The sequence below is a fragment of the Nesoenas mayeri genome, assembly GCF_963082525.1.
Source record: "Nesoenas mayeri genome assembly, chromosome: 9".
In the NCBI taxonomy this organism is placed as follows: domain Eukaryota; kingdom Metazoa; phylum Chordata; class Aves; order Columbiformes; family Columbidae; genus Nesoenas; species Nesoenas mayeri.
Genome location: NC_137557.1, coordinates 17,699,895 through 17,825,575, shown reverse-complemented (window position 1 = coordinate 17,825,575; position 125,681 = coordinate 17,699,895). Strand labels below are relative to the sequence as shown.

Genomic DNA, 125,681 nt, shown 5'->3' with positions numbered 1-125,681 from the left:
AACAGATGTAGCAAACAAGAAATTACTCTCAGTTGCTCAGTTTTGGTCTGTGTTTTAACAGCTGTTTCTGATATTTGAAAGTTCTCTGTCCGAAAAGGTGGTAAAAGATGAGACTAGCAGAAAAACTTTACATTAGAGGCATGTAAAGAATTTTTTTTGGGATATAAACGGTTTAGTTGTTATAGCTTCACTAAGACTAAGAACAATCAGCCTGAAGAAAAATAATCAGTCTTTTGTTTATTGTATTATTTTAAAGTCTATGTTAGTACAGCAGCTCATGGATTTTATTCAGATATTTAGTAGAGAATGAATGCTTCTCCTTGTAATGTCCAAGAGTTTTAGATAAGCCTTTGTGACATACTTTAATGGCTTAATTGCATGGTTAAAATACTGTTTCTTGAAAAAAGCACTGAATTTTCAGAACTTGGTGGGGTTTAGTTTTAAATGGTTTTTTTTTGGTGTGTGTGCTGTGACTCCTGCCCCAGCTTTGAACCTGCTCTGTGTTGTATGCATCATATTGTTTAGATCCTTTTATGGAAATATGTTCTTTCAGACCCTTATCAAAATTACTAAAGCTGATTCTAACTGCTGTTCTTGTAGAATTTATCTTTACAACTTCTCATAAAGTAGACAAATTGTCCTTTATTACTCTTTATTAGAAAAGATAGTGTAAGATTTAATAAGTGACTATATCAGATACTCTATAGGCGGGTCTCAACAGTACAGTGCTTAAGTTAAATATTGACTTGCTGTATAGGACTTTGATCTTGTGTAACTCTTGCTGAAGCTGCAACTAGGAGAAAGGTATCGTGGCAAAGATAATGACAACTTAAAATGACACCCTAGTAAGTCGAAGCCGGTTGAGCTGTGCACAGAATCAGCTGATGATCGTGGGGGAGGCTCAACTTGGTGGTTCTTGTAACCAGTTAAACGTAGAGTTAATTCCTCTATCTCTTTCTTGTCTCTGTAGAAGAGGAAAAAATAACTAAAATGCAATTTAAAGAAAAGCGTGAAATAAGGATGTAAAAAAAAAAAAAAAAAAAGTGTTTTTTGCAGTGTAGTCTTCAGTCAAATAAGCATAAATCTTCCCGTAATACACTTGTGCCGGTGTTGGTGGTCTCTGCAGCATGACGTGAGCCGGTAATTTATGTTTGTACCTGGGGGTGGTGACAGTCCTCTGTCTCTGTAGATTGTGAAACAACTAGAATTTGGGCTCTCATCATTAGTGTCAAACCCGGTGGTCCTTTCCACTCTTGTTCTTATTTAAACATACCTTTAGCTGGGAGAAATTCTGTGTGCTAGCAGGCCAGCTGTCAGGAGATCTTGTCTCTGGGACCATTCCTCCCAGAACAGAAGACTCTTTGTGTTTTATATACGCATGATCCCTTGAAAAAATAAACATTTCTCCTTCTTGCGAAGATTCACTTTCAAGTATGAACTAAGCATGGCTGTTTCAGTATTTTCAGCCTGCTCCTGTGGCCTTTTGTACAAAGGTCTAAAGTCTGGTTGCTGAACTGCAGTGAAAATAGAATAATTCCTCTGGAACTAACAAGATGGATTTTGTTCCTCAGTGATGTGATGTGTGTCATTTTTTGAATGCTTTGCCATGGGGAGCTCAGTGCGCAACACAGAGCCGTATATTGAAGAAAACTCATTTTCTTCTAGCTAAGAGGCTTTGTAGGTGGGAGGCATCTTAGACTTTCTTATCTGCCAGTGGGGAAAAAGAGTTTCAAGCTAATCAGGACGTTGTTAGCAAGAAAAGGGGCCAGTCATACATGGTGCTTTAGGTGAAGGAATTTCTGTGTCCTTTAATAGTTAGATACTTTGACCTGTTTATACGTGGGTGAATAAGTTGTTTTATTTCTTTGCTAAGTCTGGTGTACTGTTGGAATCTAGCTCCGGGATGGTTTTTCTCCTGTGTTACTGGAAGAAGGTTGGATATGTCATGTGTCAACTTCATTTACTATAGACTGAGGTTTTGATGAAGGAAACGTTTTCTTTTACGTGTAGGACTGGATTGATAAATCCTGCCTTTTTACTTATTCATTTTGAAACCATTCCCCTAAATGCCATGGACATGAATTGCTCCTTGCTTGCTCTCTGGACATTCTGGAATGTGGATTTATAGAGCTGCCCTGTAAAAGGTGGTTCAGATTTTTAGCATTCCTGTGAACTTTTTCCCCTTTGTGAATTTAATGTTGTGATGTGATTAATCCTCAGGTGTGTTTCAAAGATGCACTGGTGTTTGGTGTGACTGAGGTCAAGAATTAGGCTGGGCTCCAGATGGTGGTCAGAGGATTAATTCGAGAGCTAATTACGAGTGTTCTTTGTATAAGTCTGAATAGTTACATCACAAAGACTTTAATGATTCATCAGGCAATTCAGTGGGGAAAAAAACCCAGCTTTCTAACTTCTCAATGAAGTGTGTTTTTTCCCTTAGTCCAGCTGGCTCTTGTTGAGCTGCACCCCAGCAGTTGCAGGTTATTTTAATGGGTATTCATTTCCTGACTTTGAAAATGGGATCTATCATATCTTTGAAGTCTGAATCTCTCTTTTTCTCTGTATGTGTGCCCTACATTTCTCCTTGCATCCATCTGCCGAGTATTGCTGTGGACAGAGACCTCTGCCTGTGGTTAATTCAGGCGTAGGCTCTGTTGGGTTAGTGTCTGCTATTTTTGGAGTTCCCTCGGGGAGAAGGTGGTCAGCCCTTTGAACCCTGGAGCTGAGCACAGGGTTCTGTGCTCAATGTCAGCTTTGTTGTCACTGCTCTAGCAGTGTCAGCTTTGGTGTCACTGTGCTAGATCAGCTCTTGGTGGTGGTTCTGCCAGAGAGGATCTTGGCTTCTGCAGAGAGGTGTTAGCAGGGTCATCCAGCAGCAAGCTGGTGAGAAAACATTCATTTTACTCCTTTGGTTTGTTATCGATACCAGGAAACACCTTGTCCACATTTGACAGACTTGTGAGTTGTGGCAGCTTCTGTCTCCGCTCAACAGATTTGCCTTAAAACTCATAGAGAAAGCTCAATGCTGCTGCTGGCTTCGGATCAGCCAAGCACTTGAATGATGGTGGGGATGGAGAAAACATAATGCTGGGGTCTCGTGCTGGTGATGCCATGGACTTCAGCAGGCAGCGGATTTCTGAGTTTTCCTTAACATCATTTGTTTTCTGCCCGTTTTCCTTATACCAACCTGAATGGTAAAGTTTGTGGTGTTGCTCAGTGGCATTAGGACACCCTTTTGGGAATGAGAGTATTCAAAAGTTGCTTTAGTTGGAGGGTTGCTGGGAGGACTTCTTTCTCCTCTTATCTTCCTAAGTGAAGGTTAGTCTGCAATGCAGCTGACACAGGACTTTGACCTTCCTGGTTCACTTACAAACAGAATGGTATTTTAATGGCTTGTTTGCATTCCTCAAGGTACAACGTCCTGTAGTTTCTATGTACTCGCCTGTCTGTAAAGGGAGGAAATAGTGGGGCTGATTTCATGCGTTCTCGTGATTAGAGACTCCTCCTGCAGCCTGATGGGCAAAGGATTGTACAAAGGTACTGCCTGCAAGCTACAAGTATTATTTTTGTGTTCAATCATCCAGTGCCCATTTCTAGGGGAAAGAGCTCTCTGAGGAGAGATAATTCAAACTGTTGATGGGTGCTGTTTAGTGCCGTCGAGTTGAGGAGCTCAGTAAGCTGACTGGGTGGGCAGTCTATGTAGGAGCCTCCTGGTGCTCAGACCTATAGGGAATGCTTGCGGAGTCATTTTCTCCCCGTATCTAGGGCCAGAATGTACAAGCCGCAACAGAAAGAGTCATCATGATGTCCCTAAGAGATGGAGGGATTTGCATGGGTTTTCCTTTGCTTTGTCAGGGAACGGTTGATGTTGGGACCAGCTCCTCCTTGCTGGTGAGCTGGCTGTTCTTCTGGGGTTCTGAACAAGCAGCAAAGATCATTCCCCAGACTCTGAGTGTGAGATTTGGTCAGTGCCCCCTTCAGAAACTAGATTTGCCTTGAAGTCATTCTCTTTGCCTGCATTTCCAACAGGAACCGTCGTTTGTTTTTTGAAAAATCTAAATCTAAGCCCAGGCTATTGTATGTCTGACCCCAAACTGGCTGCTACTCAAGGTTTTGCAACACGTGATGCCTCGTGTTGCATCAGACGATGGACGGGTGATTTTGTTGATTCCTTCCTGGCCAAAGCACTCTTGATCTTCTGCCTTTTGCGGGAGGCCTGTATCATTGCAGGACTGAAAGAAAACCCTAATTTCAGGTTTGCCTTGCATCGCATGGGCTGGATAACTCTTGACGCTTAAAACAGCCAGCTCTTCTGCAGTACATGACTGTCACTTGGAGGTGCATCAGAGACTCTTAGGAGCTTGTTTATGCTTTGTGTGATGAGAGATATTCCTTGCCCCCTTCCCCCCTCCAGGCTGGCTCGGATTATGCTGATAGTATTAGTGAAGAACAGTGCCAAGTCTGATGTCACTCTACTGCAAAAACCTGGAGGTTTGTTGAGAGACTCACCAAGCACTGGGGCTTTGCAGAGTCATCCAGGAGTGAAACTGCATTTGGTGGAGCAAAATGTACTGAGATTACTGTTTGTGTGGAGGGCTCTCACACTTTTTTTTAGATAGCTGCGAAAGAGTAGCTCCAAGCAAAGCTCTACACACGATACCTGCAGCTACAGAAGTGTTACTTTCAAGTGACTGGTGTTCTTTAATCTGTAGTGTCTGTGGAACTCTCTACTCCTTCTCTTTTTGTAGTTCTTTAAAACTCCAGCAGCATGTTGACAAAACCTGTGAGTTTGGGACATATGCAAAACCTCTGTAGCTGTGAGCATGCAAAGGGCTATGGGACTTGCCCTGCAGATATGGCCAAGGGGTAAAAAAAATAAAATCTCGGGGAGACTCTCCATCTCAAGTAATCAAGTGTGGAAGTGAAAATGGATAGTATAGACTGAGTTGTAATTATTTCCTAGATTTCCCGGCTAGTAGGAACCTTGAGAGTGTGACCTGAGCAATCTGCAAGAGATGGTTTCCCCACCCTGAGTAGTGTTGTGACTCTTTCACGGACACTTCCAAAAGGACAGAATATTGATAATGGGAACTGCAGGACATGCTGTGTTGAAATTTTATCTGCCTAAGTAGCTGCTAGTCCGATTCCATTAATGCTTGCATATTTAATAAACTTTTAATGTTGGATTTTAACGAGTTGGCAGTTATCTCTGAGCATCCAGCAGCAGTTGCAGAGTCTAGGCGGCTCTCAAATGCAGATTTCTCTCACTTCGAAGGCACGTGGCCTTTTCTTGGGCAGTCAGCACTTGACAGGCTACAGAGTGCTTTGATTTGCTTTGTACTGATGTACATGAACAATGAATTCCTTAATTGGGATGGAGCCCTAGGGTTAAATTTTCAGGGGAGGAATCTTTCTAAAAAGCCGGGTACAAGAGAACATGACCTTGGTTGATCTCGTAACACACCATTTATCTACTTGTGATGATTCCTGCTAGTGATCTAATTGTTTTGGCTGCAAAATGGCCCTCCTAGGGAATTTGTTTCTAAAGTGGCATTTGCTCATGTACAAACCCAGTGCTTTTGCTTTGTCTTTTCAGCCTTATTTTCCAAACATACATCAAACTCCCCAGAAGCCCAGGCGGGCTCAAAAGTGCCCTGGTCGTGCTGCACAGTTGGAACCAAGTGTCTCTGATGGTGTTAAGGAAGCTGATTTATTATCACAGAAACCTTGGCAAAATTCAGTGCTCGTGCTTTTGAGATAAACCTGAGGGTAGTGAATATATGTCAGTATGTAAAATGTAGCAGACAAGGTGAAAGGGGACTTTTGATAACACAGTGTAATTCTCAGTTCTGGCACCAGTATGACTTCAAATAAGCCACTTCCCAACTCCCAATCTTTAGGATAAATTCTTAATATGCTACTGTAATGTAGATAGTGGATGTGTAAGCTGTGAGGGTCACAGGGATAAAGAAAGAAGCCCTTACTGCCTTTTTGAGATAAGACAACATTGAAACTCAGTGTCGGGACCCATCAGATTGGTTTTCAGGTGACCTTTCAGTGTGCCTGGCAAAAAGCAGAAAAAATGTTTATGTAACATAGTGTCTTTATCTGAACGCCCTGTATTTTAAATTGAAGTTCTTTTTTATCTCCAGAGTACCCATTTCCTAGAGGAAGATCAAAGAGACCTAACGACAAAAACTGATGGACCATTACATCTTCCAAAATGAGCCTATTCACACTTTTCTACTGGAGACTAACATGTCTTGAAGGTGAGTGTTTTTGTACCTGATAAAAGAGCTGCTCAGTGCCTTGACCATCAGTCTTCCCCAAGATAGATCTGTCCTCATTCCAGCCGGGTGTGCAGCTGCCTTTCTGGGCTGGCACAGCCCCTACAATCGTGCTTATAAACGTATTTTATCACTTGGAGAAGTATGTAGGAAGCAGGTAATATTTTTCCACCATACCAATTAATTATCATTAATTTGAAAGGTGTTGAAAAAGCTGGAGTGCTTAGTGGAAGAGGTGGACCAATGTGCACATGGATATTTTTGGTGAGCTGTTTTCTTTGCAGGATGAGGACGTGAAGGTTGTAAGACAAACTTTGATTTAGTTTGGTGAATGTATAAAATCAGGTGAGGCATTTTCAAGTTCTGTTTCATCTGTTCCTCAGATAATATCATCAGCATTCAGAGTAGCTGAAGGAGAGTGTGTGCTCTCAAAGATGGTAAATTAATTTCCCTCAAATAAAGAATATAACGCTTGAATGAAATTAAGTCAAAATTCTATTTTGTAGAGTTTGTCATATCTTTTATGTTATTTTTGTACTCAGCCCCTTAGAGCTGTGACCATACAGTGTTGTTTTAAAATCCTTTAATGGGAAATGTCATGTAAGTCCTGCACTCAACATTGAAATAAAACCAGGATTTCTGAGACAAACAGTTAAGGTTTAAAATATCTTGGTTCAGACTTTACTAACACTTTAATAAGTAACATATACAAGGAAGCCATGAGCCTATGTAAGCCTAGGTTTGCCTGCTTAGCAGCATTAATTCTGATGTTTAATTAGGCTAATACATCTTCTTTTCTGTCAGTTACTTTATTGATAATTAATTTTTCTATTTCTTTTGGTATGAACAACCTAGCACCTATAAACTCAAAGCAAACGTGTAAGTGATGAAAAATGGGTCTGGGTGGTTGTTAATTCTCATTCTGTCTGTGCACAAACTGTTCTAAAATCTCCAGCATTGGACTCAAAGGCCTCTTATGTGCAAATGCTTTTTGGTGTGAGGAAAAAGGCCAGGTAGAAGTTCAACCTACACCGAACTCTGTTTTCATGTGGTTTTGCAGATTTGAAGCTGTGTCTCATTATCCATGTGAGTTTCATAAATACTTGTAGAGGGGATGTACTGTCAGAGGACATTACTACTTGAAGACTTGTAGCTGGAGAGAGAAATACTGTTCATACTCATTTGTGCTCTTTGGTTTCTGGCATAATACGCTCAATTCTGCATAAAAGGTTGGAAACTTGAAACCCCAGACTAAAAGGTGTTACCAAGTTCTAAAAGGTTCTCTGGTATTTGTTTGTTCCCTGTGTTTTGCAAGTGTCCTCTTCAGATTCACTGGAATGAGCTGTGGAATGTTTTGGAAACAGATGTAATTTAATTTAATTTATATACATTGGAAAATTAGTCCTGGAGAAAAGTGATCTGCAGTACTGGCTCCATGTTCCTGAATCGGCAGCTCTGTTTCTGATTAATTTTCACTAATTGCAAGTGTGCTGCCCTGGGTGTTCCTTACAGCTACGAGTGGCTGGATTTTGAGTTTCTGTTGTTATATGCACTTAAACACTGACAACTCCTGGAGGACTTTAAGTAAGAACTTGCTATTGATGTTTCACACTTGCTACCTAATAATTGGGAAACTAATCTAATTCTCCAGAAAAACAGGATGTGTTCCAAGAACCTTAAGTAAGTTGAGTGTTTTCGATGTATATGGGAAAAAAAGAATTTTTTACTATATTGTTTGCAATCTAAACGTTCAAAACATGGTTGTAGATCTTGCAGTGCCTTTTCTTTTACATCCTGTGTTCCTTAAATGTAAAGAGGCTGTGGATGGTTATGTAATTTTATAATGATCTTCCGTTGTTTTTTGAGGAAAGGATATTTTAAGCGCAGCCTATGAATTCTGCACAAACAACTATCTGAATATTAATGTTTAATAAATAGAAAGTTTTTGTGGTTGGTTGAGTGATTGCAGAAGTCCGTAGTTAAACCACATGCTGCTCATGTGTGCTTGAAGGATGTTTTGAAAGGTAAAGATGCTATCTGCCAACCCTTTTGCCAAAGGAAAAATCTGGAAAATTAGGGAATCTCACTTGGGAATATTTATTCTGGTGTAGTCTGTAATTTTCTGTTGATGTGGATGAACAGAAATACCTCTTCTTCCTTTTGCTCTCTCTTCTTTCTTCTCTTTTCACATCTTGTGAAAAGTGCAGCTTTGATCTGTGGAGAAAGATTGTGCAACAGGGTGAAGAAAGAGGGTATTTTGTTGCTATAAAGCTGCTTTGTTCTCTGAGGTCAGGAAGAGCTGAGCTCCCAGTGATTTCATAAGCTCTTCTGTTACCTGTTCACGTACCGGTCCCTAAGCCTAAATGGATGGATCCTCCTCTGAATGAGTCACTCAGTAAATACCAGGCAGTGCTGGTATTCCCGATACTGCCCACTCTGAGAACTTTCTCCTATTTCTAGCTTACTGTTGACTCGCTAATTGCTCCGCCGCTCTCGCAACCCCCGCAGATTTTGCCAGCGGAGAGTTTTCTCACGGTGTGCGGTTGCAGAGAGACACCTCTATAGGAGCCAGGAGCTGCACGTTCAACGGTAGCTGGAAAACATTTGGAGATGTTTCCAGTAAAACGGTGGCCACGGTTCTTGGCTCGGAGCCTCCCGTTGCTCAGAGGCGGCATTGTGGTTTGCCAGCTGGCACTTAGAGGATCTTAAAGGTCTTTTCCAACCAAAATGATTCTGTGATGCTTTGTTATCCAGTGGCCCAGCCAGGTACTGTAAGGCTGACTTCCAGCGTGCACACATGGGATAACCACTGGTTTTTGCAAAGGTTTTGTCTGTGTTTAGACTCTTGCAGACTCGTATCTTAAGTGTAAGAGTTTGGAGAGGTGTAGGGGTCCCTGTCAGCTTCTCTCCCTTGCCTGTCTGTGTCTGATGTGTCATCACTTGTGAGCTTTCCAGATTTGAAAATTCCTCTGTTTCTGGCATAAATTCTTGTCTCATTGGGAGAAAAATTTGCCAGCAATTTAAGATGAATCTTGACTAAATATGAACAGATCGAATGTTGGGTAAAGCCTCACAAGCTGGATGGTGCTGCCCAGCCAGAATCAGTTGCCATCCGTACTTTATCTGGGAGAGAGCACGTTTCCAGCGCTGGATGGCCGAGACGTTTTGGGAGAGCTGTCCTGGCTACTGGAGCTGTGGAGCAGACCTGCATAAACTTCTGTAATAGATCCTCCTTTGCAGTTAAGGCAATAAACTGCAAAAACCTTTAATCACATTGGAGGGGAGAAGGAGGTACCACTGCAGGTCCCTGTGGCGTTTTTTCCAGCTTCCTGAGTAAAACAATTCTGTTTTTATGGTATATTTTCCTATGTTTAAATATTGCCTGGATGTATTTAAAAAAAAAATGTTTGATTATATTGTGATCATGTGCAATGATTAGATGCTGATTAGTATGGAAGAGGTGCAGCACACAATTAATTTTAAATCTGTCAGGTAGTATTACTTGTCTGCATGTTGCCTTATCAAATAAGAAGATACGGTTTCTTAAGCACATTGCACTTGCCATCTTGAAATAGAATTACATTTCTATTAGAATAATGTTTGCTCAGTGCTCCCAGGTAACGGAGAAGTTTAGTGTTACTGATGAGGTCCATGGTAACCTTTTACTTAGTTCATTTAGCACTTGACTTGGTCTCCATTCTCTGGTACGTGAGCGTTGCGTTATGTGTTATTTTGAAATAACTGTGTTTGGAAAAGTGCTCAACTATTATGTTCAAATGTCTGTTACCACAATTTATTTTTCCTTGAAATCTAAACACTGTCTTTGAGTTGATGCATCTTTTTTAATCTCAAGCAAAGTGGAGCTCTAGTTTTATCTTTTTAATTTACACAACCTTGATAAAAGCAGTCAGGTTATGCTGGAGTCAATTTGATGATAATAAATTCCTTCTGTTCTTCCTTAAGCCACAGTGAAAATGAAATAAGTTAAATTTACTGGCTCTTCTTCCTGCCTTTTTGTCCAGCGCAGAAGAAAATTAAGCTATTTTGACCTTTGTCTGACATGTGTAGTCAGTGAAGATGAGGGCAGAAAAAGGCTTTGTAAAAATAAATGAAGTCAATCTTGGTCTTTCTAAGGTTGTTATTAATACACTGCGCTGTGCTCCAGTTGAAGTCACACATTGTGAAGGCCGGTGCAGGTGATCGCTGCAGCTGTTTCACCTACCAACACGTTACTTGGTTTTGAGCTTTTGTCCCTGTCTTTGAAGCGCTGTGTTTGAGATAAAGCTGAGCTTTGTCCTGCGCTTCACCTGGAAAACGCTCACACCGCCACAAAACGGGCTGTGCTGGATCCAAACAGGACCGACTGAAATCAGGAGCATGCCAGCGATACACATACGTGGATCAAAAGAAAGGCTTGCAATAATCTGGAGGGTTTCAAGCTTTAACACTGTGTATATACCTTCGTAAATACAGTGATGCACCTTTTTGTGGGAGGATCATCATTCTTTGGGAAAGTGGGGAGAAGTGATGTCTCCTGCACCTGAGTTCATGGCAGGGGTTCGAATGCGAACCGGAGCCTGCTGCTGGCAGGGACCTAAAATAAAAGTGCTGTTCTGTTCCTGTGCCCATGGTGGGGGAGTGAGAGGCGCACAGGTGGCATCCAGTGGGTTGTACATTTGCTTTGTCCCTTGTAGATGAAATAAAAGCTGAGCGTCCATAGTCTACCCTCCAAAAACCGATAGTGTGTGTGCTGCCACTCTGTATTTTTCTGTTGTATTTGGAGAACTGAGCTGTGTGCTTTTAAAATGGTTGTGTCTTCTCCTTGAGAGCTTAATATTTGTTTGACAAAACGTCGTGGCGGTCACAGAGGATATTTTATTCTCAGTCTGTGGAATTTCAGGTCTAACAGAACACCTGCTTAGGCTTTAGTACATCCCTGCTTCTCCACTGTATATCTTCTAGACAGCTGTGCTTGCCCTGGCTGACTCATCTCAAAAGTGATTATACTGGTATATTTATTTGCTTTGTACTGGTCTCAGCTTCAGCCAGCGCTTTTTTCCAGTGCCAGGGTGGGCAGTAGAGACAGAAAAATGAGCTGGTGCTTAATTCCTTGGTTGTGGAAGGCAGGGTATCAAGCACTGAAAACCTGAACAGCATAACTTAGTGGTGAACTCGTATCACGGCTGGTTGTTTCAGGTACAGACACCACAAAATTGAAACCAGCCCTGATTTTGCCTGATTGGAAGAGTTTTAAAACTTAGGTGATGTGACTCCAAGTGAAAGCTTTTCCAGATGCACTTTTCTTCTAGCAAGTAATAATACATTTCTCTAGCATGCTGTCTCTTGCAGTTAAAATGATTGGCAGTTTAAGGGAAGTGCCATCTGAAAAAATGCAAGGGATTTGCTTTCTCACAAAGTATAAAACTTGGTTGTTTCTGCACCAGAAATGGCAAAGCCCTGTACTGGCGTTAGGATGTGTGCCACTGCAGGTTTGCATTTTGATTTACTCTGAAATGAGCTGATATCTGCAAAGGTACCCATGTTTTAGTTTGATAACTGCTACTGCCCCAGATGAATCAAACCAAATTTTTAATTGCATTGCTGTGAAAAATAGGGTTGTACACTTTGCATCCCTAGAAGAAAAATAATGTTGATGCCATAATATTGATATTGGATGTTGGATGATGCAAAGTTAAGCTCAGAGTTTGAGAAGAGCATATCCTGCCTACTTAAAAATCCCCCCCTGTTGTTTTTGGGTGGCTGGATGTGCCAACCTAGATTAAACCAGACCGAGGGAGCAGCAGTGTCGCCAGCTTTTGAAAGTCAGGCCTTCCAGCTGCATGCCCAAAATACGGGGTACAATTCTATGCTTTATTAGTCTGTAACGTTTACTAAGACTTCTGTTCTTAAGTATTAGAAATGCTTCTGCATATTCCTTGAAAGGATGAGAAAACAACATCTTACCTAAGAAATAGCTTAGTTTTAAGGTTGGATAGAAATTTAGCTTATTGGGATGTCTTGGAATTAATACTGTTGAATGAACTTTGCAATGTGCAGCAGTGAAGAGAACTTTCTGAATTTTATTAACACTGAAGGATTTTTATGCAAAAAGTACATATGTATATATATGGCTATAGACACGTCCAGTAAAAATGGGTGATTTTATTAAACCATGAATTGAAGGGAGTGCAGAATGGTTGCCTGGGGCTTCAGCAGAATTTTTCAGTGCTCTGGATGGTTAATGCAGAATAGCCTAACTGCTAGGACAGAGCAGCCCAGAATAATTTTCCTTGTCCCAGTTAAGTCAAGAACTATTAGAGCAGTGGAAATAAGATTTCAAGAAGAGGGGGGAAAAAAGGGTGAGGGAAGTGTCAGCTCTCACTCTTGGTGATGAGAGGGAAGAGTAGACAAATGTACCAGAAGTTAGAACAGAAGAAGGGTGAGTAGCAGTTACTGGTAAAATAGGCTGATGTTGCCAAAGCGTGCAAGTGGATTAGGAATGATTTTGACTCTCCCTGGTAATTTTTTGTTTTAAAACTGGCAAACTGAATGAGTGTTTGCAGTAAGACATAGAGGTCAAAGGAATATGTGATTTTCATTGACCCGCATGTTTGTCAGGAAAGGCTATTTCTCTGCTATCAAACCTGATGCTTGAACCATTACGAGTCATTTCTCCCCAATCTAGTACCACCAGATTGTGCCACCCAGGAGAGCTGCCATCATCCCGTGGCTTTGCTTCCCTCCTGCTGCAAGAAACCCTAGTAAACTTCTTTCACTGCCTAACTGGTACTTAAATATTTGCAGAAGTAACACCAAGTACTTTTTTAACGTACCTTTCTCACCTCCTTTTCCTGAGGTATTATATTCTTCTGTCACATCGGTAGCCATGACCAGTAACCATTGTGCTTCTTGGCTGTTAACCTTCTAGTCTGAGTTGGCAATCAATAAAGTACCTGTAAGAAGAAGTGAGGCTCCTCGTTAAAGGAAAAGGTATTCTGCTCTACCCTTCTTTGCAAGGAACGCAGCATTGTGCTTGAGGATTAATGTTCAGGAATAATTTCTGGTAGTGCTGTATCTTGATTCTCCAGTCAGCAGTTTGGCTGATATTTAAAGCTATGGATTTGAAAAGATGGGGAATAATAAGTAATCATTAGCCATACCTTCATGGCTAACTCGTCTCTTACCTGTGTGGACTGTCAGGACCCACTCAAAAAGGGTTGAGGACCCCTGGTGCCATCTTCGGAAACCACCATACCTCATCCCATTGTTTGATGTTGGGTATTAGGAAAAAATTCTTCCCCAAAGGGCTGTGGGGCATTGGAACAGGCTGCCCAGGGCAGTGCTGGAGTCACCATCCCTGGAGGGCTGGACAGGCGGAGATGAGGTTCTCAGGGACATGGTTTAGTGCTAGACTGAGGTTATGGTTGGACTTGATCTTGAGGGTCTCTTCCAACCAAAATGATTCTCTGATTCCCTTTGACAAGAGAGTTTTGAATGTGATCGTCCTGAGCACCTCATTTGCTTGTGCTGTCCTGCCCTTATCCCACTTTTGGGATTACCTGTCATGCTCTCAGCAAAACAAGAAGGTGCACCAGCACATTTGAGCTCGCAGGAGCTATTGCAGGGCTCAGGGAACAGATTTCCACTGCTTGTGTTTCCTCATTTTGAACTGACGATCGATCCGGAGCATGAGAAATGGTTCTCACACTTGGGTAAGGATACAGGCCCCTCTCTCTACATTTTTCAACGTCAGAGTTAGTCTCTGTGCTTCTAAGATTAAAATGCGTATGTTCCTATGTAGTTGGGATTCATCATCCGTACAACGTTTGCTTTTGAACTGTTCAGAAGAATGGGGCTGCATCTATAGTGCCTTCCTGTGAAGCATGTGGGAAGGAAGGAGTTTGATCAAGCTGTTTCTTACACAGAGGAAGATACAAGGCAAACCCAAAGGGGAAGCAGGTTAAGCATTAAGGGTTTTTTTCTTCTCAACAAGCTTTTCTAATGTGCTAAAGAAAATTGTCCCTCGTGTCATCTCAGGTGATAATATTCACAAAGTCCAACCTAGAAAAATCCAACCTGTATCAGGCACTAACTGTCTACTGTCAAAGTCTTTTGTGCCTTTATGTTGATTACTTTTGTTACCGTGGGCACTTGGCAGGAGAAAAAAGCTGCATCATTCCAATTGCTTCATGTTTCCAAGATGTTTTTTGAGAGAAAAATGTTTCCTGAACCTTGTTCAACCTCTGAAGTAGAATTTGGTCTTTCTGGGCATCATGTGAGATCAAGTGATTGCCTGGAGCAGGAGAATATGCACTGAAGCTGTAATAGCAAAGACCTTGATATCAAAGGCCACCTGCTACTGCTTTCCATCTCTTCAGCCTTAAAGTTTACCAGGTTATAAATTCAGCTTGTCGTCTTCCTATATAATGACTTGCAGTTCTTCAGCAGGTGAGCAGGACAGTTTCCTCAGGATTATTTAGTATTTATAGCTCCACGAGCAATCTCCTGCAGAAACCTCACAAGGCATACTGAGGTGTCTTTCAGCCTTCCTTCTACATGCTCCTTTTACTATTTTCTTGGTCGCCCTAGGAGACTCAACAAATCCATGTCAGCATGGAGCTTTGCCCTTCAGGTTTGCAACCCAGCTTACACAGGGACCTGATAGGAGTAGAAAAATAAGGTCCCACAATAGAATTTTAATAGGTTTTTTTTTCCCCCAAAACCAGGTTTATATCAATGAGCTTGTGTGAATAATTACTAATGAAAAACTCCTAAACGCTTTCTGGTTGAAGAGAATGGGGAAAAATGTCTGGCAGTCTGTATTGATGTGGTTGAAGTTCACAGACACACAGAGTGTTGTTTAACCTGTATTTTCTGCTCATGGTGTGTGTTTTATTAACTGCACTCCATCACAAATACTTTTTCTAGCAAGCTGGGATTGTGTTTATTGAGGGCACTTTATTGGTGTTGTAAAACTGATAGAAAAATCTAGCCAAGCATCACTGTCCACGTGCAGGTCTGCAGGCCTGCGATTCGCCTCCCATGTTCTGGTCACGTACCCTTCTAGGGTATTTCCTCACCCTTGACTCCGTGACTTAAAGGACAGAGCACTTTTCACAGTCATTTTACTTTTAAGTAGCTTTGGTGGTTGAATATAGCTGTTCAAAAATATTTGTTGACTTTCAGCCTGTTTTGTTCGGGCTAAACCAAACGCAGTGGCCCCTTCAAGGCGATATTGCAGTCTATATGCAAGGTGTCATCATTTTTTTGTTTGTTTTGTTTTCTGTTTAGCACATGAGACACTCCCCTGGCCCCCAATTCCCGCCAACACTTAAAACAGTCACCAGTCCTCAGCGGGAATAAATGAGAGTTCTTCCTTCTGCAAGCTCTATATAAAGTGAGGACATCAACCAGGGTTTGATAAGATACAGGACAACTTTTGCTTACTCAGCACCGTCTTGTCTCTTATTCAGAGTAAGAGAGAGTTTCTCATAAGAAAAAATAGCATGGTTGTGTCTCAGGAGACTGCAGTTACAGTAGAGTCGTATCGTAATGTGTCAATGTAAATATTTAGTGTTTGCTGTCATTTGAGTAGGGTGACACACCAGCATTTTGGTTGTCATCCGTATCTTTTTAGTATGGGATTTGCTTTCTCCAGAGGCCTGCAAAGGTCGCCGTTCTGCAAGGAGAAATGCCGTGGGACATCAGATTTCGGGAAGCTGGAAATTCGGAGCAGCCCGCAGTGAAAACCGAGGTCCTGCTTTATCAGTGGGGATACCTTCCCACTTCAGATGCGTGTGGACAGCCCAAGTTGCTTTGCAAATTTGTTCCTTGCATCTAATTGCAGTGGAAAAGAGGCTTCTAATGTGCATGTAATTGCAACATTTGTGTCCTGGTCGGTTGTTTGAGGCTCTGGGTTTCTGTTTCTTCATTTTTTGTCACTACCCCAGAAGAAAACTACTTGTTGGAGCTGCTTCTGAAATCCATGGCCGCTTTCTAAAACATACTCCCCACATTGAGGAGAGCACACAATATGAGAATACTGGTGTATATGTTTTTAAGGCTGTTCATACTTTCAAAAAAGGAAACCTGTATCCAGTGACGACCTATACTTGTTGTGTGGAGGTTTTCCAGAGGCTGGACAGATTTCAATAGGCTCTGTAGCATTTATCATTTGCTGTTTCTCAGCTTGCCAGTGTGTTCAGCTATGTGAGGCTCTTGTACTGAGGTTTTCCTGCTCTTATTCCATACTTGTCCATTCATTACTTGAGGGTAACTGGCTTGAGATAAGTGTCATAATTCCAATAAAATACAGTTATGCTGCTGAGGTGAAATCTGGGTGTAATTGGAGTTTTCTGTTTGATTTTAGCAAAACCACATTTCTCTTTAGGATTGCAGACAGGCAAGAAGACAAGATGTGCTGGTGGAGGTTGCAGAGGAGAGAGAGGTAGTTGTATGAATTTCAGCAAGGGGACGAGGAAGCAGGAAAAATAATTAAGTTTGAGTTCAGAAAGATGTAAATAGGGAAAGGAAATAGACCCCTCTCTGAAGGCGGAGAGGAAAGAAGTGGATAATGGTGACAGGCTGGGTGAGGTAAAGAGCAGGAAAAGGAAGAAAAATTGAGGTGGAGATTGCATAGGAGTCATGGAATGCATTAATTTCTTTTCTTAGGATCTTCTTGCATTTTAGGCAGGAAGAAACACTAATCAGCAACTTTTCTCCCCTCAAAATTTTATTTAACCAGCCTCAGTTTACTGTTTATGGTGTGATGGGAGCAACTCAATGAAATTATGGGGAAGGAGTGATCCTTACTGATGGGTTTTATTTGCAAGGGAAACATCACAGGGAGAAAATTAGCCTATCTTTTAGGGGAAGTGTTGTGAGGGAGACAGTTCCAGGTGGGTCTCTCTTCTGCTTCTGGGGCTCTGGAGGTTCATTTTCTTCCATGTTTCCACATGCATCTTCATCCTCTGGTTCTACAGTTTTTCTTAGCATGTAACTTGCTGCCTTTAATCAGAGATTGGCAGCACTTGCTGTTTTCTGAGGAGCGGTGCGATAGCTCTTGTTCTCAGGTGATGTTACCCCAGCAGTGTGCCGAGCTGTGAAATTGAGGTGCCTGTTTCAGAGCTCTCTCTATGTGTCTAACCCTCGTATCGTAGTGAAAGGAGAGAGCTGAGTAGGTTGCTGGCTTATGCACGCTGCATCTGTAGTGCCAGGTGTAAAAATCTCCCTGTTCTTTTTCTCCTGTTTTATTTTTATCCTTATGTTTTCGCTTTGTGTCATTTAGGAATCAAAGCGGGAGTGTGCATTTCAGCAGCAGATCTATGCTTACTACGAGTCTGCTGCTTTGCTCGAATTAAACATTGATGGCGCCAGAGACTCCTCACTGCTCCATCTCAAGTCTTTCAGCTTCCTACAGTGTGATGATTTTCTTTGCACTTTGACACAGCTCCTGCAAGACATACAGGAAGATTATTTTGCACTGGCCTCTCTCTCTTCCAGCCCATCTTTCCTTTGTGTGTCCAGTTTGTTTTTTCCTTAACCGTAGCTTATGGGGAGCAGCCATTGGTATAAGTAATGCTTAATATTCCCTTTGAGCTGGAAGATTTCACCCCAGGCTGATGGGCAGAGATCTGGCCTCAATTATTTGTACCTATTTCTGTTTTCAGCCATCTGTACCGAGGCGGTGTAATTGGGTAGGAGCTTCTTATTCCTCAAACCAGGTAACACAGTGCTGCAGCATCTTACCTGCTGATGCTGTGAGCTCTGTGGACTGACTGGGTTTCTATGGAGAGCAGTCAGATGCTTTCAAAGCCCTGGATCTGATCTGCAGGCTCCTCTGTGGCCTGAAACCTGGGCATTGGTTCTGTTTCTTGGGAGCGAAGACAGCTTTTACAGAAAAGAGGGTTGCTTCTGAGCCTAGCCAGAGACTTGTACAGGACCTAAGGGATGTTGCAAATGCTCCGTCTTCCCTACAAGAGCGTGCTCTCCTTCTTGGATTTAACTTTTTTAGCCTAAAACAGCGCTGCATGGGTGCTAAAAGCCCACGCTCCGAAAATAGATCGAGTAGAACAAGCACTTCACTGATGACTCCTCTTCAGGAGAGGAGAGAAGGTAACAAAGAACAGATGGCAGGTATTAGTCACATCACCTAATATATCTGAAGACCTCAGACAGTCTCAGCACAAAGGTGGTAGAGCAACCTGGAGGGAATGAGTCTTCCTAACAGACCGGACTGGATATTAGAGTTGCACAGGATACAGATAGAGGGTACCTGAGAAAGTAAGGAGTCTTGAGGCAAATGAGCGAAGCCAAGAAGATTATACTTGTAAAGGCTCAGAAAGTCCTGGCCAGATCCCGAGACTACTTTTTGCTACCCAGTGTGCAAAGCCATTCCCTTGTATGTTTGACAAGTCCCTCAGAGCATCGCTTCTTGGATACTTATAACACAGTTGCCTCTGCAGAAGAACTAGTACAAAGGTCCGATACCTCAGAAATAACTGAATTCTTCCCATTTCAATATCAGCTTCAATGGCGTTATTCTAGCTTTTACTATAATAAATGCACTACAGAAGCTGCTTGAAGTTTTCATGTAGTCTCGAAATAGCCAGTGTGCACCTTGGAGCGTAATTCGGCTGGCTCAGCATCCCCTCTCTTCTCCAGGTCGCTGGTGTCCACAGCTTGGCCCTGGCCCAGTTGGCAATAAGCTCACAGCTGAGCCTCCGAGATGCTGCTGCCAATTTGCTGAGAACACATAGTGTAAATGAAATATAAAATACGTACAGTCCTTTGGACGTAAGTGACTTCCAGCTAACTTGACACCACAGGGCAAGCAAGCCACCCAAGGCGAAGTGCAAATACGAGCTTGATCGTCTCCCCTGTGCAGAGATGCGGTCGTTAGGGATCACAGCGTCGGTCTCATCACCCCGCAGAGTGGCTGTATCTTGATTTTATTTATTTTTTTTAAAATTCAGTTTGGTTTGTTTGTTTTTTAAATCTTCAGCAACAGAGGCTGAATGTGCAGTCTCCTCCTTTTTCTCCTCTTTTGTTTCATCTTTTTGGCTTCATTTGTGAAGAGAGCTGCTTCTGCGGAAGCCAAGCACCCTGTGTGCCTCTGAATTACAAGTACCATTTTAGTGGCACCTTCCATCTTTGGGCTTCAGCTATTGCCAAGCACTAATGGATGTACGAAGTGAGCAAAGCACTTCTACCAGAAACTCTCCTGATAAATAAGGGGTTAAACGAAGCTCTGCTTATTAACGTTCATACTTTAAATTTTGCCAGAACACTTCGAAAACGTGACAGCGGACAGGGCAGCAGGCAGTAAACACTGTTAAATGACAATACTGTTCAATATTTGCTGTTAATTGAGAGAGGCAGCAGGTGCTGGTATGCAGCTTCAGCCAGGATGAATTAGTAATGAGTCTATAACTCTGGGTTTTTTTTCTGTTTTAAAGTTGCATCAGCCCTTTATAGTTCAGTAGTGAGTTGGGGATAGAAATAAAACACCATAGCAGGCTTGAAATGGAAGATTTTTCTTTTGTTTTTGTTTTCCACTGGGATGTCACAGAGCTGTGGTGTCAGTGATCAATTTGGCAACAGTAAGAAAATCGCCTCGTATTTAAGGACCAGGCTCAAAGATTCAGGGTTAGCTTTTCCATCCCAGGTGGCAGACAGTGCGAATGTAGCAGGCACACAAGCTCTTCCTTTGAAAGAAAGCGCTTTTATTGCCTTCTCACTGGCTTTCAAAGATGCTTTTAGTTGTGGTTTCTCTGGACACGGGCTTTGGTGCAACTTTCTTTGCTGGCCTGGTCACGGTGGGCAAGAGAATTGTGGCCTTACTGAAGGGACCTGACGCAACAGGAGGGACAGCACTAATTCAACATTTCCCTTGTGCTTTCTTTGCACTTTTCCCATGCAAACCTGTTGGGTTTAACCTTTGACAAGTCCCTGATAAGCTGTTATCAGCCAACAGTTAAATAACAAACCCTCCCACCTTGCTGAGTTGGGAAAGGAACATCGCAAGGCCTCAAGGCCTGGGTCTGGTGCAGGAACAGCCGACCTGGGGACAAAGTTCACTATGCAGCCTTCCCTGTAAGTATTTATTTTGCACAAAACATTTTATTTCGAACTATAGATGAGACTGCGAGGGTGCAAAACTGTGTTATAGTGGTTAGCAGCATCTTTAATGCATCTTAAGTTGGGCGTAGGAAATGAAATTCTAGCTCACAGTGCTCACAGTCCTATCGTGACACAGCTCGGCTTTCACTGCAAGTAGAAGAATTTCAAAGCAAATGATGTTTTGTTTGTTCAGTTCTTTACATGAAATCCATCTGCAGGAGTTAGTGTTTGAGGCCAAATACTGAAAATTCTGCTGGTGTTTTGTTAGGATGAGAAATACTAGATTGAAAGGTTGAGTGTGGAAAGCAAGTGTTAAAAGCCAGGTCAATACGATAAAGGTGGCGGTAAATGGAAACGCAGGAAGAGCGAAACTCCTCCAGTGGTAAAAGTCCTGACAATTCCCACTTGCGAGCAGTTATCAAATGCTGTTTGAAAATCTAGCCCTACAAGGCTGTATTTTTTTATTCGTGTGAAATTCAATAATTTATTACTATGGCATTCTGCCAACTTCGGGTATCTAGTGTCTCGTGTTTTTTATGAATATCCAATTTTAGGTGCTGTTTTCTATATACGTGAATTGTGTTTAAAACTAGAATGTAATCAGATACAATCTTTCTGGATTTGTGTGTTTCATCCTCTCAAGTCCGTATTATTATTTAATCTGTAATATCTACTTTCAATGTTCGTTTTTTTTAAGCAAGAAAACAACCTTGGTATGTTTACACACACCATTCCTGTCTTAAAACAGTGGTAAAGATGGTAATTAATGGCTTTTTTCATTGATTTAATAGAACTACCATGTAATTTTCTTCTAAACAAAGCCAAATATTAACATTTTTAATCTATAAAAAATCTGTAAGCTCTAAAGTTTGTCTAATAAATGTTTTAGAATGGAAGCGTATGTGCTCAGGATTTTATCGTAAAGTATCAGTATCCTTCCTTACTTTTTAGGGCATATGCAGTAGAAATTATTCGGCTTCTATGACTGTGAACTGTTCTTCTCAAACACACGATTTTCATGTTTGTTTCCCGTAACGCAGTGTAACTGTTATGAAGTTGTGTACATCATTGTACCATCCAGTTCACAACTGGCTTTCGAGATTGTTTTTCTGATGTTGCTATTGGAAGTGACTGTTTCAGAATATTTGACTGCCGGTAACTAAATGGGTGAGAATATTAATGTCCAGCCAGCAGAAAAGATTGTGAATAGTGGGGTTGATTGATTTGTGAGGGGGACCCCTAGAAAACAAAGAGCTCCCCCAATAGTCATCACTATCTCCTCTACAAGAGCGCTAGTGGCACCTTCTTTCTCACTAAGGCTTCTTGTGACAGATCTCATTATTGTATTTCCTACATAATGTTTTAAATAATTCTGAAAGCTAATCTCGGGATAGCAAGAGAAAGATGTTATGAGTTGTATATATGTAGGAGGACTGTAGTAAGTTATGCTTCTCCTAAAATTTGTGTAAAATTAGGAAAACAAATATATTCGAGTTTAGGTATAAAATTAAGTGTAAAAAGTCATTAACAGATTATCTTGAAGGATGTTTTTTAAAATCTAATCCATTCCTGAATGATGTGATTTTTCAATGTGGAAAGCTGTGAGCTCTTTTACTGGAGCTGCTTGCTTAATTATAGATTAAAATGGTACCATAAAAGGATTATAGAGTGTATGCGTATGCTAAGAAAGGATCTACTAAATGTGTTGAGGTCTTTTTCTAGTCCCAGCTTCTTTTTGAAAGTACATGCTTAATTTTGGATGTTTTCTGCTGCATTTAAATGTGCCACGTGACATCGGGATGCATAATGGGATGTTTTGAATGGATCACCAGATCATTTATTTAAATACATCTTTGCTCAGTAGGATTCTGAGTTTTCTTGCTCTTCTTTCTAGAGCGAAGAATCCGGTGCTGGACTGTCCTAAACATTACTTACGGCGCAGCTTCAGAGCGCAGCTTCATTTCTCTGACGTGAAGAGGAGGCGTGTGTGCAGTGAACCAAGAGGACATGGGCTTTCAGTGCACCTGGGAAAATGAGCAGGTATCAGCAGGTCTCGATGTTTAAACCCTAGTAACTCATCAGGAAGTTGAGAAGACGTGAAACAATAACACACTCGCTCCTGAGCAGGGAGAGCACAAGCGCCAAAGGGTGTTTGCATAGACTGAGTTGCAGTTAATTTTACACTGTTTAGGTTTTTCAACTAGAATTCTGAAAGCATTGGAATCTATTAATTCAGATGTATTGATTTTTCTGAGGCGATAACTTTGATATATTATTTTTCTATTGTTATAAGTACTTCTTCATTGTACTTGCTCTGGATTGGCTGGACAACATAGACATCCTCACAGGAATCCAGTCTGTAGCTGGAGTAGAGACACCAGCAAAGTTCCTGAAAATGTAGAGTGTTGTGGTTTATTTTGAAATCTGAGCAGGTTATAGGTTCAATAACATCAGAACTATATGTTTTTAGCTATTTTTTTGTTTTCAAGCAGCTATTCATTTCTGGAATGTTGAATGTTTCTAATGTCAAATGGTTTTTCTTTACATTTGTATGATCTTTGTCATACGGAGATACTTCATGCAGAGAAAGATACAGATGTGTAAGTTTTAGGAGGTGCCTGAGCCACCTCTGAATGGGATTGTAGGAAGATGTGAGATGGAGCTACATTTTAGGATTCACTTCTTAATATAAATTCAGTTCTTAATATAAAAGTTTTTAGCTGTTTTATGAAGAGTGGTACGTTCTGTAGAGGCAGAGCATCCATATATTTAGACTCTAGCTGTCTCTCATTACAAGTTATAATTAAGGTGAAGTATTTTACTGAAGAATTAAATTCAACCTTGGTTTGAACCTGTTTTCGTCTCAATGAAAGCAATTAGTTGCATGAACTACCCTGTCCTTGCTCATCAGCAACAGTTTATTAGTTGCTTCATCAACACTGCTGCTTCTTATTTATCCTATTTTTTGCGGTTCATAGACAAGGCGCTCTATATGGGAGTGCTGTGTGCATAGTGGTGGTGGAATAGAGGTGGCTTAAGGACAGAAAATACGGCTTGTGAGGGACACTATGACATTTAGTAGATGGCAGATAGTGGGAGAGCAAGTGAACCAAGCAAACTTCTGATCATGTAGTCTGTAGCTGATGGTTTGATTGAGTTGGAGTATTAGGACATGGGCTTTTATCTGCCCTTTTGGTGAAGGCTATTTAATTTTTGCTTGTCCCTTAAGAACAGCTTGATGACTTCATTCACAAGTATTTACACTTATTCAGCAAGTATTTGTTCTGCCGTACGATATCTCCTGAGAGCGTCCTGCTTTGGGGGTGCCTTCTGTTATACATCAAGCTGCGTTGTCCAACAAGGCTCAAAATCATCACTGCTGAGAAGTTTAATGCTCTCAATCCAAATATTCTGGACCAAAAATCTGTTAATCATGATTGCAACTATTTAAACATTTGTCATAACTTCATGAAGTGAGTAATTCCATGTCGTGATGCCTCAGAGATCAAAGGGGCTCTTCTAGGGGCTGCGTTTAGCAGTGGGGGAACAGAAGTCTTTTGGGAGACAGAAGAACAATCAGTAGACTCTAAAGGAGAAGCTGCCGATCGCTTCGTGACTGACGGGAGTCTGGGAGGTAGATGCTGAGCAGGTTTTCTTTGTCTTGAGAATATTTACATAGGGCTGATCTGCTGTTCTTGAAGGAACTTGATCACAGGCAAGACTTAGTATTAAATACAGTGCCTTATTCTGACAGTCTCTAACCTATAAATGCTTGAATTCTTCTGTCTTAATAGGCTTTCTGTAGGTTTTTTTGGTGGAAATTTGAATAATATTCCTCAGAGAGATTGTATAACAGAAGCACATTTGGAAAGATATAATTTGGCAAGACCTTGTGCTGCAGAAGATCAGATGAATTTTTTCCCTTCTGGTCTTGCAGCAAAGCTTTCAGTACTGCGGTATCTTCATAGGAGAAGAGGCCTGAAAGGTTCCAAAAGATCATCTTGACCCTTTGCATCAAAGCATCATCACTATTGCTGGACAATTCTTGTGAGATGGATTTTTTCCCCTTTAGCTCCTAATATAGGAGGCAACGTGACTTCTTAGGCTGGTGCTTCTGTCAATGGGTGGACATTTGTAGCCCTGTCAATGAGTAGAAGTTGCCTTGTTTGTGACAACACAATATTTGTAATTTGCACTCGCTCTGTCTTTCTCTCTCCCCCAAATCCTTATCTACAGCACAGCTGCTCAGCACTTGTTTCTATATTTGTGCAGGTGATTTTCTTCCTCTGAACAAAACTTGACCTTGGGGAATAGTACAGCATTTTTTAATCACTTCTCCAGTTTCATTAATTCCTCCCCCAAAAGCTTCCCTGTGCACACTTTTTTTTTTGTGAGAATATGCCTTTTTTTGTGGGAGTAACAGAAATTATAGGACTTTTCTTTCCATATGGCACTAATACTGAGACTTCATTGTCAGATCTCTCATTTTTTTGCAGGCTCCTAAGCTGGAAGGGGAAAAGTGACTGTAGCTCAGTTGGCTTTAAAAATGTCCCTTATAACTGCTAATTATGCATACTTTTACTTTTTTGCAGTATTTCTCATTGCTGGCAATTCTATTAGAGTTAATTATCGTTACGGAAGACTTCATTTTGGCATGTTTTCTGGGAGAAACGTTATTTTGTGACTGTTTCCCTGAAAAAATAGTTCTGTTTTTCTCACGGGGCCTCTGCTAAGGGTTTCTCCAAATGAGGAAAAAACCAGCAAATAAGCAGATTTTCATCTCTAGCTGTATTACCCTACTCCTGGCTAGCTGTATTTAGGCCGCCTTGCTGTTTGTTCCTCCTCCCCTTGATATTTTTACAACCCGTTGTCTGATTTCAACCACATGTTAGAGGTGGAGCTTTTAAGATAACAAAATTCCGCCAGGTTTCGTACAAACAGGTGGGCAGTGTGGAAGGATATAAGCGCAAGTGACCTGACCAGAAGAAAGGATCTGGCCATGACAACTGTAAATTTGGGAAGATGATTGTTCCCTTTCTGCGTTAACACCCAGAAAGTCCTTAACTAAAATCCATACCAGCCTCAGGCTTAAACAAGGGAAGGCGTAATGCGTTTGTCTTGTTGTTGTCTTGTAGTGCATTCAGTGACTTTTATTTTGAGTTCTTGGAGTGTTGCTAAAGGCAATACAAGGTTAAGCAAGTCATCATTTAGTCTTTTGTACTCCTACCCATCATATCTAGCAGAGCAGATTCAGAAAACCAACAAGCAACTGTATGGAAGGTGATTTTGCCGTAGGAAGGCTCACTTTGGCAATAGGAGTTGGCAGCACTTTCATCAGAAGACCGTACAGTGGTGGCACAAGTGTCTGTGAGTTTGTTTGTATAGGTTTTGGGTAGACACTTGATGTTACGGGTGGCTTTCTCTCTGGGTGTTGTGAATCTATGGGTTCATAGCCATCTCCAGCTCTCTGGCTGCATTTTAAGCAGACCTAAACCAAACATCTCACCATGGCTCCCCGGCGATGCTGGTTTGTGGGCAGAGGCAGCTCTGATGCTTCTGCTCCAAGAAGGTCTCACATCTGGGAGATTATGGTTAAAAGCCTGAAGATCTGATGCTTTAAGTATATATATATATATTTTCTACCTTCATTCCTGTCACCCACCCCACCGCTGAAGATCAGGACATTCAGAAAAGGAATATATGCCTACGGGGCTGGAATAGTGGATCAAAGATCTCATGGATTTTAGGCCTCGACAATAAAATGTGCCTCTAGCCATCTTATCCATGCAAATATTTACCCAGGCTTTCTCCTGTTAGAGAATCGTTTGCTCTTTCACTTCACCTGTTTATTCATCCAGGTAGAAAGTTTTCACAGCGGAGTCCCTCTTGTACCTCCGAGTGTGTGCCGAGTAGATTTATAAACAGCCTTATTGGTGTATAATTATGAAATCAGCCTTTGAGTCACTTTTGTCTCTTTTTTTAATTTCCTGCTTTTGCTAGGGGAATATGCCACAAGAAGCGTTTGGCATTTGCTTTGATTTTCTGGCCACCATCAGAGGCAGGACACTGGGACGGCTCCTTTCCAATCGCAGGTTGGATACTGGGATTTTTGCCCAAGTTCAACCTCAAATTACCAAGGCCTCTAAATAGCAAACGTATGCTATTTTTGAATATTGGCATAATATTGTTATTCTCAGTCTTCCGTGATTTTACTAGTTTTCCAATTTATTAAAATCAAAGGTCATAGGATTGGAGAACTTGTTAAATTAGTATTTCAGGACTGGGCTCAAATTAATACGATGTGCCAACTTGAAATGTTACGCCTAGCAGATGCTGTATAACATTTCTATTAGTTACTAATTGGCTTGAAAGTACTTAATTATCTTGTCTTCTTCGAATATGGTGAATAGATATTTTTTAAACACTTGTAGCTTTTCTTTTGCACCCATTTCACATGCTCTGTCTCCTAAGGGCCTAGTTACTCAGTTACTTGTACACCCTTTCAGAAATCCTGCTACCTGTGAACTTTACACTGTGGTCCCTTTTGAACTTTGGATTTTTAATATCTCATTGTACTTTGTACATTTTTCCCCTATTTTCACATTAATACTGAACTAAACTTACTTGAGCATGTGATACTTCACAGAGTTCCCTGCTTGGACCGTTTTTTTTGTCTAAATGAGAAGCAGGAAAATCATTTCTCTTTCTCAACTTATTTACCACCAACGCATGAAAATAGCTGTGTCCTGGCTAGTGTTAAAATATGGAACCGGTTGTAACCTGTTTTCTCATGCTGTTATTTGGCTACCAACGTAATCTTGTAACGGCCGTCCGTTTTAGGCCAGCGATTGTTTTTTCTTTTTCAGAATGCGATAAGGTGGTTATGTTACATTAAATTTAGGACCTTTGTGTTTGAAAGTGTTAACCTGAGCTGTTGAAACAGATAAAATGGAGTGTTGGTGTGCCAAAGCAAGTCACGAGAGAAGAAAATCTTCAATTGTACGTGCAAGCTCTTTTCCTATGCTGGAGTCTTCCTGGGATTTTATTCCCACCTATTTTCCCTGCTTGCTTGTTTGTTTTAGTCACTGCAATTAACCCTTGGAAACCTCTTAAAATTACTTCCCTTTCTGTTTTGATTTTGACTTTTCTCACTCTATAGTCATTTTCCTTCTTTTTCTTCCACTTCTTGCACGCGGTGCTGTGCTCCCCCTTCTAGTTCCTGAATTTAGCCCTTTTTGCTTTAGGCTAAGAGAGTAAATTACCAGTTCTTGTTTCTGTTTTGAAGTGGCCAGGGACATCTGGAACCTCTTGTTTTCATCCCAGGGTGGGGACGAGAACTGGGGTTTGAATAATAATACTTCTCTTCCCTCCACACAAGGTGGTATCAGTGGTGCTGGCTCACGTGGTAGCACAACATCTTTGCTTTCTAAACCCAGATCTGCATCACTGTTACATGCAGTCCCAGTTTATTTTGGGATGTTCCCCAGTTTCCATAAGGAAAAGTGGGATTCTCTCAAGATGTGCTCCACCAGAGTAAGTTTTGGGACGTGCTCTTTTGGCGTAATTGCTTCCTACTTGCTAGGAAAGTGGGTGGTGAAAATATGAAAATCTTGGCTCTTAATAATTGGGAGGCTACAAGTTGTTCAGAAGGACTTTTAGAAACCAAATTGATGAATTCTGTTAAACCAAGAAGGTGTAATCACATAGTTACAGCCTAGATTTTCCTCCATACCTTGGCCTTAATTCCCTTTGCTCCTTCCCTCCTATTTTAAAGATGCAAAACTTGTGTTCTTCTCCCGTCCAGGTCCAATTTAATCATAAATGCCATTGCGTGCGTTCCCCGGGATATCGCCATCTCTTTAGGTGTCCAAAATGCTGCCCCGTGCCCTTGCATCTGGTACCGCAGAATTAAGCGTATTCACTGGCATGGGATTAAAAATGGAATGAAAATGGCTGGTAGGCTGCGATACACGGACATCCTGGCCGCTGTTGCTTATGGACCCGCAAGTGCGAAACTGTGCGTACTCCGGTTTTTGTTTCTGAACGTCTCTGACGTTGTGAGCTTGCGTGCCCGCTGCTGGCAATATTTGATGCGAGTTGAATGCGTGATTTTGTTAATCCTCCTATTTTCATTTTTGTGGTGCTTTTGCATCACTAATCAAATACAAACCTCCTATTGTTCTCCCCGCAGCTTCCTCCCAGTACGTGCTTATATTGAGTTATTTTTCATAGTAGCTCTCAGGACTTGTCATCCCAAGAGAAGCCAGAGGGAAGACAAACTCCTTTTCTGATTCACGTAACAGATGGCTGTCATTCGATACGCCGTTGTTACCCAAGCCGCACGGAGGGGCAGAAACCCGCCGGAGCGACGACCCGAAGGCGTTGGAGGATGTCTTCCCTGCCGAACAGCAGCGCCGGCGATGCCATTTTACCCCGCAGCTTCGCTTTGCTTCGCTCCCCAACAAATTCCTTCCAGCCTCCCGTCTCTCCCCGCATGGCACGCTGGGCGCTGCGGTGCCCAGATCCGGATTGGCCGCCCCCCTGCTCCCCTGTGCCGGTGCGCGGCCCCGGCCGGCGCCGCCGAATCGCCAAACAGCCCCTTTTCCATCCATTCATGAATCCGTGACGTCAGCACGCTCCTGGGCTTCTTTGCAGCAGGCTGCGGGATCGGGGGGGTGGAATTTCCTTTTATTTTGCAACACTTCCTTTTATTTTTTTTTTGCCTTCCATCTTTTTAAAACAAGAAAATGGAGCATCACACAGAGAACCTTAATCCTCGTGAGTATTTACATGAGAATGCCTTTTCTTTTTTGAAGCGCGTGTGCTTTTTGTGTGTGCTTGATGCTCAGCGTTGCCCTTTCGCCGTTTATTTCGGAAGGACAGATGGATGTTGCGTTTGTGATGGGAAAGGGCTGACAAAATGATGCTGAGAGAAGGGAAGAGGGAACGTGAAGCCTTAATTTATCCGTCGGTGCTTGTAAATCTGATAGCTGGCCTGTCCTTTTGCTTGTCGGTGTGCTAGACATTTTTCAGCTGCAATTCTGCACGTTATCTCCCTGTGCCCCCCTTTTAAAGGGGAAGGGAACGGCAATGGAGAATGGGTATATATGGAATATACAGGGAATTACAGAAGAATTACTAGAGATGGTATAAAGGAGCAGAATTGTATTTTTTTGCCCTCTAGGCAATTGTATTTTTTCTTTCCTTGTGGGCTAATTAAACAATTCTTCTATTGTGTTAGAGTAATAAATAATTTAATTTATTATTGAGATGAAGAAGAGATGTGTTTTTCTCTATCAGCTGGGTAGGAATTTGTTCCTTTATTGTTGAAAATAGCAGTTTGAGCTGGCTCTGTGTGCTAAACACATGCTTTTTACCCCTCATTTTCCTACTAGATGGGGAAGCTGGGGTATTATTGCAGTTAAGGATACTGTTCACTGGGGCAAGATTTGTCATATTGATGCTTACCTGAATGGGCCATGATGTCATGTTTTCTCCCAATGAAATGAGTGGAGCTGCTCTTTTATTTTTGGTTTTTGGGGGCGGTTTAGGTACAGCAATAGCTCGGTCGCATCGAGCCACATGTCTCTCCTAAGGAAATGAAAAATTGGGTATTTTAGAAAGATGACATCAGGCCCCTGTGTTTGGATATACTGATTTTATCAATAGGCAGTCTATTCAACAGAAGGAACTGAAGGAACCTATTCTCATGGATCATTTTGAGGGAGAAAATATTTGCAATAAAAACCAAGCAGATGAATGAAATGAGAGATTCAGCTGCTCTGACTGGCAAACGTGGGCACTTTCCACAGTAACCTCTGTGCGTGCAGCCACAGCCATCCTGGGACATCCTAGAGTGCGGAGGTTAAACTTGTCATCGGTTTAAAAGTTTTTGTTACTACCCTTTTTGTTGCGTTCCCGAACATACGCGGGTTTTTGTTTCTAGAGACGACCCTTTGAACCGCTGTTTCTGTAGCAGACTTCGGCTGCAAAAAACAAATACATCATTATTTTTGCTGTAGTGGCTTTTTTGTTTGTTTGTTTTTGCTCTAACGCCAGTTTTACTTCCTGTATTTTGGACCTCCGGTCTGATTCTTTGATCTGGAATGGTCCTGTCATTCATATTTGTCTTTGTCCCCTGCTGCCTGATAGTCTGATTTATAGCTGGCATTCATTTTGACCCCTGTGCCTGGAGTTAGCAAGTAACGTTCAGCACAGAATACATGGTAGGGACTCTTAGTGCTTCTCAGCTAGAGGTGAACTTGCATTTAAAAATGCTTGGCTTGTTTTCTTCTGGTTGCATTTTTAACCTTCCTCTTTTGTCTCCTGTTGTAAAGATCTCCTAAGTGGCTTATCTCCAGTGGATCAGAAAATTGAGTAATGATTTATTTGCACATGTCTTCATAGGTAAGCTGTTTCGCGATTAGTAGTTATTAAAATGTGGTTCTGCTCTAAGCAGTGGCAGGATAAGAAATGTTTTACAGTATTTCCTGTTTTCTTAGGACTTTTTTAACAGCAGATGTGAGACGGGGACTGATTAGGCTGGAGTTGTTCATGCCTGATACTCCTTCCAGGCTTTCTGCAGCTGAGGTGTGTGCAGTGGATTTCAAATAGTAAGACTTCTCAAAATGGCAGAGTTCTTTAAATAAAGCTTTCATACGTAAGTTAAAAATAAAAGGCTGGCATTGGTCAGATAAAGAGATTTAAAATTGGTGCCGGTTCCTCCTCCTTCACCCAAGCCTGGCTGTGCACTGAGCATTTAAACCAAGGTCCCACCTGCGATCCAGGGTTTGCAAGAAGCAGCAGCAGCAGCAGTCTCAGTGATTTTACATCTTCCAGTGCGTTTCTCAGTCATATTTGGATCAAAATGAGTGAACTGAGGTCAATGTTCCCTCTGCAGAAGAGGCCGAAGCTCTCAAGGATTTGTTTGGCAATTCAGCAACCCCTGGCCAGCTTATAGGACTTCTTATTTTAACCCCTTCTTGGCAAATGTGTCCCGCGCATGGGCTTTAGTCTTTTTTAGGCTGCTAGTTTTGTGACTTTACAGCGAATCACTCCCAAGTCTTGAGGAGCGAGAAGTAAACACTTCACCTAAAGCACACGCTGCTTTGGATTGAATAGCAAGTTGGCAGCTGCGGCAGAAATGCCGAGGTGGGCCGAGAGCAGCAACACTGGGTGTACTTACTCCCACCCCTATAAATACTCATCGTGCATGTTGACCTCTGTCCTCTTTCTCTGTTTACAACCTCAACCGAAAAGTCGGTCGCTGGAGCAGGCTCAAAGGCATTAACAACAGTTGGGTGTAGGCCAGGGCGAAGAATAGATGTCTCTGGGTAAAGTACAGGGGTTTTATAGCCCTTGGGTGAAGCTGTAATTGTTTGTGCTGGTTCTTGTGGAGCAGTCGCTAGCTCAGCGCCAGGGGAGGAAGGAGAAAGGAAGGGCCGTGGGTGGGAGGCTGGGCTTTTTCCAGCCTAGTGGGCTTGAGGAATGGAGGTCTCTCTGTGTGGACATTTTCTTCATTCCTAGGATGCTTGTCCTTTCCTGTCCCCAGCCCGTCGCTCCGTTACCTTCTGGAGGACACCAAGATCAGGATCTCAGCCTCCGGAGGGTCCTCTGCGGTTCTTCAGGCCGTGCCTGCGTGTAGCGTGTGCTGTCTTGGTCGCATTCCCATCGCATCAAGCGCTAGCGGCCCAAGAGCAGGATCACACCTCTGGGATGTTGCTCTTACTCTGTCGGTAATACAGGCTTAGTAGAGGCTCCTGAGCAAGTCGTCATGCTTGCTTCTGTTGAGGAGTAATCCTCTTTGCTCGTACATGCGTTATGGTGCTTAGTAAATACAACTTAGTACTACTGTCGCTTCTCATCGGAGAGATTTCCAGCTGGATTTCAGGTGTCCCCTTCCCATCGGGTCCACGCACTCTGGTAATGTTGATAGAGGCCAAAGTGTTGCATGTACCCCAGTAGTTTGTGGACTTTCAGTTGTTTAGTAACTTTAATACTGAGTATGAAGCGTGTAAGCTGCTAGTGCTGAGAAGTTTGACTCTTACATGTCAAGTGTGCTTTGCAAATACTGAATAATTCATATGTACTACAAAAATAAGAACAAGCATGGGAGTGAATTTACCTGAGACTGGTTTGATGCCTCACATGAATTAAAGTGAGGATTTGATTCATTCACTGGATTCCTGAAAAGACAACTTTGATATTGATCTTCATCCTCAAAGACCTTTCAGGTATTAGTTAATCTTAACACTACTCCTTGGAGGAAAATACAATGTTTCAGTTCTGCGAATGGGGGAACTTACAAGATACTGTTTGTTGGTAACGCTGGAACATTTTAATGGCTTCAGTGTGGCAATGTCAAAGAGGCTGTAAAGAGTCTGTGAACTTGAATTTGAGTTTTTCCTGGGTTTTGTAGTTGTAGGATATTTGAATTTAAATCCTGTAGTCTGTTATTGCTATTTAGTACTACAACATGAGGTAAGAAAGAAGCGTGGAATTCTGAAGGATGAGGAGAGAAAAGGAGCAGAGCCTGAAGTCTGTGACTGGGTTTTAAAGTTGATTCATACTATGAAGACAGCTGGAAGGATGAAAGAGAAGAGTGTAACTTAAGGTCATTTCTAAATTTCCATCTAAGACTAATTCCAATAGTAATTCAGTAATACAAAAGGCTAATCAGCATTTAGTCTGTCTTTTGTACCAGCTAAATGTTTTACAGTGGTATTGATGAGCCTGTGCTGGAGGGTATCAGTTGTAAATGAGATGTCAGAACGTTGTATATGAAATTTCTGGTGTTTAATATATGCACATAGCTCAAAACATGCAAACAACATGAGTGAGGGGAAAACAGAAGTAGCAATTAGGCATAAAAAGTTAAACCACTTTTTTGGGAAATGAAATGCTTGCAACATTATGGTCTGTGGTTTGTTACCCCCACCCCCCTGATAGATTATCCTTTCCTCCAAACCCGGGGGCCTGAGTTTAGGAGCACGGAGAAGGGCTGTTCCGCAGCGCAAATGTGTAGTACCATGATCCTGCAGCGGATATACGAGTCCTTATGCAACATCACCGATGTCCTATGGCATCAGATTATGCAATTTCTGAGCAGAAGAACGCAAAGCCCTGAGAGAACGCAGTAGCATTTTAGCAGATCCAAAAATACCTTCTACAGGATAGAGGAAGCGTTTATGTGTGTAGTGCTGGAAATATGTGGTTATGTAAGCTGCTTATTTCACAAGCTGCGCTTTGCAAAGCCGGCTAGCAGGTGAAACGGGAATCAATCTCGCCTTCGTTGGAGTTGGATGGAGAGGTCTCCCTGAGTACAAGGGAGGGTGGATTTGCTTTTTGCCTTGTTCACAAAGGTGATTTTTTTTCTTTATTTGTTCTTCATGCCAAAAAAAAAAAAAAGGAAAAATAAGTAGATGCTTGATTTCTTTTTCCAAATCAAACACTTCTTCCCCCACAAATCTGTGACCTTACGTTGAAGGAGTTCCTAGTTAAATATTTGTGCAGTGTTTGTGGAGGTAGAAGTTCATTCGTACGTTGGGAGCCAGTGCAGATGGACAAATTTCATGTTCTTTAAAGGTGAAGTAAGGCCTTGGGAATCATATTCGGTTTCTTTAGAGGGGGTGAAGAGGATGTCAGACAAGGGGATGTGGTTGATCCATTGGAATTTTGGCAAGAATACTTACCAGACTCTTAGAGAAACTAAACAGCTATAAAATAACAGGGACACCCTTCTCGCAGGCAAATGATTGGTGGAAGGATAAGAAATAAGAGTAGGCATAAATAGACAATAATGTTGAAACATTTTTTCTCTAAAAGGAGTTGTCATGCCGCTCTGCTTTGGGGATTGCGCTACTCATACACTTTCTACCTTTTCTTGCCTTATCCAGATCATTTAGGAATATTCTGAAGCAAGACGGGCCAGAGAAATAAGGTGTTCAGGGTAATAACCATGTAGTCCAGCTGCAGAGAGTACTGGAAGGGTCTTGTGAACTCGGATGATAAAACTGTCAGTCAAATTTAGGGTTGATTAAGGTGATATAGGAGAAATGGAAAAGATGGAGGGAGGTGATCAAAGACGCAGAGCAGGTTTCATATGGTGAGTGAGAAGGTAGAGTGGGAATTGTTAGACTTGAAAAAGGACGTTGGAGCGCAGGATGGGAATAGTTCATAAAATTGCACATGAATAGGGTTCAGGTGTCGCTGAAACCATCAACAACCGGTTATTCAAAGAAAGGAATTAAATGAGAGACGCAAAGTGAAGAATAGTTGGTGTTACCTTAGACAACAAACAGTTAAGCTGCAAAACTCCTTGCCACAGCATAGTGGCTGCCAAAGTGTTCTGGTTAAAAAAACCTCTTTGACGCATTTGCACAGGAAAAATACTTTGTGGGCTGTAGAATAGAAAAATACCACTGGAGGAGAGTCAGTGAGCTGCAGGTTGGGGAGCTGGGTGAGTTTGCTGCCTGCAGATCCTGCTCTTGGGCTTTGGAGGCGCTGATGGACCTGACGTTCTGCTGGAGTCCAGGGGACACTTATTGCTGCTCTGACGGGCTGAGCTGAAGATATAAGGTGCAGAGCGGCCCTCCAGCTGCTCTGTGCACAGAGCTCCAATTCAGGCAGCATGGGTATTTCTTGGCTGGTATACCAAACTATTTTTGTCGTTGTCAGAAAGGGTTCAGGCCGGAAAGCTAGACAGAGTTCTCTTTCTCACTGAAACGGTGACAGAAAAAAAAGTATATTACAACTGTGAAATGACTTCTGCCAAAAATGATGAGTCCCTGTTTCAGGACAGAGTGAATATATTGAATAAAGGCTAACTTAAATTAGCAGACACACCAATTCAAGCTTCTGGTTTGATAATACGAACATAGCTATTTATATATATTTACACCCTTACCGTGCACGTCTATGTTAAAATATTCAGTTAATGTTTTAGAATGATTGTGATAGTTTTGAACCCTAAGCAATTGCTCCTACGTAGCTCCGGTGATGATTATGATGTTTGCAAAAGGTAGTTGGCCTGTGTTGTAGCATCCAATGATGAGAAAGGAACTGTGAGTATATATTGTGGTTAGGAGGTACAGAAGTAGTGTAGTAGTTATCTGACAGAAAGAACAGTGTAAAGCACAAAAAAGCCAGTGTTACAACACTCCGGTTTTACCGGATAAATCTGCTGTTTTCTTGTAGAGTAAGTTCAGGCACACGCAGAAATGTATTTGGAGCTGTTGCAGTGACAGCCTCAAGATCTCAAGTGGGTCAGATGAAAAAATTTCCATCTGTTTTATCAGAAACAAACGGTGTTTTGGCAACGTTGTAACTGTAGGGCGGGATCGTGGCCGAGCATTCGCGCGGGCGTGAGATGGGACGCACTTTGTGGTGGGGAAGAAACATGGTGCCTTGAAGGAGCCGTGTGTCTGGACAAAGGGCGATTGCTTAGAAAAAGCCAAGCTTTGGCCTTGGGCTGCTCCATAGTTAAAGATTAGCCTATAACGTAGGCTGGACTGCACGGAGTTAATATGGGTTAGCTTAATAGTGTAGTTTCTTTTTTGAAAACCTAACCAGATAGAGTTGTTTGTGGTTGGTTTTTCTGTTGGGTTGGTTTGTTTTCAGCCGCAGAGCAATACTGTGTGGATCTTCGTGATACATTCATTTGCAATTCCTTCCTTTGAATAATGTGTCTTCAAAACCCCTGAAAACAAAGAGATTGCGTTTTGATGGTGTGTAACTCATTCTCTGTCAATAAATCTGCTATTACAGTTTGTGTTCAAAACAACTATGCAGAACACAAACATATATTCCCAGTCATGTCAAACCATAAAAGTGCAGTGTAAGAGGAGTATCTGATCCACTCAGACAGCTTTTCCCTCACCAGGAGACCAGGAAGAGAATAAGTTTTTTGGAATCGTGTGTAATAAAATCGTGCGGTTCCAAAGCCCGAAGGTCAGAAGTGGTAGTGCCAGCTCAGCAGCTCCTGGCGCTTCTTTCCTCCGCTGAAGTTGTACAGTGTGGAATGGCAGAGGATGGGAGAGGACTGTGTATCAACCTCTAGTCCAAATTCCATGTAGAAATTGAGAGATAATCACAAGGGACATGAGAGCTCAGCTTCAAGATACACATAGTAAGATAGCTATACCTTATAAGCATGCTTTTTTCTTCTTTTTGTTAGATTCTGGGATGTTTTAAAGAACTGTTCCAAGCCAGGAGTATTGTGCTAGTCCAGAGACGATACACATAAATTGCAGCCCTATTCTCAGTGTAGTTCCCTTGCTGTACCTAATGCAGCCAGAAGGAAATCACTGAGAACCAGGAAAAAAACAAGGGAACTCCAGGGCTTGAATGTAAGGAGTGATATGGACAGGAATCTCTTCTGGCCTTGATATTTGCTGTGTATCCGCTGGCTGGTTTCTGCCAGCTGCTCGTTTTTCCGCCTTTAAACATGGGTCAGACTGCTGCTTTTATTTCCTTTGTATATTGGAAGTGCAAGCATAGAATATGCCTGACTGGGTAATATAGAAAATAATGCTTCAAGGAAGCTAATTTAATATTACTGGATATTTGTGCTGTTTGGAAACTGAGCAGGGACTGCTCTGTACTGTTGCAGCCTTTACAGTATAGTAATGTTTTATTTGTGTGCTGTGATTTGCTTCTCTAGAAGAGGAGAATCTTCCACTACGGTCCACATCTTCAAACCTGAGCCTCACATTTCCTTATAGACGTAAAATAAATCTGTGAACTGCAGGGTGCATGAACTCATCAAAATAGTTCAAATCGGAGGGTCTGCCTTGGAGTCTGCTTGTGTGGAAGCACTTTGTGAAATGAGAGTATCTTAAATGTGCACACAATCCCCCTGCACACAGGGCTTCCCGTTTTTGAGGTGAAGATTGCTCCAGCAGAAGCGTCGCTCAGGTGAAAACAGAATGGCGCTTGACTGTGCTCTTTACTGTAGGAGTTAAGGAGGCACATATAGATCATGAACACCCCAAACGGCAAACAGGTTAAATATAATGAAACTTTAAGCTTTCAAGAAAATGTTTGCATTGAATGAAACTAAGATTTCTTTTATTGGGAAGAGTTCAACACGAAAAATTGCAGCTGAATCTTGGTGCTCTGACCAAAAGAAGAGGGGAGGCATGATGATAAAGCTTGAAAAATGCTCTTCAGGCCTTGTTTGAGGAGATCAAGGTCGAAGGCAACCTAATTTGTCTGTGTTCAATCAAATTTTGCTGAGGGAAGAGGGTGCACTTTGCAGAATTTATGGTAATATAAAAGAATTCTAGAAATTAATTTCCCCAACAAGTCAGCATCGATGCATTGTGGTATTAAGCGACTTCTATTCCCCACCAATATATCTGGACCGCTTCAAGTTGTTTGAAAATAATCATGCTCTCAAAACCACGAATTCACTACACCTCCGAAAAATCAGGCTGCTTATGTAAGTACCTAAATAAGGCTGTATGATGCAAATTTGAAAATAGTTTTGTAACTTTTGCGTGCCTCCTCTCTCCATGAAGCAGATACAGCGGCATACGAGACGGCAGGGAGAAGACGATTTGATTTGATAGAACAGACCAAACATCCCCAAATCTCAGGGGGTTTCCGAGCTGCGTAGTGAATCCCTGCGGCAGGTAGGAGGGAGCTTGGTCCTGATGCATTCCAGCCAATGTGCCTGTGATTCTGCGATCCGCCTGTTATACAGCGCAGAAAATGCACACAACTTGCCCGAACTCCATCAGAAAAAGAGATTCTTTGTGTAGAAACTAGGAAAGTGTACAGGAAAAGCTGTTCTTTCTCTGTTAAATCTTACACGATCATGCACGAGGTTCTTAGGGACATGGTTTAGTGCTGGAGTTGGGTTATGGTTGGGCTCGATGATCCTGTGAAATGATTCTGTGATTGTGAAGTCAGAAAACTATGTAGAAAAAAACACAGGCCTTTATTAGATAGTGTATTTTGAGAGCTGTGTACCAGCAAAACAACTTTGTTCTCAAAGTCCGATTTAATCCTTAATGCGCTTCCCATTGTTTAAATTTGAGTTGCTGTTGGGATGCTGTTACCCCAAATCATATTTTGGCTCTTACTCTAGGCTTCCTTGCAGGGGAAACTGGCTGACGTCGTATTTGCATCTCTTACTACACTGTGTAATGACAAGCAGACTCCTCTGTAGGAACGCTGCTCACGGTTCGCTTCTGTCTCTCTTGTCCCTTTGGAAATGAGCAGAGGCAGTGCACAGGAGGGATGAATTGTAGTTGGTTTGCTATTTTTCTGAAATTCTGTTCAGGTCTGAAATGTCTTCCTTTTTTTCTTTATATTGACAACAAAATCTGTGTTCATATGACTGCTACTAGTAGTAGGAACCATACTCCTGCAGTCGCTGGGGGATCAGTCACTGTAACGCCGGTCACAGATGGGTCAGGAGTAACCAGCTTGAGCTTCCAGGGCAAGTCTGATTCAGCTCCTTTAGTAGCATGGACTGTACTGCAATTTTTGCCTCACTTATTTTGCTTTTTCTTTTTAAAGAATGAAGTTTGCAGCCTATACGTCGTTCCCCATGTGATCAGGCAGAAATACAGGAAGGTAAACCAGGCTTCTGGCTGTACCCATGTGGAGAGGGACCGAAGCCCAGGAGCTTTTCATAGCCCGGGCTGAAGATCTGGTCTCCAGTGACCTGGTCTTGAGAAGCCGAGCTGTTCCCCATTGATTGGCTCTGTGCAGCCTGACCACCTCTTTCTTCCTCCCCGGGGCTGTTTGCAGAGCCCTGGACTTTGCACCCAATGTGACTGATCTTACTTTTTAACACAGTAGTTTCTGTTCATGCCATTTATCTTTTTCCCCCCTCTTGAGCCTTCCCTTCCTGCAGAGGGGAAGCAGAGCAGCGGGACAAGGTGCTTGTGGAAGGAGGGAGATTATACAGTTCCTGTAGAGCTCCATAAGTCTTAGTTGTTTATTAGGGTGACATCTACATGGTTAGAGAATGTAATGTGTCTTGCTAGGTTGAACTTGGCAGCATTAAACTGGGTGGTCACAACTATGTGGGGCTCTGATTGTTCCTTGGTGGGCTCCGTGTCCCTGCGTCACTGCACTTCGGTTCTTTACGTCTTGTCTCAAGGGTTTGCAGAGGAATCCAGAGTTTGTGGGCTGTTCCAGACCCAGAGACTGGGCTCAGACCTTACCTGAGTGGGGAAACACCTGGAGCTCAGCTTCAGCCTGATAAATGCTATAGGAGACATGAAGAAACTGCTTTTTGCTGCCGAGAGTCTTTCAGGGTTTTGGCCTTCAGGCTTTTGTTTAAAATTTGTGGTGTTTGTTTCCCTGGCAATTCCTGTAGTAGGTTACTGAGAGTGGAGTTTCTGTTGGAATAATTTATTTGCTTCTTTTAGGGCAGTAATTGTTTACTAAGTATCAGCAGTTGTCTGGAATGTCTGGTTAATTATCAGCTCGCCTCTGTGAAAGTGCACGTAGTGAAAACACTTAAATAAAAATTTGAAAGTTGTTCACTTTCCTCTTGTTTCAGGTACTGGGTCCCCGTGTCACATCTGAATCATGTTGTACTAATTCTCTAAGTACCGACTCAGACCATCTCCTTGATGCACACTCACGGCATCATGGCCAGCACTCAGGAGCGCCTGAGCTTGTCTTCCTCTCCAAACTCGATGGGCAAAGCTTTCTGTGAAGATAAAGACTTTAGTAGGTTACACGATGAACCTACTGGGAACCACCTGTCCCCCGAGCTCATAGAGGACGTGCGTGAGAAGGGCTTGCTGCAGACGGACCTCATGGAGAACGTGAGCAGCCCGGTGACGGCTGCCGTGCTGACCAGCATCAGCGAGGACTCCAGGGACCAGTTTGAGAACAGCGTGCTGCAGCTGCGGGAGCAGGACGAGTCGGAAACAGCCATTCCTCAGGGCAACAGGAGCGCTATGGACGGGGAGAGCAACGGCGGGGCGGACGACGTTAAAGTCCAGTTCAACCGGTCGGGCAGCGGGAGCGGTGGGTTTCTTGAGGGACTTTTCGGTTGTCTGAGGCCTGTGTGGAACATCATAGGCAAGGCTTACTCCACAGACTACAAACTGCAGCAGCAAGGTGAGTAGGGAAGCAGACTTTTAATGCTTTTTCACAGCTTTCCATGTGACCGTTCTTGTCTTGTGCAGCCCTTTTGTGAGTTTGCAGAGAGAAATGTTGGAGCACAAGTCTTACGAGGAGCGGCTGAGGGACCTGGGGGGTTCAGCTGGAGAACAGGAGCTGAGGGGAGACCTCCTGATCTCTGAACTGCCTGAAAGGAGCTTGGAGCATGGAGGGTGTTGGCCTCTTCTCCCAAGTAGCAAGTGACAGGACAAGAGGAAATGGCCTCAAGTTGCACCAGGGAAGGTTTAGATTGAATATTAGGAAAAAATTCTTCATGGAAAGGGTTGTCAGGTGTTGAAACAGGCTGCCCAGGGCAGTCATGGAGTCACCATCCCTGGGGGTGTTTAAAAGACATTTAGATGAGGTTCTTAGGAACATGGGTTAGTGCTAGGGTTAGGTTATGGTTGGACTCGATGATCCTGAGGGGCTCTTCCAACCACGATGATTCTGTGATAATATGATAAATCCTGCACTGTACAGCCAACTGCTGTCATTTGTGGTGCAGTCAAGAGTCGGAAAGAATTGTGTTGAACACATGGATTGTACCAGCTATTTCACCTCTGCATTTTCATCATGCCAGATGAAAAACACTGACAAGCATTTCTGCTCCTACATGTGGGTGCGAAGGTTGTCTCCAGCTGCCCACCAAAGAGCAGTACTATTGCTTCTCTTTGGGCAGACTACATGTACTTTTATGTCTTCTTGTTTAGAAGTAATTTTATGTTTCCAGAAACATGTCCTTTAGTGTTTATACCTTTTTCATTTAGATATATAGCTGTGTAAACGTATAAGAGTGTGTGTGCATATAAATAGATGTGGGTGTGTGTATAACTATAAATATACATATAAAATATGTTGTTCAGGAATAAGTAATGTCCCAGTCAGTCACATACACGTGTATTTAGGAGCTACTAGAAGCTGAAGAGCAGAACATGCTCTGCCTTTGGTGTCCAGTTTCTCCCCTAGCACAGGGGACGTGGCAGATGGGAACAGACCAAACTGTCACTAGAATGAAGGAGCTGAAATGGTTGAGGATTATTGAAAATGGGAACAGCCCGGCCAGCCTACCATACCGTGGGGTACAGGTCTCCTGTATTGCTGTGATCATGACTCCGTATCAATCAAAATGTAAATTATAAGATGTGCGGCCAGAAATCCCATCTGAGAGGTTCATATTTAAACCTCAGGGTTGGGTTGGGGAACAGTTCCTAATCCAAGGCAATAGAGCTGTTTGGTAACATGTTGGGTGAATCAAATAATCTCAGTCCTCCTTCCTCGGATCGGGGGTTTCCAGGTCAGGGCTCAGAGCAGGGAAAGGCTCCTGCATTTTGGAATGGCAGGTGTCTTCCTGAGCCTCTTGTCCATCAGACCTGTGTGCTCAGCAAGGGCTTACTTGGATTTGAAATCCTTTGGTTCTAAGTTTTGTCAGCGTTGTAAAGGTATGTCACACGCGATCAAGTCTATAATAAGAAAAGGTGACTGAAAATTCCTCGGAGAATTAACATCATTGGGGTGATTGCACCATGGTGTCAGTATGTCTGTGTTACGCTGCTTTGGTTTGGGTGCTCAGTGTTTTTAAGCAAAGCCGAAACTTCCCGAGGAAAGGACACGGCTGCGGTTACATTGGCAGCTCCCAGCAATGCTGTGACTGTCCCACACAAATGCCGCTTTACCAGGTGAGACTTGTCAGCGCCCAGAGCTGCGGAGCCAGCACGTGCTGCCAGGAAAACTACCTGTGAGGCCAAGAGATCATATTTCGCATATAACTGGGACAGCAGATGTGTTGGAGACCGCGGTTTAATATGTGCTTTGATGGCCCACGGGGGACGCTTTCTTTTGTGTGAAAGTCACTAATGAAAACGAGCAGCTGAGCTCATTGCTGTGTTTGTGGGGCGCACGTAGAGCTCCTCGCTGTATGCACAGAAGTGTCACGCTGTTCTCATTGTCACGAGCACGTTCGGAGCTGTAGATTCACGGACGCTTTGCAGTTTGCTGTTGGCATTAGGCCCTTCCTGAAAGGGCAATTTTGAAATGGCTACAGATGTGGTTAAGACTGAAGATTAATCGCGATCTGTCTCTGCTGGCCTGTCTGGTTTCGCTGCATCGCCAATGTCTTCACAGTCAAAAAGGAGAGTGAAAAGAAAACAAATCTTTTCTTTCCTCTGGAGCTGATCACCTGGTCAGATCTCTGATGGTAGTAGCACGCTTCTGTTACTCAAGGATAAACCCTTTTAAACTGCTTCTGTGCTAAAACTTGAGGATTTTGTCAGAATATTCACATTCTGTTTTCCAGATGATCTCATTCTTGCTACAAGAAAATCTTCTTTGTGTGCGTTTCATCAGCTACATAGAAGCCAGCAGTTTAGTAATGCTGTATGTGATTGCTTTTCTTTTTACTCTATTTTAGCAAGAGCGCAGAGGGTGCAAGGTTTGTGTTTGCAATGCGTTTGGAGAAGACAGTCTGAGGAAATGTCCCTGGCTCCTCCAGCAGTAAAGAGAAGCTTGTGGTGACCTTTTAATCCTGGGAGCTTATTTACAGTTTTGGGCTTGTGCCACAGATCTGTGCAGATGATTTTTCCCCCCCCTTTTATGAAACACCTACTTGACGCCTGATCCAGGAGCAATCAACAACAGGAATAGGAGTCCAGTTGGGACCTGTAGCCCCAGGGGACTTCACGTTGCCTGTGGATGCTGCTCAGATGCTGCTTGACCCCTAAAATCACTCCTATGTTTTTCCGGTTGTTTGCACTGATTTCTAAAAGCTGTTGAGTGCTTATAGGGAGATTCTTGGTTCTTTAATTTGCATCTACCAGTTACTTCATTTGGGTCATTGTGTTTTCTGTGGACTCATTTGCCTCCTGAGCCATTTCCTTTGGATTAAGAATCTGTCTTCAGGCGCTGCTTTCACCTTCCCTTTCACAAGTTACATGTTTAACGTCAACACACGCATTTTTGTGTAAACCTTGAGAGTAAGGTGCTCTGCAAAGTGTGCTTGTGTGTTTGGGTTTTTTGCAAACCAGAGACGCTTCTTGTCACAATGCCAGTGCTGGCGAGCGGCCAGCGCTGGCAAACAGCAAAAATTTGCCTCAAATAGATTGACTCAGTGGCTCAGGCTGCTCCTGTGTTTCTTCCCCACGGGAAACAGATTCCCATCATTCTGCTCAAATGGTTCTTAATCACCTTAGAAACGCAAGCTCTTGCGTAATTCCTGCTGCTATTACGCTTTAATTTGTTTAGGGGAAGCGGCCCACAGGTTCCTTTAGGCCCTAAAGAGTCTGGAATCCAAAATTCTCCATCCCGATAGGAGACATCCTCATCTCTCTGCTGCTGCAAGCCCTGGAGCCCGGGCAACATCAAGGGATGCTTGGCCGAGCAATGTTCACAAGCTTATTGAACAAGGTACCGTTGAGTCTTGATCAGTGTGTCCAGCTGCATCTTCTAGTCACCATGTTCGTTTTCTGGCTGGGCACTTTGACTTATTCATCATAGCCACATACCCAAGTTTGTGCAGCTGGCTTATTCAATTGTTTTTTCTGTTTCAAGCTGTCGGTTGAGATGACAGAGATCTCGGCATCGTGTCTTGCGTGGTGCGTTTCTCATTGTACCCTTTGTGTGGATGTGCCGTGGCCGGGACAGCCGGAATTCACCGTTCTTTGCTTCAGGGTGTTGTGGGCTGTTCGGATGGGTCCGGGAGGGCTTTACAACCTGCTCCAGGTTGATGGCCATGGTCTCAGCTTCCAGCTGTGTTCAGCTGGCGTTGCGTTGAGTCTTCCCTTTTCCAGCCTTGCTTATTGCCCCTCTAATTGTGTGATACTGACCCTTCCCAGCCTGGTGGCCTCAGGCTGGTCCCAGGGAGCCATAGGCAGCACATGCACTGGGTAATTGAGATGTAAATCAGCGGCTTTGGGTTGTAGTAGAAAATGCAGGTTCGTACCACTAATGCTGACAAACCCTGGTTTTCACTGTAGTCCAGCACTTTTCTCCACCGGCAGCATTGGGAAGCTTTTCAGTCCTTGCTATGTCTTGGGAGTCAAACGAATCACTGATGGCCTATTGACATGTTGAATTTTTGTCTGACTGTTGCATTCTACATTACATATGGTTTGGCTCTTTGTTCTTGAAACTCCCAGATGCTTCAGTGATTGTTGCTATGCTGAAATATGTTCCCTGCACCGTGCCCTTAGTGACCAAGGTGCGAGTGGGATGTGGGGAAGGATCTTTCTTACCAAATAAACATGAGGTGACTTGCAGGAGGAAGCACATGAACTTCTGCTTTGTTTCCGATCTCTCTCTGCCTTTGCCATTGCGGAGGTTAATAGGTAATATTAAGAGCAAATTAGTGCTCCAGGTGATGGGAATATCGTTACCTGTTACTGCTCACTAACTCTGGAAATCGATGGCAATGTTGTGCGCCTTATGCAGGACAGGCGGTCTGCTCGCATGTGAAGAAACAGCTATTGCAGTACAACAGAGTAGTTGCAGTGTTGCCCACGTAAAAATACTGGTATCAACAAACACAAAAACCGACTGAATTGCCACCTTCTTTCAGAAGCAATGCATTTGTGAATTAAAAAGGAATGTAGGTCTTCTCAACTCATGAATTTCTTTATTTTCTTCATTTAAAGAATGGTCTTTAAATGTCTAAAGCATCAAATAGCAGTTATAAGTATTGTGACAAAAAATTGCTCAAGTTGTTTAGTGAAGAATAACACTTATCATTTTAAAATACTTGAGTGTCCTGTGGTTGAGATAGTGGTCACAGCATTTCTTACTTTGGTTTCTATTAGTTTCTTACATGGACAGGCATTTCTGGCTTTAATATTAAAGGACATGTTTGCTGGCAGGCAGTATGAGCTTCGTGGTGCCATAGCGTTCTTGGAAATTGAGGTAGGGATCATCCATGGCAAACCCACGGTTGCTGGGTTTCCTTGGCTATAATGCATTTCAGTTGTGCTGTCTTAATATTTTTGTACGATGTAAGGTTGTACGCGGATATATCAGTATGAAAAACAGACTCGTGCGAAGAAACGTGCTTAGGGTTGAACTTTGCCCTGCGGAGTTGAAGGAAGTTCTTGCGATGTTGTTTTTGTTTGGTTGGTGAGCAGAAAGATTTGAGTCATAATCCGTCCAGAGGCAGTTTGGGCACATAAGTTTCCTTTTGGTGAATCTAAAATGGGCACTTTTGCATAATCCCCATTGATGAAATGAGGAGACACATTTTGTAGTGATCGGAAATAGGGACCTGCAGAGGCACGACTTCCTTTTATTTCGGAAATCGATTCAGAAATCACCCCTCGGGCAGCATCCCCACACTGTGCATGCGGGTACCTAAGAGGAGGAATCCCCTAAGATTTTTTTTTGCCTGTTTGACACCAATACACACAATATTGTTGTGGGAAAGACCTGTTTCTGTGACCGGTGCTGGTGATTAATGTGCTTTGTGTTGGGTAACTTAATGGTTGCTGGTCTGTTTTACAAGCTGCCACCTCTGACATTGCTTTGTATTTTCTATTTTAGGGGGGAAAAATACCCTATATATATCTATATATATCTCTATATATATATATAGATATTTTGTCAATGTTTTTTCAATGTAGTCATGTAGTTTATAAGAGATACCATCATGATTTGATACTGGAGTTGAGGCCCTGCTCCCTAAATTGCCCATCCTGTGTCCCTGGGATGTTCAGTTGTCACCTACCAAGTGTCAGTGGCTCGTATTGGAGGGTGGGCCAGGCTGGTGAGCTCTGCCGAAAAGCAGCTGCGAGGATGGAAAGAACAGTCTGGAGGTGACAGTGCTGCGGGGAGATGCCATCTGTACCCCCAGAAAAGTTCACCTTGGGATGCAAGCGAGGTGGCAGGTGCTGTGATCTTACGGCACAATATTTTTGTGGTCTCAATCTTTTCTCTCATTGCAGATACATGGGAGGTGCCGTTCGAGGAGATCTCGGAGCTGCAGTGGCTGGGCAGCGGCGCGCAGGGAGCCGTGTTCCTGGGCAAGTTCCGCGCCGAGGAGGTGGCCATCAAGAAAGTGAGGGATCAGAACGAAACCGACATCAAGCACCTGCGGAAGCTCAAGCACCCCAACATCATCGCCTTCAAGTAGGTTGCAAAACTCATTAAAAACGTACCTTGATCGAGGAAAGATCCTGTCACGGAGGCACCCCAAAGTTTTAGGTGGACAAGTTCCAAAACAGACTTTATTCTGGCTGGAAAAGTGCAGTCAATAAACTGACTAGAAACAGGGTTTATACAATTAGTTAGTACTCTGACAACATAAAATACAGGTTCGGATATGTCAAGAGTTTTGATTGCGGGGTAACAATAAAACCGTGGCAGATGTATCGTTAACCCCCTCTTCCCCCACTTCCCCCTTCAGCCCCTTCCTCTCCCCGCTTCCCACTAAGCACAGGCGATTGGGAGGGAAAGGAGGACAGAGAGAAGAGAATTGGAAAAATTAAAAATGTGTTACTAATGCTACTGATAAAATAGAGAAAAATAATACAAAATATACAAAACCAATCTTGAAAGTCTCAGCAACTGCAGAGTTGATACCCGAAGTCCTGGACTGGACTCTGCAGCCAACCGGAGCTGGATTCAGTCTGTCACTGGCCTCAGTTCGCAGGGACAACTCGCAAGGTCCTCTCCTAATGTCGGCCATAAGGAAAAGGGAAAAAGGGACGAGATCCTCGTGATCTCCCACTTTTATATGAAGTATTCATGTAAATGTTATACTCAGCTGGACAGTTTCTTGGTCACCTGTTTCTCGTTGCCCCTCTGGCGAGATGTGAATCTGTCCTTATCAATAATTTTGCGTTCCATTGCTATGTTTACCAAAACATGTGTCTGGTTCTCCAGGAAAATGCAGTTGATATGAAGCTTTAGCTGACAGGCAAATTCACTAAAAGAGAAACTTGTTTTTAACAAAACCTGGACAGGATATCAGTTGAGGAGATTATTGGGGTACAGCAAAATAAGAATAATGAGGATCCACAGTGTGCATGCACACACTCATAAAAAACAAAACCAGAGCCCTCTGACTCCGGGGTACCCACAAGAAATAATCACTCACCTGGGTTAGGTGAGGACTCATTCAAGGATATATCCACTAAATAACCACTCAACAAACGAGGAGGTGAGGTATTCTCAATACTGGAAAGTCTCCTTAGACAGCATCCCAGTCTAAGGGGAGGGCTTCAGTTCACAGACCCGCTGCTCCGAGAAGACCACTCCAAGGGGGCCTTTGGTGGGAACCCCATTTTATAGCCTGGTCAGATATGACTGTGGGCATTACAACATGGTCTCGAAGCTTTGCAGCTACTCTGGGCACCTCTGGTGCTAATGACCCCATCAATTGACTCACGGTCCTGTTACCCACCATCTGGTGGAGGTGAAATCACCCTGACCCAGGGTAGGGGAGGATGTGACTATCAGCACCTTGGTACCACCCTGGTGCATACGTGGGGACAGGCACAGTGGGGCACAAAAGGTGCTAAAAGAGCCGTCAAGGGCCAGATCTCAAGGGGATGTGCAGCTGCCACAGAGCCGTTCATTTATGTCCCCTAGCCAAGGTTTTTACAAGCTGTCTGTATGACAAAATGGGCAGGCATCCTTCCTTTTAAAATGAGGCTCCTCCTGCCGAAAGCATGCAGGACACATTCCCTGTTTGGGAGAGAGAGCCTTGCGCTGGCACAGTAAATATTAATAGGTTACTCTCCCTTTTGAGAATCACTCTGGGACTTTTGGTCTCCTGATCCTCACCAGCCATGTGTTTCTTCTTCCAGGGGAGTTTGCACACAAGCCCCGTGCTACTGCATCATCATGGAGTACTGTGCGCACGGGCAGCTCTACGAAGTGCTGCGAGCGGGGCGGAAAGTCACCCCGCGGCTGCTGGTGGACTGGTCCACTGGGATTGCCAGCGGCATGAATTACCTGCACCTTCACAAAATCATCCATCGCGACCTCAAGTCACCAAAGTGAGTCTCTAGCTACTTAAACATTGTGGTGGTCTGTCTTTTTTTCTTGAGGAATAGTTTAAAATTAGATCAAAAGCAGCATTGTAGCCTCATCTAGGTGTTGCAGCCTCACCTAGGTGCTGCTGTTCCAGCAGGGGAATTGGTCTAGATCTTTTGAGGTCCCTTCCAATCCCTGACATTCTGGTGATTCTGTGATTATCTTTTTTTCAAGGTGAAGCTTTCAACATTCACTCTCAAAAGTAATGGGAGTGAAACTAATGACAGTTACTGGCACTCCCCTCCCATGCTGCAATTCAACAAGACTGGAAATTTTACCAGTACCTTACATGAGAAATTGCAGCCAGGAGATATTTCTAATGATGTGATGGTGTCTGGTCCTTTTCGAAAGTTAAATATTCTGTTGCTTTCTCCTTTTTTATTTTTCCTTCTTGCTTATTCTTTTGTTATCTCCCTGGTTTTCTGGAATGTGTCTTTCTCATTTCTCTGTTGCTTTCTGACTAAAACTATGTGACTGTTTATATTCTTATTCCCTAGATGTTTATCATTATTAGCCTGTGACATGACATGAGTGCTAGAGTTGGTTTATGGTTGGACTTGATGATCCTGAGGGTCTCCTCCAGCCAAAATAATCCTACGATTCTATGGTTCCATGACTGTGACTGCCTTAAGACAATAGTTTTAGAAATGCGTTTGAGGCAAAAAACCACAGCCACCCAAAGAAAGGGCATGTTTTCATTGGTGAAAATGCGTAATCTTTCTTCTTGTGCTGCAGTTGTGAACAGTGTGGCCTCCACTGTTTGTGTTGATTAAGAAGGGGTTTACTCCCGGTGGTTGTTGTGGTACAAGAAACGTTGCAAAATGCTAATGTCTTTATTTTTTTTTTTCTCCTTCCAGTGTTTTAGTTACACACACAGATGCAGTAAAAATTTCGGATTTTGGTACATCTAAAGAGCTCAGCGATAAAAGTACCAAAATGTCTTTTGCGGGAACTGTGGCTTGGATGGCCCCGGAGGTGATACGCAACGAGCCTGTCTCTGAAAAGGTGGATATCTGGTGAGTAGTATTAACGTTTAAGTATCTTCACCTTCTGTTTAACCGCTTGTTTTCCCAGCACTTCCATATTCGTCTCTCTCTTCTCATCCCAGGCACGGGGATAATTTGGTATAGTTGACCACCTTTTCCTTTCTGCACACTGGCCTTGGCTGTTGTTCGTACAGCCACAGGATTAGTCCAGTGACTCTAACTCTGGATCCAAGAGAGAGGAAACCAGGATACATTGTAAGAGTTTTGAGTGCCTATTTCCATCCCGTGTGTACTCTGTGTCCAAAAGAACACAAAGCAAGGTTCAGATCTCTGTGATATTAAAAATCGTTGAGAGTGGACTCAGCCGGGCAGCTCATTTGAGATGCCTCTCCACAGGTTTCAGGGTCCTCAAGGGAACCGCATCTCTGTTTCTTGCCTTGTTATTTGATGTCAGTAGCCAGGACGGGCACCCTTCTCTCTGCTTTACAGCCAGGATGAATATTCCTCCTTGAGTTTTTTTCCAGCTTCAAGTGCTGTCACCTCCTTTACTGCTACAGGTCCAAGCTGTGGGTGGTTCAGAGTCAGACGTGGTGCTTTCCACCCTGAGCTTTCTGTTCCCTTCGGTTCAGGAATATTGTGTGGAGCATCCTATCCCTCTGCTGAGGGCTGTGTGCACTTCTGTACTCCTTTCCTCAGGGACTCAGGGCTATTGCTCTGTGGTACAAACATAGAGGTGCCTTTGGTGCAAGTTCCTCTCAAGTCTGCTGCAGTGCTGGGTGCTCCAGCTGCTCCTTGACATCCATTCCTCCCTAAAAAGGAGTAAAAGCGACATTCATGAATGCTGACAAAAATGAGAACAGTTCCTAAGCTGCTTATGTGTCTGCTCTCTCTCATCTTTAACAGCATGCTAAAAAAAAATAAATCTATAATCGTATCAGAAGTCTTGAAAATCCTTTGTCAGTTCTTAATCATAACAAAGCTGAAACCAGATGGGGTTTCCTGGTAGCTTGTTCAGCCACCTGGATCCCTGCTTTCCTGCAGCCCACGGGAAAACATATATATGTTCAAATTCTGCTTGTTTGGTGTTTTTTTTCCCTAACATGATTTGAAAGTGCAGCGTTTTTCACAAAGTGTGCAAGCACACAAAGTTTCCCAGCTGATGGTTGTTCAGACCCAGGCAGTTTGTCCCTTAGATGTGCTTCTATACTTAATAAAAGCAACTTGATACCAGTACAAGCCAGAAACACACTTGTTGCTTTTCACCTGGCCTCACCTCGCCTTGCAGCCTGGTCCTTAACGTGCGGTAAGATGTTTTAGAACTGTTTGCTGTTATAAATTAAGGTTTTGGTCCTTACTGGTCATTTCACTAAGGAAGAGAGGCAAAGTGGGTTTTCTTACCTGTATCTTTCACTTCTTATAATAGAGTTATCTTAATTTTTTCTTTCTTTAGCCTTCCTCAGCACAAAGGAACTATCAGATGAGACTGCATGCGGTTTTCATACTGGCACATATGACTATTCTTGCATTTGTTTCTTCATTTCTTATTTCAGTAATTGTAGCAATGAGGGAACCCCAGGTTCCAGTATAAGTTGGGGAATGACCTATTAGAGAGCAGCGTAGGGGAAAGGGACCTGGGGTCCTGGGGACAGCAGGGTGACTATGAGCCAGCACTGGGCCCTTGTGGCCAGGAAGGCCAATGGTACCTGAGGTGGGTTAGAAGGGGGTGGTCAGTAGGTCAGAGAGGTTCTCCTGCCCCTCTGCTCTGCCCTGGGGAGACCACACCTGGAATCTTGTGTCCAGTTGTGGCTCCTTAGTTCCAGCAGGACAGGGAACTGCTGGAGAGAGTCCAGCGCAGCCACCAAGATGCTGAAGGGAGTGGAGCATCTCCCGTGTGAGGAAAGGCTGAGGGAGCTGGGGCTCTGGAGCTGGACAAGAGGACACTGAGGGGTGACTCATTCCTGGGGATCAATATGGAAAGGGGGAGTGTCAGGAGGATGGAGCCAGGCTCTTCTGGGTGACAACCAGTGAGAGGACAAGGGACAATGGGTGCAAACTGGAACACAGGAGATTCCACTGAAAGAGGAGAAGAAACTTGTTGGGGGTGAGGGTGTCAGAGCCTGGCCCAGGCTGCCCAGGGAGGTTGTGGAGTCTCCTTCTGTGCAGACATTCCAACCCGCCTGGACACCTTCCTGTGTAACCTCATCTGGGTGTTCCTGCTCCATGGGGGGATTGCACTGGATGAGCTTTCCAGGTCCCTTCCAGCCCCTGACATTCTGGGATTCTGTGAGTCTCAAACCCATGAAACTCGTACCTAGGAGTACATGAAACAGCAGAGGGAGCTTTAGACTTCTGCAAAACAAAAGCCCACAAAACACCACCTTTGATGTGTTGTCTCGAAGACACTAACCAGTTCTGTCTGCCCTGTAGTAGATCTGTTCTTACCAATAAAACCAGTCAGAAGTCTGGCAGAAATAAGATTTAATCTATATATATATAAAGGTACTTTCAGGAGTTTTTTAAATCTCAAAAAGAAATAGGAAGGGTTGGTGAAGTCCAGTGTGGTTTGGTGTTCAGCCCAGCACTGGGGCAAAGGATGAAGAGTTACTTGATGTGTGAAATAGCTGCTCTTGGTTAAAAGAACACTGTTGCACCTACTCATAATTTCAGATCAGACCTACCTAGTTCTCTGTTTCACCAATCAAATAGTGATTTTTCCAAGCTCCAGGTGTTTTTGTTGAATTGAATTCATGCGGATTTTTTTTCTCCTGGTTTATTTCTTCATCAGGTCATTTGGGGTCGTTTTGTGGGAGCTGCTCACTGGAGAGATTCCCTACAAAGACGTGGACTCTTCGGCCATCATTTGGGGAGTGGGCAGCAACAGCCTGCATCTTCCCGTCCCTTCCACCTGCCCCGATGGCTTCAAAATCCTCATGAAGCAGACCTGGTAAGAGCCAGGAGTGTGTGTAATCTTCCAGCATTTCCCCACTCCATGAGTTTTACTGATGGCACGAAGGGGGAAAACAGGCCAGAGCCTCTCTGGACCTTTTCAGGTGGCTGTTTTACCCTGGCCCTGAGCTGCTGCAGTGTTGGTGCTAACACTGCTCTGCCTGGCTGCAAACAGCAGGAGCGGTTTGTGCAGCTCTGAATAGCAGGTCCCTACACTTGTATCCCCACCTAGTGGAAGCAGGGGAATTTGGAAATTAACAGGATAATGAGCTGGGAACTGTTTGTTCTTGACAAACAAATTAGGAACAGTTTCAGTTTGTATCCTGTCTTTCACTTTGTCTTCACGTTACCCTATTTTAAATGATTTCAATCTCTTTTTTTTTTTCTTCAGAATACATCATCAAAATTGGGTGTTGGTCTCTTCTCCCAAATAGCAAGTGATAGGACAAGAGGAAACGACCTCAAGTTGTGCCGGGGAGGTTTAGATTGGATGTTAGGAAGAAGTTATTCCCGGAAAGGGCTGTGGGTCATTGGAACAGGCTGCCCAGGGCAGTGCTGGAGTCACCATCCCTGGAGGGGTTGAAAAGGCATTTAGACGAGGTTCTTAGAGACATGAGGTAGTGCCAGAGTCAGGTTATGGTTGGACTCGATGATTTTGAGAGTCTCTCCCAGCTGAAATGATTCTATGATCACAAACCAAAAACTGAATACGAATCAACTCTAGCACAATAAACTCATATTCAGCAAAAGGGAAAACAAGAAAAGCTCCTTTAATCTGTCAGCTACACAATACAGAGTGTATGTTCTGTCAAAACCGCTTTCCGAAGGGCAGGAGCAGCCAGCAACGTTAACCTTATCTCACACTTGCATGTCTATTTTACTGCAGGCAGAGCAAGCCCCGGAACCGTCCCTCTTTCCGGCAGACACTGATGCACCTGGATATCGCATCTGCTGACGTGCTGGCCACTCCTCAGGAAACCTATTTCAAATCCCAGGTGAGCGGAGAATCGTCAGACAGCCTTAGGTGGGCCTGGGGGTGTGGGTGCGTTTATTAAAGCTGGAAGAAGCAAGGATTCAAGGGGCAAATCAAGTCAGTATCACCCTAGTGACAGTCATCGTTGTCACGAATATACGTTTCCAAATCATAAGCCTTTCTGTTTACTTTAAACTGCAAAAGGAAAGAAAATGTTGTCTAATTAGAGCACAAAATTAGAAATACCACGTGAAAATGCTGAAACTAAATGTGCTGCAATGTTGTTAGCCAAAATAATTCAGCTAACAGAAGCACATTTTCAACCCAAACCTGTAATTTGCTGCAGATACAAAGAATGTTGCCCAAGAGTTTTTCTTTGGTGCAACCAGGGATCACAATCCTTTGTAAATACCTGCGAATAAATTGCTTCCCTAGGCTGAATGGAGAGAAGAAGTGAAGAAGCACTTTGAGAAAATTAAAAGTGAAGGAACTTGTATCCACCGGCTAGATGAAGAATTGATTCGGCGTCGAAGAGAAGAGCTGAGGTCTGTTGACAGTCTTTTATGTTTGCTGCACACTTTTTCCATCCAGCCTTCTCTTCTCTCACTAAACGAGACCAGGTCCCTCCTCTTTTCTTCTTCTGCTCCTGCCCCTGACTGTTTTCGTGCTCCTGTTGTACTGAGGACCCCTAAACAGGACTCAGTATTCCTGGTGCCATAAATTCGGGCAGCCTAAATTCCTTATGAGTCCAGAAACAAGCTGAGGGAAAACTATAGAGAGAGATGCAGTGGGAACTGTCCCAGCACTTGAGTGATGTGAACAGTTTGCTCCAGGCAAGAGGAGCAAAGGCTTGTGTGTTTACCAGGGAATATTTCTGTCCCAGTTTTGGTGTTTGTGTAAACAGCACTGAAGCAGGTACATCCATCTCAGTGGAAAATGCCTCTTGCAGTTTGCCATGAGCTTTCTCTGCGCTGATGCCTTCTTTGGATTCTTTATCTCCAGAGAAGTTAACACACTATCAACCCACTGACATTTGTTTTGAACATTAAACCAACTTAAAAGTGAAAGCAGAATGTTTATTTAGGAAAGCGTTATCTTCTGGGATATGTATTTGCAAATACAGTTACAAGAGGGCAACATCAACCAGCAAGTAGCAGTTCTGTGTCAAACCTGTGAAACTGAAGGAAACCTTGTTCAGCCAGTTGGATGTATTAATAGTTGCTGATCAGTGTTTCCCAGCCCTAGGGAGTTTTGGATGGTCACATCTTTCAGCTGGGATTCAATACTGCTGTAGGGCAATATTTCTCTTTATGAAATACAAACAGATGACGACTTCCTCTGTTTCTTTAAAAGGTGACTTAGTTCCTTCTCTGTGCAAACAGGATGATCAGACCTTGGCCGAAGGGTTTGTGGATGTATATGAGGCATTTGCAGCTTCTCTAGTGAGAAGGTTGCCACTCTTTCAATACTGTTAAATGCTTTCAGAATCATTCATTGCTGTATCAAGCTCTTAATTGTCATTTACTGTTAGCTCTGTCTGGGATTAAGTACAATACGATTAGCAAATTGGACTGTTAGAAGGCCTTTTCCTAAAGCACCTGTACTTCTCCTTTATTCTTTTCTCTTGGTCTGTGGACATCAGATTGTGGAATAACGACTTTTCCGATTTTCAGACATGCACTGGATATCCGCGAACACTATGAGAGGAAGCTGGAGCGAGCCAACAACTTGTACATGGAGCTCAGCGCGATCATGCTGCAGCTGGAGGTCCGGGAGAAGGAGCTCATCAAGTACGTGTCTCTGGTCGTAATGGCATACGCGTACAGGAGGAAAAAAACAGTGCTTCATTTCTAAACCGCATAGTGATTGTAGATTTAGTGTCCTCTGACAATCTTCTAGGTTAAAGAAAGAGAAAAGCAGTGCTGCTTCTAGACTGTGATCCAGGGCCCTGTTCCAACTGCCTGATCTCTGCAGAGAGAATTCAGAAAACACCGGTGTCCTTTCCCAGAATAGCACGTTGTGTTGCACCAGCCGTGGCTGAGAAGCAGGCTCACGGTGGAGCTGTCTTTCTGTCCAGCAGGAGCTGCAGTTGCATAGAGAGAGAACTCATCTGTCTGTTGGGTTGTGTGTTTGGTTCTTATTTTATTTTTCTTCCCCAATGTTTCAGGAGGGAACAAGCAGTGGAAAAGAAATACCCTGGGACTTACAAACGCCACCCGGTCAGACCAATAATCCACCCCAACACAGTGGAGAAGCTGATGAAGAGGAAAGGGGTCTCCCATAAACCAGGCAGCCAAACTAAACGGTAAGAATTAACAAGCTGTGCAAGGAGCCAGCGGTCCAGCCCCACTCAGATGAGCAGGCAGCTTATGTCCCTTTGATTCTGACGACAACACAAGACAAAGGGGGGTTCACTCTTGGGCCTGGCCTGATCCTCAGAGCCACTATTGTTTAATTATCTGAAGGTAAAAGGGATGGATGCTGCTGTCCCTTCTGCTTGGGCAGCTCTCTGGAACCATTTGGTCCACAAGATTTTTTCACAGATGATGGTGCTTTGACAGGAGATGTCTAATGTGTGTCTCGAATTCCTGCCTGTCCAAGCACAGAGCAGTTAGATCTTCCTTGACTTGAGTGGTAATTAGCAGGGTGAGGGATTGTGAAAACCAGCCAGTCCTCAGGGAGGATGGGTTCATTGTTGAGGAATTAAATTGGGATTTGAGATTTGGGAATTCATGCTGTCCTTTCAGCTATTTCTCTTCTGTGTGACTTTCAGAAAGTAAGATTTCTTAATGACAAGCTGTCTATTTTATTCTTCCCTTTTCTGGGATTTCTGGGAGTTAGAGAGTCCTGATTACCAGTGAATAATCACTTCTGAATTAATATCCACATGTGCTTCTGAAGTGAGCAGGCTGATAGCCATCAGCAGATTGGGACCCTATTGTGCTGAGCATTGTATATGCACACAGAGACGTGCCCTACACCAAGGTCTTACGAGGGAGCTATTTTGGGAGCAGAACAGCAAAATGAGAGTAGAAAAAGGAGAGTATGTGGCAGATATTGGAAAAAGCCGCAAGAAAGGAGTGTAGAGCGTGATGGGCTGAACAGAAAGGACATTGAGTGGAGAGGATCAAAGGAAACCAAATGCAGAAGTTAAACAGCTGAGGGGAGCCTGTAGATTTTTAGGAAGAAAACGTGCTTGAGGCTACCGCTGCCCCTTCAGCCCAGCTCCCAGCCCGTGCCATTTTTGTGGTTAAATGTGTGCGTTCTGCTCGCTGTCTCTCAGGCCAGATCTGCTCAAGTCAGAGGGCATACCCAGCACAGAAGCAGCATCCAACGGCTCCCCAGTCTCAGGAAGTCCCAAAATGTCGACGCCGAGCGGCAAAACCCGCTACCGCAGCAAGCCCCGCCACCGCCGAGGGAACAGCAAAGGCAGCTACAATGATTTCGCAGGGATCTTGAAAAACCAGCCAGCGCAGGACGATGCATCCCCGCCTCCACCTCCTAATCATTCTCATCACCCCGGTGTACCGCAGCAGCATCCCCACGGCCATCACTCGCGGCTCCATGCCCACGGACAAGATATCGCCAACTGCGCAAACAACTTACGGTACTTTGGCCCTGCAGCCGCGCTGCGGAGCCCCCTCAGTAACCACGCGCAGAGGCGGATGTCGGGGTCCAGCCCCGATCTCATCTCCACCGCCATGGAAGCGGATTGCCGGCGCAGCCTGGAGAGCGAAGACGGCAAAGCCGATCATTGGGAGTGTTGTGAAACAGATCCGTACAATTCCTGCCTGCAGTGCAGGGAAGAGGACAGTGGTCAGGTACAGATGTCGTCTGTTGAGACGGGGATGAGCCATTGTCAGTCGCCAGCGCCCGCTTCCCTGTACGAAAATGCGCAGTTCATTGAGAAGCTGGAGGAGGAGGCGGCGTTCGGCACGGCAGCGGCTGCGCTTGGCTCTCCCCAGCACGGGGCTTCCTCAGTGCTGCCTTGCAAAGCAAGACCCCTTCAAAAGGTAAGGCCAAAGCACAGCATTTTGGAAAAAAAAAGACCAGAGTTTTCTCCTCTTTTCTCTCTCCATCAAAAGCAGCTGTGAATGCCCCATCCCTGGGAGTGTTCAAGGCCAGGTTGGGCGGGGCTTTGAGCATCCTGGTCCAGTGGAAGCCCCCATGGCAGGGGATTTGGAACTAGGTGGTGTCTAAGGTCCCTTCCAACCCCAACAAGGTGACAGCATAGGCCAGTGTCTGGGTGTAGGATGGTAGCAAAGCCATCTTTCCCACGCACAGAGCAGCAGAGTTACATGGACAGCTTTATCTTAAAGAGATCCTGCTTACCTGAACTTTGCTTTGTGATCTAGACATACTTCTAAAGTCAGTTTTATTGAGCAGTACTGTAGGTGTTTTGGAGCATACTGCTAACGATGAGGGTTGTCAGATGTGGTTTTGATAGGGCCTGGTTCTACTACTTGCAATTTAGCCTGTTTTTTGTTTGAGCTGAAACTTGGTCTCCTGAATTGTTATTGAAACAGTCTCAAAACGTTTTCAAGCCTTTCTGAAAACAAAGGAAGGGACAAACGCATTCTTCTGTTCTTTTAAATATCATGTACCAGTTTTACTGAGAATCTGCACCGCTGCTGTTCCTCGGAACAGAAATCCAACATTTGCTGTGGTCTTGGAGATGTGCCTTTTGCTGCACCTGCCAGAAACTGTCCCCCTTGATTAAACATCTTAGTTCTCATGTATTTTGTGAAGATGTTCCAAGAGTCAAAATGATGTTACGGCACAGCTGTACAGAAACAGCTTTTCTGCATTCCTCCTGCTTCTATCCAGGTGGTGAGAGAATTAGGAACCGGTCTGAGTGAAGTCAAACGTCAGGAAAACTGGGCCTGAGTGGAAAAGTGAAGGTAAAGAGGATGAGCACCAGGCCAAGAGTGTGATTTGAGCCCAGAATAAAGGGAGGAGGAGGAGGAGGAGATTATTACAAGGGGATGGGGTGAGATAGAGGCTGAGTCTGAACAAGGGGTTGGCAGGCGGGATAGGATAGAAGGAGGCTGTAAAAACACAGGAGCGGAGGAGTGTTTTTGGATGGGAAAAGGAGAATAAAAGGCTCTGTGCTCACTGAGTTGAGCATCCCCCATCCTGCTCTGGAGAAAAGGGTCAAAGTCGTGAAGCTGAGAGTGCCAGATCAGCTCAGTAATTTATGTGGATGTCAGCATGATGCTAATTACTTGATTTGCTTCTGTAAAAATCCGGAACGCTATGTACTCAGTGCCTTCTAAAGTACTCCAGTGTATTTCAGTCAATCACTCCAAATTCTGAAACGGCAGCATTAAGACTGACTGAAATAATGTCCTGGTAAGAAGGTGTCTGACTCAGTTTTCCCTGATATGCAGGTTATTTTCTGGTCTAGATTGCTACAGCCCGTTGACACAGCGACTTTGTCCTGTAGGACCAAGGGGCAGCCACGTAGTTGCATGTTTTGCTCTTTCACAAACGTGACCCTGTTCTCGTCCTTGTTTTCTGCCAGAGCGGTGACGACTCTTCAGAGGAGGAAGAGGGCGAAGTAGACAGTGAAGTGGAGTTTCCTCGTAGGCAAAGGTAAAAGGTGAATTCACTCTGATCTCTCTTTGGTGGGGCAAAATGCAGGAGAACTGTCAGAGCAGCTGCACACCAGCTTTGAAACGGGAAGGTGCTGGCAGAAGAACAGGATCACGTTCAGTCTGCCCTCAGTGATCCTGCACGTTCCCCCACGGTTTTCAGCCTGTTCCGAGATGTTTTCTCCAGCACAGCTTTTCTGCTGCAGGCTGTTTGCAGCACAACTTGATCACATTTGATAACATTATTCAACCTATAAAAATAAGCTGCTGTGTCTGTTTCACCAGAACCAGACTTACTGGATGTGGGACCCTTTGTGAAGTCTTTCAGATGTTTATTATCTGTTGCTGCACTGGGGCTGACCCCAGTATCTTCATGGTGGAATTCAAGTAGAATTAAATAGCAAGATTAAAGAGAATTTACAATTCAAGAGAATTAAAGAGTAGAATTAGGTCGCAACACAGCAGATCAAATTTGGTGGTGTTGCCTGTAAAATAAAGGACTTGAAGGAGTGTTCCTCCCTAAACATATGTCATAGCGAGCGTTACAGTCCTGTGCTCGGCACAGAGATCATGGAATTGGTGCCGTAGCTTGACGAACGCAGCTGCTTGAAGTGCAGAAGTGATCCAGCGGGCAAAGAGGTGAAGGGTTGTTAGGAGAGGAGCAGAAAATAAAATCAAAGCTGCTGTGCCGTTGGATACATCCACAGCACACCTGCGGCTTGAATCCTCAATGGCACCTTCATTGCCCCCGCTCAAAGACCGTGGCAGAATTTGAAAAGGCACTGAGAAGTGTGACAAGAATGGTTAGACGTGATTTCTGTAGGAGAAGAGATTAAATCCATGAGAAATCCTTTCTGGCAGGAGGAGAAGCAATACTGGAGGTGCATGAAATTGTGAGTTATGTGGAGAAAACAGACGAGGAATGATTCCTCGCATTCGTGTCAGGGGCACCTAGTGAAGCAAACAGGGGCGGTAAAATGAACAAAAGGAAGTGCCATTGCCATCCAAAATGCTTTGAGATGTGGAGCTCATTGTCAAGGGATGCTGTGGAAATCAAAACATAAACAAGCTGCAAGTGTTAAATTTCTAGATCCATCAGTGGCTGTTGAGCACCGTTGCCTGGTTTGATCTGCAGCTCAGGAGCATGATCTGAACGCTGTAAACCAGAAGATCTGCAGGAGGAAACAGGTGCTGTCTGCACGCCCTGTTCTCCTGCTTTTCCCAGATGATTTCTTCCTGCTTAGGGCTGGAGGCAGAACGCTGGGCTAGATGAGTTTTCTGACTTACATGGTTCTTGGGTTATTATTGCTGCTGCTGTGATTTACTAACTTGAAAGACAAATTGCCTTTTCTGAATTCAATGTGATGACCTGTTGTGGGTCTCCTGGCATGTTCAGTATTTTGTACCATTACTGTTGAATCCTGGCATGAGGCGATTTCCACATTGAGGTAACTGTGAGCTTATATTTTGAGCGCACTGGGATCACTGCCAGGTGGTGCAGATATTCCCAGCTGGATTAGTTTGAACCCAACCTTTCTTTGGGAAAAGGACTGTTGAAGAAAAATACGCTTCATGAACATGGAGCAGACAAGACCAAATAAGAACAGATGAATCTAAAGATGCAGATCCTGAACTAAATCATTGGAAAGGTGGTAGATTTCCGCAGCTCCGAGATGTGAAAGGCAGCCCCAGACTTGGCAGAGCTCTCTCTGCCAGCCTGGCAGAGCTCTCTCTGCCAGCCTTGCAGAGCAGTTCTGACTCAGCTGGAGATGTGTTCTTAGGGTGGGAAGAGGCTCTTGGAGGGTTGATGTTAAAAAGGGATGGGACCTGTTTTGCTCAGAGGCATCTTTGAAGGATGGAGCCCTTATTCCAGCGTGGAGAAACCGCCAGGCAGGATTGCATGCACTGTGCCTGAGCACATGCCAGCTAAAAGTACAGGTGCAAAAATCTGCTTTGCTGCAGAGAGGAAGAGGTTTGCTGGGGGAACCTGTGTGAGGACATAGCGGTCACTCCGCATTCACTACACTACTGATGTTGTGAGGGTTTTGATTATGACTGGTTGTAGCAGAGCAGCCGAACACAGCACTGCAGAAATTGCTTTTCCTCTGCAGACATAGGCACTGTGGTACAAACTGACCTTCTCTCCTGGTTTGCAGACCTCACCGCTGCATCAGTAGCTGCCAGTCCTATTCAACCTTCAGCTCGGAGAACTTCTCCGTGTCCGATGGAGAGGAGGGGAACACGAGCGACCATTCGAACAGCCCGGATGAGCTGGCGGCCAAGCTGGAAGATGAGCTGGCTGAGAAGCTGGAGGACATGCTGTCCCAGACTCCAGAGATCCCCATTGAAATCTCCACCCAGTCTGACGGGCTTTCAGACAAAGAGTGTGCTGTGCGGAGAGTCAAGACTCAGATGTCTCTGGGCAAGCTTTGTGCGGATGAACACAGCTGCGAGGTGAGTCGCAAGTTTGGCGATCCCCTCTTATGTTATGGAAAGGAATCTAAGGGCCAGAAAGTTGGATGAGTGCCTGGGGAACACTGTGGTAGATGTACTACAGCAAAGCAGCTACTTAAACACCCATCTTTCTCGTACCTGGCCAGATGAGTAGATGGGGGAAAGCAGCACAAAACAAGCTGACCATAATTTGCTGGTCAAGATGAGCGTGATATTGAGAGGTCATCAGATTCGCAGTCACATTAAATGGGGTAAAAAATAGCACATAAAGTAGATAATGAAACAGAATGGATATGAAAAATCTGTCGGCAGTCTTGCTAGCGAAGCTAGAGTGATTTTATGCCTTTTGCTGTCTTTCAATTGCTTGGGAGGGGTAGGGCAGAGTGTGCTGCACCATCTTCTCGTGACTCCATCAGTGTTTGCTAGTGCCCTGACCAGGCTTTTTTCTGCTGTCTACTCGCCGAGGGGACACAAGTGACCTTTGGCAGGGCGATCGCATGCTGTTGCTGTCTCCTGTGTGCTGCCAATCTCTGCTTTTTGCTGGTGGTGACCTTTGCCTGCCCGCGGTTCCAGATTAGGGTGGCGCGGTCGATCTGCCGCACAGAATGTTGCTCACATCTCCCCTTTTCCTTTTGCTTTGCAGAACCCAGCACAGTTTGGAGAATCAGACTGTGACTCTTCTGAAGGGGAGTGTTCTGATGCCACGGTCAGGACCAATAAGCCCTGCAGCTCTGCTACTTGGTAATACAGATCTCCCCCACAGCTCCCTGATACTGGCATTTTGATTTCCCTGAGGTTCCACTTCATTCCCCTTCATCACACTACAGGAAGAGAAGATGCTTCTCCTCCCCACCCCAGGAGTGATTTGCAATAACCCGAATCTCTGGAAAATGTCCAAATGAAATTAATTCTCTTTGAGCATTTCAATCAAGAATGGCAGGGATGTATTTTATTGAATAATCTAGTTACTGTAACATGGATATTTATTTTTTTGACATTTTAACACTTTTTACTGTAAAGAGTGGATTGTATTTATAGACACACAGACTTGTTGCAAAAAAAAACAAAACAAAACAAAAAAAAGTTCAGAAAGCAAGCACATAACAGAGAAACATCCTGGGAGTCCTGCCTGGACAGCTTTGCGTACGAACGCGGGGGATTCTCTTGCTGCTTTCGCAGGGGACCAGGCCTCATGGCCCTGAAGATTGGAGAACAGATCAAGAACACTAAACCACTCAGTCTTAGCAAATGAGGAAGCATAAAAAGACCTTACTACAGGGTAACCTGTGAACAAAGCGTATTCAGTAGAGCCAGCTGGGTCGTTTTTAATCAGAAGGTGGACATGTTCCTGGAGAGAACTGGTACCGAGGTGCTAACATCCAGGGTCTTCTGAGTCGATACATCCCCAGGAATGTAATAGTGGGTTTTATTTTAAGGATTTTTAGTTTCTTTTTTTTTAATCAGCATTTTGTTGTGAGATCCTGCAAATTGATTCTAACCTCGTCCTCTCGAGAATTGGTATAAGAGCACTTGTTAACATCATCCTTGCTTCACTCGATCTCCAGTTGAGCAGGGAAACCTCTTCCAGACGCAGTGTGCCATTTCCCAGGTTACTTCCTCCTCTTACCTCCTGCTTCAGTCAGTCAAAGAAATCAATCAAGTCAGCGCTGGAAAAGCAAGAGCTTGCACGTTCTGCAGAGCCCGAGCGCTCTTCTGGGGAGGAACCCGGAGATGCCTGTACTGGATGTGGAGCAGCAGTCTCTCACCTACCACAGCACCGAAAACCAGCAGAGAGCTGTGTGGTGAGGGGGAAGACTGGGAATCACTGGCCCGGATAAAAGCATCAGCCCCACTCCGTCTCCTGATTCCCTGTGCGTTCTCGAAGGCGTTAGCAGCTGCCTGCCCTTCACGTCAGGCTTTGTGCAAAGCAGGTGGGTGGCCACGGCACAGCTGTGTCTCAGGTGGACCCCAAGCCCGCTGCTCCTCCTTCGAGCCAAAACTCTGCAGGTGAAAGCGAGGACAGGACTGGTACGTGACAGGCCGAGGCATTGGCAGATGAGAAAAAGTTGTTTTCTGATAGAACTCATAGTGCCTTCCCTTCAAACACTACTCTTCTAAATCAATATTTAAAGAGAACAAAACGATAGAGCACGTTTCCCCCAGCCCCACCCCTTAGTTGCGTCCCCCTGCAAGAGCTTTCCCTGTCCCTTCCCGGTGTGGAAGCTGAACGGCAGGAATGGACCATGGACAGGTACTTCTGTTGCTTCTTTTGTTTACATTTTATGTTAAAATATTGCTTTGAATTTAACTGTGGTAATTTATAGCCTCACGGCAAAATGAAGGAAGATGTCTTATACAGAGAGCAGTATTGTAATGAGTTAAATTATCCCATATTTTTAAATTTTTGTAGCTGGACTACACACAGATCTTAAGTTATGATGTTGTTTTATTATTTATTATCATTTCTGTAGATCAGAAGGTTGGCTTCACCGCTAGCACAGCTGTAATCTGTTTGTGTGACATTCCCATCTCCCTGCTCGCTGCGGGGTGGGAGCAGAGCTGGGCTCAGCCGCTGTCGGGAGTCGCTGCCTCTCGTGATTTCCAAGTTGCACCGGGGCAGAGAACCTGTCAGGGCTGGTCTGAGAGGGGTGGATCCTCTCAGCCCCTGGGATGTTCCTTGTGGTCCATGTTGCTAGTGTTGCCGGTAGACCTGGCAGCCCCCAAGCTGGTGGGGAATGGTGATCAGGGAGTGAGTGGCTTTGGAATTGGTCACAAAGTGAATAAGCATTACAAGATCCCCAGGCAAGAGCATCCAAAAGGACAAGTGGAGAGGAGGGTGGGTGTTCCAGGCAGCGGGTATGAGATTGGGTTGGCCAGCAGTGGGTCTGGGTGGTGGGTCACCCGTGCAGGACCAAACAGGCTCCTGGGGAGGGAGCAGCAACGCTCAGCTTTGGGCCGAGGTAGATGGGAGTGAAGCTCTTTCCTGGCTTGTTTCTTGTTCCCTCGCTCTTCCCCTCTCTCATTTCTCCTCCCAGATGTTCTCTGTCTCTTGGCCAGGTGACAGGGTCAGAGGTGGCTTTGCTGTTGTGGTGCGATGGGGCTTTGGGGTGGAAGAGGTGGTGCAGATGGTTCCTCAAGAGGCTGGAGGCATTTAGCACTGAGCTGTGTGCACCTAGCACACACAGAGAGGAAAACCAAACTATTGTATAAAGAGAGGCTGAGAACTACCGTCAAACGTCCCCCACAGCAGAGGATGCTCAGGCCTGTCAGTCTCCATGCAGGGATTTCAATCTGCCATGATTCAGTCCCTAACAAAAAGATCCCAGAGGGGTTTTGGTAGCTATGGTTTCTGCTTAGAGCTCCTCCACCATGTGGTGAAGCTCCTCTGGGCTTGCAGAGAAGCTTAGAAGCTTTGATGTGAGGGATTTTGGGACCCATGAGCTGATTCCTCCCCGTCCTTGCCCAGGGACATGCTGGCCCGTTCTGGAAAAGCAGACCTAAACTCTCCCAGTTCCCTGCTGTCTAGTTTCTTTACATGCCCAGGTCACTGCAGTGTGTTGCTCCTCCGAACCACTGCCTGCTCTGCAGCATCCCTCTGGGGCTGCCCCCCTTGTCTAAACGCATCCCCCGTACCCGTGGAGATGTAATCCAGCCTCCCCCTCCACACATCTCCTTCCTGGGATGGTTGCTGCCAGTTCCGTGGGGGGTTAGATGGGCATTTTCCTTAGCGAAACCTCCCCAGAACTGCAGATGTGATCTCCATATTGCTGCCCCGGCACCTCTGCCGCGGTTCGCGGGGCTGAGAGGTGTAAATTCCTCTGGGCAGTAACACCACGTTCGCAGGACAGGAGTAAATTGCGGTTCCCTTTGCAGCATCCCGAGTACCCCGGTGCAGTTCTCGCGGCTGCTGACAGCTCCTGAACACTAGATTTTCTCCCAGAGCTGAATGTTGCCTTCCCCACCGTCGTGTTAAGTAACCATTTCATCTTGGGCCCTGTCCAGTAGTGTTCATCTCTCTCCTCCCTGCTCTGTGGACTCCTGATACAAACTTGATTTTTTTTGTATTGAACAGTGTACAGTGATGGAAACAAGAATGACTATCAAAGCAAACAATGCATGGAATAAAAAGCCAGTGTACTTCAACGCTTCTCAGGCTGGTCTGGTGATCTGGGAATGGTTCCTCTTGTACTTTGGAATAATGTCACGAAGCCTTTTAATAACAAACATGATGTTAGCGAGCAGCTTGTTGTTACCTGTCGCTGAACTGGAGCTACTGGGAGCTCCAAGGAGCAGGGCAGAGGCTCCGAGCACCCAGGAGTCCCTGAGCCCTTGGCCTTTGCTCCTGTCAAATGAGTGGTTTTTGCAATGTGAGCTGGGGGATGGAATCAGCAACCACGACTTCTCATCCTGGGAACTTTGCTGTCCCACTCTGCTCCAAGGAAGGTGCTAAAATAGATGAAGCATTCGCTCTGTCGGCTTCTCAAGCACTCTGGGGTCTCCCATCATACTCCCTTCCACACCACAGGTTTATTTTATCCTCTGAGTGGAGGCCAAACTCACAGAGAGCAGAACAAGGAGGTGCAAACACCAAAACCCCAGGAAGATAGTATCATTCCTGGGGGCTACTGTTCTCCAGCAACTGGGACAGAGCCTACCTGCTTATTGGAAACCTTCTAGTTAGACATGAGCAAATGCATAGGTTTAAAGGTGCTCCTCAAGGACAAATCACTGCCAGCCAGGCACATCCATTCCTTTTTTTTCCCCCCTTTAGTCTTTGCGGGGAGTAGCCCAAAAACACTAAAATGGGCAGGGGGAGGAGGGAATAGGGCCTGCCTAGAGCTGCGAAATGCTGCCACAGGAGCGGTGGTGAGAAACACCCAAGGTGTTTGCTGTTGCAGCTCAGCAATGTGCTGTGGAGTCCCCGGTGCCAAGGGTTGAGGCTGGGCACAAAACCGGCCTGCTGCCACAGCCGTCACACCAGCGAGACGCAAAGCTGCGCTTACAAAGCTGGGCTTGGTGGGAAGTGTGGGAGCCTAAGGGAAGCCTGGGACTTGGGCTGGCAGGGAGCGCAGTGCTTGGCCTATGTTCAAGAGCTGGGAGGGACTAAGGGGTCCACATTTACCTTCTTCACAGAATGCTAATAATCCTGATTTTTGTTCCATTGCCAATACATTTGCAGGGTGCTGGCGATACCCTCAGGTGCAGGGGAGACACAGGCTGATGGAAAGGACACAGGCAAATGAATCGAAGTGTGCACAAAGCCCCTGTATAGCGCTTTCCATGCAGATACAGGCACAGTTAAACATTCATTAAAAACACAAATCTTACACCTCCTCTTAGACGAGAAGAACAATTAAAAACTGCAATTGTCCTTGGTCCACAGTGGCACAGAGCATGCAGAATAAACCCACAGGAACACAGACCTGGGGCACCTGAGCCATCACAAGCTCTTTTTGCCATTGAGGAACTGAGTCTGTTCTTCTCCATCCAGCTTCAGGTGCTTCTTGCTGTATTTCTTGATGAGGGCCCCTGGTATCAAAGCTGCCACAGCCATCGCAAGCAGTTTGAGCAGCGTGTTCCAGGAGAAAATGGCATCCAAAGAGGTGATCTGTGAGAGAATGGCTCCTGTCTGCACGCAGATGAAATTATATGGTGTAAGACCTGAAAGAAGCAGAGCAGAAACAAGCCTGTTAGCATCCCCGCCCTGTGAAATTAGCTCAGCTCTGTCCTCGCTTAAGGCCAGACACAGGGGTTTGTGTTCTTAACAGAAAGAATAGGGTTTCATTCAAAACTTTACTGTATTGGCAATGCACACATATCTGCAAAATGCTCTGAGTATAAGAGCAGCATGCAGGCAAACAGTGAAATGGGGCAGTCACAGCTCTGCCTTCCCCACCCCAGATCGGTGAGGAGCAGAGACAATGTCACACTGCCCCTCAAACAGTCTCCCCAGGCCTTACCAATGAGCACGGAAAAGAAGAACTGGGACACGGGGATGTTTAAAATGGGAGCTGAGAGATTCAGAAACCAGTTTGGTGTCATGGGGAACAGTCTCAGGAACAACAAGAAGAAAAACAAACAGCTCCTGTTCTCCTCTACCTGCCAAGAGAAACATTCCAAGTTATTTCTGCTTTTCAGACAGTGGTAACATCCGAATGTCCATGACACTAAAGTGAATTTAAGTTGTCTTCTAATGTGCCGCAACATAACATCCTGAGTAGCAAGTGACAGGACCAGAGGAAATGGCCTCAAGTTGCGCCAGGGGAGGTTGAGGTTGGATGTGGGGAACAATTTCTTCCCCAAAGGGCTGTGGGGCATTGGAACAGGCTGCCCAGGGCAGTGCTGGAGTCACCATCCCTGGAGGGTTGGACAGACGGACATGAGGTTCTCAGGACATGGGGCAGTGCCAGGGGTGGGGGAATGGTTGGACTCAATCTGCAGGGGCTTTTCCAACCAAAACGATTCTGTGATCAGTCCACAACTGATAAAAAGTGGCCACTTTATACACAGGAGCCTAATGCTGAGCCAGCCCCATCCATGCAAGCGGGGCAAACATGATCTAACTTGAAAGATTAGGAAGTCAACAGCAGAACCACCTCCAGCTGTACAATGCGGCACAGGTATGTAATGGCAATTCTGGAGCATGGAGACTTCCCAATAAACCCATTATTTCACTTGAGATTTTCATTGGAGTCTGGGATTTTTCACACCCCCCGTTTGCAAACAGGCTGTGTCAGAGAAGGTCCATATCTGACCTGACGCATCCCCTGCATCCCCTTCATTTTTTGTACTAATTCACCCCCTAAAGCAGCCTCACCTTGCCCTGCAGCAGAGCCACTTTCTCCGGAAAATAGTGGACGAGGAGCCGTTTCCCGAAGGCGCCGGACAGCAGGTAGCAGCTGGTGGCTCCGAGCGAGGTGAGCACCGAGCACAGCGCCAGCCCGGTCCAGGGCCCGAACAGCGCTCCGGCCAGCACGTTCTGCGGGCACACACGGCTCACAGCCCGGGGGACACGCGGGGTGTCCCCGGCCCGGCTGGCTCCGCGGGACAGGGCTCCCCGGAGGGGTCCGCACCGCTCCCCGCCCCCGCAGCGCGGCCGTACCAGGAGGCTGGAGCCGGGGATGGCGAAGCTCTGCTTGTAGAGATAAGCGGCGCAGAACAGAGCCAGCGCCGAGCCGCGGTGCTGCCGCTCGTAGTCCCGCAGCGCCTCGGCCAGCTCCCGCAGCTCCTCCAGGTCCGACGGGAACCGCAGCGGCCTGAGGGGAGTGGGGGATGAAAACACGCGGAGACACCCGGAGCGCCCACCCGGCTCGCCCCGCACCCACCTGCGCGCCTGCCCCGCGCTCAGCCGCGCCGACAGCAGCCACAGGGCGGCCGTGGCGGCCGCGAACACCAGCAGCAGCCCGGCCGCCCGCCGCCACATCCCGCGATGGCCTCGCAGCGATCGCCCCGCAGCGGCCGCCCCGCCGGCCCCGCCCCCGGCCGGCGCGCAGGCGCGCACGGGGCCGCGCCGGGAGGGCGGGAACGGCCGCTCCCTCAGCACTAACCCGCCACACAGACACACACCGCCATTGCTATTTTGTCACTTCCACACCCCGCAGTTCTTATTTTGGCCCTTCCACAGCCCCGTTTATAAATCTCAGCGTCCACAAGAGGGTCCCGCCGCTCGGTCTCCGCGAAGGAACTTTGAGGTGAGTCCCCGCAGGCTGTGGAAACATCTCCCAAGGTCTGACATAACATTCAGAAGTAGCACTGCGGGCTCAGCTCCTGCGCCAGCACGGGATGGGCTTGAAGGTCTTTTTGGTGTTCTCCATCAGGACGAAGTCGTACCTGCACAGCTGTGGTCTGTGTAAAAGCAGTCGACACGAGCCAAAAGTGAAAAACTGGCCTATTTCTTTTGTATTGTCCCCCAGCGTGCTGGGGGCTTATGTATTAATGCAATAAACCACCTTCTCAAGATAACTGGCTTGAAGCGCCCCTCTCTTTAGGTGCAGATACAGGCACGGCTAAACGTTTGGTAAAAATAAAAATCTTACACCTCGTCTTAAATGAGAAAAATGATTAAAACCTGCAGTTGTCCGTGGTCCGCGGTGGCACAGGGCGTGCAGAATAAACCCACAGGAGCACAGACCTGCGGCCTTCGCAAGGCAGCACGATTTATTCCCAAGGTAGGTGTGCAGGAATAATTAAACATGAAATAAATGTAATTCTGGACGAACACAGCCAGGCATCTGGAAGGTTAATTTACTTTGCAACAACAGAAACGTTTGTAAACCTCTGCTTACCTTTCTGGGTTTGTAAGTGACCGGAACCTCATTTGGAGAATCCGGAGTTTGAATTTGGGGCCAATGACAGATCCTGTGGAAAATGTCAAGGAAATTCTTTCTACATTTTCAAAGTCCTGGTCGAATCCAATTAGCAAAGTGATTTGGTTGTACTGCTGAAAGGCTGCGGCTTCTCTAAAGATAAAGCAGACAAGGTGTCAGAGAGTCACCAAGGGAATTGCACTGGGTTTAATATATCCAGTATAATATTAGAAACGTTGCTGGGAGAGGAGAAGGCCTGAGCTTACAATCAGTTTGTGATTTACAGGAGATGTGTGTGGATTCAGGTCTCCAGGTGTGAACCTGCTCAGCCGTTCTTGCTCTCAGTTATGTGGGGTGGGAGTGGGGACACAGGTGTGATGCTGTTTGCTGCGGTCCCAAAACAGAACCCTAACTGTGTCTGTAAAAATCTGTTTGTAACAACGCTGTACGGCTGAGGTAACTCTACAAATGGAAGACTGTACCCCGGGGGTAATAATGCCCCTCACTAAATTTCTGTCAAACGCAGCTGAGGTGTCTGTGAAACAATGCAGCGTTGAGCGGAATTAATGGAGAGTAATCCAGCTTCTCAGGATAGGAAAAGAGCACCAGCTGGAAGACATGAAGCCTCGCAGGGCTGTTGTTTGACCTTGTCCCTTTTTGACAGAATGGCCGGTTCTGCTTGGAGATACACACAAAAACTGCCCTGGTCTTGGTGCAAAAAGCAGCAGAGCTGCTCACAAGAATGTGGTGGCCACATGCTAGCTGGTTGTACACCTGTAGTTTTAGGTTTCCCTGAGGAGGGTGAAGTGTGGAGATGAGACTGGAAGTGTCTCCCTGTTGTGACATTCCAGAAGCTTGGCCTGGTGTAGAAGTTTTGTGAGGACTGACAAACAGGGCAAGTTTTAACCTGTCTGAGGTGTTGAGGAGGCGTGTGTGTAACCATGCAGATATGGCTGGGACAACGTGCAGTTAGAGACACTTGGGGAAAACTAGTTGAGCAGGACTTGTTTGCCTGGAGTGTGTTGAGATCCATCGGGAATTTGCATGTGCGCATAAACACCAGTCGCTAATTTGCTTCTCCAAGTGGAATGAATTGGTTTGACCCGGGTTCATCCCAGTTGTTTTGGGCACCTGGAGCTGGAACACTCCTCTACAAAAGGGAACAGGAGATGTGTTTTTCCTCCTGCTGCAGCAGAAGCCTGGGACAGCTGCGCTGGCTGAGACTGTCACTTCAGTCCTTACTGTGACTGGGAAGGGCTTGGGCTGTCACCTGGTGTGTGCTGGGGAGTCTGTGGCAATCATGTAGGGCCGGGAAAGCCCGAAGGCGTGTATGCTATCAAGCATCAGCCGGGAAATTCGAGGAGGATATCTCGCCTCCTCCCAGATGCAGTTGTACCAAGTGATTCACTGACATTTACAGACTGTCAGATGTGTAAGACTTACGGGTTAACTTTCGATTCTGCCTTATTCCCAGATTCATCAGCTAGTACCACACTGAAGGTGCCTCTCCTGGTGTCTTTGTTCCATGTAATAATATCCACAATGTAGTGATAAACTGCGGTGAGAGAGAGAGCGCGGTTAGACCCTCCCATTTGCTCCTCCGAAACAACCCGGTGCATTTAAGTCTAAATTTCTTTCTCCTTCCCGCTTGCAGAGGAAGAATCTTTGCAGAGATTTCTAAGCTCAGGCCGTAATCCCTGCCCATGGCTTGGCATGTTGGTGATAGTGAGGGTGAAAGCTTTTGTGCCTGCTCACCTCGGAGCACATCTCTGCCTCTCATCGTTCCCATACACCTCTTAATTGCCCAAAAGAGTGGCGTGTTGTTTTGAAACACATTTAGGAACTATCCTTTTATGTTTCATTTGCATGTTCTCAACAAATTTCCTCGCACTGTGAGCAAGATGAGCCTGTTCTTGCACATCTGGAGCGAGCAGTTGGCTTTCACAGGCAGGTTTGCAGGTAAGGAGGGTAATGGCAAGACTGCAGATGGACAAAACTCTATCAGGCTTTTTTCTAAAACACCAGCAATGATGCCAACAGCAACTAACCGCCTCTGCTCGGCTGTTGCTGAAGAAGGCAATACACAAAGAAAAATCGTCCCAGAAACCACAGCCACTTACTGCAAAACGGCTCTTTGTCGGCTGTATCAAAAAACATACTTGTCACTGGATGGCTCTGTTGCGTTAAATAGCTTTTCCACTTATGGGCGTAATAACCTATAGATGACAGTTTGAAAATGAAACAGAGTTACTGCACAAGTGTATAAGGAACTAAATTGCTGAAAATAACAAAGCGAGTATTTAAGAAATAATATATTGCTTTCCAGCTGCAAGGTGTTACTGGGACACATGCTCTCATACTTTGTAGACTTATACAAGGGCTTAATTGTGTAACTAAAGCCAACCAAGTGTCTAAATATGCCTGGTTACTGTTCAGCACTTATTTTAAGCTTGCTCTTTTTCCTTATCTGGTATCCATGGCCAAGCAGGATTTCATTTTGCAGTGCAGCTTTACAAGTTCACTTCTGCAAGTGCCAGGTGTTCTAGCATCAGCATTTCAGAAATGGCAGCCTCAAGCTGGGACACTTCTGTGGGTCAGTTACCAAAAAACCCAGAATGCTCCTTGTTAGCTCCTCTCTGCCATTCCTTTTGCACTCAGGAGGGGATTGCGGTGCTCAAGATTTCTTAGAAAAGATTCTGTTTTAGCAAAAACATGCCCCCATCCCTCAAGATCTGCAGCTAATGGACTTGAATTTGTTGTTTCTGTGACTTCAATGTAAAGATTGCAAGTTGTGTTTTGGCTTTTCTAGTTCTGGATCCTCTCCGTACGTAATTCTGTTCCAGGTCATAACGTGACGTGACCGTACAGAGAGCAGGGAAATTTGTTGCGCATCTTTTTCCCGCAGCAGAGGCTCGTGCCTCTGCAGAAGCCAAGGAGAGACCATCCCGAAAACCTCAGTGGAAATAACTTCTCTGTGTATTCAGGATGTTTGTACACTCCGTGGATCCTCACCTAGGATGGGGCACGGCATCGGCCAGAAAGTTGCGCAGCTGGTACATTTGCCATTCCTGTAATTTCGGTAGGAGTCGCACGGGTACGCGGTGATATTGCAGCTCTGTTTCAGGGATGACATGAACAGCAAAACAGACCTCTGGTGGTCACATTTAAAATACTGCAACCCTTAATCATACACAGGGAAGAAATATTTCATTAGTAATCCTCACGCTGCAGGAAAACAGTGCCCTAGCAAAAAAGGGACACACCAGTGGACAGTCACTGACCAGTCTGAACACAGCAGGCTGCACTGGGCTGTGACAGAACATGGCCTTCTGTTTTGGTTTAAAAAACTCTTACTAATAAAATGAGTTGTTGCATGAGCAACAATATGAGTGAAGCCTCTTTTGCTATGGATTTTTATTTCAGGCCGGTTCCCTGTGTAGATTTTCTGGGGTCTGGTAAGGATTGAGCTCATATTACTGCTTTCTCTGAGGTATCTTCTTCACCCAGGTTTCATAAAACCAGTTCTGCTGCTGGGCTGGAAAGGAAAAATCTGTCAGACTGCACTGTCTGTGCCAAGAAAGGCGCACTGGATTCGGTACAACCTGTTTTCTGAACAGGTTCTTGCCATTGCTAGTCCTTGGGGGCTTGTGTGTGTTCTAAGTAATTAAAAAAAAAAAAAAAATATATATATATATATCCCACAGGTTTTCTAAATATAGGCACAAAATGAAGGCACAAATCTACCTGATGACTTTTTGCATGGAAAATTAATCCTAATTGCGTTTGTGACTCAAATGCGGGGCTGGTGCACATCAGCCAAACTTCTTTACGTCGGGTGCTGTGGCAGCGCTGGGAGGGGATTGCTGCCACGGCTTCCCCACAATATGGTTTTCCTGTGTTTTCTGAGCGGCGACAAAGTTTCTCTGGCCTTCTCTTTTCTGATTGGAAGCGTTTTGTGGGTGTTTGTGCAATTCAAGGCAGAATTAATTACCAGAGAATATCGTCAGTGGGCAGCCAGGCTGGTCGGTCCCGCCGTTGGGGTAGAAGTCAATGTGGCCTAGAGCTTCTGTGTAACCCAGTCCTGGCGAAAGGAAGTATCAGCAGTGAGGGAATATTAAATTGGAAAGCGTAGAAGAAGGAAACCTAAGAAACTAACTGGAAAAAATAATAGTTATTTAGCTCCAGGATGCCTGTGCAGGAATATTAATGTCATTCATCTATTTAGGTGGCAGGCCCAACAGTTGTGGCCCAGCTGAGTCATTTTAAGAATGGTATCAAATTCTTAAAAATAAGCTTGTGTGTGTGAGGGGAGAGAATGTGGGGTTTTTTGTCACTGCCTGCGGGGAGGAACGTCACGTACCATCGGTGTCCGAGTGGATAACGTCAACAAACTGCGCATCTGTGGGGTCCAGCCTCTCGCTGGGCGGCTTTCCCCGGTACAAGGGGCCTGCGGGGTCGAGGCCTGCAAGGCAAAACCAGGCGCGTGGCGTCCTGCTCATGGAGAAGAGGAGGAGGGATGGACGGGGGGGAGGGCTCACCCGTGATCCTGCCCAACGTGCCGCCGAACAGCTGCCCCACGAAGCCCGAGATGTGCGCGCCCAGGCTCACCCCGATCATGTGGAAGGAGGCGAGCGATGCTCCAGCAATCTGAGATTGAACAAGGGCTTGTTGGTTGCAGATTTTTGGCACGGGAAAGGCATAAAAAAAATATGAGGAGGAATGTAAATGCATCTCCCTGCTTTCTCTGCGTTTTCTACTCTCTAAAGATTCTCCTTTTGATAGTTCCCCAGTACAACCAGCACCCAAGTTTGAGGCCACATCTCAGATTGCTGTGATGAGAACAGTTCCAGCAATGGTTGTATTTTTGTGGGGTGGTGACTACAGGTGTGGACAGGATCTAGTGTTCATGGGGCCCATGAGCACAACTCCAGTTGTCCCTTTTGGAACAGGCTGCCCACAGCAGTGGTGGAGTCACCATCCCTGGAGGGTGATGAGGTTCTCAGGGACATGGGGCAGTGCCAGGGGTGGATTATGGTTGGACTCAATCTTAAAGGTCTTTTCCAACCAAAACTCTTCTATGAATCTCTTCTATATGGTTCCTGCAAGGCGTTAAACGGACTAGAGTTGGACCAAGGGTTGGACTCGATGATCTCTGAGGTCTTTTCCAACCCAGTTGATTCTGTGATTCTGTGGTTAGCAGACACGACAATCACAAAGATCCAGTGTCATCATTGCCTGTGCAACAGCACAGAGGAGCTGCCAACTGTAGCTGATGCCCATAAGCTGACTTTTGGACACCCGGAAAGTGGAAACAGAGTTTCTACGTATAGGAAAATATGTCTGTAGGGTTCTCTATCCAGAAATGTAGGGACTTGGAGTGTAAAGTGAATATTGCAACAAAATAACATTGTACCAAGTCAGAGAGTAGAATGTGGTTGGACTCGATGATTCTTGTGGGACCCTTCCAACTCAGGACATTCTGTGATTCTATGGTACTGCAGTCTAGCTGCACTTCCAAAAATTAATGTATTCCTTTCTAGGAATTTCTTTTCCCAGATGTCCTGCTGTGTTTAAACACTTCCTTTGGGCCCTTTCCTGTTTGTGCGTTGATATCATAGTGTGAACATTCAACTTACCAACATTTCATCCATAAGTCTCTTGAGAATCTCGGCAACTCTTTTGCAGTTTCTGGAAGCGTTGCTGTAGATGAGAGTTGTTGCCCCGTGGTTCCAGTCCACAACAATGACGTTCATGTCTTCTGCAGAGAGCAGGAGCTGCACCAGGTCAGGGATCCAGACTGGGCGAGAGCCTGTGAGCCGGTATCCGTGGATGATGAAGGTGGTTTTCTTGCTCACATCTAGGTACTTGGAGGCTGTTGAACTGAGCTCTTCAGCACAGTGTGGGTTCTGTCTGGTGTAGAGCAGCAGCTTCACTTTCAGGTCTGTCCCTATCAAAGCGTTGCCAATGCTGAGAGCTGTGAATACGGGACATGTCTCCCCGGGATCTGAAAGAACACAGCGCAGCAATCCTGAGGTTGGCACCACGTGTCTGCTTTGACCTTCTCTACCTGCCAGCCCTGCACAGGTACATACGTTGTGAGCTGAGCTGGGGCTTCTCCTTTCCTCTCCATTGTGTTTATGACTGGAGTTACCCTGAAACAGAGGTTTTCTTGCCATGTTGGAGAACAGACAGCAAGTAGCACCTTCTCAGAGCAGCATCCCCTGGAACAGCACTGTCCTGCTGTCACGAGCAGCTGGGGGATGGATGGACTCTCCAAAAACGCCACTGCTGCGAGGAGGGTGTTAGAGCCCAACAGCTAGGATGGTTGCAGTATTGGTTTGGGAGCACACCCAGATGCTCTGGACAGGTCCCAGGGTAAAGAAAGATCCCCTTGGATCTTCTCTCTGAGAAGGTGCAGAGGATCTTGCTGTTGCATGGGGCAGCTCAGCGCTTCATTTGTATTTGCAGATGCAGCCTGCTATTTCAGACTGCAAAATGGGACACCCTTTGCATGAGATATGTCACTGATACTGCTTTATACACAGCTGGAGAGTAACTGGATTTTATATAAGCACTGCTTTATGGGAAGGTCTCTGCCATCGGAAAGCCTGGCTTAGTTCCTTGCTTTGCCAGCAGAACATAGGCTGAGCCTTCTGAGTCTCCAACGGGGAACGGAATAACTGTCTGCAGACACACACTGCACATGACGGCCTTCCCAGCTTTTGCAGCCTCTTCCTGGCTCACACGCCTCTGCCCAGAATCCCTTTAATCTTATTGAAGAGCCTTGTGGCTGAGAGTGTCTGTCTCACACCCACACCCTGGCCTGCAATAATTGCTCAGGCTGCAGTTGCTGGAGAAATCTGCCCGATCTGTGTTGCGTAAAGGCCTGTGCAGTAGGTGGAAGAGTTTAGAAAACCTGCAGCTGTAAGCTAATTGTGCTCTAGCAAACCTCCAGTACTCTGCATTTTAATTTCTAAATGATGAAACTCTCACAGTTTTTATGAGCAACTTTAATTTTTTTCCTCCTGCGGAAACCAGGAGCATGAGAGTGATATAAATGCCATGTGCCCTGCACATAAAATAATCTGCTCAGTTGCCACAGTTCTGCTAATTACTTTGTAGAAGCCCCAGGAGCTCCAGAAATAAAAGTTAATAGGCTAAAAGGATGTTGCAGTTAAGTCCAACTGGATATTTTAAATTGCTGCCATAAATTCAGAAATAAATTTGAACATTTGACATCCGTGGAGTCCTGCTTGTATAAGGCCCATGGTAAAATATGAATAGCGGAACAGGAGCAGTGAACATGAACCCTCAGCCAGGCCAGTGAACATCGGTTCTTGCTGTCACTTTGTTCTTACAGATGCTCCAGAGAAGCAGCAGCAGCAGTTCTCCCGTGATGCTGCTCACGTGGAGATCTCAGAGTCACTAGCAGAGAAAAGGGATCATTTTTTGCTGATACACACCAGCATACACAGTGATATTTAATGACTGTCCTCCAGGTGCTACCGCAACAGAAAAATATACAATTATGTTTATTTTTTACTAATAACTAGAAATGGTTTTAGTTATTGTATGCTCATTTAAAATAGTACAGGCAGAAATGCCAGGTAATATTCTCTATCATGCCAAGATTGCACTGATTGCTTAAGTTGTTTCTCTGTCTCCGGCATTGTGCTGAGACTTGCCCAGAGGAGACTGCGTTTGTCACAACAGCCCAGACCTTGTGGTAAAGAGCTTTTAAAGAGCTGGTATCCTGGCTTTGCTCTTCTTTCTGCTGAGCACACTGGATCCCAATCCCACCCTCATGGCTGGAAGTGTCTTTGAAATGCCAATGTGATTTCTCTGATGGGGCAAGAGGCTTAATTCTGCAAGCAGATAAGTGAGGTGGAAACTAAACACCCTGACACTGTACTTAACCTGTCTCCAACAGGTTTCCAACCACTTTCCTCCCTGAAAGGTGAATAAGTGAAAAATATATATATTCTGAAGTTATATACTCCCCGGTGGGAGTGTTGTGGTCACGGGAATGGTCCCAGGCAGACTCTGGGGTATTTGCTGCAGTCGGTGAGTGCTACCTGAGTCCTGCCTTCCCCTGGTCTCCCTCATTCCACTCTTGGAGATGGTGTCTGGAGGCTTTGTCTTCCTTCTGTCCTGGATGTCTGTCCTATGGACTGGCAGGGTTTGCAATAGTGACGTTTGGGGGCTGTGATTTTGAGGCTGTCTGCGTGAATGAAGTAGAAACTGAATTTTTAAACTCTGCTGGTCTGTCCTCTTGCAAAATGAAGCTGCTTGCCTGGGCTTTTTTCATTGCATTTCAAAAGGCTGGTCTTGTGCGTCCATAACGAGCCTCCAGCTTTGAGCACACTTCACTACCGCACAGTGAATCTCGGTAGCGCTGGTGAAGATTCCCATCGCTTTCCCACAGAGCATGCCCTCCGCCTCTTAAACTGCTCCTTGCTCTCTCCCTGGGTTCCCTTGCTGCCTTCTCACACAATTCTCTTTTTCCACTTCTTATGAACACATTTCCTAAGCATATTGAACAAACTAAGCAAAACCTGACCCCAAGATTACTCTAGAGAACCTGATGAAATACAAGTCAGTATTTGTAAGAGTACTGTTTTGGTTTTTTAATCGTTTGTTTTCCCTACAAAGCAGAGAGCTATGACTTGACTTGCTCCCGTGTGTGTGCTAACACAAGGCAATACATTTGTTTATTGTTACACAGGTTGATTCTTGATGGGGCTGTGAGGATATCAAATGAAGCTTATTGTTCATAAACAGTAATTCATCCTTCACGTCTGTCCTACAAGACATTGCTGAAAAGAAATCTTTCTTCTCTGAAGATTTCAAATTATATTTTTGGTGTCGATGGATAGTACTTTATATAAGAGAAATGTTTGCAAAGTGAGGAAAAGATAATAAAATTGACTTCTGGTTTTACATTTGAAACTCGTAGAGCTGACTCCATGTAACCAGTATAATTTGCTTTGCCAAAATAAATAATGCCAGTGAAAAACCCTGCGCAGTATCTATAATGCCGAGGGTAGATATATTAATGTTTCTGCAAAGCACAGAAAGCCTGTTATATTTGACAAAAATGCTCAAAACAAATGGTTGATTTCTTACCTGTTTTCACCCCATACAAAAGGCAGATGAACATGATACACAGCCTCAGCATATGGACTTCCACATGGAATTTCTACAGGTAAAATATTTCAAGGATCCCGCAATTTCTTTGGCGTGTGTCCACTCTGACAAGAGTTTGCTGTCTCCTTTCTGCTGGTATCAGTAGGTGTGGTGAGAGGAGGAAGTTACCAGCCGAGAAATGAAGACCAGTCTCTAGTTATACAACTCAAGCTTTTTCTTAAAAAGGTGGGGCACCTCCTATTCTACCACGTTTCCGTATTTTAAATATAGTTTGCCCTGGGGAATGACTAATCAAAGACACGAACGGTTTGGTATCACGCTGTGAGCAGCACTTTACACGTGTTGAAACTAAGGAAACGATTGCCCATTTGTCTTTTGCAGAGGATGTCAGAAGGCAGCAAAGAACGTGGGTGTCCCTGCAAGTCCGATACGCATCAGGGCAGGGCCAGCTCTTGTTTTCGCAGTGCCCTAATTTGGTAGCGTTCATGTTCCCCACATCCCTTCAGCAATCCTGAGCGCTGCGGCCCTGCATCCTTCTAACCTATGAGACCTCAGGCAGGAGGAGGATGCGCAAACGCTACGTCGTGACAAAAAGAAGGTACCAGTTCGAGTCAGTCGAGCTGGAAGATGTAGTGGCAAAACTGGAAAGATGAGGGTGGTGGGGAGTTTGTAAAAGGGTGAGAGAAGGGAGGAAAAGAGGGAACAGGATGGCTGCTGGATAGAAGCTGTGTGGTAGCTTTGCCTCATGTTTTCTTAGCAAATTCTTCTAACATAGGCCAGGGAAGAGCAACACGAGGAGGATCAGAAGCACTTCATTAAGCATAGGCTGTTTTTTCCCCATGGTGACGATCCAATGAGGACCTGAACTATTACAGTTCCCAGCTGCACCGCTGTTTCTTCACTCCATGCTGTACGTATGAAGCTTTTTGACTTCTGCTAATTCTTGGGTTAATCCTTAACTCTGTGCAGGTCCTTCTTGTTCAGACAAGTGTGTGCTGCCAGTCTGGTGCAGACGGGAGTGCACCCAACAATGCACATGATACTTTTTTCCCAACCACCTTGAGCTCTCCATCCTCACGCAGCTCAGCAGCCACAGTCTCACAGGACATGTGCCGTGCTGCCATTCCATTTGGTAGCCACGCAGGCGAAAGTTGGTTTGTGCTGTTCTGAAGAGGATAAACATTGAGAAAAGACACCAAAAAAACATCTGTGAAGTCTGGAAGCTGTAGGCTCCAGGAAAGTGCTTTTTCTGATGCGCTGGCAAAAGAAAAAGCACTTGAAACATTGTTTTCTTTCCAGTTCCTTTCTCACCTCTACCAGTAATCTCAAACTCTGTCAAAATATTTTCTCCTTAGCGAGTTCTGCCAATGGTGTGAAGGAATCGGTCCAAGAGTGAAACAGGCGAGATGAGCAGAAGGCTTTTACCTATTGCAAAAGACATTCGAGAATCGGATAAAATGAGATAAAGACATCAAGAGGGCCTTTCCTTTCTTCTCAGCATAAAAAGCGGTAACAATTTACTGCCCGAAGCTAAGCCCTGCTTGTTTCTTTTCCTCAAATTTCCGTTTCCCATCTGAGCCAGCTCATCCAAGCGGCATTTGGTTCAACAGGCACTCTCAATCATCCTTCAAAAGACAATGATCCTGAGGAACCACTATTTGAGCATAAAATAGACTGTCTGTTTAGAGTACGCGTGTTGGCAAACGTAGCCAGGATGTCAGCACTGGAACTGCTGCCCATCGCCAGCATCAGACCCTGAGGTGAGCAGTTCAAATAACCATCGGTGTGTAGATTCCTTCCAGCTCTTGGAGCCTGCTGGCCAATGTTTCACACCCCAGCCACACACGCTAGGTAAAGACAGTAACAACCAACTTGAGGTTATTTGTTTTTTGCACGTTGAACTCTAAGTAGAGAACACACAGGAATACTTGTTGGGACACAAGCCTTCAGAGTCACAAATGATCCCATCGCGAGCTTTGAAATCAGTGAAAAACTCAAGACGGTAAAAACTACTTTTATCACATGTCAGAAACATTTAAGATCAGAACTGGCACCAACTTCAGAACAATTTAACAGAAGATATGAAATAATTTTACATAAAAGAAACACTCTGATATTAGCTCTGAGCTGTCAGATAGTCATTGTTATTTCACACTCGTTACAGAAGCATTTTAAATTGTGTTTGGTCTCTGAGTGGAACCATGGTTTGAATCCAAGCCTTTTTCAGCGATGTTTCCTCCTTAGAGAAGCTTATGACAGCAATAGCTGAAAAATATTTGGTTTTATATTGCATTCACGCATCCACTGCATGAAATCTCACTGATTCACTAGTTTCCTGTGGGTGGAACATTTTCATGGAGATACTGGAGAGCCAAATCTGTCCACTTCATTTCTTGCTCTTTCACAGACTCAGTTGTGCCACCGTTGTCTTGCTCTGGTTCAGGAAGCTCATTCTGAGAACAAAACAGAGGTACAATGCGTTCCACAACTCATATGCTTCCAGGAAGGAGCAGGTTACTAAGACTTCACATGGATAAATAGAAATATCCACAAACGAGACCAGAGGGTGCATCTGAACAATACCTATCATACATACCGATCCACTGAAAAATATTTCTAAGCCCAGTTATGAACAATGTTCTTTTCACATGAATGTGGTGCTTAATCTGAAAGGTAGTTTGATTTCCCAGGACCCTGGGGCCTCGCTGTACACTCCGACTGCGCACACAGGGAAGAAGCCTAATAGCAAATGCAAAATAAGTAAATAATAGCACGATGCAATTATTCCAGTGCTTGGTTGTGATGTGTTTCTTTTGCTGTTGCTGAGAATACAGCTCCTGCTTTTATTATAGCTGTTATTAAGACAACTGGTTCTGTAACATGTTACTTTCCTATGGCAGGTGAGAAATCCCTCCCCGGTCTGCGTGCTGAACTAAGGTACGGCTGTGTTGTATCAGCAATTCAAGTCAGAAACCCCTGCCAGGTGCAACACAGAGCTGCTCCTGACACAGTAAGGACCAGCTTTAGTTTAACTGAGATTTCGTCTTCCCTCTCTAGGTTATTTGTTCTTGGTGTCACAGCCACACAGAGTGTGTGTTATTCTGCCAGATACTACTTGGGCAAGAATTTGGAGTTCAAGATCTCTGGAAAACCCAGCATGAGCTAAATAAAACTTTTGACTTTTGAAAACAGCAGGTGGAAATAAAGCGTAACCAAGACTGTAACTGTCAGCGTGAGGCTGATCTGTTCTACAAACCAACTGGGAAACCACTTCAAACACTAGTAAAGCGAAGGGGAAGCACTGAGAAAGGATGATTCTACTTCTCCCTGATGCCAAACCCAGAATTGTGTGATGGGAAGGGCACTCCAGTTCTAAGGAGATTTTGCAACTGGTTGGGGGGTGGCGGGGAGAGAAACATCCATGTACTTGTATGTGCATAGGAATGAGTGTCATACAGGAGAGAAAACAAGTGAGTCACATCCATCCCGGGAACCTTTTGTACAAATTAGCTCCACCACAAACAATCCTGTGTTGTTTCTTGGAAGGGGTTGTGATAAACACACCAGCCCTAACTCGGATTGATAAGCAGCAATTCACCTTACCAGAGGGATTGCCACATCCTCGTACGGCAATTTATCTTCCCTCCAGGCGTCATCGATCAAATCCAGGATTCTGCCGTCCCTTTGCACTTCGCTGTCCATCCTTGCAGCAGGCAAGTACAGCTAAATCTGTGACACAAAGCAGATAGGGTTTCTAACACCCGTGTCCCCAGCCACATAGCTGGAGTTTGGACTATAGGCTTGTTCCAGTTTTGATCTGATTTATATTAAGCTTAAACTTTCAGGGAAAACCTTGATTTTCCTAATCCACTCAAAAAGGGGTTATAACCACAGGATAACTACTTTGTCTGAAAAGAACACTGAATTGAAGGTTGATGAATATATAAAACTGGCCTGTTATTACTAATTGTAGAGATTTACAAGCTCCTGATCTTTAGAGGTCTCTTTTGAGGGAGCTTGAGGGTGTAGAGCTCTCCCTGTCCCTTCTAACTCTGCGCAGAGCCGTTGCTTACTGTTTGCTGCCGACTCCCCTTCAGTCCCCGCTCAGCAACGTAACTCACACACACACCTTCGCCAGCCTGGGAAAGACACAGAACAAAGCGTTTAATGGCACAAGAAACGCTGCTGAAGCCTGAATCACAGAATGATTTTGGTTGGAATAGACCCTCAAGACCAACTGTTACACCATCCCTGGCACTGCCCCATGTCCTGAGAACCCCATCTCTGTCTGTCCAACCCTCCAGGGCTGGTGACTCCAGCACTGCCCTGGGCAGCCTGTTCCAATGCCCCACAGCCCTTGGGGGAAGAAATTGTTCCCCAGATCCAAGTTCAATAAGAACATTATTCTAAAAGTCTCATACGAATTATTCTATAAGCCTAATATGAACTCCAGGAAACGGGTGAAACAAGAGGGAAGTAAGACCTGTCTTACACACTCAGCTACTAGAATCATTCGGGGATTTCTTGTCTCGTTTGCTCGGGATTCTGCCCTCCTGGAAACGCCACCTCAGGCACTCGCCCCTGTGTGACCCGGTGCTGTCACCCGCCGGCTCGATCGCGCCAGCGTTACACACAACCGATATTTATGTAAAACGTGGCGCTCGGGGGAGGGCGCGGGAGTCACCCGGCCATGCCTCGTCCTCGCCTCCAGGGCGGGGACAGGCCTAAGCGCCCCCAGCCCCGCGGTGTCCCCGTCCCCTGCGCGGTGCCCCGGCCGCCATACCCTGCCCGTGTCCGCCGGCAGCGCGCAGGCGCGGAGGCCGCGCAGCCGCAGTGCCCGCCCGGGCCCGGGGCGGCTCCGCCGTTGCGTTGTGAGGGGGGTCAGTCAGTCCGACCGACTGGCGGCGGGGGGGGCGCGCCGCTGCTGGGTTCCCGCCCTCTCTAACGGTCGCCAACGGTCGCGGCCGGCCTGGGCTCCGCGCGTATGTAAACGGCCGAGGAGCGTCCGGGCGCCCGCTGGGCAGGAATTAAAACACGGGAGGACGAGGGTGCGTGTTCGTGGGGCTCGCTGGGGAGCGGGGACGCGCACCGGGTCACCCCGGGGAGGTTTTGCTGCACCGCGGGTCGAGCTTTCCTGTTCGTTGTAGCCGTGCTGCCGGCAACGCCTTAGAATTGCATCTTCTGTTTTATTTTTATATATACGTACCTAATGCAAAACAATCCCAGTCTTTCCTCCGGGGCTGTATTCTTAAATCCTGCATATTGTCAGATTGTCTCCACTTGACTCTACTGCTACGATTCGTTTTAAACCTTGTTGACTTTTAAATGTTTTATCTCCTTTTTTTTTGGAAGAAAATGCTTCCATTTTCTTCATTTTCAGAGGTTCAGGCCGGCTCTCGTTGCTTCAGCTGTGGTTAATGGCAGATTGTTTCCTCTTGTGGTAAAACATCCCCCTGGGTCTTCACTGAGTTCCTTGCAAGCTTGAGAGGTCAAAACATGAAATTAACAAATATGTTCAGCGCGCTGATTGCATTTCATTAGCGCTGTATCACAATAGGGATAGGATTTTATTTTCTTTAACTTTTCCTCAGTGCAATATATATTTTCTGTATGTGCATGGTTTAAAATACAGCTGGGGACAGGCTTTAATCTCTGGGTGGTGCTTAAAATGCTGTAGGAGCTCTGATGGAAGCAAAAGAGTTTTGCCTTTCTGTGCGCTGCTCCCCCTTTTGTCAATAGCTTAATAACGCCCTATTAACCTTTGAGGAAAGATGTCGTGAGAGTCTCTCTCTAAATACTTGAGAAAGCGCATAAATGTTTTAGAAACAGAATGTTGTGTGAATACCTCCATGGAGTAAAACCGAAGGGTAGTTTTGTATCATCAGGATGAGTTTAACCCTTTTTCTATTAGAGCGCCATGGAAATAAATTCTAGTTTCTGGGTGTGTTTTTTTTTAATTCACTATATTTGCTCTTAACTTTCTTGCTTCACAAATAGGTGAAACTGTGTGTATCCATCCATCCATGACTTAAAGAAGGTCATTTTTAACTACAGGAATGCACTGCCACTGTAAACCTGTACTACTTATTTTCCTAGCTGGAGGCACTAGAGGGATTTTTAAAGAATTAGTGCTAGTTTACAAGAAAATTCTCAAAACCATAGGAACTAGCAATGTGTTCTGAATGCAACTGTACACTGCGTGGTGTCTTTAATATAGTCTGCAACAGACACCGCTGCTTTCATCACCTGTAATTGTGTGCTAATTGCGAATTTTTTTAAGCTTCTTTCCTCCGTGGGCTTGTGCTTGTTGTGCAGGTGGATGGAGAAGCACCTTGTTGGAGTATTGCCATAGGTGAGCACAGCTTTTGCGTGCTGTCCTAGCTGCTGAAGCCACCAGCGTTCCATGATGGAGGCTTTGCTGGAAGGGATGCAAAGAAATGGGCAGGGGAGGTATGTATGCAACGGTATAAACCAGTTAAGTTTTAACCTTCCCTGGTATCAAGACAAAGCTTCTGTTGCTTAAATCAGGGTTTTGGAGTCACAGAATCCCAGAATGTCAGGTGTCAGAAAGGACCTGGAAAGCTCATCCAGTGCAATCCCCCCATGGAGCAGGAACACCCAGATGAGGTTACACAGGAAGGTGTCCAGGCGGGTTGCAATGTCTGCACAGAAGGAGACTCCACAACCTCCCTGGGCAGCCTGGGCCAGGCTCTGCCACCCTCACCCCCAACAAGTTTATTCTCCTCTTTCAGTGGAACCTCCTATGTTCCAGTTTGCACCCATTGCCCCTTGTCCTCTCACTGGTTGTCACCCAGAGGAGCCTGGCTCCATCCTCCTGACACTCCCCCTTTCCATATTGATCCCCAGGAATGAGTCCCCCCTCAGTCTCCTCTTGTCCAGCTCCAGAGCCCCAGCTCCCTCAGCCTTTCCTCACACGGGAGATGCTCCACTCCCTTCAGCATCTTGGTGGCTGCGCTGGACTCTCTCCAGCAGTTCCCTGTCCTGCTGGAACTGCGGGGCCACAACTGGACACAAGATTCCAGGTGTGGTCTCCCCAGGGCAGAGCAGAGGGGCAGGAGAACCTCTCTGACCTACTGACCACCCCCTTCTAATCCACCCCAGATACCATTGGCCTTCCTGGCCACAAGGGCCCAGTGCTGGCTCATGTTCACCCTGCTGTCCCCAGGACCCCCAGATCCCTTTCCCCTACACTGCTCTCTAATAGGTCATTCCCCAACTTACACTGGAACCTGGGGTTGCTCCTGCTCAGACACACTCTACACTTGCCCTCGTTCTATTTCATTAAATTTCTCCCTGCCCAGCTCTCTAGCCTGTCCAGGTCTCTGATGGCAGCACAGCCTTCTGGCCTATGGAGTGTGCCGTGGCCTTTGGCTGGTGCAGATGTACTCACTGGATGAGCTGGCTCTGCAATAATCTGTAGTCTCCATTGCTAGAAATTTAGTTTTACATCTTCCCGGAAACCTTCCTCTTTTTGTTGCTGTAAACCCTTACCATCTAACATCAGGAGCATTAGTAATTAAAGGCATGAGTAAAAAAAAAATTCCAACCACCTTGCAAGGTTAATGAGACGTGACTTTGTAATCTGTTTTTATTGAAAACGTGATTATTTCCTGCTCATGTGGAAACTGCAGAGTCCCATTCATCTCTGAAGAATCCGCAATGTCTCAGGTGAAAGCATCTAGACTTTTGGATTCCCAAGAGCAGTGCCAAGGATGGAAAAAAATATTTTGTATTAAGTGTGAAGCAAAAGTCACCGATGCCATTTTCATAGTCATCTTTGAGAATATAACTCCAGGTTACCGATAACATGTCTTCGACAGAGAACTGGTTGCAGAAAGCAAGTTTAGTCTTCGCTTTATATTAGCAGATGCTGTGAATGAAATGTTCTTGCTCTGCATAATAGCTGCTAATTTTTGGTTAAATCACAGGACAGGCTGAACTTCCAATTTAACTGATTTTGGCTCCTTTAAGAAGTATTTCTTTCCCTATAGAAAAACTGCCAAGTTGTGAAGTGTGCGTATGCTCTGGGGGAACAGAGACATTTCAATCCCTTCACCTATTGATTTCCATTTCTTCGCAGCGCTTCATGTTTGACAGGCAAATTAAAGGGGTAAAGATCATCATGGAGTTCACCACTCTCTAGGGCTGAGTCTTGCAAGCCTTAATACTGTCCCTGGCTTAGCAGCTTGCTAAGTTTTAGAGGAGTTAGTCGAACCGGCTTCAATAATTACTGCACCAAATTAGAAACCTTAGCGTCGCTAGGGAGCACGCTCTCCCCAATGGATTGCGAGGGTTTTATTCTTCATTATCATGTTGTCATCCAGCCCCCTCTGCTTGGGGGTTTGTCTGCATTTGCGATAAACTTCTGTTTTCAGGAGCTGTAAGATTTCTCTGGTGGCTGAAACTTGGTATGAAATGCCTCTGCCTGGAGAGCAATTAAGGCAAATACAAAATATGAATAAAACATGCTCTGGTTTCTTTTGATAATGCATAGTGGTGAGGCAAGGGGAGAAGAGCGTATAGGTGCTTGTGACGGTTCTCTGCGTAGAAAATAAACCCCGTACATTTAAAGCATTTAGGTCGTTTGTTCTCAGTGGGATTTTTGGAGTATTCTTGACCGATCATTGCCAAACTTAGTTCTCTGCCCAGTGATATCAGCCCATCACTTGTGAGATACTCCCTTAGAGAATATGTGATGAACACACAAACATTAATATACTTCTCCACAAGCTAATTTGCATGGAGTTCAACACGCTGCATGTACGGAGTTAATCCCTTGGTGCAAATAACTATTTTTGGCTGACTTTGTTGGTCTGGGACGCCGGACCTGTGCTGGTGGCGCCTTTTAGTGACCTCTCCCTCTTTCCCTGCAGCAGCGGGTTCCTGAACTCCTGCGAGGCCGAGCTGCAGGAGCTGATGAAACAGATCGACATTATGGTGGCTCAAAAGAAAGGCGAATGGGAAGAGCAGACTCGGGCTTTGGAAGCCTGTCTGAGTGCTCGGGAGAAAGAACTTTCCTCTGCCAAGGCCGCTCTGCAGGAAAAATATAAGGAGGTACCACCTCGAGTTCACAGTTTTGGGATTGTTGTCAACCTGTGTGTTTTATATGTTACAAATACAATGTAAAGACAGAACCTTAATTTCAGAGTTTTGCATAGTTTGGGATAGTGTTTCATAATTTTGATTTTTTAATTTTTTTAATTAATATTTAAATGCCAGGGCAAAATGAGGAGTGAAGTTTAGCAAATAGCTGTGCTCAGCAAAACAGGATCCTGTCTCATAGCTGGAAATGAGGAATAGGATTTCCTAAGGAGCCTGTTGGAACAAGGTGTCTGATTGATCATTCAGAGCCAAGTGATCAGCTCCCTAAGGGTTACTGGAACTCCACAGCCTGAACGGTCCCAGTTTCTAGAGAGGACCCGGAGCTGCGGCATCTGGATACACCAGTCATTGACAGCCCAGCAACCTGCAGTCATTCGTAGAGAAAAACCACTTAGTGGTGTCAACTACACCAAGATATTGCTGGCAGGTTCTCCAAGGGCTATTTTATGTAGCTCGGGTTTTGTAGCCGTCAGTGGAAGGCACAACAAATTTCTGTATTGATGTAGTACCAGTAGGTGAAGTTTTTGCGTAGGGTGTTGACCATTAACGTTTTCTTGTGCAAATCAATAGATGTATCATTTGTAGAATCAGAGAAAGCCAGCAGGAGTCGGAGTGGCTGTGTATTAAGATTTAGCCACACTGACCTTTTCTGGAAGTGTTTGAAATTTGCCCTTATATTTCTAGCTGCTGTGTCCCATCTTTTGGTGGACTGTTCGCTACAAATTGCATTTGGGCAACCCTCTGCAGAAGTTGCTTTGACTTCTTGGGTTGAAAGCCAGCAGATAACTGCATAAGCACTTGGGTTTTTTGGGTGCCTGTACAACTATACTGCAGCTCTTCTTCCATGCTCAAAATTACCCAAGTACTGCTGTAGCTTTTGGTAATTTGGTGTGGAATCTGGTAAAATAAAGAGAAACATGACAGGCTGTAGCAACAGTGGGTTAAGGACTTGGTGGTAGTTTCTCGTTAATACCATCAGGTGCTGCTTCTGGTCCACAGGCAAGGTTTGGAATGCATGTCTTTGTTACAGAGTTGTTAAATCTGGAGTCATGCCATGGGATTTTCATTTGCAAGAGCAGGGATTTTTATCATATAGGTTGTCGTCGTTATTCTCAATTGTGTTTTCTCAAGACACTTTTGAAATATTTCGTACCCCTAAAAGCAAACATCAATTTCAAAACTGAACTGTATAAGCCATGGTTAAAGTCACTACTGGAGTATATTCATGCTTTTGTTCTACTCACACACATTTTCTGAGGCGATTTCTTCTAAATTTTAAGTTGTTGGCTTGCTGTCCTTTGAACCTGCAGTTAGAAAGGTGGCCACATTGGCTTGTGGATGGGAAAAAGATGGGGGAAAAAAGACAAGAATGAGTCACAGGAGTATTTGAATCAATGTCATGGAGTCTTTACATGAATTTCAAAGCCCCATTTCTTTTTTTGCCCCCCTCACCTCCACGGGTTGTTCAGAATCAATTCACTTGAGCATAGCAAGATAAAGCCATGCCATCCTTCTCTTGGTAGATAGCTTGAAATCATAATGCACGTTTATGAAGAATTCAGTGAAAATGCCAGATAAAAATAACCTTTTGACACAAGTCAAAGCCACCGGTTTCATGCCCAAAACCAAAAGCCAGCAAGTGGCTCAAAACAAGAAGCAGGGACAGAAACAGTTGACCCCAGCCTAGCAAAGGTTTAGGCCTAGACTTAATCTGATTCATGATGAGTGGCCCCATGGAAACATGCAGTTGTTAACAGAATTAGGGTCGTTTAATAGTCACCTACCTCCAACTATGACAGCATATTATATTGTATTTATGAAATGAAACCTGATCTCAGTACCTTCTGACATTAAAGTCCATTTCTATTGTTTTATGTATTTGCTTTTTAACTCTCAGGTTGGCCTGTTGCGTCACCAGGTAGAAGACATGGAAAAAGCCCAACAGGACATGGTTAGAGAATATGAACAACAGCTGAAGAAATTTCAAGAGGAGGTGAGCTGCAAAAAGAGAAGATTGGGTTTCAGGTCCTAGTTGGTGGGTGAAATACTTTGCATCACTGCTTTTGTTTAAATGCTATGGTTTTAAAACTTCTCAGTCTTGTAATGTTCTTACAAAACAGAGCGTAGAGTGTACACAGAGTAACATTTTTGGGCTTCATTAGGATTGGTTTCTGACCTTTGGAGGAACTTGATGACAAACAGAAACCTGTTGTTAGCTCCTGCTCACTGTAAGCCATAAGTTAAATTAATTTGATGGTCTCTACTTTGACGACAGAAGGCATCTGTCTGCATTTAAAACACCTTACTAGCCAGTATGACTAGCAACCTTTGTTCACTAGATGTTCCAGTGCAATTGTGGATAAAACCACAAAGCGAAGCTGAGATGCATTGGCAGATCTGCCTAAACTGTGAAGGCTAAAATACAGTGTGTGTGTATTGTGGCCAAAATTGCAATGTGTCGATATTTTCCCCACACAAAATTAATGTAGATGACATTAAGCTCCGATATTCCTCAGTCTTTTGTTCTTAGTCTTGTTTTGGGGAAATTCTTTTGAGTTTACCACCATTACCAGGAAAACCACAGGTACGGTGTCTGCCTCACTGAGATTCTTGAAAGAATAAACCTTTTGTATTTTAACTCTGTACATCTGTCCATTCCTTTTGAATGTGCTGAGGTACTTTGCCGACTCAGGGCTCTGGAGAACATTTTGTGACCAGCGTTTTGCTTCTCATGGTCCTCCCGTTCATCCCCGAGCTCAGATTTCTCTGTCAGTAAAAAGGGAATGCTGATTTCTCTATTCCTGTGGCTGCTTGGAAACTTTCTATTGAATAGTTGAGTTGGGGGCACTCATCAGATGGACAATTCTGCACAAGTCCAAAGTGATTATTTGCACAGAGGATCATTGAGATGTCAAGAGTTTTTTCCTCATTCCTGCTTCTGATACAACTGTAGTGTTCTAGCAGTAGGCATAGGAGTGATATTTTCTGTTGGCATTCTCCACTCGTTGTGAAGCAGCACAAAACGAGAGGTGAAGCAGTGTTGATATTGTGTGTAATGGCAATTCTCAAATCTCCCTTCTGCCACTAAGCAGAAGAGTTCCAGTTCCCACCTGAGCTTCACAGGTGTATTTTGGTCACGTACAAAACCGCACCTCTGCGTGGAGCTGGGGGAGAGGGACACCACGCTCTTGCTGCCTTAACATCTACCTGCAAACCTCTGCTTTCTCAGTATTTTAGTCATAGTGGTAAGACAGAGGTCTAATTAGAGCTGCTGATGTCACAACTTCAGTGGCATGTCGCTGCTCTTGTATAATGTGGTGTATTTTGCCTTCGCCTGCGGGCTGTGTGGAATTGTTTGTGTGAAGCTATTTTGTGTGCTGCCTTTCAAAGAGCCGTTTAATTCCTGCCCTGGGGCCTTGAGCAGTGTTGTCCCTCTCCCTGTGTTCCTCACAGTTGTCCAGGCTGAGGAGGAGCTATGAGAAACTGCAGAAGAAACAACTAAGAGAAGCCAGAGGAGAAGCCAACAAGGGACAAGGAGAGGACCAGTTTGAAATAAGCCGCCTGACCAGGAAGCTGGAGGTATGGAGTGAAAAAACATGTTAGCCCGAGTTTGCATGTATTAACTGACTTTTGGGACAACTTCCTACATTGAGGCTGCTGAGTTCACAGGATAAACTACACTGCTGTTCTTAGACTGAATAAAAGGAAGAAGGTGGTGCGAGGGTTATTTAATTATGTGAGTAGAATGAATTGCAGTGTGGTGAGGCTGTCATCTCACTTCTTTGAGGAAGAGAGAGCCTACATGTCAAATAACTTCTCAACCCTGTCTCATCTTTTAATCTTTCTGCTGTGCTGAGCTCAACCACACTCAATTTTCTTCTGCTGTACCCTGAAGATGTGACTAACAAACACATCTGACTGATGCAGTGTCCAATTTCTGAAGCAGAGATTAGCATTAAAATTCTGTAGTTCATACTTGCCATCTTAGCACTTCCAATAGCAACCTGATTTGGAAGCTAAAGCCGGTCTGAATTGTCAAGCCTCTGACAGCAAATCCATGCAACTAGCCATGAATCTGTTAGCACTTAACATTTCTAAACAGCAATAATTGACACTGACGTTTTAACTCGGGAGGGGAAGAAATACAGCGAGCACAGTATGTGAGGGGTTTTGTACCGCTGGGCTGGTGCATCAAACGGCTGGCTAATGGTTTCCCTGCTGCGGGGAAAGGTGTGTGAGGATGCGGTGCACAGAGAAAGAAAACGTGGAGGGCAACTAGAAGGGGGCTCTTGTCAGCTGTGTGGACATAGTGCTCCGAGCCACCCCTGCTGTCCTTGCAGGAGTTTCGTCAAAAATCACTTGACTGGGAGAAGCAGCGGTTGCTGTACCAGCAGCAGGTGGCATCGCTGGAAGCGCAGAGGAAGGCGCTGGCCGAGCAGTCTGAGCTCATTCAGGTACAATTAACATGCGCTGCAAGGGTTTTTTTGTTGTTTTGTTTGTGGCAGCAGGTGGGAGGCGAGGCAGAGACTGATGAAATTGTTCAGGTTCGCATCCAGTTGAGGTTGCCATTGAAATGACTTTTAATGTCCTGGTGGAATAAGGTTTACTTGTATGGAAAAAAAGATCTGGAGTTTGTCAGCAGAGGTTAGATAAACCTTGTGCAGCTCTCCCTGCCACCCCTCCAATTAGTAGGGAAGACAGTATGATGAAGCTTTCCCTCAGAGGCACACACCACAGCATATGACACTTTAAAATACCTGTTACATCACGTCCAGCTCACAGCTGTGTACCTGCCAGGAGCTACATATGTACCTGGTGGGTCCAGCTCAGAGGATGATGTTGGGAAATAGTCTTCCCCTAGGACAGAACTTCAACAAAGTACTGAAGTAACAGCGGTTTTCAGCCTCCTCCTCTTTTATTTTTTTAAAGTCTCTTCAAGGTAAGAAGTGGTGGGGCTGCTGTTCCTGAAAAACCAATTGTTAGTGGAGCTGCGGCAGAGTGAGATGGATTGACCTCGAGCGCAGCTGTGAAGTCACACTGACACAATCACCGCAGACACTGATGAGAAGCTCTTGCTGGGGGCTTTGCGCTTAATGGGCTCCTGAGTTGCTCTTGAGTGAAAGCTCCTGTGAGGAGGCAGGTTGTGATGACAGGATTGAAGCTGGTTCTGACAGAGGCTTTGTGAGAGGCTGACATTGGCAGAGCTGCAAATGCAGGGAGAGTGGCTGAGCAGAAGGTCTTGCTGCTCCGCTGTCTTTGTACCGTTGATAGCTCAATTGTCTGGGAGCAGCTGTGTCCTTGGAGTGCTGGCTGGAACACTGGGGCGCAAAGGAACTCTTCTCACTGGGCAGCAGAAACACAGGAATCTGGGCAGATTTTTCCTAAGCGATGTAGATGGCTTAGGTGCTGTGAATGCACTGCCCGAATCCTCAATGTCTTTGAAAAGCCCGACATGAAAGTGCTATTTTTTTTTGCCCTTGTTTCTATGCATTTTGGATGCTTGGTGTTTTTCTGGCACAAGGTCAGGCTGAGATCTATGACCACAGGGTACTTCCCTGTCTCTTCTTTGAGCTGCCTTCCCCTCCTGCCCTTAAGAACAGCTCAGGGCGGTCCGGCATTCTTACCCAGGGACGAGCACCTTCCCTTAAAACCTGCAGCCTTTAAAGTCCTCAGGTGAAACTTGGACTTCTGGACTGTCCTGCGTGTTCTGTGGCTGGAAACGAGAGACAGCTTAAATGTTTTCTTAATGCAGCAATAAATATTCTGTAGTCTGGTACTCCGGTCTCTTGGGTGCAGTGAGGCTGGACCTCAAACTCATGCCTCTCCTGATTACATTTTCTGTTGTGACTATTCAAATAATGAAACGGCTGTAATCAAAATTATACCGTAGTCTTCCAAATGCATGCTTCCCATAGTTTTCTCAGTTATGAGTTATTATGTGTCAGGCAGTAAATCAAGGCATGTGGTGATTCTGAAGCTGGCAGGAATTGCTACTCTTAGAAACTGGACGTAAAGGACTACTCAGATAGTTTGTTTCAGCTCTTAAAAGTTAGGAGGTACTACACAAAAAGGGAATATAAGTAGTAAATATTCTTGGAAGCTTATATGAGAGCTGGCTTGTTAAATTTCACCAGCTAGCTATGTGGAAAGAAATGCTGTGAAATAAAGTATTGTGCCTATAAATAATAGAGCAGGTATTGTTTGCTAGTCATATGTTCCTTATAGCTTTTTTGTCTGCCATTAGAAAAATGAAATATTCAAAGTGAGCATTCTTGCAGGTTGATAAAACCAAATATTTACTGCCTAAAGCAAAACATAATTGAGAGTTACACCTAGTTTGGTTTTTGATCTTTTTGGTGCTTGTCTTTTTTCCATTGTGCACCAAGAGATGTTTTCTGTCCTGGTGTGGAATTAGTGAGTGGGTGATCTCTAGCTTGTGCATGGTATCTGCGAATCTCCTTACATGCATTTCTCCTGACCTAGCCTTAGCTCAATGAGCAAAAATCAGTAGGCAGCTTTGTTCTTAGACAGTTCATGCTCAGACAACCTGAGGGATTTGAGATCCTCTTTTCCAAGATTCACTTTGAAACCCCTTTTGGAGCTTGTTACACAAAGAAATCAGTTGTGGTTTTGAATGTAGTTTTGATCTCCTGTGTTTTTTCTAATTTAGCTTTAACGCAAACCAATTGGTCTCAGCAGACTCAGCTTGCCAATCGGAAGCAGATCCTGGAGTCGGTGGAGCTGGCGAGCCGCTCGGAAATCCAGCACTTAACCAGCAAGCTGGAGAGGGCCAATGATGCCATCTGTGCCAATGAGCTGGAGCTGGAGAGGCTCAACATGAGAGTGGACGACCTGACGGAGCACAATCAGATGATTCTGGAAGATCAGCAAAGAGCTCAAGAAGAGTTAAGGGAATCCAAGAAAATGTTAGAGGTCAGTGGAGGAACTGTTAGCAAACTGAATATAAAGCGGTGCGTGGGAGAAGGAGCAGGAGGGCTCTTCATCCCAGAGCTTCTATATCTCTTTAGAGCCTTTGTGGAGTTCCTCAAAACTGGTTTGGTACCTAGGTGCTGCTCTGTAGTGTTTCCAAGGCTTCTTTAATAATCCAGTCCTTGCATTAGCAGTTCTCCTGCCCCTCTACTCTGCCCTGGGGAGACCACACCTGGAATCTTGTGTCCAGTTGTGGCCCCGCAGTTCCAGCAGGACAGGGAACTGCTGGAGAGAGTCCAGCGCAGCCACCAAGATGCTGAAGGGAGTGGAGCATCTCCCATGTGAGGAAAGGCTGAGGGAGCTGGGGCTCTGGAGCTGGACAAGAGGACACTGAGGGGGACTCATTCCTGGGGATCACTATGGAAAGGGGGAGTGTCAGGAGGATGGAGCCAGGCTCTTCTGGGTGACAACCAGTGACAGGACAAGGGACAGTGGGTGCAAACTGGAACACAGGAGGTTCCACTTAAATAGGAGAAGAAACTTGTTGGGGGTGAGGGTGGCAGAGCCTGGCCCAGGCTGCCCAGGGAGGTTGCGGAGTCTCCTTCTGTGCAGACATTCCAACCCGCCTGGACACCTTCCTGTGTAACCTCATCTGGGTGTTCCTGCTCCATGGGGGGATTGCACTGGATGAGCTTTCCAGGTCCCTTCCAGTCCCTGACATTCTGGGATTCCAACAAACTCGTTTGGTCCATCTTGCAGCAGTCATTCCTTCTCCCTCCCATGCAGGTGCTACAGGATGAGAAGATGGAACTTCGAGCCACCTTGCAGTCTCAGGAAGATTTCATTGACAGCTCCAGGCTGCACCAGGAACAGCTCCAGAAAGAGCTGGCCCGGGTGACGGAAACTCTTCGCACAAAAGAACTCCTCGTCAGGTAGCACCTGTGCCTCGCTGCTCCTCCTGCCCTTGAATCCAGATCTGTGTTCCAGGTTTGCACACTGAGGATGGTAAAAGCATTTCCATACAGCTGGATCTGTGCCAGTTGGTATATAGAGTTGTGGTTGCTCACAGGTGCTGTGCAGTGTTTGCCAAATTGCATTCCTTCTGAATTCAAGTGATTCTCTTGGTCAAGAGTGAGGCAGGAATTGCCTTTCTCCTTAGCTAGGGTTCTGGAAGCAGCACAGGGCTTTTGAGCTTTTTTTCCTCAGGCATTTTCAGGATGTGATAATGTGCTTATTCATGTAGGTGGAAGTTCTCACTGATTTAATGGTCTTGTTGAGGTAACTGCATATGTGACAAAATCACCTTGGCCCTCCCCTTCTGTATTGGCGACACTCAAAAGCTCTAAGTTCTGATGGCCGTATCAAAAGGTTTTGCTGTATGTTACCCAACAATTGCACTGTTTCCGCGAGCTGGATGTCTAATGGCAGAGAGGCTGTCTGGACCAGGGAGGCCAACATCAGAATAAAATGAAGTCTTTTTCAACCAGCCTGAACTCAGACAAAGGGCCATCATCCAGCTGACATGTTTGCTTATTCACAGTGCACATCGGTGTCACCTGATGTTGCTTTTCATGTATTTTTCAGAGAAATCCGAGAAAATGGGGGTTATGTTCCCTGTATTAGTGAACTTGGGCATGACATTTTTGTACAGAAATGAAGGATCATGTTTCTGCTTAGGGCTCTGGAGGAACGCTTGCAGGAGAAGCAATTATCTTCTCCAGGGCTGGAGCTGGAGCATCTACTACTGCAGCTGGATGTTGCCCAGGAGAAAGAACAGCACTTACAAGCAGAGGTGACTCAGCTTGAGAACAGGTACCTGACTGCTTACTGCCTCTGCATGTGCGATGAAACTCAAATAGTAATATAATACCTAATATATTGTATTCATCATTAACCAGTCCCGCTGATTTTTGTTGGCTTATTTTAAATATCAAAGGGCTGCAGAAATCAAACACTATTCATTTTGGAGTTTAATAGTGAGACCACGTTGCTAATTGGCTGCTTTTCACTGCACGCTGTGGGTGTATTCGATGTTTTAGCTTGTTTAGGCCTAGCACCTTCAGTGGTAATAGGTTAAGGAGTCTTTGTTACTCAGCTGGTAAGAACCAGCTCTAGATCTCACTGTGAAATAAGAATTATAAACAAGTCTTCCTCTCTGAGTTTGTGGTTTTCAGGCTAATGTTTGCATGGGAAGTTTGTCTTCTTACTATGGTAAAGAAACAAACAAGAAACAGGTATTATCTGTTAGATCAGCTTCCTGATCTCTTTTGAAATGATTTCGGTAAACAAAACGGAAGGTTTGGTAAGGAACTTCTGTGTGAAGAGTCCGGTTTCTGTTATGACGGACATAGGAGATCAAAGTTTCTCTTCCCATGTCCTCCTCCGTGGGGTATTCTAATCTCTAGTTTTACATTTGGCACCCAGCCTGGTGTCTTCAAATGCGAGGTGTGTGCAGCTGAGCGAGGAGCTGGATGAGAGTATCAAAGAGCTGCAGTCCATGGAGGAGCACCATACTGAGTCAAAGGCAGAGATTAAAAAGGTAACGTCGCTTTGTTCCGGGAGTGGGGGAGAGGCACTTGCGGAGTCGCCGTTCCCACGCGGATCGTGTGCCCGACGCACGGTTAGCAAAGCTGCGAACGGCATCAAAGGCGGGAGCGGCGTGGGGGCAGTGGATCTGACAAAGGAGGCGGCGAGAGGATGGGTTTGCAGGTGTCAGTTTGCTTTGTGCGCATCTCTTAGGCCTGGGTTGTGCTGTAATACGCCCTATCACACTTGAGACGGAGCTTCAAATGCGTTCGAGTCCGTATGTGAATAAGGGAGTTTGTTTCAGTTTCGATAGGCAGAGGTGAACCGGGGTCTGAAAGAAATGGAGCAGCTCATCTGCCATGAGAACCTCAGCCCAGTGCTCCGTGCACCCAAAGCCTCCTAAAGGCTTGACTTTTAATAATGGTCTAGATCAGCGGGTGTGAGAGCTTGCACTGCTGCATGGTTAGACTAGAAACGTTATTGGACTTGAGTGGAAAACCTCACTTCGTGAAAATCATTCATCCCTTATTCTGAATGTACAGAGGTGCAGATCTTTCTGGAGCTGCGTGCTCGGTTACGCATTTAAACAGCCACGGAATAAATGAATCTCCTACAGGCTGCTGGGGAGGAAAGAGAGATTTATTATGGTTGTTTCTATTTTATATACTTGGGAGGCATTGAGGTGACATGGAGATAAATCACTGTATGTATAGTATTTACATGGCTAGGCAGAGATCATCTGGTTCAATTTTCTAAAATGCTTGTAATTCTCAGAAAAATCCTGGAGGTTTGGGTGGCTAATATTTCTGGCTAATGGAGTGGAATACTAGGGCAGAAATTATGCTATGTTGTTGTTCTATTATGTCGCTGAGTAAATATAATACGGCATGCCTACCAGAATATTGTATGCAATTCAGGTCTATCACCTCAAAAAGGGTTGAATAAAACAAGATAAGGTATAGGAAAAAGATGACCAAAAGGATGGAGTGTTTTTTTAATACAAGAAACAGCCGAATGGAATAGGACTTACCAAACTGGGAAAGAGATAGATGAGATTGCATGTACTAAAAATAAAATCATGCCTGTCATGTGGAAAGTAAATAGAGAATGATTATTCTCTCATAATGCAGGGACTAGTGGTCGTCAAATGGAGTTAGGAAAACAAAGAGGTATATTTTTACCCTGTGCATAGCTAGCTTGTGGAAGTCTGCCATGGGTAGCTTTGGTTGCTTCAAGCTAATATCGATTCAGAAGACTTAGGACAAATTAGTGGAAGAAAAGTCTGGCTGGAGCTATTTAAAGATACCATCTCTGCCTCGGGAAGGCGGAGTGGGACATGGCAAGGTTATATTATGGAAGTGTTCCTGTGCCTGCCCAGTGATGGTAAACCTTTGGGTGTCTGTCATTGGCCCCAGAAGTAGGATACTGAGCTAAAGTGACTGGGATTTGACTGATTATGGGTCTTCTTCAGTATTGCACAGCATCTAACTTGTGTCTTCCCGCAGCTGAAAGAGCAGCTCTCTCAAGCTGAACGGACCCACAGCAGTGAGCTAGAAGGGATGAAGAGGGAAATCTCCAGGCTGACACAAGAGTTACACCAGCGGGACATCACCATTGCGTCTGCCAGTGGCTCCACGTCAGACCTAGAACAACGGCTGAGGACAGAGATCGAAAGAGCAGAGAGAAAAGCCGTGGAGCACAGGGTAAAAAAGGCAGAAGACTCTTATGCTCTCTCTTTAAGGGATCTGAGGGCTTCAATTACCACCCTAGTTTTTAGCTACGTTAATAGTTTCCTTCTCTCTTCAGCCTTTGAACAAAGACTTGAGACCCTTCTGATGAAATCTCCTGATTTATGGTGTTCACTGAATCTGTCTTGCTGCTGCTTTTCCAACCTGTAACTGGCAGTTCCACAGAGTTCTTTGAGATCTCTCATGCTGACGAGGCCTGGATGGTGACATCTTTGAAAACTGAAGTAAATGACTGCGCATGGTTATTTATATGGTCTTCTGTATAAGTTCCATGCAGAATTAACAGCCTTAACCTTGCTTTGTACTCGTACCTGAACTGAGGGTGGAGAATGCCCGTAGGGTTTTCTGAGCATGTGTTGCATTGTGTTCTTTTTTCTGAGCTTCTTGTTTGTCTCCTCAGGTGATTCTGGTCCAACTGGAAACCTTGAGGATGGAAAACCGCCATCTCTCCGAGATGCTGCAGAAGACGGAGTGCGATGTGCTAGAGGTGTGTGGGAGGGAACAGAGGCGGGGAGGGGCGAACGCTGTGTGTCCCCTCCCTGGGAACAGCAGGAGTCTTTGCACAGGCCTCTCAAAATGCTTGACAGAGCTTGGAGAACTTAAAACCCAAGTAAAAGGGGCAATTTGTGAGGAAATAAGGCCCAGAAATACTGAGTTCACTCGTGGAGAACTGTAGAAACAGAGCCCTCATCTCAGTTTCTTCTCCATGGGGTCTTGCCCGTGGTTTTTAGTACGTTTTGTTACGTCTTCATTTTATGCTGGTTTACCTTAAACCTCTGATTCTAAATCTCTGTCCTTTTGACCTGTCTCAGAGCTGCAACTACTTCAGTCCTTGCGATTCCTGGGGTGAGAGCAGGAGTCGTGGAAGCATGGAAAAGGTGCAGGCTTAGCAGGAATACAACCCCAAATGTGGTTCATTTTAGTGCCATTTCAGGAAGATACGGCTAGTTTGCAGGTTCTGTCTCACACAGACCACAGCGGAGACTTCACAGGGGCAAGGTCTGAATTCGGGGAGCAGAAAACCTAAAGGGAATATATCCTCAGAGCTTTTATCATATCTGATCTGTGGGAAGGAAATAGTCCGCTCCTAATATTAGTTTGGGGTGATTGTCAAATGCGCCAGTCTCTTGGGAAACTGTTGAGCAGGAGTTTGTGGCTGGTTAGGTGGAGAAAACACAAAGCCTTTTGGGGGGCTGATTTGAGACTGAAATGACCTAAGGCTCTTTCTGCTTGAAGTGTTTGCTGGGCTTTTGCCTGCCTGACTTAATAGCACTTGATAACGAAGTGGAAAGAAAGAACGGAATCTGTTTGTGGTGTTGTTTGGTTTTGTTTCATTTTTAAATCCCCCAACAGCCCTGTGGCACAGGAGCTACTAATCTTGGCCAGGTTCTTCTAATCCACATTTGGAAAGCCATTAGATGTAGCAGTGATGAGAATGAATTAGGCATCTAAATGTAATAGAGTTGGCAAAAAGAAAGCGGGAATGTCACAGGAGTAGAAACAATGGAAGCTGAACTAGTCTGGGTCTATATTTTCTTGTTTTCAAAAGGATCCAGTGGTGAGAGAGACAAGCACAGCTTGTCTGGATGCAGACACAATAAGGCATATATAATTGATTTATGAAAGCCTTGAAAATTTTACAAGTCAAAATTGCAATTAGAGGATGTGCTTTAAGGAGTAGCCTTGACTATGGCTTCTTGCAAATTGGAAGTTTTAACTTCAGCTCTTCTCTGTCTCTTAGGGAAAAGGTGTCACCCTAAGGGCGCTGAGCGAAGACTACGCTGCTGAACTAAGTAAATTAACATGTGAGAACCAGCAGTTGCGGAAGGATCTAGCAGAGGCCAGGGCAAAGCTGGAGCTCACTCGGCAGGCGTGCCAGGGTGAACCCAAGGGCACCGCTCAGCAGACGCGAGACCAAGAGCCCGAGGCCAGGGATGCACAGGCCAGGTGGGTGCGTGTGACCCCAAGGATGCTGCTACCGTAATACGTATGAGAACAGGCGGCGTGAGGATGTGCGGGTTTTTAATGACGTGTCTTATGTACAGTATCATCTCCAGCACATAGTACGTATGGGAGAACACAGGGACTGTTTTGGAATCTGCCTTTGAGTAGTGCAATAGCTTTTAGTCCCAGCTGGCCTGTGTTCTGCAAAACCAGCTAGTATTTGACTGTCTTTTTGACTGCCTTTGCCTTTTCCTTAGATTGAGAAGCAGTACGTGCTCCTTTTGGTGAAGGGATTAGATTTGGCCCAGGTGGCTGTGCATCTTTCTTTTGTAGTCCTGTGGTGTGCAGACTGTAGTTTTTGGTATCTGCAATGGCGGAAGAGTGAGAGCGCGTTCCCTGGAGACTGGATGTGCATCTAGAAGTGCTATGGAACACGAGCCGGTTGGGATTGCCAGGGCTATTAGCAATTTGTGTGTGAATTGTTATTCCTGCGCAGGTTTTTGCTAAAGTTCAGCTGCTAAGAGGCAAACTGTCAAACAGTGATGTGTTCAAACCTGCCTTCCAGAACAACTCGGGAAGCACAGCACAAACACAATGAACAAGCAGAGAAGGTACACCACGAGCCTGACGAGACTGCTCAGCGTCATGAAGGGGAGTCCCAGAGGCGAGGGGCGGCTGAAACGGGAGCTGTGACCCCCGAGAGGGGTGAGCTGCCCACCCAGGCCAGCGGCAAGAACTGCCTGGAGCCATTTGCTTTGAGCACCTTGGTGGAAACGGATTCTTTGCTCCATGGACTGGATGGAAATGACGATTTTGCAGATGAAGCATCTAAGCAGTCCGGATCAAATCATCAGAGAGAATCTGTGCCTTTGGTAAGCAGTTGTATAGAAACTGGTGGCTGTTCAACAGCTGAGGATGTAGCTGGGTTATCACCTGGCACCAGGAGCCAGATTTTGGAATGTATGATGTGGCTGCATGGTGTATGTGACTCTGTAAGCACAAATCAAACACTAAATAGAGAGGAAAAACCACTGCTGGGTGGTTGGTACATGCACAGGGGGAGCCGTGTGGTTATTCTTCAGAGCTTCCTGGGGAAGGGATTTGTATTTGGTACATTTGCTACGCTCACGCTTCTCTCCATACTGATGCTGTACATCAGGGTGTGCCATGACTCCTCACATCACTTCAGAATTCTCCTTCAGCTTTTGGCTTTTTATTTTGTGGGCAGCCCAGAGAAGTCTCTAAGGCTGATGCAGAGATAATTGAAGGCTTGTCAGGTCTGTAGATCTTGACGAGGTTTACTACCAGGAATAGGGCTTGATTGTTTCCAGACTAAAGTAACCTGTGCGCATGTCCAGAAAAAGAAATATTGGGAGCTTAGGGAACTGCAATATTCTAAATGGAAACTCTTCAGGTTGCAGGATTGGAACTGAAGTGCGAACAGTTCCACTCTGGGGTCCGAGAAGCTCTAGGGCTTGGTGTTTAGCAGAAGAGAATGTGCTGCTTTTTGTTCTGAGAGGTAGAAATAAGGTTTCTAAGGAAATGCAAATATTCCTTCTGGTGTTGGCTAAGACTGCCTGCTTGTGGTCACGCTCCAGTGTCTTTAAATCAGCTCCTTTAATATTAATAGAGGAGAATTCTCAGTAAGCAATAGTAGGGTGGGAGTGATTTGCTTGTTATCTGCAGCCTTTTTGCTGCTTCCCTGTGTTCCTGGCTGTTGGTAAAAGGCCAGAAAACTGTGAGCCTCCAGGGTCTGGAAATAACCAGTTACGTTCTCTTGCCAAGACACCGAGGCAAGTTTTCTGTAATGGAAAGCAGCCCCTTAGTAACTTTACAGGTCACTCCCCAGCCTCTGTGCAGGAAGCTTCTCTTCATCAACTCATAAATGAAGCTTAGTTTACAATGTTAGTTTGCTAAGTTAAGAATAGTTCTTGACTGTAAAGGAAAGAATTTGGGGTGGTTTCCTGACCATTACCAGGTGAACTGGTGTTCAGTGGGCTGCCATGGGAGTTGGGTCTGTACGGGAACCCGTTATTTGCACATGCCTTATCACCCCTAAGTAAACTGTCGGTTCCTTTTGATACCTCTGGGGTCAGTGTTCCACCTGTGACATGCCACAGGTTCTATGACAGGTGGAGAGCTTGTTTCTGTTCAGCTCTAACCCTAGCACTTTAGAGAGGAGAACTGCTGGAATGGAGAAGTTATGTGTGTTGAGGTACTGATTTTCCTCCCTGCAGTTTTGGCCAAGGTTTGGAAGGCTTAGACGGTTGGGAAGGACATTTACCTGTGATACAAGCATGAGACCTGAGTGGTTAGTCTGCCCAATAACATAGACATGACACAAGAGCGTATTTATTTGGGTAGTTTGTGGATCAGCAGTGTTTCTGGCTGAAACTTAAAATGAAAGAACACTTGCTATCCCTTTGTTTCCCCGTAGTGTCCCCTGCCTACAGCTTCAGTTGGATCGATAGCTGCAAGATACCTGGAGGAGGAAGAACTGAGGTCCCAGCACATCCTGGAGAGCCTGAACGCTCACATTGAGGAGCTGAAAAAAGAGAGCGAAAAGATTGTGAGGCAATTTGGACACCAGGAGTAATATTTCGTAGGGAATTTGAATGCTGGTTTGTGTACATGGTTCCAAACTGTGACTGCAGAGGTGCCTATGAACCAGTTGCTGTTGGAGCTTGAGAGGCCCCGTCTCTCTTTGTGCTGAATCCACAGGATGGATATTGAGGAAAAGAAACTCCTCTCTATGTGTTTGATCTGACAGAGGGTATCACACCACGAACAGTGTAGTCAGCGTGCTGTAGGTCAGAAAGCTGCATCAGAGGTATGTGTGCACTCACTCACAGAGAGAGGGTAATGTTTTTCAGAAACAAACCATTTGCTAATTTTAATGTAAAGGATTTTAAGTATATTTTATACATGTATAAGCATTGAAATAAAACAGAATGGAAATTGCTTCTTTTCTTGTTCTTACAGATATGCAGAGTGAATCTCTTGTGACTTATCTTGCCTTCTTATCAACACCTTTTCCCTCCTTTCCCTCCCAGAGTCACTATGTTCTTCAAGGAACAAGGAAAATAATTCCTCTTTCCTTTAGGCTACCCGTATTTTCACCAGTTAATTTCCCCTTAGTGGAATTTCTTAGTATTTCCTGGTTCATGCAACTTCTGCCCTTTACTGTTTGTGTAGCACCTGATGTCTTTATCTTGCCTTGCACCTTGTTTGAAGTACTGCACAATAGCTGAGGAATGAATGGCTGAATTCCAGTTGTGGTCCCCACTCTCCTAAAAGAAAGGAGAGCAGTTATGAATGGCAGGAGAACCCACAGACAGATGAGATTTGCCTGTACAGCAGACAAAATTGCAGCTACTGTGCAAACCTCTTTTTTACACCATAAAATGGGACTGCACTTGGTCAAGCAATTCTGCATTCCAGAGTTCAAAAGCATTTGAATCAGCAAGTCCTTTTATTTGGGCTTTCTTTTGGAGTCCTTTGAACAAGGATGAAGCCGTCACATCCATTCTGGATTCCCATGGCGCAGTCTTCGTACCGAGGCGTTTCTCTGCCCACAGCTGGGGATGAGCTGTGGTGGTGCACAGGGTCAGCACTGGCCTCGGTTCCTGTTCAGAGCTGCCCACGCACAAGCATGTTTGGAACATCCACCTTAACCAGCCGGATCTCAAGTAAGGGCTTGTTGGTCATGGGGCATTTGGACAAAATCTGAATGGCAAAATAGAATAAACTCTTGTTTCCTCTTTCCAGTTGAACCTATGGATCTGCCAGAACTCTTACGGGTTCCTCGTGTTCTCAGTGGTGACGGCGATACCATTTTTAAATACTTTAAAACCATGTTACATTTCCTAAACATTTGTTAAGTTACTGAGTGTTGCATCATGCGCCAAGTGTTTTCAGAAGTTTAGAAGACATTTTGGCTCATTAGTGATGTTTGCTTCCATATCCCTTTCCTTTAGAGATACTTGGCAGTTCATCTTCATGTTGGCAGAGTGAAGAGTGAAACTGAAGATGATCCATTTGTTTAATTAGCAGCTATAATCCTACAGTATTTATCAATCGCTAATACACTTAATAAGCAACTTTGTGCAGTGAGCAGGCTGTAAGAATCTGATCTAAGTGAACTAAAGAGTGGAAGTTGCAACAGGGGAACTGCTGAATTGCTTCTCTGTGCTGGTGCCTGTGCTCTGTGTTTCCCCACCACCTCTTTGCAGATATGCAGTGCCGTGGACTCTCGTGTGGCTGCTGGTTCTGGAGTTGCTGTGCATGGACAACAGAAGGACAGAGGTTGAACAAAGTTGATGAGTTGAACATCATTGCATCATTTTTAAGCGTGTGCCTTTCTCTCGACAGGTATCTGATTGCATACTAACTGCCTTTGTCCTTGTGAGTAGATGGAAGCGCAGAGGTACACTTGCCAGAGATAAAAGTGTGTTCTACACATATTTAATTTACCTTCTCTGAGAAACAAGGAGTTTTCAAAACGGAGTGATCGGAATTCATAGTGCTAAGTCACCTCTTGGTGGTGTAGGGATTACAGAAACTCTTCAGTCCTGAGGCTTGCCAGGAGCTCTACTGAATGAGAGAGCTGCTAGTCCTGAGATAACCGAGAAGTCTGCCCCAGAGATGTTCTCCTGGTGTTAGAGTCTTGGCTGTGCTCAAGAATGTGCATTTTTGATGAGAGGGAGGAGAAAAAGACTTGTTTATCCTGGAGGGAGATGTCACAGCAAGTACAGACTTCTGAGGTGCTTTTATCTGGGGCTGCAGGGTTTCTCAGGCATCCTGCTCTGCCTTTGCAGTGTCAAACTTCCCTTGGAATAATCACCTGGCCCTGGCAGCTTCATAATTAATGAAGCTGGAGAGGGGGTTTTTTGTGTGTCTTTGAACTCATGCCTTCGATAGCACCAAAGAATTTCTTACACATTTGCAGGGCTGAGGCAGATGTTGGTTTTCTGTTTGGAACAGAAACGCGAAAATTTATTTGCAGTACTTCTGTTTGTAACAGCATCGCATCTCGAGAGCAGGAGCCATCTGGAGAGCACAGGGAACATGTTCATGCTGGTGTCAGCCTGTGGGGAGAGGCTTTACCACACGTTGTGCCTCTTTGTGTTCGTGTAAGTGGACATCAAGTGTTTGGTTGCATGAAGGGTGTGTATAGTTTGGTATCCTCGACCCCGTTTTCTTTAGTCCCGAAGCTCTGTGGGATGCCTCCTTATCCTCCCGTTGTAAGAAGTGACGTATCTGCTTGACCTGTGAAATGAAAGTGACTGAAATGTGTCCTCCTTGATCTGAAAAATGGGATCAAAGTAAAAAGCATACTTCTGCTAGGCACCAAAATAAACCAGGGCTGCCTGTGCTTGCAGACAAGGCTCGCGTTAGCCCTCAAGGTCCTAGGCAATCAAAAATCCACAAGTCTCTCTTGCTTCTGCATCTGTGCAGTTCAATACAGGAGCGGATGCCTGCTGGGCTACAAGGCTTGTTAGAGCTCCTGCGGGGAGGAGCTGCTGCTGCCGGAGTTTGAGGGCAAAGACGCTTAACTGTTTGGGGGAAAGACTTGAAACTTACTTTTATCTTGCGTATGGAGCCTTATCTCCAAGTACAAGAAGCCCCCGAAGCATCGCTGTGCTCCTGGCATCCTAGAGCAAGCTTTTCTAGCTTACACGTTCTGTTTGTACCCCCAACGCATGTCTGCCTGCATCCTTGCTGAGAGTTCTGCTGCGGGAACACAGCTCCAGGTACCCTGCACGCCCGCTCTACTCGCTTAAAACAGGGACGGGGGTAGAGGGAATAACTCGTATTGTTTGGTCAATGAAACAGGATGCAAAAACGTAACAGGTTTATTTTCAATTCAAGCTCAAACATAATATCTCGAGTCATGCTAACACTTATGGACATCTGGATCATTTATGAAAATGTTGCTTGATCTCATGAAGATACTTGTGGCGAGGTTCCCTAGAAGACCACCTCTGCCTTGAGCATATAGGGGTTTTCCTAGAGTACAGCACCAAATCGTTTTTACATGATAATAATGTCACTCTGCCATTCCACATAACCCCTGAAGTTCTTTAGTTGCAGTATTGCATAGATAAGTTGGAGTAAGGAGTAGTTTTTTCGAGAATTTTATTCTCCATTTAACTGTAGTTTTGTTTATGGAAACACCTATATGCTTGAGATACAATTACAGTCTTAATATTGCAGAAAAAAAGTGTTTACAATTCAAATACTCTAATATAAAAAGGTAAAAATTATTTTGGTTATTATATTTAAGAGTCAGTGTAAAAAGTCACTTCGCAGTATCACTGAGATTTGTAAGACAATGAAGTGCACAAGAAAACTTCACGTTGTATCATCTTCCTAACACTTCTCTCTCCTGGGATGTAGTTTGTGACTCGACTAAAGATATACAGAAGCTTGGTTTAAATATCCTGAAGTTCCTCGTGTCCAGTATTGCTGCTCAAAACCAGGGTGTGGGTGAATTCTTCTTGGAGTAGCCATTGTAAGACTTTTCTTATGGTCCAAAGCTTGGAAACCAGCAATTGCCGCTGGCACAGAGTGACCTGTGGCCAGACATTCGCTTGTTTTCTTCTCGATGTTTGTCTGGACAGTATTACTGACACATGGTGAGGGTTTTATTTGATTTCTTCCACTGCTGCTCCCTTCTGAACAGGATTTTCTGCTGCTTTGAACTTCTCTGAGCCCGTGGTCTTGCAAAAGCCTGCAAGTGTTGTTCTGCGGTCCTTGAAAGAACAGATTTGATCAAGAGAATGAGCGATCTCCTAAAGCTGCGTTGGTTTTGGGCACGTCGGAAAGGTTGGTTCATGCAGGTGAGTCAAAGAACAAGGAGGGGGCTGTTACTGAACCTCCACTTCGTATTTCAGGACGTGTGAGTAAAAGCTGTGGTTGGCGTTCTCGTGCACCATCACATACACCTCCCTGCACCCTGACGTGTTGCAGGTTCCCTCCCAGTAGCCCCGGCTCTGGGTGAGCGGGTAAGTGTTCTCAGCCTGAACTAGCACCTTTGCGATCCCGTGCATTTTGAGTTTAAACTGCACGTTGCGGTTTGCCGGCAGCAAGCCCGAGAGCGGCTCCAGGATCTCATAGTCTGCCGCCCACTTGCTGTAGCTCTGCGGGAAAGCCGGCCACTTCGCTTCAGTGTTCAGGCAAGTGATGAGGTAGTTGAAGATGTAGTCGTAATTGCCAGGATCTGACTTCTTCTTGGCGTAGATTTTCAGGACAAAGTTCCCGGCGTGGGGGAGATGGATCTTCAACTCGATTTGGTTCCCGCGGTGGATTTGCATGATGTGCCGCCTGCCTCCATCCTCCGTCAGGCTGCCGTTGTCACAGTGCAGCGAGGCCAGGACGCTGATGTCCTTGCCCAGGGTGAAGGTGACAGAGCAGCGCCCGTCGTTGGTGTGGATGACGGGGTCGGGGTGTGACGGCCTCAGGAACCCTTGGCGCTCTGTGAACCAGCTGGGTCCAACCGGCTGGTGCAGGTCCTTTGGGAAGCGCATGGCCTTGTCCACGGACTTGCACTCTACGACATACTCCAACACGCATTTGTAGATGGCTTCGGAGCCTTTGGAGGGCTTGGCAAAGATCTGCAGCTTGTGGCTCCCTGTCTTCTGGGGGTAGATGTCCAGCTTCATCCCGTGTTTTTTCAAAGTCATTAAGCCGTGCTCATCTGTTCCCTTCAGCTTGAACATAAATAGCGTGGCAGCACGGCAATCCACCAATACAGAGGCTTTTCCATTTACTGTGAAATACAAAAGAAAAGAAACTGCGTAAGAGTTTCAGTACATTTTTTGCGTGTACGCCCTGTTCTAGGAAGACTAATCCGTCCAAATAAATTGCTGCTTCTCTAATAGTAAAATAAAGAGCTGCAATTGATAGGTCACAGTTTGCCAGCACTCTGCTGAGACCAGTGTCCCTCAACAAGAACGTAGTGACGAGTGGCCTTTGTTTCGGAGATGCATGTTTCTCCTGCTTTGATACACGCTGAAATGGAGCTGTGGTGCTGTAGAATCTGAGAGCCTGTGCGGAATGTAACTGAAATTATCATCAGCCCTCGTGCTCGGGAAGGGCCAAATTAGATGTGATTAGACCTGATTGCTGGTCCAGTAGCTGTTTCAAGAAGCTTCAGAGAAAGAGCAGGAACCCTCCAGTCCATAGATAGGAGATAATCTGCCTCCCTATGAGCCTGTTCCCAAACAGCTTGAAGACAACATTAAGTCCTTAATTGTTGTTGCCGTTAAGTTTTAACTGTGTTCTTAGCGTCCAGAAATTAGCTAACCAGTTAAATTCCTGCAGCTCTTTTAAAATTTGATCTTAAATGTGGGCCCTGTACTTCAGTGCTGTTATTTTAATATTTTTGTTAAAAGAGCTGCTGGTCTTGCTCAGTGTGCTGGGTATTGCACGAAGAAGCACCTATTGTTCAGTAACTCAGATTTTTGGAACATAGTAAAAGGTTTTAATCCCATTTTCAAGCCAGAGTTGCTAATATATTATAGCAATACTCCTAATTTTGCACCACCTCTGCTTTAGACCCAGTGGCTACAGCTTGAACAAAAAATAAGGAAGAAGAAAGCCCCTCCTCTGGCCTGAGAGCTCTAAGTGCACTCTGCTTGCCAGAACTAAGCTGGAAATGTAATTCTCTACCCGCATGACAGCGGTGGTGTGAAGGAAGGATGCTCCGCCTGTTCCCGCGGTGGGGTGTTACCTGTTGGGATGACAGCTGTCTCCGGCTGTGCGCTCAGCAGCCCCAACATGTAAAAATTACTCTTGTGCAGCATGTTGTTCTCAAAATCTTTCAGCGTCAGGGTTGGTTTAAGGAGCTGCCAGTTACTGTTATCTGGGAAGTGATTGTTAATGAACAGAGCCGGGTGAGTCAGAAAATAAAACTCATTGTACCTGGAAGAAGAATGAAGAGATTAGAAGAAAACGAATAATTACAAACTGATCATTCTTCCCCTGCAGAGGGGTGGTGGTTTCAGCTGGACGAACAGTGAGTGTTCTGGGCTGCTGGGAAACTGAGGTCATTTGGTTTGAAATTCTCTGGGCAGAGAAGGAATGTGAGCTCTGGTCTTCCATTTCCAGGGCAAATGCTGAGTTTTTGGATAAAACCAGGGTATTTGCACTACCTTGGGCTCCTGACAGAGAAGGAGGCACCACTTGTTGTTTGGAAGCGTGGAGGCACCTTCTCTCAGACAGCTGAGAGCTATGGATCAAGTACCACCAAGAATTGCATAAACTGAAGGTGTGATAAGCAAAACAAGTTCACTTTTAGCAATTATGAGGCTCAGGGCTGCTGCCTTTCTGCAGGTACATTGGGCTAGATGACCTTTGAAGTACCTTCCAACCCAAACTATTATATGATCCTTTGTATAGGCAGCCAGATACCTTACTCGGGGCTTTGGATCTTGCTGTAGAACCTACAATTTGTCACTGTTTGGTGTTTCTTATCACACCCATCAGCTTTCATCTGCCTTTGGGGTAGGTTTCTGTATTAACATAGAGGATGGTTCTTTACCTGAAGGTGAACTTGGTGAGAGAATCATCAACAGAACCGCTTCCCCAGGTGCTATCGAGCAAATGCCACCTTCCCTCAAGGTAGACGGCGTTCCAGGCATGGTCGGACTCCCCCGTGAAGGTCTGCCCTATCTTGTACCCAAACCCCTTCGAGTAGCCCGAGAGCTTCATGCACTGGATTCCTGCAATGCTAAAAGGAAACCATGAGATGCAGCAGCAGATTGCTGTTGTCAGCCTTGCAGCACACTTTTGGGGAAGGATATGAGGAACAAGAGCCAGCACGTCTGCAGAACTTCAGTCCCATGGGTGAAGTGGACCTACTCCATCACCCTGCAGGTGAGTCCCAGGGGGGTTAAATGTCCAAGTGTGCAAGTTTACCTCTCTCTGAAAACTAACTCTGAGCATGGTGACAGGCTACAGTGCTAATGTCAGGGCTATTGCATCTAGAGGCAGGCACGTTCTCCCCCTGGACCACTGACATCATGTAGAGACTCTTTCTGGGCTGTGTGGGGTGGATATGGGAGGGTGACCCAAGGTGATGATGCCCCGGCTGTTGGGGGCTGTTTTTTCTTGTAGTCTTTGCATAGGCACTTGGAGGGAGGATCCCACTGGATGACGGGGCTTTTCTCGCCCAGTTTTTGCATCTTCCCTCTCATTTTGTCTGCACCATCAATTCAACGCTGTTAGAGGAGGATGACAAAGATGAAGTGCGCTTAATTGCTCTCTGTCTTGTTACTCCGTGGAATCCCTGTGATGCTGTCCACAATTAGCCCATGTAATTATAAATTAAAAGTGTGTCTGTTCATGCTTGTGTTCTCTCTGTGACCGCAGGCCTGGCGTTTGACACCAAGATATCTTAGACCTCATGGGATTGTGAATGCTGATTTAGTTTCCTTAAAGAGTGAGTTTGTGCTTGCCCAGGGTACAAAAGATTAAATAGTCTCTTTCAAAAAAAAATAACGAATTCCTGCCTTGATGTGTAAATAGGATTTAAATAAGCACTGTGTTAATAAGCTCTCTGCCGTTGATAGCAGTGGATTCTAACACTGGCATCTTATTTCAGCATTAATCTAGAAGTGTTTCACTTATTGTCTTCTGTGTAGGATGTATTGATGTTTTTCATCATTATTGAAAAGTACGTTAAACTGAACAGCTACCTTAAGTAATAAACTGTGCGTGCTTCAAGAGCAAGGTTGTCTGCGTAATGTGAGCTTAACTCAGAAGAACAGTGATATTTACGGGGACGTTAATTAGAAGTGGAGGTCTGGTTAGAGATGCTGATCGCTGGCAGTGCAGAAGTGTCCCGGGGAGGACGGCTTTGTGTGCAGAGACGATGCTGGTTTAGAGGGCAGGTTGTCGCTTCAGCTTCTCATACAGACTTGCTAAGCTCAGGCTTTGTGTTGCTCTGTTATTTTATACTTTAAGAGTACCAAATTCTTTAAGAAAGCATATGGAAAATAGCCCGGGCTGCCATGCAGCAATAGCGAGGTGCTGCCCGTCACTCGAGCCATTCAAAACGGCCGCAGCAGGGCTGGAAGGAATGCCATTGAGAAACCTGGTGTCGCAGGTGGTCTGCACAGCCCTTGCCAGCCCGCAGCTGCCCGGGAGCCAAATTCTAACGGGGCACTGGGCGGTAAATCTGGAGCAACTCCACGGACACGGCCAGCGAGAGCTTGGATTTACACGGTGTAACTGAGACCGGGAGCTGGCCCGAGAACTTTAAGGAAGATTTGATCCGAAGGGGCCTAGCGGGAGCTAAGTACCAAATTCCCGCAAATTTCATGGGGATTGGTGTGTAATCCTTCTAGGCTTCTCTAGACATTCTTAGCTGGGAGATTCAGTGAGAACATTAAGGGACAAGTTCTGCCCATCATTCTCTCCATGCTCTCACTTACAGCGAATGTTCGGCAAGCAGCAAGAAGGTTTTGTGCTTGGATGTGTTCAAAGTTCCCAAAAGAAAGGTCAGAGCATTTAAACCTTGGTCTTTCTAATAATGGACAGACAAAAAAACAAGCTAAAACATCCTGTAAAAGAGCAAACCTGTGCTAGTGAAGGGAGTGATCATGTCTCTGTTCTTGTGTAAATGTCTTAATACAGATAAATTAACCAGGCAGAGAGAAGATTCAGAAGATCTCCAGAAATGCAATGTGATGATAGAAGATGACCTAAATACAGGGTGGACTGGAAGAACTGTTAAGAAACAGTTGACAACATCTGCTTGGGTGCAGCAAGGAGGTTAAAAGTTAAGTTACTTTTCTGCTTCAAAAGCAGTAGGAAGTAATCTGGATCTTGCTACAGGTGTCATTGGAATTCAATGGTGCCGCCTTGCCTTTGATTTCAGGTTGACTTTGATGTTTTCATCTGAAAAAGAAGCAAATCTGACTTCTCTGGAGGGAGACAGAATGGTTTGGAGTTGCGGTAGGTAGGTGTACGCCCGGAAGGAACAGCTACTGACTGCAGACAACAGGAAAAGTGAGAGGATGTGAAACTGGGATTATTTACAGACTAATTTAGAACAGGGAGCAGCAAAGTGGTCAGACCCGCTGTCGGGAGTGCGGTCAGCTTCGCTCCCAAAGGTGCTGCTGGACCCTCTCAAGTGCAAATCATTGTTTTGCCTTCATCATTAAAGCAAGCGAGTTTCTCCCATAGTCCGGACCGCCAGGTTTTGCCCTAAATTGAATTCATGGATTTACACTCCCTGATTCGCTCGGCCATGCCATCTCTTTGAGTTGGTTGTCAGCTGAGAAGCCCTTGACTTCAGTGGGACCTTCAAGGGGGACTCCTGGTGACTGCCAAATTAGGTTGGTTGTTCAAGCTGCCTCAACAGGAGCTAGGAAAAAAAGGCCTGTTAAAAGACCTTTTTTCCCCAAAAACTTGTCTTTGACAAACCTTTATATAAGATGACTGCTCTTTGCCTCTTGCCTTTATGCTTAGACCCAGCATAAGACTTGAACAGTGCCCAAGAGGAAGGGATGGGGAGATCCCCTTGCAAAATCGGGGTGTTGTCTTTGGTTATATAGTTTTTCAGGAAAGGAGCTAAACATTTAGTGAGTATTTGACAAAAGTAGGAGGCTGGATGAGTGGGAGGTTTCCCGAATCACAAAATGAATAATCAATCTGGAACTGAGGAATTAAGAGTAAATCAACAGAACCTGTAAATAGTAAAAGATATCCTTGGAAAGATTAATGCTCTTAATGAACTAAATATATGCTTTTTAATGAATAGATGCAAATTTCCCCCACTGCTAACTGCTAACAACTGTTATATAAGATGCAGTTATAAATTCATACTTCATCATCCTGTTTCTTTATTTTACTCTTTAGAAAGCAAGATCCGATATCACGGGGTATGTTGTTGGTTGGAAGCATTCGCCACTTTAGCATCTGGCAGTGTTTTTTGGTTTTTAAATCTGTCCTTTTTCCCCCGTGGATTTTGTTTGTTTCATGGTGAAAACCTCCTCAAATCTTTTTGGATGGCGTGGAAAGCCAATTGTTACTTACACATGCCAGTTAATAACTGATCTTATTTTTTTCCCAAAGCTAGCTTGTAAATGGATGCCGTTCTGCTGGGAGAGCCACCTCGCAAGCCCACGCTCTTTGGAAAGTACACTGTTGCTTTCTGGCATTAGGAAGCCCCTTCCAATCTTGTGTCCCTGAGTCGTCAGGTCCAGTTTTCTCCTCTTGGACAACCTAAGACTGGTTCTAAACTTGCCAGGAACCTTCTTTGTGTTCACTCTAAGCTAAACTACGGGATACAGCTGTGAGAGGTGAGGTGCTGCTCCATGCTGGGGTGCTTGAGGCTTGCCTGGCACCATGGCATCTCCTTTCTGTGCTGGGTTGGAGAAACAGCCATCTCCTTGCTTTACGGGGTTGGAAAAATGCGAGGGAGGTGGGATTTGTGCTGCGTTCGTATGCAAAGCACCTGTGCTCACTGCCAGGGAAGGGGCTGCCTCTTGAGGAAATGGTTTTGTGGTTGTAAATTCCTGCTTTGTGGGGGGAAAACCCACTTGTTTATGCAACTAATCCTCAGTGGAGTCAACATGGTTTTGTAGGCATCTTAGTTATTAAATGCTGACATAGCTGGAAGATGGGAACTGCAGTATTAGCCTCGGCCGTGATGCACCTTGAAACTGGCTGCAGGACGGCATGGGGAGCGGGGGGCAGTGTCCGGGGGGGGTCTGTAGTAAAAAGGGGACAGGGCATCTCCAGAAGGCTTTGGGAAAGCTCCTGGGCCTGTGCCCACCTCCTGCATGGGAGCGTGCTGGAGACGCTGCTCCTTCTTGTTGAAGTCTTGCCATGCTTTTAACCTTCACGTACAGATACTCCAAGGAAAAAACGAGCTGCTTCTAACCGAATTAGCTCCGTGTTTTCATCTGCCATTATGTTAATGCAACGCGAAGCTCAGCAGATGGCACAAAGTAAATTATGCTGGGGAGGGGGGTGTGGAGGGGGTGGAGGAGGAAGCAAAATTGACCTTTTTGAGGACTTGCTGTTTCTCCACAGCATGGTTTGAAAGCTCAAGTTCCACGTCCTGCTTAAAGTTGCATCAGTCAATGCAAAGGCAGACATGAAAGGCACTGAGATGACGACAAATGTTAACTCTCCCTGGCATCGAATGTTTCTGAACTTAATTTACCTGCACATGTGTTCAAAGAGCTCCGCGTATCCCTCACAAACGCTTTTCCTGGTCTGAAGCACGTCAATGGGTTTGCTCGACAGCTGGCTTTTGTCGCGGTAGCCCACCACGTCGTATTCTGCGGGAAGGAACGCGGACAAAAGTTCATCCCAAAGCCCGAGGCAACAGGATCGATCGGCAGCAGGAGCAACCCTTGCATTGCTTTTCATCTCCGTGAGCGTAAGCAAAGAAAAATGAGTCGTAGCGTGTGCTGCACAGAGATGTTGTGATGGGCGGAGAGGGACCAGGTCTACCTCTCATCACCATTTGCTCTAAGCCTGGGCTGGGATTCTGCAGTCGAACCCAAATGGGAGGGAAAAATATCTGCCCTCATGTCGGGGGAACTGCAGTCCTGTTAAGGTGCAAAGAGTTCTACATTTGAATGGGTTGCACTCATGCTACTGTCCAAGGAAACCATTGAGCTTTTTGCGCTCTTGACAAGCAATTTGTATTTAAAAATACCTGGAAAGTAGCTTGTTGGGAAATACCTGAAATGAGTTGTTGCGAGGGAGTCATATTAATACCTGAAAGTGTAGGAAATCTTAATTTGTTGGAATGAATGCAGAAAAGCAGAAGAGCAGGGTTCCTTCAGACAGAGCTTGAGGAACTGGTCTGGGAAAGTTAATTCAATACTGCCCAACCTTGGTCATGTCCATCACCTCTTTCTTAAAATATTAGCATATTTTTCCAACAAAGCTCTAAGGAATGCTGCATCAGCTGATTCGTCTTCCCTTTTATGCTGTGGAAGAGGGGGAAAAAAGCTGGCCACACGCTGTATTTGTGCTTTGAAATGCTGCAACCCCTTGGCTTTTATCTACGGGGCTTCGCTGGTGGCTGCCTCGGGGTTGGCTTCTCCTCCTGGGCTGTCCACCTGGCCACCAGCAAAGCTGCTTGGAGAGCTTGCTGTCTGCTTGTGGCTCCATAGTGATGCTAGAAATATAGCTAAAATAATTGGTTTTAGCGCTCCTGCATAGAGGTAGCGGTCCATCGCAGGCTGGGGGTTGAGTTGGGTGGGAAGAGATACCCAGGGAGCAGCGCTTTCCCTTGAAATCCAAACAGGGAAGGGGTCTATATCATCAGGTGATTTAAATTCCTAGCATTATGTAAACATGCTCCCGTACATGTAAATAGGGGTCAGGCTCTGCAGGAAGGAAGGACAACCAGGGGTAAGACGATGTGAAAAGATATTGCGAGGAGATCACAGTGTACCTGGATCAGAGACAACTTGTGTGTCAGGTGAATGGACTAACTCAAACCAAACTGGCTCTCCAAGGTGGGATCTGGCCCAGGCAGCGTCCAGAAATGGGTTAATAGTGTAAAGACTTGAGTGATCAGTGCTGGGGTGGGGCGAATGCTTGGTTTTCAGAAATGCACTGAAATCAGCATGTTTGAGGGCAAGATTAAAGCTGCTTGGGATTGAGCTAACTGTGCTAAGCCTGCAGTTGCTGGCAAAGCTCTGCTGGTCTCCGTGGGTGTGAGATTAGGGCAGTGCTAGTGTGGTTACACCTTGGAGTAAGGTGAGTGGGAGGTACAGACTCATCATATGGAAAGGAGTCATTTACACACAAACCTTGTAGGGAGGGCAGTGCTGGGAGAGGGACTATGGAAATGGAGATGGCGAGAGAACCGCTGAATGTATTTCTGGATAAATACCCCCAGAAAACCTTCCTTCTACCCTGCACTTGAAACTAAACCATAAGACATAGCAAACTGCAACGGCAACGTCACGGGAGTGACAGCCACAGCCTTATCTTCTCAGTCGAGGATCTCGACCTACCTATGTGATGGCATATCCACATCCATATGGCTCGGACTTTTTCCAGATCAGTCCGGGCTTGTTTAAGCAGGGCTTTAACGAGTTCCTCCACGCTGTTCGTGACGTTTACCTGTTTGTGAGGAGGAAACATTGCAAGGTTGCAGTGAAGAAATGCTCCATGCTCCCTTATTCTTCTAAAGCTGGTGAGACCTCACCTGCCAGGAGACTGCTCTAAATCCAGCTTCATTAGAAATACAAATTCAACAGTGTAGTTTCACATTTTGAGCAAATACTTTTGGTCATAGTTTCCCTGCTGGAGTGGGATCTCTGTTGCTGATGTTTGCAGGGAAACGGGGTTTTTTTGGTTGTTTGGGACACTTTGAGGCACATGCCCCGATAGCTCAGACTAAGCCGTTGTTCGTGCTGGTTTCAGGGAACGTCCCCGCAGGGGAGCTGGGAGGAGGACAGAGGGAAAAGCAGGACTTACTTTTAATGCATAGGCATCCAGCTTCTCAAATTGCCGCAGATCGACTGGCATGGATTTCAAAGAGGATTTGTCCCATGGATAGGCTGGGAAGAAACGAGTTGTCATTGTCTGGGGAAGGGAGGGGGGCATTTTTTCCTGGCCGTGCTCTTGGACAAGGGGACAGGACTCCTGCTCAGGGAGCAGAGGACAGCAGGGCGCTTACAGAGGCCCCTGCCAGCTGCACGGAAAGTAGGAGCCATCCTGTCTAGTCTGTATAATTTGGGCCGTGCTGGAGTGGGAGCGGCCCCTCTGTTTTTGGCGCTGCGTAACAGCATCGAAAATCCCAGGATATTGTGGAGGTGCATGAGATACAGAGCAGGAGTACCAGGGAAAATCTGTGCTGTGGAAACCCTGGTGAAAACATGATTTTAAATAAAAGTTATATATACAGATATATATATATATATATAAAACAGCAGCAAAGAGCTGCTTTTCTCCAGTAGTTTTGCTGAAAGCACTGACCGCTTTGCATGGTAAAGGGCCATGATTCTGTGCAAATTTGAGCACATGAGAGATGTTACATGGGGAGCAGTGGGACTGAGACTGCGTCTTCGCAGGCTTTAGCCTCCCAGTTCTACTCACTGTGAACGAAGGGTTAATAACTTGCACTAATTAATCAGATAACTTATTTTTTAACAGTCTCTGGATAAGCCGACACTGTGATGCAGCGATATCTCAGTGCACAGATGTCTCGGGTGGACGTCTCCCCTGGATCGCTGTCTGCTCAGCGCTGCCTTTGCTTCTGAGCTGGGGAGAGAACTGAGCTCTACAGCAACCACTGCCATGTGCTGTCAATGCCCCTTGGGACTAAAAGGATTCTTCTACCTATCTCTGCAGGATTGTTGTTTCTCTGGGAAAAAAAAAAAAGGGGATTTAAAAAGGTTTGCGAAGTGAAAATGCTGTTGTGTGACTCCTGAGTGCTGGGAGAGGTGAATGGACGGTGCTGTAGAGGTGGCCAGAAGGTCTGTTCCTGACTTGTGAAGGTGTCATGTTAATTTAAGCCCTGCTCTTCTTGCAAACCTGTACCTAAGGGAGGAGTTTTGGGGTGTCCCGCATCCCGGTGACGGTGTGACCTGCCAGCCGGGATGCAGGCACCCATTGCCCATCCCTGTGCTGCGAAAATCTGTGTGTAGGCACACGGCATCTGTTTCTTTAGCAGCCTTCTTTGTTTATCTCGTTTTTTTTCCCTTAAAAGGACTATTACGCTGACCTAAAGAGAGATAAAGCAGATTTACGCATTTAAAGGTTCCCATTCTCTACAGCTCTGAAAATTACTTTTTTGCCTGTTGGGAATGGGATGTTTTGGTGTGTTTTTAAATTGGGTGTCTGTTTTTCATCTTTGTCAGGCTATCGCTGCAGAGGCTCCTTGCGGTAACTCGCATAACCCTGCACATCGTGCCCGTTTGCAGAGCACCTGCCTCGGCTGGGAGCCTCGGGAAGCCCTTGGGCACAGGTGACATTCCCAAAGATGAACGTTACTCATGGTAGTGGAAATTAAACCCCTTGTCTGTGCACTTCGGTCAAGGCTTGCAGCAGGGTTTCTAGGACCAATGGGTTTCCTATCTGGGGCTTCCCTGCCTTGTGTCCCATTGTGCCACCGGCATGGGGTGAAGGGACAGCTGATAGTTACCATGCAGGTCTTTTCCTCCTGGTGACCGAGGGGCTTCAGTACTCTGGAAACCTGGAAAATTAGAGAAGGGAGCATAGGGTGAGCAGTTGTTGGGAGGAGCAAAATGGCCAGTTCTGGGCCCCTCAGTTCCAGCAGGACAGGGAACTGCTGGAGAGAGTCCAGCGCAGCCACCAAGATGCTGAAGGGAGTGGAACATCTCCCGTGTGAGGAAAGGCTGAGGGAGCTGGGGCTCTGGAGCTGGACAAGAGGAGACTGAGGGGGACTCATTCCTGGGGATCAATATGGAAAGGGGGAGTGTCAGGAGGATGGAGCCAGGCTCTTCTGGGTGACAACCAGTGACAGGACAAGGGGCAATGGGTGCAAACTGGAACACAGGAGGTTCCACTGAAAGAGGAGAAGAAACTTCTTGTGGGTGAGGGTGGCAGAGCCTGGCCCAGGCTGCCCAGGGAGGTTGTGGAGTCTCCTTCTGTGCAGACATTCCAACCCGCCTGGACACCTTCCTGTGTAACCTCATCTGGGTGTTCCTGCTCCATGGGGGGATTGCACTGGATGAGCTTTCCAGGTCCCTTCCAGCCCCTGACATTCTGGGATTCCGTGACCAACAGAAATAAATGATTGCAGGGAGTGGGACTGGGTGGGGGAAAAGCTGAAACTGAGGCATTTCTTTGCCTGTTCTTGGGCATCAACACCCTGCATAGGGGCAAAAGGAGCTGCCTGGACCTCAGTGTGCCCTGTGTCCCCTTCCTGACATTCCCCAGCAGTCATGCAGCTCCTGTTCTGGCCCGAGGGCTGGGGACATGTAACCCTGCCCAGCACCCAGCCAAACCCCCAGGCCTGGAAGAAGGGAGAGCTAAGCTCCAGCACTCTTAGCTGATAACCGTACAGAGCTCTGCAGCAGCTGGAGGATTTCTGAGGGTCTCCGTGTCCCCCAGACTGTCACCACCCAGGCCTAGAGGAGGAGGAGACCAAGGATTTTGCTCCTCAAGCCCTAAGTTCTGGCAGGGTCCAGCAGCATCTGCCTGTCAGGGAAAGCAGACACAGGGCTTGGTGTCCTCCCAGGGTCCCTGTGGGGACCTATCCCGCCTTGGGAACATGCTCTGGGGCGAGGGCCAGCGGGGAGGGACACACCATGGCCGAGCAAAGCCTCACCTTTGTTGTCCTGACCTCTCAGGCTGGGCAGCCTCTGGGGACCTGCAACAACCGCGGCATGGTTAGTGCATCCACCACAACCCCTGGCTTCGGGGGCAGCATCTCCCGGGGGGCTTCCTGCCCTCCCTGCTGCTGCAAAAAGCGTCTCCTTCTCCCTCCCACCCTTGGCCACTCCACCAGGGCTCCAAGGTGCAAGAGGTAGAGCTGCAAGAAGGTCTGTACCTTTTCCCAAGGAGAGTTTCTTGATGAGTTGCCCGGTGGTGTTCTTGGGGTGAATCTCCACTGTCACTTGGGTTTCTGCAAGAAACCATGTCAAACTCCCTAAGAAAAGGAAAATCTAACCGGGATGCAGAGAAGAAGGGTGGGATTGCTTGTTGAGGTGTCACTGAAGCCAACCCTTAACTTTAGCAAAAGAAACGGCAGTTCTGGTGATTGCAAATGTACCGAAGCACTTGGCTTTCCCAGCAAAACAAAGCGCCCTTAAGATAAACCATATGGCCAGAGAGACTCTGGTCACCTCCAGTGTGATTTGTAAGCCTCAAAAAATAAAAGACAGCCCATTATAGCCTAACAGGTGATAAAACAGATCATAAATAAAGCAGAGGTCCTCAGTGAGGATTGTGTGGCAGCTTAAAAAAAGAAGGTTTATCACCATATTAAACAGCTCTTGATGGAGATACGGTAAGCAGGGAATCAATTTCTTTCATTGATTTTTCTTGGAATAGAATAGAAAAAGGCTCAGAGCTCTGAAAATGGTTTGACTTGTGACATTAAAATCTTTGGCAGAGGCCATTGCCTGTAAGAGGCAGCGACCAGGTGTCCTGTGGAACTTGTGCTCCATGTGCTGTGATGCTCCAGAACAACCTGGGGGTCTCGTGTTTGAGGCTTCATAGAGAGGAGCACAAGGAAAAAAATCAGCAAGAATGACCTGAATTTTTTGAAAGAGACTGCATTTTTTATTTTGCAAGTATTTCAGAAGGTTTTGCAGCCTGGGGAACCTCAGCATCCTCATGGGATTCCCGTTTTGGATCGGACAGAGTTTGCGTTGGAGGTGGAAGGTCAAGATGTCAATGCACCTCGGGGCTGCCATCCCATCGCACGTGCTACCTCCTGCCATTTTATCCAGAGCCTCCTGCCATTTGGGGTTTTCCTTGAAAGCTGGCTCTTAGAACCAGCTAATTAGGCAAGAATCTGCACTTTCATCAAATAGTAAGTTTTTCTGCAGACTTTAACTTTAGAAATAATCTCATGTGATTAAGCAGAAAAGTTTGATGTCCTCTAAAGCCCCGAAAGCAGAAGGCAAGAAAACCTGTAAAAACTCTAAAAAACCACTTTTAAATCCCAGAGTTTTACTCTAATTCTGGGATGCTCGCATATATCAAGGAGTCAAGATTAGAGTGGGTTGGTATATCCTGTCAGTGAATTCAAAGGTAAAATAAAGTTGTTTCTCAAAGACATGACTTTGTGCAAACAGGATCGTTTCCTTATGATTTTTATATTCTCAGGGGTCCTTTCTATATTTCTCAAGATTATTATCATCTTTGGGTTTTTGTGAGTTTTCTTGCCAACTTCCACGTTCTCCATTTTCCCCCATAAATTAAAATTCTTTGTTTTCAAGAAACCCATCTAGTGACGAGGATTGCCTCTTCCAGTATGTTTAAAATGCATTTAACAAATTTAAATACGTAATTCCACAGAAGTGTTTCCAAGTGCTATCAACTAATGGTATGGAATGGCTGCCGATGTTTCTATGATGTTTTTTGCTATTCCTAATCAAGCCATCCCTCATAAAGAAACACTTGCTCTTCTCCTAGTTGTTATCATGCTTTCTGGTTACACCTGTGCCATGTCCTGGTGGGAACCCAGCTGCTCCAGGACCCAAGGTTTCTCTAGGAATTTTTTAATTCTTCATGCTTAAGATCACAGAATCGCCATTGTGGGGCTTTTTTGCTCTTTTGGGCTGTTCTGAGGGTTGTTTGATTAGAAAATAAGCTTGAGCGAGAGTTCGCTCTGAAAAAGCATCATCCCTTGGGTCACCGCTTACCTTCGTTTGAGTAAGGAGTCATGGTTTGTGTCTTCTCACAGGGCTCCCTGGAGACTTGCTGGCCTGGGTGGACAAAGGAGAACATCTGAGAGCCTTGCAGAGAGCGGGGGCTGGATTAAATAAACCTGTGCCTTTGCACTGAGGTGAGGAACCACATGGAACACTTGACCCCGTTCTGCAGTCTCAGAGCCCAGTTGCTCGTGGTCCAGGGGATGCTCCAGCCTGTTTGCCTTGGTGGTCTTGGCACCGGGCTTGTGTCATACAGTTTGTAAATATTGTAGTGGCGCCAGCTGCTCGGTGGTGTCAGAGGCTTCACCAAGATGGTTACAGGGGAATTTATTAATACCTGTGGTGCTAGAGGAGCCAGAGTTCTGCTTGTGCCTCTGGCATCTGAATTCCTTGGTAATGCCGATGGGGATTTAACTTGTGCCCAAAGTAGAGCTGCAAGGAAAGGTTTCCCATGTGCCTACCAAATACTCCTGCCATTAGGTTGGGGTGGTAGATGATTGATACTGTTCTCTGGCTCGTACTTGTGCTCTGCAGCTCTGGTTGCAGACCCTCTTGAACATGACGGAACAGTGAGAGAGTGTTGAGTATTTATCACTTCCCAGAGTGCAGAGTGGCTTTTGTTATCTGCTGTCTGAGACCTTCAGATCTTTTATAAAGAAGCCTCAAAGCTGTATCTTGCCGTGTGAAACTGCTTGCTCACGGTATGTGAGCAGCATCCAGCCACCACTGATTTCAGAGGGACTTGGCTCAGGGCTCCTGTCAAGCATCGTAATGGCTTTTACAAACTGCTGTTTGCCTGTGGAAGCAAAGCTCCTGTTTGGAATAACTAGAATCCACTGTTTGGTACTGGGAGAGCTAAGTGCTGTCTTGCTTTCTTTTGCCTTTCTCTGCTAGGCACCACATTAGGCTTAGACTACCAGGAAAGCAAGTCAGGTGCTCTGATTCCCTTCCCTGAAAGCTGCTCCGTCCTGTAGCATCACGGTCCTGCAGCCAGGGCTAAGTAACTCCTTCAGATGTTCCTTCTGAACTCTTTTGGGGCAGAGGGGTGCGGAACTGGCAGGGGAACGTTCAAGACTAGCAGCTATTTAATTCCTGGCAAGCAGTTACACCTGCCTTGTACTCAGCTATCTCTGAGTGGGGCAGATGCAGAAAGGGGTGGGGGACAGATGGTTGAAACCCCAAAGGTTTGTTGTATACCCTAGAACCTGGTTAAGCTGTGTGAGTGCTGGGGAAGGCTCTGGAAGCTCGATCTGCAACCTGAGCGATTTGGGGCACTGAATTTCCCCCCTGTCATCAGCTGGCTGTGAAACATAAGAGCTCAGCGCACCTGAAATCTGAGCGAGCTCAGCGTGCAGGAGGGTCCCTGGGCACGGGCTCTGCAGTGCCACCCATGGGCATGGGGTGCAGGAGAGTGTGGAGGGGACACTTCCCATGGCCTCCACAGCACTGGGAAAAGGGAAGGGTTGTTTCAAGCCCATTTATGCTGGAGAGGCACAGCTGGGTGCTAAAAGCTTGCAAGTGGGTTTTGCGTAGTGTGGGTAGTCGATGAGCAAAGTGAGAAGGTGACGTACCGTTAAGGTCTCTCTGCTGGGGTGGCTGCGCTCTGCTGTTGCCATTTCCGTCATCCTGCAAACCTATAAAATACAAACGTGAGGTTGGCAGGCTGCCTTCCTGGAGTGAGGTTCTGGCATTGCCAGGAGGCCAAGCACCCCAAAAACCTTCCTGTAACCCACCATACCAGCTGGACCTGCGTGTCATCAGGATCCACTTTCCCTATCTCATCTGCAGCATCTGCTGCACTCCCTGTTGCTAAGAGCATAAAATACCAGGAGGAGAAAAGCGCAATTGTCCATGCCTGTGTTGCTTTGATAGGACTTGCTTGTATTTGGGCAGGTGCTGGATGCTGCGTTAGATGAAGCATGAACACAACTTCTGTGTTAGCTCTGCTTATCCTTGTGAGCCTGGAACTGCTTGTCTGAAAATCTAGCTTTTCCCCAAGGTTTTAGAGCACAAATACTCCTTTTTCTCCCTTTACTCCTGCAGGGAGAGTCCCCTGTACAGTTGCAGAGTGCAGCCTCAGCTTTTTGGAAGATCCCCTGAAAGAGAGGAGCTGGGCTAGGCAGACTGTCCCAAACTGGAGCTATAAATGGCTCAGGGGAGTCATCCTTGGAGACAAAGCCTAGACACGCTTCAAACAAAACACTTTCGCCCCTGTACTCTGTTGTAGTAGCTGTGAGTCTGGGGTGAAACAGCTGAGCTCTCGCCCTGCTCCCTTTGCACAGCCGAGACAGCCCGTGGAGGCATCTCAGGGCCACCGCGGGACAGAGCAAGGTGCAAACATGGTCCTTGGATTAGTATCCATGCCTGTCACCTCTTCCTGCACCCTGGGGTGCATGCAGCAGAGCCAGGCACTCAGCACCATGCAGCATGCAGCGCTGCAGCAGCACGGGCTCTCCTGCACCGGGAGGACCAGCCAAGCCACTCTGGGCTTCCACAAAAAAACGTTTGCAATTTTGGGGTTTTGCAGCATGTCTGCAAAGGAAAAGAGGAGAGAGGAGGAGGGGGAGAAAGCTCCAGCCCTGCTCCAAAGCTGCTGCTTTGCTTCACCGTCTGCCGGGCAGCTGATGCTGGACGTGCAGCCCTCCCGTCCCTCGCACCCGCCGCCGGCGGGACGTTACCTGCGCCGCGGCCGCCTTCCGTCTGCCTCTCCCTCTGCCCTTTCTGCTTGCTGGCCGTCTCCTCGGGGTGGACAATAAGCAGCAAATTGATGGTTACCGCGCTGGGATCTGCCTTAAAGTCCATGGTCCCCATCAGAGCACGGCCAGGGCACCGGTGTCCCCGCGGAGCTGCGGCCGCTGCGAGCGGCCCGTGTTTATTTTCCACCCTCGGAAAGGCGAGCGTGCTCCCCCCGCGAGCCGCAGCGCCGGCGGGCTGGCCCGGCCAGCTGCACCATGAGTTTTCTGCCAAAGCCGACTCTAATGAAGAGGTTACAAGTCACCTTTGAAAGGAAATGGCAGAAGGGATCCGTTTCCCTAAAGCAGAGGAAGGAGCTGCATTTCAGCCCGGGGACGGGGGGTCTGGTTTCAGAGCGTGCCCCCGGCTCCCTCTCCCCTCTCTCTGC

General features: G+C 45.6%; 6 protein-coding genes across 10 annotated transcripts; 2 read left to right on the top strand and 4 right to left on the bottom strand.

The window, feature by feature from the left end:
• Positions 1–22,400: 22,400 nt before the first annotated feature.
• On the top strand, positions 22,401–62,286 carry MAP3K13 (mitogen-activated protein kinase kinase kinase 13). Its single transcript, XM_080349644.1, has 14 exons — positions 22,401–22,448; positions 39,928–40,496; positions 46,457–46,640; positions 48,323–48,514; positions 49,409–49,567; positions 52,323–52,481; positions 53,370–53,478; positions 53,892–54,001; positions 55,130–55,246; positions 55,624–55,761; positions 56,740–57,469; positions 58,981–59,051; positions 61,207–61,504; positions 62,148–62,286. The coding sequence occupies exons 2-14, from the start codon at positions 40,001–40,003 to the stop codon at positions 62,247–62,249; spliced, it is 2,865 nt and encodes a 954-aa protein (XP_080205770.1). The 5' UTR covers positions 22,401–22,448; positions 39,928–40,000; the 3' UTR covers positions 62,250–62,286.
• A 4,565-nt stretch (positions 62,287–66,851) lies between these two features.
• On the bottom strand, positions 66,852–68,951 carry TMEM41A (transmembrane protein 41A; the record flags this gene model as incomplete). 4 transcript variants are annotated; one of them, XM_080350007.1, is made up of 5 exons in its annotated part: positions 66,852–67,165; positions 67,465–67,603; positions 68,322–68,483; positions 68,607–68,760; positions 68,830–68,951. In XM_080350007.1, the coding sequence occupies 5 exons, from the start codon at positions 68,925–68,927 to the stop codon at positions 66,945–66,947; spliced, it is 774 nt and encodes a 257-aa protein (XP_080206133.1). In that variant the 3' UTR covers positions 66,852–66,944. The 4 variants fall into 4 exon arrangements, with proteins under 4 accessions (XP_080206133.1, XP_080206132.1, XP_080206131.1 ...); XM_080350006.1 differs by having other exon boundaries at positions 68,607–68,927; XM_080350005.1 differs by having other exon boundaries at positions 68,322–68,927.
• Positions 68,952–69,264: 313 nt separating this feature from the next.
• LIPH (lipase H) lies at positions 69,265–78,988 on the bottom strand (the record flags this gene model as incomplete). Its single annotated transcript, XM_080350132.1, has 10 exons — positions 69,265–69,349; positions 69,790–69,963; positions 71,254–71,365; positions 71,931–72,026; positions 72,823–72,990; positions 73,802–73,891; positions 74,171–74,272; positions 74,349–74,457; positions 75,447–75,814; positions 78,937–78,988. The coding sequence occupies 10 exons, from the start codon at positions 78,986–78,988 to the stop codon at positions 69,265–69,267; spliced, it is 1,356 nt and encodes a 451-aa protein (XP_080206258.1).
• A 1,976-nt stretch (positions 78,989–80,964) lies between these two features.
• ANAPC13 (anaphase promoting complex subunit 13) lies at positions 80,965–83,752 on the bottom strand. The gene is made up of 4 exons (XM_080350101.1): positions 83,741–83,752; positions 83,031–83,096; positions 82,561–82,686; positions 80,965–81,410 (listed from the first exon to the last, which is right to left on the bottom strand). The coding sequence occupies exons 3-4, from the start codon at positions 82,657–82,659 to the stop codon at positions 81,285–81,287; spliced, it is 225 nt and encodes a 74-aa protein (XP_080206227.1). The 5' UTR covers positions 82,660–82,686; positions 83,031–83,096; positions 83,741–83,752; the 3' UTR covers positions 80,965–81,284.
• Positions 83,753–83,890: 138 nt separating this feature from the next.
• CEP63 (centrosomal protein 63) lies at positions 83,891–104,209 on the top strand. Of its 2 annotated transcripts, XM_080350038.1 has the most exons (15): positions 83,891–84,005; positions 85,273–85,407; positions 87,852–88,032; positions 89,978–90,073; positions 91,534–91,659; positions 92,421–92,534; positions 94,780–95,013; positions 95,797–95,942; positions 96,688–96,822; positions 97,435–97,549; positions 99,042–99,239; positions 99,685–99,771; positions 101,026–101,231; positions 101,794–102,100; positions 103,666–104,209. In XM_080350038.1, the coding sequence occupies exons 2-15, from the start codon at positions 85,361–85,363 to the stop codon at positions 103,822–103,824; spliced, it is 2,151 nt and encodes a 716-aa protein (XP_080206164.1). In that variant the 5' UTR covers positions 83,891–84,005; positions 85,273–85,360; the 3' UTR covers positions 103,825–104,209. The 2 variants fall into 2 exon arrangements, with proteins under 2 accessions (XP_080206164.1, XP_080206165.1); XM_080350039.1 differs by lacking the exon at positions 92,421–92,534.
• A 3,888-nt stretch (positions 104,210–108,097) lies between these two features.
• On the bottom strand, positions 108,098–125,371 carry KY (kyphoscoliosis peptidase; the record flags this gene model as incomplete). The annotated part of the gene is made up of 11 exons (XM_080350131.1): positions 108,098–108,999; positions 109,963–110,153; positions 110,773–110,961; positions 115,408–115,525; positions 117,224–117,332; positions 117,690–117,772; positions 119,359–119,409; positions 120,508–120,549; positions 120,730–120,804; positions 122,552–122,614; positions 125,239–125,371. The coding sequence occupies 11 exons, from the start codon at positions 125,369–125,371 to the stop codon at positions 108,098–108,100; spliced, it is 1,956 nt and encodes a 651-aa protein (XP_080206257.1).
• Between the last annotated feature and the right edge of the window lie 310 nt (positions 125,372–125,681).

What these genes read in the sequence shown, in the direction of transcription:
- MAP3K13 (XM_080349644.1), top strand. Translation starts at nt 40,001, where the DNA reads ATGCACACTCACGGCATCATGGCCAGCACTCAGGAGCGCCTGAGCTTG. An exon ending in CCCAACATCATCGCCTTCAA is followed by an intron (nt 46,641 to 48,322) that starts GTAGGTTGCAAA and finishes TTCTTCTTCCAG; the next exon opens with GGGAGTTTGCACACAAGCCC. An exon ending in ATCCTCATGAAGCAGACCTG is followed by an intron (nt 52,482 to 53,369) that starts GTAAGAGCCAGG and finishes ATTTTACTGCAG; the next exon opens with GCAGAGCAAGCCCCGGAACC.
- ANAPC13 (XM_080350101.1), bottom strand. Translation starts at nt 82,659, where the DNA reads ATGGACAGCGAAGTGCAAAGGGACGGCAGAATCCTGGATTTGATCGAT. An exon ending in AGGATGTGGCAATCCCTCTG is followed by an intron (nt 81,411 to 82,560) that starts GTAAGGTGAATT and finishes TTTTGTTCTCAG; the next exon opens with AATGAGCTTCCTGAACCAGA.
- CEP63 (XM_080350038.1), top strand. Translation starts at nt 85,361, where the DNA reads ATGATGGAGGCTTTGCTGGAAGGGATGCAAAGAAATGGGCAGGGGAG. An exon ending in CAAAGAAATGGGCAGGGGAG is followed by an intron (nt 85,408 to 87,851) that starts GTATGTATGCAA and finishes CTTTCCCTGCAG; the next exon opens with CAGCGGGTTCCTGAACTCCT. An exon ending in CGGAGTGCGATGTGCTAGAG is followed by an intron (nt 99,772 to 101,025) that starts GTGTGTGGGAGG and finishes TCTGTCTCTTAG; the next exon opens with GGAAAAGGTGTCACCCTAAG.